This window comes from Sturnus vulgaris, chromosome 14, assembly GCF_052056855.1.
Source record: "Sturnus vulgaris isolate bStuVul1 chromosome 14, bStuVul1.hap1, whole genome shotgun sequence".
In the NCBI taxonomy this organism is placed as follows: Eukaryota; Metazoa; Chordata; class Aves; order Passeriformes; family Sturnidae; genus Sturnus; species Sturnus vulgaris.
In genome coordinates this window covers 11119646-11260626 of record NC_142256.1, presented here as the reverse complement: position 1 = coordinate 11260626, position 140981 = coordinate 11119646, and the positions used below count along the sequence as shown (strand labels likewise).

At 50.5% G+C, this 140981-nt stretch overlaps 3 protein-coding genes across 4 annotated transcripts; 2 read left to right on the top strand and 1 right to left on the bottom strand.

The window, feature by feature from the left end:
* Positions 1-32533: 32533 nt before the first annotated feature.
* On the top strand, positions 32534-70853 carry AR (androgen receptor). Its single transcript, XM_014887830.2, has 8 exons — positions 32534-33450; positions 50184-50335; positions 57746-57862; positions 63740-64027; positions 66096-66240; positions 66983-67113; positions 67314-67471; positions 67726-70853. Exons 1-8 carry the CDS (start codon positions 32549-32551, stop codon positions 67879-67881), a joined length of 2049 nt encoding a protein of 682 aa, XP_014743316.1. The 5' UTR covers positions 32534-32548; the 3' UTR covers positions 67882-70853.
* Positions 70854-76728: 5875 nt separating this feature from the next.
* Positions 76729-127536, bottom strand: OPHN1 (oligophrenin 1). Its single transcript, XM_088173126.1, has 24 exons — positions 127368-127536; positions 113017-113112; positions 108578-108639; positions 107072-107143; positions 100714-100815; positions 99777-99887; positions 99123-99227; positions 98042-98171; positions 96547-96647; positions 94942-95033; positions 94743-94821; positions 94090-94123; positions 92755-92817; positions 91713-91787; positions 90003-90087; positions 89616-89674; positions 88108-88213; positions 87208-87367; positions 82956-83103; positions 81732-82028; positions 80896-81061; positions 79963-80013; positions 79206-79256; positions 76729-79042 (listed from the first exon to the last, which is right to left on the bottom strand). Exons 1-23 carry the CDS (start codon positions 127519-127521, stop codon positions 79214-79216), a joined length of 2391 nt encoding a protein of 796 aa, XP_088029252.1. The 5' UTR covers positions 127522-127536; the 3' UTR covers positions 76729-79042; positions 79206-79213.
* Positions 127537-127967: 431 nt separating this feature from the next.
* On the top strand, positions 127968-133502 carry YIPF6 (Yip1 domain family member 6). 2 transcript variants are annotated; one of them, XM_014887892.2, is made up of 7 exons: positions 127968-128062; positions 128847-128975; positions 129531-129609; positions 129960-130002; positions 130681-130806; positions 130900-131057; positions 131698-133502. In XM_014887892.2, exons 1-7 carry the CDS (start codon positions 127985-127987, stop codon positions 131814-131816), a joined length of 732 nt encoding a protein of 243 aa, XP_014743378.1. In that variant the 5' UTR covers positions 127968-127984; the 3' UTR covers positions 131817-133502. The 2 variants fall into 2 exon arrangements, with proteins under 2 accessions (XP_014743378.1, XP_088029251.1); XM_088173125.1 differs by having other exon boundaries at positions 128000-128101.
* The last annotated feature ends 7479 nt before the right edge of the window (positions 133503-140981 follow it).

The window sequence follows — 140981 nt, the reverse complement described above, 5'->3', positions numbered from 1 at the left end:
TCACCCCAGCTCAGGCACACTGGAGCTCATTTAAACATTTTAGGAGTTTGCTGTCCTGCACACAGGTGTGGGGATGTGAGAGCTGTGGGAAGAGCAGGGTGAGACACTGGGAAGGGGGAAGTTTGTGTGATTACCCAATGCTTTATATTAATCCTGTGTGATCTGTGTGGAATGCTCAGGGAAGCAAGAGGAAGCAGTGAGCAAAGTGGCCAGAACCAGGTCAGGCTCACCAGGCAGTGATCTTCACTAATTTTCATGTTTTTCATGACAGTTTGAAATCAGGCCTGTGCCCTCCTCTGAGATGCCTCAGTTTGTTGAGAATAGAACAAACAGTCCTAAAGTTTAACTCTTTTTTCTTTCATATCTGTCTAATTTTATCTTCCCAAATATTTTAGTCTTTCCAAATATTGGCATCCTGCTCTATCCCTCTTGGGCAGCCCTAGAGTCTGCACTGATAGTTTGTGGTGAGAGGCAGTCCATCAGCATGCTGGAATATTTGTGAGGCAGTGCTAACAAAAAAACTTAATGGCCCTTTAGTCCCCACTTCTTTTTTGAGTTCTACATCACCATAAAATATTTCCCCTTGGTGGAGCAGTATTTATGCTCCATATTTCATGCATAAATTGCAGACAGTTGTCAACTAAGAATGAAAAGCAAGATGGCAACATTACCTATGCAAGTGCTTTAGCTAAATGCTTCCTTCATTGCTCCCAAAAGGAAAAGATGAGACAGTGTGTAGCCATAATGTTCATCTGCAACATTTCTGATCTTTAGCTTTAGTCATACTAATTAAGCACACACTACTTATGTGACTGCTGGATGTGGAATTTTTTTCCTACTGCAGCAGTTTGCACGTCTCCCTCGGAAGGATGTTCAAATCAAGGGCAGCATTTCCAGAAAGATGCTCCAGTGTACACCCAAAGGGGGAAATCTCAAAGAAATCATTTTCTGTCAGGCTCAACGAAGTAACTCTGTAATTAAACTTTAGAAATTGCTAAGTTTAAATGAAAAACTGTCTAAAATTAGGACCACTGAAGAGTTGCTAAAAGCATAAAAGCATTCCTAACAGTGGAAATTGTGGCTTTTTTTCAGATTTATTTTTCCATCTCTTTGTTAAGCAGATGCTCAAAGGTGTCCACTGGAGTTCAGCAAGTAGGAGAGCAGTGCTTTGGAGTGGGAACTGGCTGCATTCTGGGACTTCTTTTTTCCCTTTTCCATATTATTTTGCTTTTAACCTTTCCCAAAGAAAATTCACCAGCTGGTTAGGCTAGAAGGAACATGCCCCTGTTTTCCAGGCAGAATCAGTGATTTAGGTATTAGAGAAGAACTCTAAATGTACAGGAGCTTTAGATTCAGTGGCACTGATAGTGCCTGACCAGTTTGGACACAGCAGGTTTATTCCATCTTTGAGTTAAATCCCAAGTGAAAGAACAGAACTTTTTTTTTGTTGCAGATTTCCTGAGTTAGCCACTGACCAAAGACAAGAGTCCTCAATCAAAAAATTATCCTCCAGTAAAAATTAGCTGTCTGCTGAAGATTTTGGAGATGTCCAGCCTGCTGCTGGCTATATTTAGTCACTGTCTGCTTTCTCTATTCTCACTTGTATCTTAAAATTCCTGATAAGGAATAGGAGGAAAAGAACCAAATGCCACAGAGGAAGATTATTAGCTTGGCTGAAGCGAAACAAGTCTGGAAGTCTTCTTGGAAACTGAGATCCCAATAACACCGTAAGGGAAAAATTTTCCCAACACATTTTGGACAGCTCAGTAACAGGAGTTCCAAATAAGTCTTTGAACTCTCTGACAACCTTTGCCTGTGCAATATGAGCACCATGTGATCCCAAGCCAAGCATCAATTCAGATTTAAAAAAAAAATACATGGGAGGAAAAGAACATTGCCTTGGTTTAGGACAATGCAATCATGATATATTTGTTTCATCACGTGAAATATGGCATGGAGTAATCATGCAATTAAATCCAGGAGCTTACTTGCTGACTCCTAGAGAGTTTCAGGTCTTTTTTCTTGCCAAAAGGAATTAGGCTGTAGATTCCATTTCACATTCAAAAGAGCTGAACAGTTGGATTCTAGCACATACCTGGATGAGATCAATGAGAGCTCCATCACATTTTAGTCTACCAGTGAGTCACTGAGTAGCTTGAGCCATTTGCTGATCATTTTCATCTTGCATGCATCACTGTATTTTGTTTGCCTCTGTAACCCAGGATGGAGAGTCTTGCTGGAGTGATGTCCTTATTGCTCAACTGAGTTTGGGTAAAGCCTCAAATTCCATTGCTTAGAGGGGAATACAAACTGGCTGGAGAACCTGTAGGCAGAGTATCAGAAATCATCAGAGATCCTTTAACTTGCCTTCATAACCTACAAAGACAGAGAACTGAGGCAAATCTGTGCAATGTTGTTGCACAAAAGGGAATAATCTGTTCTGTGAGCTCATACTGGGTAAGCCAACAAAGCAACTGCAGTGTGAATGATTAAAGGGAGGCATAAAATAAAAAGAACTATTGGCAAAGGACAATGAAAGCCTTGGAATAGATTGTCTGGGGACGTGGTGAGGTCTGTTCCTGGAGGTCTTTAAGGTCAGGAGTGCTTGGTCTTGATTAGACTTGGTTCATGGTAAAAGGATGGATTATCTGTTCTCTGAGGTCCCTTCTGGTTTCTGTGATGCTGTTGTTTATCTTCCAGGACTGCAGTCCTGTGTCCTGTGCTCTTGGTGTGCTGCAGGAGGCTCAGCAAAGAGTGTGAACTCACTCTTCAAACACTGTGGTCTAGCAAATGCTGCCAGGGGTGAATTTTCATTGTTTACAAACTCTATGAGCATGGAGATTGAGGAATTTCCAATGAACTCATCAAGGATCTCATGCACAAGATGATCCAGATCCAACAGAAATAGGATACCTCAGATGTTTCTATGAAACCTCAAAATCATGTGTGATTTTTCCTTTGTCTGCAATTGCAAGTGTCATGATTCATTTTCTTGAACGGTCTTGTCATGCTTCTTGTCTCCTTTGAAATCCTGATGCATCCTAAATCCCACTCCCTCTGTGCAGCAGTGCTGCCAGAGTATTTCCTGTGATCTTCCTGTTTGTTGCTCATTTCTTAGGGTCACCCTAATTAACTTTGTCAGGGGCTGTTGTGTGATACAGCCAGCACGGGCTGGCTGCACCCTGTACAGATTTCTTCTTGATGGTGGTGTAATATTCATTCTCAACAGATGAGAGCTGTTTTTGGGAAAATAACTTGCCTCAGTCACCTGGTTGCAATACTGAGTGATGTTCACACCCAGGGACAGCTCACCTTAATCTCTGATCCCTTGGATTTGCTGACCAGGACAGAGGAAAGTCACGTCCTTATTTCCCTTCAAAGAAGCCAGTGAGGCAGATCCGTGGCACAAGGATGGAGGGGCATAACAGAGCACTGTTGAAAGGTAAAAGAACAAACAAAAACAAAAGAAAAGAGGAAAAGAAACTCTGTTCTTCTGTCAGGCCATGGGGTTAATGCAGGTGCCATGGTACTGGCTTGGATAGAAACCTGTGGCACTCCAGTCACAGCTGCACTACTCAGTCTGTTGCCTTCCACTGTCCCTAGGAATTTGTATCACTTGGTTACTCATGGATTTGAAATTGAAAATTTACCAGTTATGTAAGAAATGGGACAGAATGAACTCTCTAGTTGTGTGGCCAGTGAAACAGGCAACAAGAAAAGATTTAAAAGGCATCTACCAGACTTCCCAGACAGGTTTATTTTGTGTCAACCCATCCCATCCCATTCCAAAAGCTGAAAAAAAATTAGCACAGCCAAAAATCTGAATGACAGTAATGACAAAAACCCCTCTGATAGCCCTTCTAGCACCGACACACCTGAGTGTGCTGTGGAAAACATTGCTGCTCAGTGCCCTGGCCAAATTACTTTTTCAAATGACCTTTTGTTGCAAACCATGTCTGCTACGTAAAAAGGAAATTAAAAATAAATAAAAGTTTGCAGTGGTTAGTTGATCAAAGCTTTTGTTTGCCCCTGTGGTCTCAGCAGAAAGCAATGTTACAGCCTCAGACTGGATGGGTTTGTTTGGTGAGGTCTGATGGGAACTGATAATTTTGCAGCCCTAGAAGCCAAGGAGGAAAAGGTAGATGGGTATCTGGATTCTGCTTTTGGGGACTTTCTCCACAGTGGTTCTTTCTTGTAACTGTGAGATTTGACTTTCTTATGTCCCATATGAGAACTTCCTAGGGGGTGTTAAAGCAATACTGGCTTGTATAAGAAGCAAAAATAGAAATGGCATTAAATGGTGTCACAGCTCTGTCTTGGGCCATGGTTCCAACATGTCAATCTCAGAAGCAGATTTAGGAATTAAAATTCAAACTGGAGCAGGCGTTAAGAAAGAATCTTGGGGTGTCAGGGAGGTCAGACAGCAGAGCTATACCCAAACTCCAGGCTGCCACAGGGGCCAGATGTATCTGACTCATCTTTAAACTCAGTAGCTTGAGGGCTGAAAAAAAGAAATCCCTTTGTTCAGAAATGTGCCCTGTGCCTCTTCCAGTAGGAATAGAGAGGGAGAGGGGAGAAAACAACCCAATCTTTTTCTGTGATGGTATTGGATAAATTTTTGATTGGGCTTGTATGAAATGGTGGTGGAAATTGCAAAGAACTGTTCCTAATGGCTTGTGATATCTCTTGTATTTTTCTTCCTGAGAATCTGAGGTAGCAATCTGTGATTTTATTCTAGATTGGAAAGCCTTGGAGCAAGGACTGTTCACTTGCAAAAGGCATAAATTAATCGAGCCAGTTGAACAGAACTGTGATGATGCTGAAGTTTCTGTTCTAGTACATACCGGGTGGGCAGGAGTGGGGGTTCTGCAGGAAGAGAAACACAAATATCTGATCTGATGCTGGTATCCTGGGAGTTTTCACTTGTATTTTTGCTTTTTAGCAAGAAAAACTTGCCAATAGGATTCCCCATAAAATCACTATGGCCAACTTGTCAGAAGAACTCAGCAGTCCCTCATTGTCATCTCCTTGTCCTATTGCAAAAATTTTTACCTTGTACAGCTGCAAAAACTAGCAAGAATGGTGTGGGGGAAGGGAATATCTGGGTGAATGTGGCAGGGAAAAGAATAATTCTTGCTCTCAGAGAGCCTTCTGACCCTCTGAGCATGTCAGGAAAGTGATCTCTGACATTCTGGATTTAATCTCTGAGTGTATTCACAAGCAGAAGTGAGATGATGTATTTTTTTTCTTGTAATATGGGGAGAGGAAACAGAGGGAAAGAATAAATATGGAACACTGTGTGGGTGGAGGTGTGAACCTGTGTGTGTGTGTGTGGAAGAGACATGCTCTATCCTGATGAAAGGAGAGACTTGCTGGCTGACAATAGGGAATGCTTTCTCCAGGACAAGGAATTTAGGGAGCAGCACCCGATCCCTGATGAGGTCAGAGGGTCAAAGCAAATCTAATACAAAAGAAGTGGAAATAGCCAGTCCCCAATCCTGTCAGCTCTGCCCCACAGAGCAGTATGAGAGCACAGGCAGAGATGCTCTGCAAGTTTGGGAGGGGGCTGCAAAGGGAAGGGAGCTCCCACTGTCCTGCCACAACACCTTCCCTCATCCCCCAGATAAACAGGTTTGTGTTTTCAGTTCACTTTTCAGGCAATTCTTGCTGCCCCACAAGAATGAGGAGAAGCTGGAGGATACATGAGCTGGGGAGCCAGAGCTGGCAGTGGATGGCCTTGGGTGGAGTGGCCCTGGGACAGAGAGAGGCACAGGATAACTGTGAGCAGGGTGTGCCAGGAGTGGGAGACTCAGGTACAGCAGAGACCTGTGGGAGCCACGGGTGTCTGTCTGTGTGCAACAGGCACACACAGACACCATCTCACTTCTGCTTGTGAGTACACTCAGAGATTAAAGCCAGAATGTCAGAGCTCACTTTCCAAGGCTCTCTGAGAGCAAGAATTATTCTTTTCCCTGCCACATTCACCCAGGTATTCCCTTCCCCCACACCATTCTTCAGTTTTTGCAGCTGTGCAAGGTAAAAATTTTTGCAACGGGACAAGGAGGTGACAACGAGGGACTGCTGAGTTCTTCTGACGAGTTGGCCAAATCAGCCAAAGGGGAACTGATACCAAGCTGCAGCTCACCTCTGTACACCCAGTGCAGGTCTGTGCACAATTCACCACAGCTTTGGCTTGAAGCAACCAAAACTCCTATCTCAGAGCTACATCACTAGAAAGAATCCTGGGGAGAACAGCCTGTTCCATCCCTGATGCCCAGTGGAGGCATAATGAAATGCCAGGGCTGAAGCCTCGAGTCACAAAACTGCAATCAAGGAACATAACACAGGTTTTTAAAGGTAGGCTGGGCAGCCAATGCAACAGACCCTCAAGAGAAAGGCTGTAAATTTTTCAGCACTTGAGATAAGTAAATTAGGAGTGGAAGATTTTATGAAAGATTTCTAGTTCCACGAGCAGTTGTCAAACTTGAAGGGAGTTTATTTGCACAGCAAGGCAGCCTGTGTCCTAATATGATTCGGTGCAGGTGTAACCAAGCAAAATTGCCATGGCTTGAGTTTCAGGGATCAAACCAGATCCTGGCAGTGGCCCCCCCTTAGCCCTGAAGGATACAGGAGGGGTGTGGCAAAGGCAAGATGCAAAGGGCTGCTGGTTTAGTCAAGGAGCATCCTCTTAGCACAGACAGATTTTCACCACCTTTATGGGGCATGTTCAGGGAGTGTGATAATGAGTTCACCATAGCTATGTGAATAAATAAAGCCAGTTAGCAAAACCCCATGGAACACTCACACCACTTTCTGGTTCCTGCAACAGGACATTAATGACTGTGTTAATTAGCACAATTGTTAATTAGCAGTGTGGAAACAGCTTGCAGTGTCAGAGACACAGAAAATGACAATGGCAGGATATTGAAATATTCCTTCCACAATGCTTTTTGTACAAGCCCCATCATTTTAATGACATTTACCTTGTGTTTTACTGTTTGCTAGGGAGACTGAATTTGATGACTCTCAGAGGAGCCTCACAGGACCATGATGACCCAGGTGACTTAAATTTCTTCATGCTGTATTAGAAGAAAGAAACTTCTTAACAGAAATTCTCCTCTCTGTGGCCAGGCATGGTTGATCAACCAACCCCATACATGGGTCATTGACATATAGAAATTGAGGATTTCAAACCTCACAGCCTTAAGGCAATAGGCTGGGGAAGAATAGATGTTTCCCTTTTCTCGAGCAACAATTTATACCTGCATGTTTTTTGGAGCCAGTGGAAATAGTGTATTAGTCATTCTGAAAAACTGTTTGGTACAAGCAGAAAAAAAATATTTCCCAGTATTTTACTGTCTAGATCACTGCAAACAATTTATCCATTTTTAGAACTCATTTTTCAGCCACTATTAAGAACTCCTGCCTTTATGAATTTCCTCTGTGGTTGTGTTCAGTGTGGGCTGGCTGATGTTGAACAGGGGCAGGGAAGGCAGCAGAATGACAGCATTTGGAAATACAAAGAACCCATGAAATCATCCATTATTCCATCTGCCTATGCATACATAACATTGTAATGTTCATTTCTGAAAGGCTGCTGGATGGATTTTTCAACCACTTTCAATAAGAGATAATTCCACTCTCTTAAAAACACATTGCTATGAAGAGTTTCTAGATATTCCATCTTGACAGTCTTGTCTAGAAGAGAAGAAATTACTATCTTCCATCCACTGGGTGTTTTCAGTGCACAGTAGCCAGGAAGCAGATCTGATGTGTTCTTGACCTGAGAGAGGCTCTGAGAAGCCTCTGAGAGCACTCAGAGGTGGGAAGAGGTGTCAGAGAATGATGAACGTGCTCCATTTTCTATGCTATTTAATGGGCTGAAGATTCCTGATTTCATCCCAGTTCACAACATTTGAGTGGTCATTTAGGAAAGGTTGAAAACTGCTGGATTTTGCTACTGTGGGTTTCCTTTAACAGTGTCAGCACATTTCCTTAGAGCCACAACTCTGGGCTGTGTGGACAGATGGTGGAGAACGTTTTGTTTATATTTAGACTTGTTCCAGCCATGAAATTAGTAGAATAAATAAAGATAGAAGTACAAAGATTAGAGAGGTTTTAATTTGGTACAGGCACCATTAATGGTTTATTTACTTTGTGATCTTGGAACTTGAGCTGTCTCTTGATAACTAAAAATGCCCCAGAATAGCTGCAGGGATCAGCAGGGAGAGGAAGACAGAGCCAAAAGCAATAGAAACCAGGTAGCCTGGGACAGGTATTGCAGTCCAGAGCAACAGGCATGTTCTTTTGGGGTGATGTGGATGGATATTTGCAGATCCCATAGGAAGGAGGTCAGCTACGAACAGCATCAGGAGGATCTCTGATGTTGTTTTGTGGATAATTAACAGAGTAAAATCAAATTAAATAGTGCCATAGAGCTGGTAACAACATAATCCTCTGGAAAATGTGTTAGAAAGCACTTCCTCAGCCATGACAGGGGTGAGACAGAGCAAATTCAGCATGAGCTGTAAATGTGTACATGATTTCTGTGTCCTTCCCTGAGAATGAGGAATGTTTGCAGGAGTCCAGGTGAGTCAAACTGGGCATGCTTCCAGGAATTCCTTTCTGCACTCAGGATTTCAGCCCTTCCTGCTTTCGGGGGGAAGACCCAGCATCATTTCCACTGGAGGCAAAGTGTTCACAGCATCCTAAAACATGCCGGTGAGCCATCTGAAATTCACATTACAGGTTCTCACACCTGTGCTGTGGATCTTTCCTAAACAATGGTGTTGACCTGAATAGGCATTTTACTAAGGAAAAGATTGGTTTTTCAGGGTGGTCAGTGGCTGCTGGTGCCTGCAGCAGACCCAAGCACTGGCTCACAGCTGCTGTGCTGCTGTTTGATGCCAATGCACCTTCATCCCGAGAGGGAGGGAGGGAGAGGAGGCTTTCCCTACCTGTGCCACTGGACCACTCCTTCACCTCTGCTCATTTCCATGACTCAATTGTCTCCCACATTCAAAGGGAAATATTTGGCCAAACCATTCAAAGGATGGGGAGCCAGTCCAAGTTTTTGAAGTACTTTGTAATTCTGGTTGGAAAAACTCTGCAGAAGAGTTGATGGACAACACTAAAATCCATTTGAGTTGTACTACCTAAACTCACATGACTTTAGATTTTTTCCTGTGCTTATTTCTGTATTTATTGCACATATTCATCAAGCTGTACTTAGAAAGTCTGATGTAATCACGTTCATCATTGTGAGATGTGATATTTTCTTGGTGCTTCATTTTATTATCCTTTGCAGAAGTAGAAAGAAATTCCAGCTCAGTCCTGGCTTTAGAACAAGTTTTGCTTTTGTTTGCAGTCAAACGAACATTTTCCTCCATTTAATGTTCTCTTTTCTCAGCCTCAAGAGGAAATCAACAAATGTTAGTTGTTGAGGCTTCTTTCCATCAATAAGGAATTTCAAGGAGTTCTCCTACGAGATCTTGGAGTGGTGCTTATTCTGGTATTTTCCTTTCAAGAATTAAAATGTTTTCTGGCTTGATATATAAACAATTGTCTGACTGCAGCTTTGAGTGCTCATGGAAACATGCTGCCAGGTAGGAACAGACTCTGGAACTCAGCTCCAGGCCCAGCACCTGGAGAACTGCAATCATGTGGAAGAGCTGTGATGCTTCCATTCATGTGTTTAGGAGTCATTGAGTAAATGCTACCCCTGATTTACAGCTTGACCAAGGAGACTGTGAAGAAACTGCATGGAAAGTTTTAACTCTGGTGAGTGCTTGGAAAAAAATTAGAGTATATGCTGGGACTTTGTAGTTCTATGGCTTTTGGGTTTGCAATTCATATGAAGACTTATTGCTGAGCACCTTGAGCTTTGAGATTTTTGACAGAAAAATCCCAGTAAAGGAATTCCTTTCTCTTCAGTGCTTGTCAGCTCTCTGACAGGTAATGTTCTCTCCATTCTTCTCGTCTATCCCAGAACAACCCCAGGCTGGTGATTCAGCAGTGTGTAAGATGGGAAGTTTCTTTAGACAGCCAGAGCTCTTTGCAGGTTCCAGTGAATATCCAGATCCTTGCCAAGGGCACAGTTTGCTGTTGGTACTTCTCCAGCCACTTCAGCGCTGGGTTTTGATTGATTACTGCTTGCAGGCCAGAAAAAGGAGAGATTGCAATTGCCAAACAGAGCTCGTTAACTTAAAAGCACAAGTTGATGAATCAATGCTACACATAATAACTCTTTCTTAATGATCCAAATATCTTAAAAGCTCAAATTCCCTTTCATCATAGATCTTCTCTACCAACACTTTTCCAAGCCAATGGTTGAATTCCCTCCATGGAAAGCAGTACAGCTGACATGGTCAGTCCTGGGGAACACACCACCACAATTAATCAGCCACAGAACCATCATTCCGGAGGTTCAAGAAGGAAGTTATTAATTAATTTGTTCTGTACTTTGCCTGAGTTTGTCCTAGGTGATTCTGGCCATCTTTCCAGCCTCCAGTTTTCCAAACTGACAAAAATCTTGGAGATAGATGGGTGTTGTTATCTCCGGTTGCTTCTGAGACATCAGCTCCTCTTTCACTTCAACATTGAGGTGGTTTTGATGCCAGCTCTGTTTCTTGCCTTGCATCAGAGAGAATATTTAGTCTTGCTGATTCTCTTTATATTATAACAGCTATAATATCTCCAAGGATGGAGACTCCACAGCCTCTCATGGCAAGTTATTCCAGTGTTTGACCATCCTTAGAGTAAAAAAGCTTTTACTTAGGTAGAAATGTACATCAGATATGAGCTGACACCTTCTTTTCATGTCCAGTCATGGAGGACAGGAAGGAGACAAATGAGCAGCACTTCTCCCTTATCCCTGTGCTGTGGCCCAGGCACCAGAAATCTGCTCTCTTGTTTTGCTTATTCACCTGTCATTGCCACTAACACTAGAGACAAGATGTCAGCAGACACTTCACCAGACATCTTGAGGCAAAAAACAAGTACTGAACTTCTCAAGCCTTTGAATTGAGAAATATAGAGGCAGTTAAAACACGCCAACAACCCAAAGACAAGATGTATGGGCTTGCAGGCTTGCCACAGCACTGTGACCATTTAACAGCTTTATTTATTACCAGCATCTTGGAAGGAAAGATAAATGTGTAAGCCAGAGGATGATTAAAGAGTGAGCTGGGGAAGTTTAGACTCCTTCAGAATACATTTGAGTAATGAACAGCATTTATCATGTCTATTTAAAGGCAGGCTAATAAGGACAAAGGGTAAATCTTCACCAACAATTAACTATGGGTTCTGGGTTGTATTTGTGCCTGTGTCACCCAGCTCTCTAACGTAAGCTCTCTACACTCGTTTGCCAGAACAAGAACTTCCCAAGCCCATGACTTCTGCTCAGGCAGGAGGTAGATCCACACTCAGCTGCTGTCCACAGCTGCAGACTGTCAATACACACTGTGCTGGCAAACACAGACAGTTCTTCCCAAGAAAAACTTACTCCAAGCAGAATTCACTACTCTGATGCCTTCTTATCTTCTGCCAGCATCAGTTCTCTCCCAAATTCCAACCTCAACTGCCCCTCTGCCTACCTGGGGTTTAGCTGTTTGTACATCCCTGTGGTGCATTCAACCCCTCTTCACCTCCATGTCCAGACTGGATTTGCAGATCCAGACTGGTTCCTTCTTTTCAGCATCACTGGGAGGTTTCACTGTGCTGTCAGAGCTGGGACAGTATGTGAAGGAATGCAGCACATCTCTTGTTTCTGCTCACAGCAGCCCCAGCCCGTCCTTGTTTGCAATGAGTGCTCAGAATTGGGCATGGCCTGGTTGGAGAGCACTGGGAGAGTCTCCAGTATCACTGTCCTGAAAGGCAAGGGACACAAACTGCAGGTGTGATGATGCACGAGATATGTCCTTGCTGTGCAGGATCAACACTGCACCTCAGTCCACTTCAATTTCCACACTAACTTCTTCCCTGAGAAGAAACAGTTCCTAATGCTGTGCCATTTTGCACAGACAAACCTGTGTTATTGTGCACAACCTGCCCTGTGTTGTTGAGGGCTGTGGCAATAATACACTCTTGCACATAATTATTTTTGTCATGAGATCTCAAAGATAACTGAGATTAGCTATCAGTGCTGGATATGTTCAGCCATTAAGAGTGATAGCTTTACCTACATCTGAGTGGGTTTTGACAAGTGCTCTTACTCACCACAGAAGTTAGGAGTTGTCAAGGCCAAAAATAAATGATGTTGATGTGCAAACTCCTCTGCAGGGAAGTCGCAGCTCACCATGTAACATGCAAACAATAAAATGGTTTCTAAAACCTGCTGCCTACCTGGCAGAGATGAAGCCATGAAGCCACCTGTACACAGAGCCAGCCTCTGTCAGCTCTGGGGGAACACCACTCATGTCTCTACGTTGCTCCACAACCTCTTTCATGCCTCAGTGTTGGTCAAGCCCTTGGACAAAATCCTTCAGTTCACATTTTAAAATCAGTGTGAAATTCCTGAGCTGTGTGAGCAGTCACCAGACAGTGGAGCTGCTGCAGAACAGCCTGAGGGAGGTGTTTGTTAGAGAATTAGAGATTGGACTCCTGCAGAGTTCAAGTCAAGGCTTCCTTGGTGCTCGGTATGGATGAGGGTTTGCAGGTTCCATTAGTTCAGAGGTGTCTGGGCTCAGTTTCCATCTGAGGCTCTGTGGACCATGTCCCACACAATCTATCTCAGCAGGAATTGCTCTCTGTGCTTAGGCAGGAGCAAATATTTCCCTGCCTGAATTTCTGGATTTGTTTTCACTGTTCAAACTTAAATCTGCTCCTCTGCCTCTGGCCATATGTTTTCCTTTCTTTTCTTTTCCTTCGACTTGCACTATTACCTACTGAATTTACAGCCTGTTTATGTTGGTCATCAGCCTCAGAACCTGTCCAGGGCTCCCATCCTCTAAGCACTTGTATGAATCACTCTTCTTTGCAAGATCATATCTGCTGTCAGTGTTCCAAAATAACAACCAAACTGTAAAGTTTTACTCACCCTGTTGAATTTAGTGGCCATTTTGCAGTGACTGCAACCTAGGCAAATCACAGTATTTACATATTTATTTATTTGTCTTCATTCCTGACCTTGGGACGGATATTTTCTGCTGTTTCTTTCAAAAGTTTAAGTGGGAATCCAGTAAAAAATTAGAAACTGTATTCCATGTACGTCATTTCCCTGACCACACCAGTATTTTTCATTTAAGGACAAGAGCCACAAACCCTGTCTGACCAGAAAGGGCTTCTGTTTGCCTCTGTAATTGCATGTCCCTCACAGAACCCTGGGGAACTGTATTCTGACTCCTGACAGCATGGAGTACATGACCTTGCTACCTTGCTTTTTTGGTCAGCATTTTAATTCCAGAGCTGGGTCAGGCATCTGAGGATCAAAAACCTGAGATTTTGCCTTCAGAGCATCTGTGTGATACAGAAGTAATGATGCTCCACACTGTATTGTCCGAGGTCTCATTCCTACTGTTGGCTTGTCACTTGTGGCTTCTAGAAGAATTCATGAGTGTGTCACCAGCTCTGAGATTAGCAAAACTGCTGGACAGCAGAGAGTTTCAGAAATGCTCCAAAGTCAAGAGGATTTTGCTACATACAACCTTTGCAAAAGAACATGGCCTTAAAATTGCATTAACTTAGTTTCTTAAGCAAAAAAGACAACAGAAGAAGAAGGAAAAAAAATCCATAATCACATTTTTGTGTAGCATATGTGGCCAATTCTTGCCTGGTCTGACAGGGAGGGAAAAAAAAGGCATTGGCTGGAATTTATTCTGGAGTCAGAGAGTCTGAAATAGGAAACATGGGCTTATTTTTAACAGCAAGGTGATTAAACACTGGAACAGACACCCCAACAAAGAACCAACCTTTCATTCTTGGTGCCACATTCTCACTAGATTTCATTCTGGACCATGGATTGAACCTGATAATGTAAGGTCTTTCCCGAAATATGATTTGTTGAGCTCAAGAGGACATACAGAATATCCCTTAAAGACTGGGAATTTATGGTTTATCATTATGAGAGCAGAAAATTCTGAGTCCCCAGTATTTCACATTACTTAAATCAATATATTAGCACTTTCTTGTTTCTTGCAGGTGACCACATTTGCAGAAGCCTGTGCATAGCTGGAGAGGGAAGCAGGTGCCTGGAGAGGGCTGGAGGCTCCCTGGGTGTTTGGGGGGCTGGAGACAGGACAAGAGTTCCCACAGGGACTGGTGGGATCAGCTGGAACCACCTCACCCACACTTCTCTTCCCCTGATACAGGTAGGAGAAACCAGGTCTGGAGAAGAGTGAACATCCAAATGTCTGATAAACTTTTCTGCTTACTCCTGGCACCATCAGCTCCTGCCAAAGCGTGAAAGGAGCTGCTCAGCTCTTCATTCTTTTATTTCCAGTTGCTGCTGGGGGTATCTCAGAACATTTCCCTGCCAATCCCATTTCCATCCCAACTATCATGAGTTCCACAGCTGATTGAATGGCAGTTATAGTTGATCTAAGACAATATTTACTGTATTAAATAGGGACTGTAGTAAACAGCAGGGACATTTCTGTGTAGGGGTTCTACTTTCCAAGTCCTGAGTTAGAGAAGTAAATTAGTCTCAGTTCTGGATTAGGGAGAAGGCTCCTGTGCCTGAGTCTATTATTGTTGGTAGAGCTCACATTGTGAGGAGCTGCTGCTTCCAAACCATCCGTAGATGTAATCTCTGTCTGTGCTCACTCTCTGTTCTCCCTGAGCTCCAGGTAGCTGAAATCCCACTTCTTTTGAGTTCCTGAATGAATACAAGCTTTTCAAGGGAAATTCAGATCCTAAAAGAAAATGAACATATAGGTAGGTTTAGGGTAAACACATACATGTGGCACACTAAGCTCTGTGATGTGTGTAGTAAGTTTACAAGCACTTGTGCTGCTTTTCTCCTGCTTACATTGGCTGGAAAGGTGCAAAGGCTGGAAATCCTGCTCTGGAGAGAGCCTGGAAATAACCATTGCTGGAGTGTTCCCTTGAGGCAGCCCCTGCATCTCTCACCATCAGCTCCTTCCCTTGTTTATTCCCACAAAAATGTGTCTCTTGTTCCTTCTCTCCCCATTCCTGCCTCATGGCCTTGCGGTGACCGCGCTGCCTTGACAGAAATCTGTGCCTGGAATGATGTGCTCTCCCAAGGTTGTCTTTATTTAGACAAGGTTTCTGCTTTCTGAATTCTCCTGTGGGAATAGAGGGATCACAAAGCAGCTGCTGCACCCCACACGGGGTGTTCAGGGGAAAGGACCTTTGATATTTGCACCTTGTTTAGCGTCTCAGCTCGCAGCTTTTTACAGGGAAAACAAGAACTTCTGAATAATTCAGCAGTGCAGTAGACAAGAAGGATTTTTCTGCTTTGAATACAAGCATGTCAACCACTGGGGACAATCCCTGCTACCAAAATAGTCAGGGCAGTGGCTATCTTAGAAATCCCAAGTCACTCCTTCCCTGAGCAGTTGCAGAGGAGCTGTGGGTAGGGTTTTTCCTCCCTTCACCACGTCCCAGAACTCAGGAGACTGCAGCACAGACAGAGTGGCACTGAGCACGGTGTTGTGTTAGTGTTCAAGGAGAGCCCTACCCAGGTCAGCCCTCCCCAGGCACTGTACCTGCAGACTGCATTAATCCAGAAGAGCTGGCACTCAGGCACAGGAAAGGTCATGAACTGAAGATTAGAGAGCAACAGAAAGAAGATTTTCCCAGGCCAGTGACAAAGCCTAGAACAGAGTTCTGGCTCCTGTTGAACTAACAACCTTTCCTAAATTAATATTAATCAGGCATAATATATTGACTTGGATTTAATATTCTGTAACATTTTCCTGCTGGGTGTCAAGCCTAACACAAGGAGCTGAGATATGAGCCAAAGTGTGCATAACAGAACATGTATTTATTTTAACTGGAAACAGAATTTAGAACTGTGATCCTGCCTCTCAGTGTGGGCTGTGCAAGCTGATGAGCCATGGCAGCAGAAGGGTCTGAGCACAGGTATCAAGTTCATTTTCCCACACAGAGGGATTTGCATGAATATTTCATCGGTTCAGAAAGGTCTTGACAAATATCAGTTTTAAAGGTCTTTAAAAATATCAGTTATTGCAAAAGAAGTTAACATCTACTTAGAGTAGAGTAGATTACATGGGCTTTCAACCAGATAAAATCAGGCATTGCTCCTTGTTTGGGTGCTGGGATAGTCCCCTGTGGTTCACCAAATCTTTTCAGGGAGTTGGGAAATGGCAGCCTCAGACAGAAGAAATGGATTTGGTCAGAAAAGGATTTAAATCAGCCAAATAATGTTGCTGAGTATGCTGCCTATTTCAGATTTTTTTGTGCTTAAGACAGATATTTCGTGGTAGACAAGTAATTCCTAACTCTGGAGCAGGATCTGAATAATGGAGTAGAACTTCTGCATCACCACTTCCAGCCTCCCTGGTGAAATGTCTGCACTCTTGCACCTTGCCTGAGGTGGAATTTGTAAATAGCCCTGGCAGAATCAGCCTTCATGCCCTGCTGCTGTGATTTATAAGACACAAATTCATCCCAGGCAATCCATAAACATGAGTGTACACATCACTGAGGGACAAAGTTACAACACATCACAGAGCTGGGACTCCCCTGAAATAGACAGTCTTCTCAGCTGCAGGCAAAAGTCAAAAAGTACAAGAGCTATTTTTACCATTTGCTTTTCTGTGACTTAGTCGTTGGTCTGATTATGTGTATGATTTTGCTTTTAAATGCTCCTAAAGTGAGGCTTGTGACCTGCTGGGTGATTATTTACTGAGGGCTGACTAGATTTTGGGATATGACTCAGTGTGCCCTTATCTCTTATTCTACTTTAGAACGGGCCCCACAGTGTGAACCTGTGGACTTGTTCGAAAACTTGAAATATTTGAATGTCTAAACAATTGAAACACTTCACATTTATATTTTATCCTGTAGCATAGGCTCAGCTGTAAGCTCTGCTGAAAGATGAAGTTTGAATTCAGCATCCTGATTCACCCCTGTGGATGTGTAACTTGAGGACAGGATTTCCTGGTGAACATGGTGGTGATGCTGGGTTGATGGTTGGGCTCAGTGATCTTAAAGATCTTTTCCAGCCTGAACAATTCCATGATTTTATGATGCAGGAAATTGCCAGTTCTGTGTTCTGACAACACTGACTTCAGTGTGTGCACCCTGTTTCCAAACACACTCTGATTACTGCACTTCAAAAGTGCTCTTCTAAATCTGGAGTTACATTTGGTGATAGCTGTGAAAAAAATGATTCCTAATAAATTTGTTAGCAGGTAAGTCCAGCAAATTCCATGCAGATGGATTCAGTGCAGACAGCCTGCACAGCTGGGAGCTGTCAGTGTGGAGAGAGAAGGAGTCCCTGTGCCCTGGGAGGATGGCTGGGGAGGACACGTCCTGGGGGACATTTCTTGCTACTGAGATATAAGGTGCCCTTATATCCCCACATTCCAGGTGCTTTCCTCTTTTCTGTTCTTCAGTGCTGACTGGGCCGTGCTGGGCACATCCCTGTGGCAGAGATGGCACCATCCTGAGCACCTCTGTGACTGCTGAGGACAGGAAAGAGCTGTTTGGGTGCCAGGAATGTGCCAGTTGGCTGAAGTAACAAATCCATCAGCTGCACACCCCAACACAGCTCTGACCTCGGCACTGAGAACTCAGGCTGCTTCAGCTGACTGGAAAGAATGCAGAGGTGAGCAGGGGTTGTGGGAGCTCCCTTTGGGTTTGGTGAGGGGCAGCTTTGTGAAAGGCCAAGGTGAGGGTGATTTTTGGGGGTAGGAAGGAGCTGAAGCACTTTCAGCCTGAGATGGGGCTGGCCAGGGTGAGTGTCCTGCCAGGAACACTGCAGCCATCCCAGCACACACGAGGCACATCAGGAGGGCTGGGGCAAGGCCCTGGCTAATGAGAGCTCAGAACTGACCAGCATCAGTAAGAAATGCTTTGCTTGATGCTAGGAACACCCATGAAAACCTTCCCATCCATTGGTGCCAGGCAGAAAAGATCCCAATCACAGCATGGTAAGGGACAGGTACAGTGAGCAGCACTGGTAATGATGATTTGCTGCACGAAAAGTTTCTTTAGAAAATCCAGGTCTCACAGAGAAACTTCCAGAGTCGATAAAACCTAAAACTATTGAAAATTGAAACCAATAATTGCTAACCACTCCGTTATTCATTATCCTCCCTCCATAGAAACACAATACTGACTGCCTCTTCTATTCAGTTGAGCAGAATTTCAGCTGCATCTGTTTGCTTTTTAATCACGAAAAAATAGTTTAATTAAAACCTTTTCGTAAGTGTCTGAATGCACTGTTGTTTTACACACACACACAATTTCTGCATTCACACCACAAAGGACCCAGAAGGCAGACAGGGAAACGAGCTGGAATAAAAGAGCTGATATCCTTGCTGTCTGCTGGATGCTGGCCAGAAAAGCCAAAGCCACCCACCACAGACTGTGAGGTATGAGAATTGCTGCTGCAGCAGTGCTGGGGAGGCTGAGCATCCCCCCTGCTCTGCCTGTCTGTCCACCAGGGTCACCCACTCCAAGCCCAGCCAAAATACAGGCAGACAACAGATGCTGAATGCAGCTCCTGCAGTCTAAGGAGGGGAAAGTTCCACCTCTCTCAGCCACCTTCTGACTAGACAAATCCTCATTTGACCTGAAAGTTCCTTTGAAAATGTGAGAGTGTGGTTCTGGGCAAGACTGACTGAGCCAGCCCGAGGAGCTGAGGCATTGCAGAAGAGAAAATCAAACAGGGTCTGTGTTGATGTCTGGAGTGCTGCCAGTGGTGCTGGTTCTGCTGGCTAACATCTCACCCAGAGAAAGTGTGTGCTCTGGGCAGGGCACTGATGGCACTTGCCTTATCCCACTATTACTGGCCTTATGACTAATGTCATTATTTCCCAACCTGGGGGCATCAAGCCTGGAAGAGAGGGCCACATCAGTGCTGGTGATACGTAAAAGGGAACAGCTCTCACTGTTCCTGCTGACCTCTTTTCCTAGAAATGAATTCAAGACTTGCAGAGAAAACAAACTCTTGTTGATAGTCTCAAGGACAGGAGCACAGCTGAGTTCACAGGGCTCAGGATTCTGGCCCTGTTTCTGCTGCTGTTCAGGAATTCTCTTCAGTAACAACTGAACAAACCTCAGACTCCTCCTGCTCTATTTTCTGCTTCTTTGGCTCATTCTCCGTTTTTAAAATTATCCAAATCCAAATGACTCCCAAGTTTCATTATATGCCTTTTGGTATTTTACTTTGCTGAAGTTATGATCTCTTATTGCCACAGATTCCCTGAGCTCAGGGGTCCCTGGGAGCTGCTCCCACAGCTCCCACAGGCTCAGTGATGCCTGTTTGTCCTTGGGAACATGCAGTCAGTGATTTGGCTGCTGAATTAAAACCCTCATGCACTGCTTTACTTTTTTTTTAGTGTTTTGGGTACAAAGTGGAAACTTCGGGTTTATTTTGGTATGTGCTTTTAAAACTCGACTGAAAAGCTGCAGCATTTTAGATTATCCATTAACTTAAAATTTACGTTTTTCTAAAGGAGAGCCAGAGGTATGAAGGAGGAAAACAAAAGAGCACTCTCCAGGTTATTCTCTGTGTGAGAATGACTCAACTAAATAAATCAATATTTGGACAAGGATTTTAAGTGCATCATCTGAATTGTTTACTACAAAAGAAAAAGAAAAGTGAAGAAAAAGAACTCTGTTGGGAGGATGAATTCTTTGTGGTGCAGTGTACCCAAGCTCTGCCCTAAAACACTGCCCTCACTGATGGGCAGTTGCACATTGGTGACCTGAATTTGAGACTTCCAGAACTAGAATTGCCTTTGTGGTAAGATCTCCTCTAAGGCCCCTTAAAATACCAGCTGTTTACAAATGCATCTCATTTCACAGACTCACAGAAAGGCTGGAAAAGTCCTCCAAGGCCATCAGTCCGTGACTGCTCCCCACCTTGTCACCAGCTCAGAGCACTGAGTGCCATGTCCAGGCATCCCTTGGACACCTCCAGGGATGAGGACTCCACCAGCTCCTTGGGAAACCCTTTCCAGTACTTTACAGCCCTTTTTGTGAAAGAATTTGTGCTGAAATTCACCTTTTTTCCCAACTTTTGAGTAGCACTGTTGGGCTCTAGTCCTTCTCCTCCATAAATGAGACAAGTGTCATGGGGTTGGGTGTTCTGGCAAAGCTTCACAAACACCCCAGGCCCTGATGGAAATGGAGAGGGAGGAGAAGAGCAGGGCAGAGAGAGATAAATTAGCAGCAGAAAAAATGAGAACGAGGGAGGCTTGCAAGTTTACTGAAAAAATGTCCTATAAAAAGGATTATAAAGGCCTGGAGAAGGTAGAAGCATGCACAGCCCAGCAGCACACCCAGTGTTCAGCTCACCAGTCTGGAAACTGGGCTCAGTTTATCCACACTCACTCCAAGAGCCAACAGCTGGGCTTGCAGATAAAATCCTTCTTGTAAGGAGTGTGTTCCTCAGACGATAGATCATTCACAGGCTCCATTCTGCTTCATAGGGCAGAACATGCTCCCTGTACATTCTCCAGGGTACTGGAATCGATCTCCATCAAACCAGCCCCAGAAGAATGAAAGTGCAATTACAGCAGTGCTGGAGAGAGTTACAGCCCAGGGCCTGGAAGCTTAGCTGTGGCAGTTTAATAGACCTGCCATAAATGAACAGCAAGACAAAAACAATGTGCTGTGGGAACCATAAATATGTGATTATGAAATCACAAACTAGGATTCCCAAAGTGCTAACAACCTCCTGGCATTCCATTTAATAACTATAAATCTGCCATGACTCGAGTTAAGTGAATTCCCCACAGCATATTAAACTTTTTGTTTACGGGGAGAGTAATCACTGTGACTTTTAGAGAAAGTAAGAGATGCCCAGTCCAGGGCATGTAAAATTGAACATGGACATCTCACACGAAACTGAAAGGCTCCCTCTGACATTTGGGGAAAACTCCCTGAACTGTTCACAGGCAGGAGGACCTGTCTGTACCCTCCCTGCACATCCCTGCAGCCTTTCCCAAAGTGGTGGGGACAGGAAGAGGTTAAAGTCTCCTGGCGGGTGTTGGTGTGGGCAGGGATGGATTGCAATGTGCAATGTGCAATGTGCAATGTGCAATGTGCAATGTGCAATGTGCAGAGTGCAAACCCAATGGGGAGGTTTCCGTGGGAGCAGCAAGGCCAGATCCCAGCAAGAGGAGAGAAGGATTTCTGAGTTTAACCTCGGTTCTGACACTGACTGTTCCATGAGTTTGGAGAACCCAGAGAACTTCAGCATGGATAGATGGAGCATCAGAAAGCTCATCCACCTTACAAGGAGGCTTGGCAGGTTAATTATGGTGTATTTCCCCATGCTCTGCATGTGAAAGGTGCCAGGACGTACCTGATAACATTTACAAGAGGTCACAGATAAACAGAGAATGCTTTAAAATGTTTGTTACAAATTCAGTGGGAGCAACAGGAATGGTTCAGATACAAGAAAGGAATGGGAATGGTGTAGAAAACCAATGAAATGCCACCTCTCAGGCCATGAGGCTGTCAAGGAACGACAGCCTTGACTCACTTTCACCACAGACAGTGAGAATTCCTAAGGGTGATAGGCAATTACCAAATGCACTCTCGAGGACACCCAGCAGGCATTGCCCAATACTGGAATCTGGATTGAAACTGAGCAATTAGTAGGGAATTACCTTAATTATGCCTCAGGGAGGAGTGAAAGATGAAAATAAGATTGACGTCAATCTAGTGGTCCTCGGAAATAGTCACAGAATAGATTTTTGGGTGAGAAGAAAACAAACTGGATATTGAAAGTAACTTTATACACAATAGCACAGGACAGATATTGGAGTCACAGAGTCACATACAGAATGAGGAACTCCTCAGCTAGTTTATTCAAACCCTTCCTGGAATTCTTCTGAAACAAGGGGCTGCTCAGATCCTATCAGGTTCCTGAGTTGTGATTTTTGATGAAGATCAGAGGGGGGAGGAAACAGAAGAGTCCTGTCCTTTTCCCCTTCCCACGTACATCACACTCAGATTCCTTTACTCCATCAATGCAAGGTGCTTGCAGTGGCCTAAAGACTGTGCACAGGTACAGACCTGCCTGGACCATGCTGGGAGCCCTGCTGACCAAGAGCTGGGCTGGGTCCCTGCAGCAGCAGAGCAGGGACTGCAGACTCTGCACCTCTCCCAGGTGAGCTGTAATTATGGCCAAACATTGGGAGGAATCAGAGATCATGCTGGTTTACCTTGGACCTTTTCCTTACCTGTGTGCCTTAAGAGCATCATTCTTGCTTCATACCCAACTCCTAATTATGATTAACCTTAATATGCCCCTTTGCCATTCCCAATACTTCTTTCTATGAGATCAGTTCAAATGTGGCTTTTCAAACCCTCTCTTTCAAGGAGCCCAACAGACACAACAGACGTGTTTGGGGGTGTTTTTATCGAACACAATCTGCAAAAATATTTCTCACCTTATTTCCTCACCATGGGCGTACTGGGGCTGTGAGCTGCTCCCACACGTGGGGAATGGGAGATGGACAAACAAGGAAAGCCAAGGATGCCCTCCAGTTCCAGCAGCAGCAGAAATGATCAGATGAGTAAAAGAATAAACAAATATATAAAGCAGCACTGAAAGCTGAGGCATGGGGGAGGGCTGTGCACAGAGGCAGAAGGGCTGGCCCACTCAGAGGGACAGATTTACAGAGGGAATTCTCTCTTTCATGCCAGTAGCCTTACACAGAGAAGAAGGAGTTTTCTTTCTCCTTGAAAAACAGCTTTTCCAATATAGCAGCCCACTAATCATCTTAAGGAAAGGGAGAGATTACACAAAAGGTGCTTCTTTCCTCAACATATTTTTCCTTTATTTACCATTATATAGTAGCCTGTGCAGCTGTTGGTCTTCCATTTTCCTCTCAAAATTTACAATTTCTTCCAAAAGCAGTAAGGTCCCACCCTTAAAGTGACTGGAAGCATTCCATGAAACTGATTGCAGGCAAAACCTTCTTTCAAGGCTGAGAAGACAGAGCTGGATAAGGAATTGTATTTCACTTTGCCAAATTAGTCAACACTACGAAGGCAGCAATCACTCAGTAAACACAAGGCAGGACCTGGCACCTTCTTGCAGGTGGGCAGGCAGATAAAGCAACACAGAGGCAGCACATCCCAGTTACCCAACGGGCAGCTCATATGGATTTATGGCACTGTTATTATTGAGGATTGGAACAAGAGCAGATATTCTAGTGAAAGGACTCTTTCTCTGCAGAGAAAAGGACTAATTGGAAATACAATCAATTGGCCCACTCCACATCTCTGAGATACTCTGGGGCTTTTCAATGGAACTTTAAATATTTGCTCTTGCACTGGTAAAAAAACCAGATTCTTTTCATGTTACTGTTTTCCTGAGTTCTTAAATCATTTTTCCAAGAAGATTATGAATAAGACTCCAACCTTCCCTGCAGCACAGCAACACAGTCTGATCTCTCCTTCTTTGAATCAGATCTCTGATTTTTCTGGAATTCCTCATGCCTTGTTAGATTCCACCAAAAGCTGCAGATAGTTTGGATTCTGCATTTAACATCAGGGCCCAAAAGATTGTGGATGCTCAAGGACATTCAGAAATCCCATTGTCAGATCCCCTCCCTGGCCTCTGTGGCCTTTCTGCATATTGGTTACACTGGGGTGTGAAACAGCCAATTCACATTTCCTCATGGCTTATTGACCCAATGCTGGATGTGTTTGTGTTCCAGGTCCAACAGAATTATTTATATATAAGCCAGACCCATTCTTGTTTATTCAAATCACTTTTCTCATTGCATTGTTGTTCTATGACAACTCAGTTCCAGGACTGGAGGATCTTCCAAGCCCCACTGGACACGGCACAGGATGATGCATGCCTGTGGCTGGGGACAAAGGCATCTGCCACATGTGAGCACAGGGACAGCAGCTGGGCTGGGAGAGCTCTGCAGGACTCACAGGGCTTAAAAAAACCACACAGGCATTGAGTGGTTCCTGTCCTATTGCAGTGCTTGGAGGAAGGATTCCTTCCTATTGTAGGAAGGTCAAAAAGGGAAAGGAAGGATCGACTGCTACTAAGACTCTAACTCACTGTTCTTTAGCTGCCAAAAATTGTACAGCCTCTGCCTTTCCCTTGTCCTGTGGTAAATTAATGGATATCAATGGGAAAATAATTCCTTGGCTATACTGTGGTCTTTGGGACATCTGCATTTTGCATTTCTTCTAAACTTGTTTTATTTGGGTTGAAAATGCTAAAAACATTTTGGCTGGGTTGTTGCTGTTGTTGTTATTGTTGTTTTTCAGGTGAAAAGCAGCTCAGTTCAGGTCCTGTTTAGCTGACAGAACAGATTTAAGGTGTTCAGAGATCTGTTGTGAGGCAGGACCTGAGCAGTGGCAGTGAATTTGAAACAGACTGCTCATGCTTTGTTTCCCCTGTTTTACTGTTTTACCAAACAGTGCTTTGTCTAATAGCACAGAAATGCTGAGCTGATACGAGTTGTTGTGAGCAGCACTAATAAAGAGGAAGGAAGAACTAAATAATTGGTTGAAACTCTTAGCTTGCCAGAAAATAGGATAAACAAGGTTGGCAGACACCTCACAGAGATTGCAATGCAAGGGAATTCCATTTTCCTTTCAGGCTGTGTTCTCTCTAACGCTGATGTTTTTCCCAGCTTTTTGCTGCAGATTTACAAACACAATGCTCATCCCCCAGCAGACAGGAGAGAAATCCTCTCTGTTTTCTAAATCCAGGGAGATGGCTCACATTTTAACACAGCCAAAAACCTCTTCTCTTTGCAGAAGCAGTGGGCACTGCAGAGGATGTCCTTAAGGGATCACAGAATGTGCCAGCCCAAAAGAAATGCTGTGTGTGTGTTGATATGCTGGACCAGCTCTGTAATACACCTGGGCTGTGCTGCTGCAAGCAGCACCATCCAACAGTGGTTTATATTCTCAGTGGCTGTTCCCTTTTTGGTGCCAACAAGCCCAAAAAGTTGGTGCTTTGGGCTGGCTCTGGGTTAGAGCATGTTGCTGCACCAGATTGTTTTTGCAGGGTTACAACTATGTCTAAATGGAATTAAAAAAAAAATAGAAAAAAAAAAGAAAAAAGAAAAGACAAAACAAGCAAAGTGAAGCTCTGCAGGAACCGAGGCATGGTTTAACTCCCTGCCTCTTCCTGCCAGCTGTGGCTGGTGTGGTCTCAGGCTCAGGAGGAGAAATCAGGAATGAAATGTGGTGCTTGGCTTCCAGCTGCAGAAGCACATGCAGCCATCCCTCAGGCAGGAAGGAGCCAGCAGCTCTCTGCATCTGCAGGGAGAGGGACAGCAAAGGGCCAGGGGATCACAGAGGGGTTAATTAGTGACCCTGCTAATGAGCTCGGCTTTCTGGGCAGGGTGGACCCCAGGCTAGCTTGGGGATCTGTCAGGATTGCAAAACCTGACAGCACAAAAATGGCATTTGTAGTGTCCGTTTCAAAATAGGGCTGGATATCAGAAGGATGGATTCCTTGGGGGCAAGACTAAACAACAAAATACAAATATGTGCAGGAACTGCAGACCTCTGTGCTTAACAGGGAGCTACGTAACAACAAAAAGAATGTTCTCCCTTATTTTTCTGTTAGTAAAGCTGCCAGTTTCTTGATGTTTTAGAAGAATGAGACATCTGCTCATGATTTACAGCCACAAAGACTTCCCAAGGAACCATGCAACAACAATTTATAAAAGAACCCAGAGACCATCACATGAGAAACAATAATGAGCTCTACAAAGGAGGCTTTGGGTAATATGGTTCCAGATACAAATTTAATTTTTTTAAGTCAATAAATGTCAATTATTGGTTAAGCAAGGCCCAGGCCAATGCTCAGTTTGGTAGCATGTCTGGTCTCTGGCCAGTGCCCTGAAGTGTCAGAGGAAGGCTGCAACCACTGGTGTAACCTCTGTTCCCAGTAGGGGACCAGACTAAAGCATCTGTGTCTGTGTGTGCACCAGTGTGTGCTGCTGAGGCTGGAATTGGAGCAGCAAGGATAAAACCTGAGGGATAAACACCCCATACCACTGCCCACAGCAGCAGCATTACAGAAATCACACCTCTGCCCAGGATGCAGAGGGCTGGGAGTCTCTGTGGCCTCCTTATGTCAATATTTACTGCCCTGGAATGATGTCACGAACAGGTTTTTACATTATAAGCCAAAATTTTTCGATACTAATTGAAAGACAGCAGGAGATAAATCACCGAAAACCTGTTCCACCAGCAGGTTACTTTTGTGCTGCAGGAGAACATGTGGGGAGCACAAGCACATATGGCCTCTCTGGGTTCTCTGTTAATTATTCTCACATCTCTGTTGAAGCTGTCCTGGTGACTTCAGACTCCTGAGCTTGAGGGTTTCTTTATTCTGATCCACTGGAGGCACTTTGGAGACACTACACTGCCCATATGCATGATTTTTTCCCAGGTCATCTAAGTAAGGCATGCCACGATGAATACTTTTCATCTGTACTGTCTCCCTTGGGGATGCAATATTCTAGTTTTCCCTTTAATTTATTACCAAGCACATTTCCTCCTTACACCAGAGGGGCAGGGAAGTGCTTCAGAAAGTGCAAGCAGCAGTGAACACCAGCCAGGCCTGGATTTACTTCTCCAGGGACAAGCCCAAGGACACCCCTGATCCACCCTGCATGTCATCCTGGGATGCTGTGCAGTCTGCAGTGGGGAATGGAGTGGCAGAATCTCAGGATGTTTGCTTTATGCAGCAGAGGAACCACATACAGAGGAGAACAGGAGAGATGGAAACTCTCCCCTTCAAAACTTGCCTGGCTCTACAGGCAAAAAGAAAAAAAAAGTGCTTGGCACACTAGCCCATGCAGGAAGAGCTCCATGCTCAGTGAAGGGAGGCAAGGAGCTCAGAGTCAGTAGATGGGGAGAATGTAGACAGAAGTCAAGAGGAACGACTTAAAAGGGCATGGGAGGTTTTCCTGATGAAATCCAAGAATCCTCAGAATTCAAGTACCAGTAAAGATATGCCTATGAAGTAAATTATACAGTCTTTCACCTCTAGGACATTGCATCAGAGTTTTTGTGAGCTGTGCTGTAGCAACATGAAAGAGGTGTGTTGATTTATTGAAGTTTCCAATGGGCAATTTTCTTCCCACAGCAGCTCTTGCATTTGATCAACACAACCTCATCCTCTCAGTCACTCTCAGCTGAGCCCTGGCACACCTTTTCTCTCTGATACTCTTTAGATGTGTTACAGAATCTTTAAACTGCAGTGTTGGAAATTGGAGCTTACAGTGATCTCTAAGGAATGCTGGGGAAGAGCTGTGCCTGCTGAGCTGGGACAAAGATCAGCAGCATTAGAAACTGCAGATAAAGGAAAACATTCTGACACTTCTTGAAATCCTCAGAGCATTCAAACACACAGCGATAACCAAGCACAACTCCACATTGAAGCTTGGATGAGTCCTGACCTGCTGAAGGCAGCCCCAAGTGCCCAAGGGGTTCAATGAAGCCACTGAATCTCCATCAGCCTCTGTCATCTCACTTTAGTTGGGTTTCCCTGCTGAGCAATGGAAGTGGGCTTATCCCAGCCTTCTCCCAGCTGCAGGCTGGGAAAGTGGATCTGCCAGAGTTGTTGCCTTGGACCAGATTTCATATTGGAACTCATCACAAACTTGTGTATTACCTCCCTGGCTCTTGAGAAACTCCAAACTCTGCCCAAAAGTCAATTGTGTAAGACATGGGAAATGGTACAAATGTGTGTTTCATTAGGAGTGAAGATCTGTGTTCTCAGCACTGCAAGGATTGATCAAATGGACCAAGCACTTCAGTCATGTCACTAAGGTGCATGAACAGGCTGTTCTGAAAATCAGCCTCCAAGTTGTCAGAGAAGGGAAACATGCTAGTGATTCTGTGGAGATGCCCGGGATGAATTTGAGCAAAGAGAAGAATAACACTTCAGGTGATTGTAACTGTTCCAGAAGTGTTAAATAAAACATTGCTTAGCCCTGTGTTTAAAGCAAGATCTGTCCCAAGATGTGAACAAAGGCATTTGAGAGGCACTGTGCACGTCTGCCTCCCTCCAATGCTGCTGGGCTGATGGCAGCCCTGGGCAGGGTCCAGCCAGGGAGTCCTGCTGCGAGCCAGACTTGGTCAAACTCTTCTGCTTTTTGAGAGGTGACAATGCTCTCAGTCAATCCCCCCTTTCTGAGAGAAGGTTTGCAGGGTGACATGAGCACAGCAGGATCTTCTCATTGATCTGTCCCAAAAGCTTGATCAAAACACAGTGAGGAGGCAGATTATTCCTGCCTGGGGGCACCTGAGCTTTGAGCTTTCCTGGCTAAAAGCAACATCAGTGTTGGCCACTGAGGAGAGGTGCAAGGAAGAGTAAAGCAACCTGTGCCCTAAATCAGAAAGGTGCAAGCTATGAGAGGTGTGAGTCATTATTAATGTTTGGAATTAAAATAGACGAAAGTGAAAGCAAACATTGTCTGCACCTTCCTGCAAGGGCAAATTTTAAAGCCTCTTAACCCACACATGTGAACTCACACATCTGTCTGATGACACAAGGCAGTCAGCAGTCCAGGATTGACAAAAACAGCTTAAATATTTGAAAACTTAAGAAAACTGTATTGTTATGTAGCTCTAGGCAGCCTAAGAAGAATAGAGCAGATGGAATAATGAGGAAAAGCTGTGGGAGGCAGCATTAATAAGCCTGGTGTTCTACAGGCTCCTGCCTAGTTGCTGTCCACAGGTGTGGGTGGTGGAAAGGCTGGGCTGGCTGCTCCTCCAGCCCTAATGGGCTCACACCCCGGCCACAGCATCCAGGGGAGTACAAGCCAGCCTCTCTCACCTGTGTGCATGCTGCTTTCCCTAAATTACTGTGTTCCTTAAATTCCTTGCTAAGTGGCAATTAGGTGAGAGCAGAGATCTGTTCCAACCTGCACAGGCACCACTGAGGCTCACAGCACCTCTGGCTCATCCAGCTGCCTCTGCCCCAGCAGGCAGTGGGATATAACACTTGTGTTTGTGATTCTTTCTGCACCTCTGGCACTATTTTCAATGCTCCACATAAATTATTCCTCTTTTTCTCATGCAGGCTGCTGCAGCTGGAAAAAAACTCCATTAGCCCACCATTTAGGGGATGTTGGCAGGGCAGGTGTACCACAGACAGGCTCACAGCTGTTGACATCTCCTCACAGCTGGGATGGTACAAAAGGAGGAGTGCAATCAGAGTAACTCACCAAACAATGGCTAATGGGTTATGCCTGCAACTGGCTTCAAGGAATGGAAGCAAAGCTGTTGGACTCTGTGTTACTGGCCTCATTTTACTAAAGATTAGTGGTGAAAAATGATTGATTCTGTTCCTGGCAAGTTCTGCAGGACTTTGATAATAACATTTGAGCTCTTAGAGATCACCTGGTGTTGAATATTTTTTCAGGCAAAAAAACAAAGGACCACCTGTTACTCTTGGGTCTAGAGGGAAATTTTTTAATGGAATGGCCCCTATCTCTGAAAAATGTTGTTTGCTGCAGTTCTGAGCAGTCACACAGGACATTCTGAGCCAAAGGATTTTATCAGAAAAAGTTTTTTCTTCGTGTCCAATCTTTTTGACAGTACTTCATAAATAATCATCATGGTACTGATCCAGCAAAGCACTTAAGGGAATCCTTAACCTTAAGCACAGGAATATTTCCTAGATTTCTAGGAAACTAGGAAAAAAAACCTAGAAAAAACTAGGAAACTGGGACTATTTATACTCTTCAAGATGACGATGCGTCAAAGTGTTCTTCTGGATTAGGTTTCCTCAGCATCTCCCCCTGCCCAAACTGTTGTTCACTCTGCTTTCTAAGAGGCCAGACAAAGTACCTGTTCCATGACACACAGTCGAGTTCAATCATCTTCAATTTTTTTTTAACTCCTCGTGCATTTAAATTGACTTTGAACTGAAAGACCAAACTGTTGGTAACAAACAGAGCTCAGACCTCAGCCTATGGAGAAAGTCTTATAAATACCTGTATGGGATGTTAAATTCCCACTTTAATAACCATTCACAGACACAAATTACCTGAATATGTGTTGCTGGGAGAATGGGAAAGTATAATTGAAATCCATATCAAATTTAAGCTGAGAAAAGGACATCTCTAGAACACCGTGTGATGACTTGGGCAACCAAACATAAAGACTAAAATACACAGAGCCTTTAAGCATAGCATATGCAGTTGTGCACATATACAGCCAGAAAATCCACTAACATTTCATCAGCTTTAAATGAAATGTGAGGATCAAGTGGATTTTTTTACTTGGAAGATGCTTGTTCAAGGAATAAATTTAAAATGTCTTTACCACAGATCATCAGTCAGAACTGAAATGTTGGCTCTGCAGACTAAGTACACAAACTGTTTTGCAGTCTCACTTTCTGCACCTCTGCAGTGATCAATATTCCAAAAACCCCACAGTAACATTCAGACAGGGGGAAAATCCAGAGCCCTGGGGATGCTGCAGAGAGATGAAAGGGCAAGGCAACACAAACAGCACCAAAGCCAAAGCTCCAGAGCTTGGAGCTGAGGCCCAAACAGGTCCCATCCCAGATGAGATGGTTGTTTGAACACAAAAAGTCTGAATTGTGCTGTGGTCTTCGCAGGTTTGTGGTGTTTCAAGGTGTACAAACTGAGGATGTTTCCTCCTTGTGGGAACAGTGGGGTCAGACAAAGCTCTCTGGTCGGAACCCATGTGTGTTTGAGGCATAGAGACCCTTGTTCCTGCAGCCATACCGTGCTGCAGCCCCAGCCCTCAGCCCTTCTCAATACAGCTCTTGAGGCTGATGGTGAGAATCCTCCCCTTGATGTTTTCCAGAGTCTGTATTTCACTCCAGAAGCCTGTCAGCTCTGAGAGGCTGGAACAACAAAGACACCGGAACCCACATCCACTTGGCAGCACAAATCTTAATACATCTCCCTTGGTTTCCACCGTCTCAGGTGTTAGCTGAGCTGCCTTCAGCTCTTTAGGGGCTGTGGGACTTGGCATCAGAGCCCAACGTGGTGTTTCACCCACATGTGAGATCTGATGAGGTTTCTCCACAAATCCTTTTCTCCCCGGTGGCCAGGGAGAGCCGGGCACAGGTCCGGGGGTGGCAGCTCCTGTCCGCAGCCGTCCTGGGCTGCAGCAGCCATCGGCAGTGACCCCATTCCCTCCGGAGCACCAGCCCTCCTGCCCCTCCTCCAGCTGCTCTGGTCACGCAGGCAGGATGGAGGACATTGCCAAATTTTGCTTGGCTGGACTTCTGTTTTTATTTTTATCTTCTACAGCTTGTAAAAAGGCTTTTAAAAGATGGGATATGTCTCTCTGTTTTCCCCACGGGCTCCGCTTATTTATGACTTTTTTCCCCCTTTGTCTCCAAAGGGACTCAAAGTAACGGGCTTGTTTTAAGCTCCCTCGAATGAAAATGATTCCATTCCCGAATTGCCTGGGGGTGATGTCTCCTAGAAGTTGCTTTAGGATTGTTATGCCAGGACCAGCAAGGGGAGCTCAAGCCTTGTTTACGGTTGGTCCCGCACTAATTCTCTCTGCTAGCGAGCGTATTTCATGCCAGTGCGTGACCCGGGCGGGGATGCCCACGGAATAGTTCGTGCTTTGGCAGGCGGGGGCTGTGGCACGACGCGGGGCAGTGGGAGGTGGGAGCGGGCAGGTCCTCAGGCAGGAAGCGAACCAAGAGGTGCGGGGGTCGGCTCGGGCCCAGCCGGGGGTGGGAAAAGCTGCTGAGCGCCGACACGCCAGCGCGAAAAGGAGCAATTTTCTGACCAAGTCCGCCCAGCTGCGCCAGCTGCCAGCCGAGGGGAGAGCGGGGGAGCTCAGCCCAGCCCAGCCGAACCGGGGCGGGCGCTCCGCACGCACCCGCTCCATCAGCAGCACAGTTGGGAACCGGGGCAGCCGCGCCGCGCCCCCATCCCGCCCCGTCCCGCCCAGCCGGGCGCTCACCCAGGGGCCGGGTGACGGGCGATGTCCCCAGCGGGCCGGGCCGGGGAGCCCCATCCAGCTCCGAGCCGCCTCTGAGGCGCCAAGCCCGGACACTGCGGCGGGGCTGCGGCTCCGCGTCCGCGCTGCTCCAGGGCCGCCGGTGGGGCCGTGCCGAGCCCGGGGCCGGGCGGGCGCCGCCGCGGCCGTCACAGGGTTAATCGCGGCGGAGAGCCGGGCCGTGGGGCGGTCCCCCCGCCGCGCCTTCCTCCCGCGGCCGCCCCCGCCCGCCCCTCGCTCCGCCGCCGCACCTGCCCGCGCCCCCGCCGACAACTTTGGCTGCCTGTTGCGCGCACCGAGCTCCGTGCCCGGCGGTCACTGCCATGGGCGCCGCGGAGCAGCGGCACGGGTAGGCGGCCCGCGGGGGTCGGGCCGAGAGCGCTGCCGAGGCTCTCCGCCCTCGCCTCGCTCCGCCGCCGCGATCGCTGCCCCGCGCTCGGCCAGCATGGAGGTGCAGCTGGGGGTCGGTCGCGTCTACCCGCGACCGGCGGGCAGGACCTTCCGCGGGGCTTTTCAGAGCTTCTTCCAGAGCGTCTGCGACGCTTTCCAGCCGCCTCGAGAGGAACCGGGCGCCGGGCAGCCGCTGCCGAGCGCGCCTTGCCCGCCGAGCCCCCGGCCACCGCCGGACTCCCCCGCCTGCCTGCCGCCCCCGCCGGGCTGCCTGCCGCCCCCCGAGCCCCGCACCGCCGGCAAGGCGCTGCCGGCCGCCAACCCCGCCATGGGCTCGTCCTTCCCCTGCGCCGGAGAGCTGAGGGAGCTGCTGGGCGAGGCGGGTGCGATGCCGCTGCTGCCGCCGCCCGAGACAGAGCCGGCGGATAAGGAAGACCCGCTGGGCGACAGTGCCCGCCAGCTGTGCCGCGCCGTGTCCGCCTCCATGGGGCTGGCGCTGGAGGCGCTGGAGACTCCGGCCGAGCCGCTGCCCCGAGAGGACTGCATGTTTGCCGTGCCCGCCGGGCCACCCCGCGCCCCTCGCCCGCCCACCCGCGACCCCTCGCCCGCCTTCGAGGCCGCCGTGGCCGCCGAGCCGCCCGCCGGGCCGGGGCTGCCCCGCGGCTTCGGCCGCGTCAAGCTGGAGAGCGCGGCGGGGCCGGCCACGGGCGGCGGCTGGGGCGGCCCGTGCCGTTTCGGGGCCGAGCTGGTCCCGCCGGGCCCCGCGCCCCCCTGGCCCACCTTCTTCGCCGAGGAGGGACAGCTCTACGGGCCGTGCCCCGAGCCGCCCGCCGGGCCTGCCGACTGCCCTGGCGATGCCTGGTACCCACCGGGCCGGGCGCCTTTCGCCGCCCCCGGCATCAAGAGCGAGCTGGAGCCCTGGGTCGAGGGCTACGCCGGCGCTTACGGCGATCCCCGGTGAGTACCCGCGTCCCGTAGCCCACCGGCATGCACGCCCTGCACTGTGCTTCCCGCCAGCATCCTGCATCCCACCTGCCGCCGGTACCGGCGTCCTGTGCCCGCATCCCTCCTGCCACCTTCTGCACCCCGCGCTCACCGCGGGTCCAACCCCGCTATATCCCGGCTGTTCCCGCTTTTGCGAACCTTTCCGCTGCCGAATCTTCCTTTTTGCCGGCTTGCTGTCATTTGGGACTGCCTAGGCGAGAGCTTGCCAGGAATACCGCGGTGCACGCTCGGTGTCTCCGCCGTCCTGTGAGGTCGTTGTGTTTATCTCGTTTGCTCACGCATCTGTTATCCCGCTACTCCCGGCCGCTGGGAGCGGGCGAGATCGGGACACTGTGCCCCGAAACACGGACGGATTTTGATATGGAATTAAAATCTTCCCATCAACTTGTCCCGCCGAGAACTGCCGCCGGGAATGCACTGTGCAAAGCAGGAAACCCCGAATGTAGTGGCAGAGAAACATCACCTGTGCTTCGAGGCTGTTTTAAGTACAGGTAGAAAGTGTATTTTAAAGCAGAGCTAAAATAGGTTTTGGAGCTAGAATAGGTTTTGGGAATGAACCAGGGGAGGGAAAATTTTTTTGAGAAGTAGGATTCAATCAACAATAAATTTTCCTGATGGATTAATCTCAAAAAAAAAAAAAAAAAAAAAAAAAAAAAAAAAAAAAAAGGAAATGAGCAATCTCTGCAAAATACCTGTACATCATTTAAAGCAGTGGGTACCTGCATGCTCACTGGTCAGCACAGCAGAACTGATGGAAATGTGAGGGAGAAAGGGCTGCCCAAGGAATTTTCTGCTGGCTCAGAAGGAGCCCCATCCAGGAGTATGTGAGGCCTCAGCTGGGGTTTGCATCGTGGCAGTCCTGCGTCCACACACTCAGCCCGTGATGCTTGGGATGCTGGGAGCAAAGGATAAAATGAACAATTAAATTTTACCTCTGAATTAGCACCAGTCAAGTGCACTGCCTCTGGGCTTGTTTCTATTTTAAATGCTCAAGCTTCATTTGGGTACTGGGGCAATTTCCATCCACGCAGTGATTTACTGGGAGATTGTACAGAGATGTAAAGAGCTTGGCAAAAGAAAAAAGAATAAAAGTAATGAGAGGTCAGAGAGTCCAGCTGTGAGCATCATCCAGCTGTGAGCTTCGTGCGTGGCAGGAGCTATGCAAGCTCTGGGTGTGCCTCTGGAGTCTGGATAAATCTCTGCTGGAATCAGTGCAGAGGGGGCAGGGAGGAATCAAGTTGGAAAAGTTCAGCATTGGGATGCTGGTGATGGTGGTGCAGGTTTGTTCCGTGTGGCTGTTCTGCCTGTGCAGAGATATCCTGCACAGACGGGGAATGAGGAGAGCAGGTGAGGCTCCAGTAGAGGTCTGCAGGCAGTCTTGGAGGCTGGGCTGGGCAGCAGCAGGTACATTTTACCCGGTTCTTGCCTTAGAGGTAAATGACATCTCCCTCATTCCTGGGGGAAGTGCTGTATGCTCCTCTTCCTTGCAGCTCTGTTGGGTGTGCTGTGCCTGCTTCCCCTGTGGGATCAGCAGGGTTGGAGCTGGCACAGCAACCTTTACAACACCAGTGTCCCGTCCCTTGATTTCAAGGCTTGTACAGCACTACCTGCTGCTGCAAAGGTGTCATGGAGTGACACGGTCTCTCTGTGTTCAGATGTAATTTTCAAACACCGTAAGGAAAGTAGAACACTTGTCGTGGTCTGGCTCAAGCCATATGTGTTAATCACTGCCAGGTTTACATTTCATCCTAGCAAAGTGTCCATTAACTTCACGGCGTGCTGCTGGCCCATTCCTGCAGATTTGCATTTTCTCTTGGATCTGTGGGTGCCAACACAGAAACATCCTCTGCTGTTCCTGGAGTGGTGGATTGTGTTCCAGCACCCCAGGCACCACTGTCTGTGGGAAGAAAGGTTTGTGGGAGCTGAGAAGCTCTGTAGTAAAATCCTGATGGACAGATGATTGGCTTTTGGACCTGCACCCCTGTGCTGTGTGGTGCTAGGTCTGATCTCTTGCCCTACTTGACCTTGCACATAAAAGCTTTCCCCTCGTAGCTTCAGAGGATGCAGCCTCAGTGAGGACAGTGGGGGGCATTTCTGGGGCTTTACAAGCCCAGGGCACTGGGCATCTCACAGCCCTGTCCCTCGGGGTGCTGCTGGGAGCAGAGGCATACACAGGTCCCCTTCCTTTGGAGAACAAGGAACATTTCAAGGTGTGCTGCTCCTACTTTCTTTCCTCCCTGAATGGTCCTGCTGTCTGCCAGTAGGATCATGGCTCACAGATATTCTCCCAAGCCCCAGTTCTGCCCTGCTGCAGTTGGGACCAGGCATGGGTAGGTATTTTTTGAGTTAGACACCCTTCATACGGCACTAAAGCATGAGCAGCTTTTAATATTTGGGGGAGTGTCAGGGTTAAGAGGTGCTGGCACATCTCAGAAACACTGTAGTTATTAACACAATTTAACTTAAAGGTTTTGGTACAGTGTCCCCGACTGCATCAGTCAGGCTTACATGTAATTAACAAATTAATCAGACGTTTTGCTACTCTGTGGATTGGAGCTGTTTCTTTGTGCTCTGGTTGTTGCATCATTACTACCAGCAGTATTTGAGGTGACTAAATAACCTTTTTCAGGAGCAAGATGGAGCACTGTCAGAATAAATCCAAGGTTCTGCCATCAGAAGATAAACTGGCGGGTTGGAGAGGGTGGCCTCTAGAATGAAATGGCTTCAGAGAAGCAGCTGTTACTGAAGCAATGGAATCAAAGGGGAGAAAAGGATTTAAAGGGCTTTTGGCTCAGGAAAATCTAATGTCCATGTAGCTTCAGACATTTTAAAGTGGCATTTGCTACCACTGCTGTTACCTGGTGCTGGTACTGGTTGGAATCCTGGTGTTTGCTGGTTACATCTGCCTTTGGTTCCCTTCCTTAGTCTGGCTGTGGTCAGTTTGGGCCAGTGCCACGTGTTCATTCATCACCTGGCTCGATGGCTCTGTAATCGTTTCAGCTCTGTAATTGTGATAGGCTTGCAGATAAAACCCGAAGTAATTCCTTCCTGTGGAGGGAGGAGATAAGACTGGCAGAGAGATGAAGGCAGCTGTGACACTGAGAGATGGAATGAGGTAGGAGGTCGTTGTCAGGGTTGCCCGCAGTCCCAGTCTGTGCCCAGCAGCAGCTGCTCTGGCATCCCAGTCCCAGGAGGGCTCTGGGGACCCCCAGTGCTGCACTGGCAGAACTCCAAAGCCCTTGGGAAGGGGCTGACCCTCCTGCCTGCTATTGTCAGAGTGACCTTTCTGCTCTGGCAATTTGCCATGGGATGTAAATATTTCTTTGAAGACAAGAGGACCATGGCAGAACATTGTGTGGGCAGCTGGTCCCTTCGTCCCCTCTGGACACATGGACAGGGAGCCTCTGGTGGCCAGGAGAGATGGGGATGTGCTGAAGCTTGTTGTCAGTTCCTGACAAATGGAGAAAAGATAAACAAATTTCTTCCTCAGCACCTCTCACCCTTTCCTTGCTCAGAGACACAGGATGACTGTGATAATCCAGCTGGAGCTGGATTAGAGAACTCGGAGCTTGGTTGAATGTGAGCTGGCACGGCAGCAGGCTGTGGCAGGGTGCCTGTCTGTCGTGGCTAGAGCTGAGGTTGTGAAACAGGTGATGTGCTGAGGCCAGGTAACTGGGGCTGCAGGGATGTTGGAGCTGTGCTCAGCAAGGAGAACCCCCCAGCACTGGGGGAGCAGCCAAGTGGGTGCTGTGCTGGAGCACGGCACTGGTGCCTCCTTTTCCTCGCTCCTGAGCATATATCAAATCTGATAAAATAATCTCCTTTTCCTCTCCCTCCTCTGCCTGTCCCTCCCTCTCTTTCCTGCTCCCCTTACTGCTGGGAAGAGGAGATGGGTCACCTGTCAGGGGTGGGGCTGTGGAGGGCAGATATGTAGGCTGTTTGTGAGTGACCTAGCCGGCTGCTCTGAGTGTACACAGCATCTCTTTGGCCTCTTCACTGCTCAAAGCCAGGCTTTGCCCCATCCTCCTCTAGGCTTTCCCATCCTATTTTCCAAATGTCTTGAATTTCTGAGCTCTTACACCCTCTGGAAGCTGGTTCCACTTCCAGTGGAAGTCTTGTGCTTGGTATCAGCAGTGAGTATTCCACCCTTGTTCCTCTCAAGTGCTGATTGCAGTGCAAGGACAGGCTTTATGTTGCACTTGGTATCGGAAGCAGCAGCTGAGAAATCAGAAAATTTTGCCAACTAAACAATCCACAAAAAGCTTTAAGTGTTGGTGGGTTGGAGTCACACAGGTGTTTTGTGTATTTTCCAGAGGCTTCAGGGCTGGAAGCTGCACAGGATCTGCTCACGGCAGCTCTTCTGCTGCTTATGCAGCTTTTACATTCTTCCTGCTGTTTACAGATTTCCTGGTACTTATCCATTGCACAGATGAGCTGTGCTTTGCACCACTCCCTGGCAGCTAGTCTGGCATAACCATTGGTTTTCTTCCTAGGAGAACTTCATTGCAGACTGAGAACCAGTTAACAATGGGACGTGCTTTGATGCTGTGTCTGAGGACAGAAGAGTGTGTCAAAATGCTGATTTGGAATGAGAAATAGAGTGTGTTTTGTAGCCCAGGTCAGGATTCCCACTGCAGAGATGGCCTTTTTCCCCTGGGACAAGATCCCTACCATGGTCACAGGTACCAGCTCCTCGGGCATCAGTGGGTGCTGGAGTTGGGATCCCTGCCACGGGCACAGGTACCAGCCCCTGGGGATGGGCATCAGTGGGTGCTGGAGCTGGGATCCTGTCCTTGTGGCACAGAGCCCACGATTCCTGGAAGTCGCTGCCTCTGTCCCCTTTCTCAGAGCGAGGAAGGTGTGGGACAGTCCCGGGAGGAATGAAGGCAGAAACAGTGTAGCGAGGCAGTGAATGTGAGCAGCATCCAGGGGGCTGTGCCAGCTCCCCCCACACCTGGACCCTCCAAGGCCGTGCTGGGCTCCAGCAGAGACAAGAGCCCGCTCTGTGTCCGTGCCAGGGGTCACCTCCGGGACCAAGGCGAGCAGATTGAGGATGGGCAGTGGGAGGAACAGGCACAGCAGAAACTGGAGCAGATCAGGAGTCAGCTTGTGCATGGCAGGGGGGGTGTGCTCCTGAGCTGGGAGGAAAGCTGCCATGTATTGCAGGAAGAAATCACAAAATTCCCTAGAATATTGGAAATCTTGTTGTCATGTTTTGGTGTGATGAAAACAGTTTCATTACACGGGGTTCAGAACAACTGGTAGTAGAGAGCAGTAGCTCAGTTCTTTGTGTTTTCCTGTCATTCCCATGAATTCCACTCTTGGCACAGACCTTCATTTATATTTTATAAATTGCTTGTTTGAAGGTGGCTGTCCCAGTTTGCCAGTTCTCCATTTCCAGTTGCTGTCTAGACTTGGAGCACTCACTGGAGGCTGCTGGGTTGGAGTTTGCAATGGATACTTTCTGCTAGTGCTTGTGGACTAAAATTATAAAAGAAAGAAATTGTATTTATTTTATCATCCTGTGGAACCTTTAAAATTTATCAAGTGAGTGTTTACTGAAAGAAAACTATTCAGTGGGAGACTTTCTATGACTTCTAGTAAAAACTGTTTGTTTCTGAGAGTTGTCTCGGTAGATCCCAGATATCTGTGCAGCTATGGATGGCTCTGGAACATTGTAAATACATAGGAAAAGTGAAGATTCCTCCTTGCACAGCTCCTCAGCCTCATTACTTTATGCAAGTTAATTTTCCTTTTGGAAAGTTTTCTGCAAAAGGCACATCTGCACCTCAGATTGATGCAAAGCAAGTGCTACAAAGCCATCATGGACAGCCTGGGCCAGCTGGGGAGGGCAGCTTGGTGCCACCGTGTGCATGTAGTGTTGTGGCCCAGGGGCACAGGCACCTCCCATTGGGGTCATCGTTGGGTAAGACATTGACCAGAGTGATCTGCTCTCACCTTGGATGAGCCCAGCTCTACACCATGTTTGTAAGGAAAACAATGACAGCGCTTTCTGTGGGGTCACTGGATCCTTTCCAGCTCTTTTCCTCCAGACATCCAGCATGCATAGGAGGCAGATCCTGTTGTAGCAGAGCATTTTTGCCTGGTAGACAATTAAGAGGCAGATATGGTCACATCCTCCCTTAGTGGGTGGCAATGCAGGCATGCCCAGTGGTGGCCATGGCAGTGGCTGGTGGCCCTGGTATTGACAGCTGCTGCACGCTGTGGGGACCAGAGCCAGCCCTGTTTGTTAACAGTGGTATGAGGGAGCTCATTGAAATGAAAAGGAACTGGCCCAGTTGTCATGGCAAAGACTTGTGACGGAGGTTCTCCATCCATATTTCCTCGCTGTTAGCAGTGCTGCCTGCCTTCCCTGCTCTGCCTGTGCTGCTCATCCATGGCCAGCCACACTTAATCCCCCTGCCTGCTCCGGGTGAGGGGCAGAGGGAAGGATGAGGGAAGGGGACATCTCCTTGTGGGGGGAGTGCAGCTCACCCTGGCCAGGTGCCTGCAGTGGGCAGTGCTCGTGCAATGCAGTGCAGCGTGTGCTTGTGCTTTAAATCTAGCCAGTGCAACCTTGATTCTTCTTGCCAACGTTTTTAAATGAGATTCAAAGTACCCTCAAACAGTAATAAAAATACTCCCAGTAGTAGTACTTTACTGCTGAAGCACTCCTGAGCAGCAATCCATTCAGCCTCCAGGCTACTGTGGGAAAAGGAATTGTCCCTTTTCTGCAGGTGGGGGGCTGAGGTTTGGCAGCAGCCCCTTGGTGTGTGAGTGGCCACAGCCCTGGCTCAGCACTGGGGTTCTGGGGGGCTGTGCTGGGGACCATCCTGCAGCAGCACGCTGGACTTTACCCCCCATCCGCTGTGCCGTTCACCTCTGCTGACCCCCGTGGTCCTGTTCAACCCCTGGGCAGTGTTTGCAGGAGCGGGGTTACGGGAGGGCAGCATCGCCTCGGCATCGCGCAGGAGCCGCCGCTCCCCGGGGACCTGAGCGGGACAGGAGGCTCGGTTTAGCTTGGGTCAGCTTGGCTCAGCTGCTCTCATGGTGCTGCTGGCTCCCTGGTTAGTGCAGCCTGAACAGAGGCCAGAAAGAGCAAGGTCACCCGCTGCGCTCTGGCCCGGAGCTCCCCAGCCCCCGCCCGGGGACGCCTCTGCAAATAGTGAGAACAAAGTCAGGTGCTGACACGTCCTCAGAAGCGATGGGATTGGTTTGTTAGGGACACAGACCTCAGATTAAGTGATTTGCAGTGGAAGAAATAATCTTAAAAGTATATGCCAGTTCCCCAGGTATTTATAGCTTCTGCCCTTTTCCCAGGCCACCCGGCCCCAGGCAGCTCGGGTGTCCACAGGGGTGGATTACACTCGTGCTTTCCACAGGTGTCATGGTGGCTTCCCTGTGCTATCCAAAGGAGAAGGGAGCCCATCCTAATAAGTAAATAATGATTCCTGGGATTAGCCCCTGTTTCTGCTGAGGGGGCCAGTCTATCGTGTTTCCTGGCACATGGGGCTGCTGGGGCTGGGTGGACCATGCCGAGCACCTCATGACAGGCAAGGCAGCTGTCACTTCCCAAACAACTCTAGGGGCAAAAGAGATGGCATAAGTCAAGATGGGAGAGTCAGTGCAGAGCCGCCAATACTGGGACACTGATGGTGCTGGCCTGGGACACCCTTGGTGTGGGGAGGGATGCTGTGGGCAGCCTTAGCCAGGGGAAGCGGCCAGGCACAGGCACATTTAACCATTGGTGTGTCTGCCCTGAGATCTGGGTGCTCTTGGGACACATTTGGGGTGTGCTTGGGCTGGCAGAGCTGTGCTCAGGCTGTGCAGAGCAGGAGAGCTGTGTGAGAGCCCCAGCCTCCCCTCCTGTGCTGGGCATGGCAGCAGTCAGAACGATTTACCTTTCCTGTCTGCAGCCGTGTCTGTGACAGGTGCTGCTGGGGAGATGTTCTGGGTGCTGGCTGACTGATCCAGCTCTTGCTGGAGCCTGGGGAGTCTGGTCATAGACTCAGGGAATGTTTTTTTTTGGTAGGGGCATTAAAGCCATTTCATTCTGCTCCCCTCTGTGGGTAGGGACACCTCCCACTAGATCCTCCCATGTTGCTCTGAGCCGTGTCCTGCCTGGCTTTGTCACCCAAGGATGCGTGGTGTGTTCTGGTGGGTGACCTCTCCCTCTGCACCAATGTGCTCCAGCAGGGACTAGACACGGGCTGGCTGTAGCCAGTGGCTTTGGGAAGAACCTTGGGGGAAATCCTTCTGTGTTACAGCAGCGTCTTCATCTTCCAGACCCCCATCCTGCTGAGTGCTTCTGGAATTGCTGCCAGCAGGAGCCATCCCTGTGAATGCCAGAGGGGAGGCTGCAGATCTGCAGAATACATTTTACAGAGGATGTGTGCAGTCCCTGGGATGAGGTGGGAAAACCCTGGAGTGTGCTTCCTTCCCCCTGTGCTCTCTCTGCCTGGGGGTAGATGGAGGGGCTTCTTGTCTCTCCCAAAATGACATGACGCTTCTTTCTCTGGTGTTTTTACCAGCCCTCAGCATTTTGGCTGCCATTACACATTTTAGCTGTGTTTGCTTCTCTGCTGGTTAGAAATGGCAGAAAAAACCACTTTGACCTTGGCCTGTGTGCTGAGAACAGAGCTCAGGCACAAGTTTCTGTATCACAAATTTCCTCATGAAGGCTCCTGCCTCCTCCCCCTCGTGCCAATCAGCAGAGAAGCGTCCTCACATCTCCCGACCTGCTGTTGGGAGGGCTGGAGCGGGATATCTCAGCAGCTCCACTTTCCTCTTGAAAGGGAAATACAGGGAAGGAATTTTTGTGCTGATTGGGTTGATAGCTTTCATCTGGGAAGTAATGAAGTGTGTTAACTGGAAAATGAAATCCCCCTGCAAAGAGAGCTTGGATGATTTACTGTTCCTCTTGAATCGTGTGTGTGCCTCTGCACATTTGTGGATCTCATCATCTTCCCATGAACACCACGCACGGGTACTGTGTGTGTTCTCTTCTGTGCGAGGAACATCCCCACCCCTCACCCTGGGGCCTGCAGTGTTCCCTCTGCAGACCTGTCCCTGGAGGACAGGCATCGTGAGCATCTGTGGGCAGCACAGGGCTTGGTGTAGGATCAGCATTGCTGCTTCTCCCTGCTCAGGCACTGAGAACCAGTCCCCCAAATCACCTCCACTCCCTCTCCTTCTGTCTGTGAGCAGGGCAGGACAGGGGGACACGTGTCTGGAGCCATGGGTGTGGGCTGTAACCCCCTGGGCTGGCTCTGGGCTTTGTCCCTGTGTGTGCTCCTGTGCTCCAGAGCATGTGACATCGTCCCGATGAACTCAGCCTGTTCACATGGATTTCACTTTTCTGGCTCTCCGTAATAGGCTTTGTTTTCACGTGTTCGCTGTGGTCAAAAAGTCTTTTCCCTGATAATAGGATCTTCCCCTTACAAAGAAATCTATTACTTCCCAGTCTGTTCCCCAGTCCCCCGGAGCATCTTTAAATGGTTAGAAAAACAACAGCAGCTCAGGGACTTTATCCCTTTCTTGTTTACAGCACAGCCTGTGCCAAGTGCGGGGTCCTTGATTCTGGGCTGTGTTGGGGGTGGTTTGAAGAGGGAGCAGAACACAGAGCTGGGAAGCCTGTGGGACAGAACATCCCACTGGAGCTGAGCTGAGATGGGAGCTAAGGTTCTGGGGGGCAGCTGTTCTCTTCTTGTTCATCTTGTCCCTTTTGCCATGTGGGTGCTTAAACCCTTGGATTATGGCCCGAGTTGAAGCAGTTGTCACGTCCAGCAGGGAGAAGTGGCAGCCTGGAGTTGGCAGGGTGGCTGAATCCCTCTGCATTCGTTTGCCGTTAGTGGAGGGGGCTCAGTGTGTCCTGCAGGATCCCCTGGGATCAGGGGGATCTGTTAACTCCTGGCCGTGCTGTGCCCTGCTGTCGTTTCAGCGCCGGGGTCAAGGCGGGTGCGCAGCCACTGCGGCTGCGGCGTGTCCTAGGATGACTATCTCACTGCTCACTGAGACACTCGGCAGAACACTCTCAAGGCTGGGAGGCCTAAAATTAGATGTGGCATCTGTGTTTTGGTTTGCAGGCAAGCTTAAAAGAAAATGATTCCTGGCTGCTTTCATTCCTCGCCTGCTTGGAAGAGCACAGCCAAGGGGTAGTGGGCAGGGTTTTGATCCCTGGCATGCCACGGCTCTCTCTGGACATCGCTGCCCAGCAGGGCCAGTCAAAGCTCCAGCATGGGTCTGTGATAACAGGAGGACTACCCATGGCCACAGGTCTCTGGAGTCAGCTGGTTGCAGAGCTGCAGGGCTCTGCTCTCTGTGTTTTCTTGGGAATGCTCTCAGCTCCCAAAACAACAATCTGGCTGTCCCTGCCATATGTCACTAAAAGTGCAAACTGGCATCAAAGCACTGTTTTCCAGTCCATGCCTGTCTGGGATACCCTTTTTTGCAGGTGTGTGCCACTGGGGTTGGTAGTGGTGCAGCTGCCTGCCCATCCATGCATCCATCCATCCATGCATCCATCCATGCATCCATCCATGCATCCATGCATCCATCCCCACCATCCAAGCCTTGCTGAGGGGCAGTCCTGCCCTGCTCCTGTCCCAGTCCTGCCCTGATCCTGCCCCAATCCATGTGCAGCTGGCAGGTGTGGGCAGCTGTGAGCTGTGGACATGCTGGGGAGCAGGAGGGTTTGGTGGGTGTCAGCCAGTGGCTGTGGGTTCCTGGGGAATTTGCTTTTATGTTGCCTGTTTTGCTGAGACTAGGGCTAAAAGTTGCAGGGAGATCTGGCACTAAATAAGTGGAACCTTCATTATAATTGGTGTGTTTATGTCAGGGATGACTCAGAGCACGATCCGCTTGGAGGACACGGGAAGATGATAGTGTTGCACAAGTCGTGAAGTCTCCTCTAGAAACTCAGTGCTTTGCCAGCAGAGCTGAAAGGAAATTCTGCAGATGGAGCTTGTATCCACTCCCAGACATAATAAGGCAAAGGATTTTTATGCCCCTGCAGTTGTGTCTCTGCAAAGGTTCGGTCTTGGTGTAAATGTGCCTAAAAATAACCCAGTTCTGCTGATAAGTTGTGGGACCAGGGCCACTGCAGTGATCCCTGGCATCCCTCACAGTGAGAGGGGTAGGAGGGGGCTGCTCCCCAAGATGGGGGGTTCTGCTTCTTGCTCCCATCCCTGTCCATCCCCAGGGCTCTGTGCTGTGCCAGGGGGAGGGTGCTGGCTCAGGTCATGTGCCTCCCCAGCCGAGTGCCAAATCCGTGGTACTTGTGGTCTCCTCGTGTTTCCATGCCAGGTCCCGCCCTTCTTGCTGACTGTTTTTGCCTTGTGCTTCTTCCAGTGGGGAAATAAAAATGCAGAAAATTTGCAGCACTGGTTTCCTTAGCAGTAATTCCACTGCCAAAGGAAGTGGGGAAAATATTTTGTGTTTAAAATATCTGAGTCTGGGAATGAATCCTGGCATCCCTCAGCAGCCCAGCTGGGAGCTGACCACTGACCACCAGCACAACTTGATCCTTGTTGCCAAGTTAAATTCCAAATACATATGGAGTTCCATGTGACACTGGTTAGAATTGTTCTACCTTGGGTTTTTCTTGGTAGCCCCGTACCAGATGCTGTGGTTAGCTAAGGGTGCTGGGGGACCATGGTGGCCTTGGGGGCCACATGGCTGGTTCACCTGAGGTGCTGTGCCCCAGGATACAGTGTCCTGCTCCTCTGGAGATCTGCCTGGCACACCAGCTGTGAGAAAAGCCACCAAGAACTCGCATCCCCTCTTCCAGAGCATTTTGTAAGCATTACTGCACTTGATTTTGGAAGAGGGAAAGGTAAAAATTCTCCTGCAGGTGAAGATGTTGGTATGTGGCACCACAAGTCTGTATCCTGGATGCTTTCCTGGGAGCTGTAAGCCTGTATCTGCATCTGGCATCATGGCAGTGTCTCTTGGAGCGTGAAATATATGTATTAAGTGTCTCATTATTTGTGATTTTCTTTACAGGTCCATTTTCTCTTTGTGAGCAGAGGCGATGGATTTGAAAATGGGAGATTATGGTGTGGCTTAAACTAACTGCATAAATATCAGTGAGGACAGTGTTTCCTTGGGAAATAAGTAGGGTTCTCCATGCAGCAAGGATGCCAAGGTCCTGTCCTTGGTGACTCCAGGTGACTCTGTAGTCACCTGCAGGATACAGTGTAGGGCTCTACTCTGGGGAGTGCTCCTCAGGGCTGCAGCCTGCCTGCAGCCTTGCTGCTCTTTGCTTGCTTTTTTGTCCCCTTTGTGCTTTGTAATCAGGTGAGTTCCCATCTCAAGTGACCTTGCAACACGCTTGTTGCATCTCTTTTGGTTGGTACCTACTCCATCTGGGGGATCAACTGTTCCATCTTCTCTGAGCTGATTCATTTAAGCTCAGAGCTGTTCCCTTAGCCTCAGGCTTTGAGGCAGAAATTTTGGTGTCAGTTGTACCAAATGTGGGCAGCAGCCTCTGCTATGGCCAGCAGTGAGCTGCAGGGTGGCTTTGCATTCCACTTGTAGCAAACCTGCCACCTTTCACCTTTTTAAGCTTATTTTCTGCTTCTTCCTTATGGATGATTGGAAGGTGAGAGCCCAGGATGGCCATTAAATGAGGGGGTTATGGTGTGACTCTGCTGCCCATTTACAGGTGTGCAGTGCCTCAGCTGGTCAGGTTGGGGCTGTCTCCTGAGGGCAGGGACAAACAGTGGCTGGGTCCATGGGGCAACCTTCATGCTCTTCAGAGGAACACAGGAGAGAAAAGAGCCAAGGGCTGGGGTTGGGCTGCAGTGGTGACATGCTGTGTGAAAAATAAACAGCCAAAATAAGTAAACAGAGTGTTGGAAAACAAAAAAAATCCAGAACTCAATTTGGAGATGTGAGAAGGGATTTATGCAGCTGTGCCTGTGGAAGCTATTTGTGCCCCTGGGGCCAGGAGGCAGTGCCAGGGCTGGAGAACCAAGCCTGCTCCTGTGAGTTGCTGGTGGGAGGATGTTTTCTTGCTCTGAGGTGTGCTCCCTCTGCCAGCCTGCACTGCTGGGATGCTTGGAAAACCCATTGTCATCTGCTAATATTTAAATCCAGTGAGGATCCAGTTCCTATGTGTGTTTACCAGGCCTGGGGCTCATGCTGCTCTGCTCTCAGATGCTATTGTGTCTCTGCTGCCATTACACACAAAAACAACTCATGGGCAGACTGGAAATGTACTCAAGGCTATTTAGCAGAAAGGACATGAATTCAGTGTACAAAGCTGCATGTTTATAGAATAAATGGCTCAAAGCATTTTAACAGATGAATGCTTTAAAGTTCCTGTACAGTCCTTGTTACCTGGAGGAGCATGATGTGGTGGCTGTAAGCACAGGCTTGGTTCAGCTCTGCCTGGAGCCAGCAGCAGCCAAATGACAGTGCAAGGGGACACCAGGATGTGCCCAAAGTGAGCAGTGGTGCCCTTTGCTGAGCATGGGTCTGGCCCCTTGATGGGAGTCACAGAACTTCATCCAGGCAGGAACCCCACAGCTGCACTGAGGGGAAGCCAGTTAAATTTAATATTGCATTGGAGAATGTCATGCACAGGTGATGTTGTTTTAAAGGCAGAGGTTGCTCCTGATAACATCAGAGTGTCTCAGAAATGACAGTACTGGAAATGACTGGATAGGGTTCTGTATCACCTGAATTCAGGTGTGAGTACTGGTTCCATTCTGGTCTCAACACCCTGCTGAGCATCACAGATGTGCAGGTTTTGGACACAGCACAGTGAAGGTGCAAACCCCCTTCCTCAGGGGACCAATGTGCTCTGCTCTGGGGTTCCTGTGTGGGATGAGCTGGGGCTGTGTGGCAGCTGCCATCATTTTGTCCTGGTCTGGCACAGGGGTGGGAAGTCGTGGGCAAAGGGGCAGTTGTGACCTGGCTCCTTTCCAGCAGCCTGTGAGATGGAAACTTCCTTTGTGGATCAGGAGAAGTGGCTGGCTCCTCTTTTACCAGTGCTTGCTCTTGGCTTTCTGGGAGTGTTGTGAAATGTGGCTATTAGATGATATTTAACTAATGACAAACAAATGCTTCGTTGCAAAATGATAGTTTCTGCTCCTCGGAAACATTTGCATGCGAGGTGAGCTCAGCAAACCCTCCTTTTCCTTACAGTCTGAAATGAGACTAAAACTCATGCTAGGGCTGTAGAAGAGATAGGAAGTTGTTTTTCCCTGCCCCCAAAAGGCACCAAGCTCCTCTGTGACAGCCTGACCTTGTCCTTCGGGGCGTCTGGCATCGCCGCCGCCGTCAGCGCGCCCCAGTTGTGTCTGCCCTGGCTCGCTATCGCCCTGCCCTGGGCTCGGCAGCAGGGCTCACACTTGCCACACATTGCACCAGCTGTGAGTTCCGTACAGGGGAGCTTGTATTGGTCTGGCCTGAGCTCTCCTGCAGCTCTGTGGGCCAGCACAGCCCCATGGAGTGAAAGCTTCCAGCCAGAGGGAAGCTTTGGAGGTGAGCTGGCCGCTGAGCCACCCCTCGTGCCCCTCCTGTGGCATTGCTGTGCACTGGCACCTTGGGCCAGGTGGAACCCCACACCTTCTCCAGGCACCTCTTGGGCTCATTGGCCAGTGTCATGTATTACCTACACGTTTTTGGAGCACCCTGTAAATGTCCCCTGGAAACTGGAAAATGGATCGTTAAGAGAATCATTAGCATAGCTCACTCTGAGCTGCTAGAACATTTTTACATTATGTTTTTCTTGCAATTCTCTTTCTAAAAATAAAAAAGGAAAAGGCAAGTTGGCATTGTTTTAAAGTGAAGGGCATTCCTGGGCAGATGCTCTGGCTCTGGGCAGTGGCTGCTGGCAGGGAACCACATTGGTACTGCAGGGCCTGTGGTAGAACCACTCCTCACCTGCCTAAACACCATGTCCTGCCCCTTGGGGTGCTGGGGCTGTGCACACCCTGCCAAGCCTTTCCCCAGGAGGAGCCTGTCCTATGGCCAGGAATCACCTTCCAGTGTCCTCCAGTCTCCGTCCATTGGTGGCAGTGGGGACAAGGGTGGCTGAGCATGGGGGGTGTGCAGGGACCCGTGTATGGGATGGATGCACACCTGCTGGAAGGTGTTTCTGTACTTGCACAGCTCTTCCCGTACATGAACAGCTCGTTAAAAGCAGTTTCAGAAGCCACTCAATTGCCAACTTGCTTTGCACTTTCAGATAATTAATCCTCAAAAACAAGCCAGGGTCCTCTGGGAGTCCTGTGTCTGTTGTCACGACACCTGCTGTGAGAGGCCCTGCTGCTCATGGCACGCTGTGCTGAGTGTGGGGGAGACAGAGCAGGAGCCTTATGGAAACAGGGAAATGAACACTGTTGGATTTCTGGCTGCACAGAGAGGAGAAAAGGTGCTGGGTCATTAGCAGAAAGGCCTGCTATGTGTCAATCTAAAACACACTGGATAAAGGAGACATTTTTAGCCAGGCTTTTCCATGTGCTGCTAGTATTTCTCTCACCCAGTGCAGGGCTCTGCAGGCATGGGGGATGTGGGAGTACCCTGAGATGGGTGGTGGGATCACATCAGGACAGGATGGATGCCGTGTAAACCAAGAAGGGAACACAGTGGTTGCAACAGGACTTGACTATGGCAGGCACGGTGCAGCCAACTGTGTCTCCTCCATTTAATCAGTAATTCAAGAAAAGCTTTGGTAATGGAGATGTTTGGGGAAGGGTGGTTGAGCTGCATCTACAGATCAGTCCTGTTAAAGAGATGAGAAATCACTCAAAAGGTTTCTGCCATAAGAATTGGGGATGAAATTGCTGCTCCAGTTACTGACCTGAAACTGAAGTGGGATCTGCGCAGCTCCCAGGTGAGGGACAGGTGAAGACAGTGGTGCTTTTCTGGGTATAAAGGTATTTTCAAGAAGTCCCATCTTTGTCACACTCACTGTTGATGTAAAGAGCTCTCCTGCAAGCAACAAACAATGCCAAAAATGAAAGGGGGTCTGATTTTGCCCCAAAGTTGCAGTGACTTGCAGACTGTTAAAAGCTAATTGCCTCATCCAGTGGTTGCAGAAAAATGAGTTCCGGTGATTAACTCAACGTGCTGGTGCTTCCCAAACTGCCTGGACATGTTGGCTCCTGATTTGGATAAGCCCCTCTCCTCCTGCCATGCCCTCTGGAAAAGCAGTTTGTCCATGGATCTTATAAAACAGATCGGATCAGGTTGGGGACGGGACTGTACCAGCTGAGAGGGGAGAATCTGGGTGTGTGGGATGGTGAGGTGTTGGAGAAGAGGAGTCAGGCACTGGGGACATCTTGGCGTGGTGGTTAACGTGGCATCAAGTGCTTGGCAGTGCCGTGCTCTGCCTTGTTTGGTGCGTGAGCTTCATTATTGAAGCCAAAATCCCATGAGCACTGCAAGAGCCAGTTTCAGTCACCTTCTCTCCCTAGGCTGCGCTGTCACTGTGTGTCACTGCCACTGTAGTTTGTCATGCTTTGTCACACGCTGCACGCCGTGGGCAGAGTCAGGAGGGGCACCCAGCACAGTCTCTGCATGGCCAGGCTTGGCTCAGTTGTTGCTCATCCTCTTGCTGCTCAGTGTTTTGCCTGATCCACTGCAGTTCTGGCTTTGCCAGGACCGTGCTCCCCACAGCTTGTCCTGAGCACGTTTGCTGACCCTTCTCTTGTTCTCTCTGTTTTGTGCTGCAGGTTGGAGGGTGGCCGTGACCATGTCCTGCCCATTGACTATTACTTCCCACCTCAGAAGACCTGTCTGATCTGTGGAGATGAAGCATCTGGGTGTCATTATGGAGCCCTCACATGTGGGAGCTGCAAAGTGTTCTTCAAAAGGGCAGCTGAAGGTAATAGGGACAGAGGAGAGGGAAGGTCACTGCCCCACTGTGGTGGCATTCTAAGATCTTTTAAACCAGGAAAGGAGAAAAATCAAGGATAAATTGATTTTTCTTTCCTGCATTTATAATTTCATTTTACAGATTGCTCTCAAAAAGTAGCCAAACCAGTTTGCCAAAATACCATTCTTTTCAGTGGCATTGAGCAACCTTGTCTCTAAGAAGGTGTCCCTCCATGGCAGGGGTGTGGACCAAGATGTTCTTTAAGGTCCCTTCCAACCCAAAGGTTTCTGTGGTTCCATGATGATCTTGGTGACCTGGTGAGACCCTGAAGCAGTTCCTGCTTCTCTTCTTGACTCTCCTGAGTGCTTTAAGCTCCCACCAGCCCACCTGTGGTCTCAGATGCACAGCTACCAGTTCAGGGGAGACTTTTCCTCTCCTGCACCCCTTCCAGAGGGTCACTTCTGTGACTGCCCACGAAACAGCACAGCCTTCTGTCCATCAGGAGCCATGCTCTGACCTGGGGGTCCATGAACCTTCTCCCCCGCCCATGAGAAAGCAACTTCTCCTTCATGTCCAGCTCCGTAGTGTCAGACTCTCCAGGGATAAGTGTGAGCCCAAATGTTCCCTCTCAACAGCAGGGTCTTTGTACCATCTTTCCTGGGGAATGAACATGCAGCTGTTTCCTTAGGCTGTGCCCCAGCACTGTCTGGTTTGTACCTGCAGTTCAGAGCTGTGGTTCTTGGGCAGCAGTGAGAGTCTGTGTTGTGGAAGATGAGCTGTCCAGCCATGTAACGTGCCTGTAGTCACTCACCAGGCTTTTCAGGAGAGATGAAGCAACACAAGCCGTCATTTTTCCTTGGTGCTAACACAGTTTATGTGGGCATTGGTGCCACTGGCTGTGGTGGCCTCAGGAGAGGGCTGGCAGCAGAGATGGGGACAGAGCTTCTGTCTCACCCTGTGCCCAACCTCTCCTTTATATGAGCAGAGGTCCCAGGCTAGGTGTGCTCACCTGCTGTTGTCAGAATGCTGCTTCTATATCAATTAGATCAATTATCATTATCCTGCCTCTTTCTGGAGTCATGTTTCCCTCATTCCTCTGTGCTGAGAGCCAACTTGCCAGTGCTGGTTCAGGGAGGAATAGGGGCTATGCCACAGGGGACATCAGTCCTGCCAAAAGGGCAAAAAGGGCAGTCAAATAATAGTTAATAAATTTTGCATGTTTCTCTCGAGTAAATCATTTGCAGATCTGTCTCTGCTGCACACCAGCTCTGTGTCAAGCCAAGTGGGTTGGCTTGTGCAGCCAGAGTAAATAACAGATGCTTGTTTAAGTCAGCAAGTTATTGTTGATTTATAGTAAGTGGAGTCTTGGCTCTCAGTCAGATGAAGTGCTGCTGGAATGAATGCTGTGTCTGCAGGTGGGTGTGGGAGCTGTGCTCCCCTGGCACCTGGGTGGGCTCTGTGCTGTGGGTGACAGGGACCAGAGGTGCCCAGGGCAGAGGGGCAGTCTGGGCTGCTCGTGCTGCTCTGAGGCATGTGTTCCCTCTCCTGATTGTGTTGTATCATTAATTTAAATGGCATTTATGTCTCTTCCTGGTTTTTCAGCCTCACAACGTGGCAGAGGGTAGGGAGCTTTTGGTCATGTTGGGATTGGGCAGCAGCCTTTGCCTTTCCTGAGGAGCCCTATGTGTGTGCAGGGAGGGGCAGGGGGTGCTGCCAAACTGGAGGGTTCATCTTACACTACCCTGAGGTACATGGGTAAATCTTTATTTTGGGGAAGTGACAATAAATCATGCTCCTTTATAGGTACTGAATGCAGGGATGGCAGGTGATGATTTACGTTCTAAGTTTTGATGAGTTTCCAGGCAGAAACTCTTCCATCTTAGAGCTGAGGAGCATTAGTGAAAGCTGATATTTCAGCGTGTTCTCATGTTTTAAAGTCCATAAAACGCTTCTCAGAAAACCTTAGGTTGCCTTTGGAGACTTCACAGCAGTAGATCAAAATGCTTCCCCATGAGAAAAGAAACCTGCTACCTTCCTGGTGCTGGTGTCAAGCTACAGCCTTCAGTGGAGGGAGCAGCAGGGGGCTGTGACTAGAGCAGCACAAACAGCATCTTGGAGGGGAGGGACATAGCTGGGCACATAATTTATTTTTTTATTATATTCTTCTGAGATAATAGTGAACTTATCTGGCAGGGATTCAGAGATATTTAAAGAGGTTTAATAGACATGGCTTCTAAGGGGTGAGAAAGGGAAAAGATTAAAAAAAAAATGTTGTGGCACTGATTCTTCTTCCCTTTGGACACACTGAGGGGTTTATGAGGAGCAGGTCACCCCTGCTTTGATGAAATATTTGACAGATTTGAGTGGTTTCACAAGTTCAGGTTGAACTTCTTTTTCCAGAAAGATGCTGGAAGAGTTAATAGAAAATCAGCAATGTTTTCCTGATCTCGCTTTGCCAGCTCTTGTGATTCACAGACTCTCTCAAGATGCCCAGGTTGTGTCCAGGCCAGCACTGCAGCACTGTGGGCATCACCTCACCTGCAGGGTCACCACCCTCGTTGTGTCACCAAGCCCAGCGTTGTGCTCTCCCTTGCAGTCACCTGCCCCAGGGTCCCAGCAGGGAGAGTCCAGAGGGCTGGGTGGCTGCCCTGTGACCACAAAGGAGGGCTCCCCCTCCTCCTTTGGTGAGCAAAAAGCTCCTCCAGCTCAGCACAGATGTTGTTTTCCCTACACGAGTAGGCAGCACACCTGAGCGTGGTGGGCATGGCTGGGCTGGGTTGAAGACACAGGAGTTCAGTCCTTGTGATGCCACCTTGTCCCTGAAACAGAAAAATGCTTCAAACAAGGCAGCTCCTGTGTCAGTTAGCAACCCAGGGGTTTCTGCTGTCCCATTCTGTCCAGGAGCAGGATCATTGTGTCTCTGCATATATCCCTGGAGAGAAGCAGACCTTCTTTGTCCCTCTGAGGTTTCTGAGGTCTGGTGGCCACCTTAGCCAGCCCAGAGCTGCCTCCTCGCAGGACTGGGATGCTTTGGGCTGTGTTCCTGATGGGGCTGCCTTTAAATAGCAGTGAGCTAAATGAAAAAAATAACACAGTATTTGGCAATTTTCCTAGCAGGCACTCAGCCAGGCTGCTGTGCAGGCTGCTCTGAGTGCCTCCATCACTATCCATATGGATTAGTGTTCTATGTTCTGACCTGCTGAGGATTAGCCTTTCACCAGAAAGATGTCTCTGGGCCAACTCAACAGCTTCTTTCCAGATTTCAAGATGACACCAAGTTAAAATGAATGCTTGGCATGTTATCATAAGCTTCCTCCTCCTTCCCAGGCTGATCCGACACGCGAAGAAATTGAGTCTGCAGAAGATTCAGTGGTGCTGCAGCACCATGATGCTCCTGTGGTGGGTTTCTCACGACTATTTGGGTGTTATTTGCCTTAAAAAAAACACGGGGAGAGAAAAAGTTGGGATGATCAGAGCTTTCCCTATGCTCACTGTAGCCATCTGGTAAATACAGAGGACTATTCAGAAAAGGACTTTGCAAAGGTAGTTCATCAGCAGTGGCTCAGATGTGGCTCCTAGGAGCCTTGTGACTGAGCCCTCTTAAGTTATTAATAGGAGCATCACATGGGAAGAGTGTCAGCACCAAACCCACAGGCCCAGCTCTGGGCATGGCCCTGCTCGTGACAGCCCCAAGGACCAGAGGCTTTCCAGGGGAGCTCTGGAGCCTCAGTGGTTACATGAGACCCAAGGGAGTTGCTTTCACAGAAAGCTTGGCCTTCTCCCCCAGCTGTTAAAATTCAGTTTATACCCTGATATATGAGAATCTCTCTTTTCCAAAAGGCATTTGCTGGTTTTTCACATTTCCAGTCGTATATCTTGCTCCAGACGTTTGCACGGATTACTTTGGTATCTGGAGGAGAAAGTTAGTCTGGGCACAGCAGCTCGTGTGGAAGCAGGCTGTTAGTTAGATGATTCCTCTGGACTGAGCAACTCACCTCCATAAATCATTATTTTTAGTCAAGAAGAACTGGAGAGCAGCTCTTTCCCTTGGCTCCCACTGTGTGCTGTGGTCCCAGGAGATGAGTGGGAGGGCTTGGAGGTGGTGGGAGCATCTTTCTCCTGGTGTGAGGTGGCCCAGGAGGGGCCAGGGTGGCAGAGGGGACACGGGCACTGCAGTGTGTTCATGGCGGGGCTGCTGCAGAGATGCTCTCGGGGTGCCTGTGCTGGTCTGGGAAAGCAGAGGGTGCTGGGTGTGACTTCACATCTGCAGTGTCCCCAGCTGGGCAGGGGTGTGTGGGTGGGAAGGGGAAAGGACAGGCTGGGTGATGGGCCTTGCAAAGAGCAGGACTGCTGGGGAACACCAGAGAGTGGGTGTAAGGTTTGGACCTGTATGTACAGGTTTGCAAAGCAAGAGCCTCTGCCTTGGAGTGACATGAGAAAACATCTCTGTTGTTTGCAGGAGAGAAAAGGAAAACAAAGTGGTTTTGGTGTTAAAATCTACAGAAGGAAAAACCAGCACATTTATCTTTAAATAAAGAATAGCTGATTGCAAATGTCTCACCTTGCGTGAGAAGTCACTACAGAGGGAAGGAACTCATCCACGTTCCCACCCTTCCCTGTTCTCCCATCTTTTAGAGCTGGTGGTTCCTGTCCTGGTGGTTAAGGAGAAATCTCTGCATCCCCAGGAATTTGTGTGAGGTGAGCTCGGCTCATTCTCACCCCCAGCAGCAGCAGCAGCACCATGAGCAGCTGTGGCTGCTCGGTTCTTTCTGTTACTGGTGAGCAGCATAAAGCAAACAGGGCTCACTTGTGCAGGCTCAGGCAACAAAGAGCAGGTTCCTGCCCCAAAAAGCCTGTCCATGAACCACGGAGCTGGCCTGGCCATCTCTGCAATGTCACTGTACCGTGACCGTGGGGAGAGCTGCTGGCTGCAGCTCCCAGGTGGCACAGCCATCCTGCAGCCTCCTCCAGGTGCCCTGTTTGTCCCCCAGGGCATTCCCAGCTCCTGGGAGAGGCTTCCTCTCCGTGTCCCTTCTCAGCAGTTCTGGAGCTGGAGATGCTCTGAGGAGCAGATGGGAAACAGCACAGTGGCCTCACTGAGCAAGGCTTGGGCTCCACTCCCAAACCTCATCCCTGCTCCTCTGCTCGGGTGCCTGATGGAGACAGAGCACAGTGAGGGATGAGCCCACAGGGTGGGATCTGTCCTCATCCTGGGGTGAGGAGGGCACTGGGGCTGTGGGGTGCTGAGTTTGGAGGAGCTGTGCCTGATCCTGGAACATCCTTGGGGGGCTCAGGCAGCCAAATCTCCTTCCAGCTCTCCATTCCCCAGAAAGTAGGGCGCCCGTTTGTGAATACCTAAGAAGGTTGAGTGGAGGGAGTGTGGCCTCAGCACTCAGTGCCCCTGGCACAAAAATAACTCCAAGTAACCCAGTTTCAGCTGAAGTTCTTTGTTACTCATCCTCCTTCTCAATGAGCTGATGAAAGGGAGGATGGTGTTTGTGCTCCTTTTAGGGTTCTTAGGGATTTAGGTGTCATTAAGGCTTGCCTGAGTATCCTTCTCATGGGAAATGAGCCAGGGAGAGGGTGAGAAGAGCTGTTCTGGGGACAGTGTTAAAATGATTTAACAGGTGTGAGGTGTGGTGGGTAGTGCAGGTGATGGCTGAGGTACAGGAGTGGGTGGTGATCCCTTTGAAGAGGACATTTCTGAGAAGGTCAAACATGGGGTGTTTGTGCAGCCCCTGGGTGCTGTGAGAGGAGTGGGCAGGGTGCTGAGCCCTGCCAGGGAGGACTCTTGAGGGTGACAGTGACAGCTGGTCCTGCCAAAACCATGACCAGGCACAAGTAGGGGGACCAGGAGGGCACTGTGAAACCTCGGGCAGTGGCAGCAAGGGCAGCAATGGTGGAGGAGTAGTGGGGGTTGCAAAATCTGTGCACCAAAATTGGTGCATCTCATGTCAAATCTGGTACATGAAGGGGTTGGATTGAGTTTATCCTGTTCATAGATTTCTGTGACTCCAAAGGGCTCTTGCTGTAGGAATGCAGAAAGTAACCCCTTGCAGGATGATAAAGAAAGGCCATGGGCTGGTTTCCCATGTGGTCCATAAGCTGCTCCTCTCTGCTGTGTGCTGAGTCCAGTTTGGTTTGGAACAGCCTGAAGAACATCAGATAACTCCTGATCCTGTAAATGAGTTCTAACTTGACAAGAAAAGTGATGATTCTCGGCTTGTCTGGCAAACGAGGCAGTGAAAAGAAGCTGTGGCCTGGAGCTGCCCAGGCTGCTCTCTGAGCGAGTGCAGGCTGAGTCTGAGGTATGGGTGACTCTGACCATTCGGAACTTCCTGAATTTCCTGCACCTCGCCAAAACCCACAGCTGCACAAGTTCCCCTGTGCAGGGAGTTGCTGGTCCCAGTTCCCTCCTGGCTGGCTGCAGATACATCCCAGGGGTCAGGGTGGCATCAGACTCACCTGTGGAGCAGCAGCTCCCCAACCCCAGTTCTCTAACCTGGAGACCACGGACCTGACCGCTATTAATGGATTGCACAAAAAATAATTCAGTCCCAAAAAGATCTGTACAGCATCATGGTTATAAGGGGACTGATGGCTGAGTAGTGTGGCAGAAGGATCAAACTGTGGTGGTCTGGGAGAAAACCAGCAAAAGCCATGCAATAGATGGATGGCATTTAGAAAATAAGAACCAAACTCTCCAGTGGGGCTTTAGGAGGTTCTTTAAAATGCTGTTTATTGTATCTAGATGACAGAGCAATTTATGGATGGTGGGTAACAAGAGCCCAAGCCCACAGCCTATTGTCTCAGCTGTAGGCTCATTTGAAGCTAACTCTAGTTTTGTTTACAATGCATTGTATATTTTTTATTGCAGAGCATCTTAAAACATGACAACTAATCAATACTTTTACTTATAGCTTGTTATAATTACTTACAATACCATATTTATGTTATTATTATCTAATCACAAAATGTTATGTTACAGTTTAAGCTAGAAGTTCTTTTTTAGTTTTCTGGCAGTGGAAATTCTTTGAGATCTTTCTTTCTACTTGCAACATGGCATTTTTGTTTGCCTATAAAAATCTTTTTGCTTAGTAAAAACATTTTTTGTATGAAGTGAATTTATCCTTTGCTCTGAGTTATAAAAACCCTTTCCAACTCACTTGCTCTTTACCTTCTAGTTATCCAGTAAAACTGGCTCAACAATTCTTCTATATCAAAACTTACTGTAATTTCTATTCCTTCTTCAAATTCTACATTCAAAAATCTTTCTGTTATGCATACATATCTATGAGACCTTCCTGTCAAATCCTTATCCTTCCCAGCACTCCAGGCTGCTCTTGGTGATCCCAAAAGAGCCCAGCCTGTGTCTCTGTTGGTATCCATCACCCACGTTGTGTTTCTCTGGTGTTTTAGGTAAACAGAAGTACCTGTGTGCCAGCAGGAATGACTGCACCATCGACAAATTCCGAAGGAAAAACTGTCCCTCCTGCCGCCTGCGCAAGTGCTACGAGGCTGGGATGACTCTTGGAGGTACGGCTGGGTCCCCTCCTGGGTCCCTGCATGTCACTTGTGTATGAACAGGCTGGAAAATGAGGCTGATAAAACACTCAGGAAACGTTTGTAGGGTTCTAATACAAAGCTTTGAATTTCTATAGCTTTTTGTTTGTGTTTCAGGAAATGCATTTTTACCTGATTTCAAACCTTGTGAATCTAAAAAAATATATAAACAGCAGGGTGAGTTGATTCTGGCTCCTGGAGCCTCAGAGCAGAGCACTCTCCTCTTTTGATGGGATTATTCCAAGGCAGAAAGGGGAAATTTCTTGGTGAAATTACAACCTCAGTGTTTTCCTTTGCTGGATGGAAGCTGCTCCTGTGTCCCTGGTGAGGGTCCTTGTTAAAATTTGTCTCCATTCCCAAACCTGTAGCCCTACCAAAACCGACAGGGTGCTGATATCCAAAATCTGAGGTTTTCTGCTCATAGTCTATAAGCTAATGTTTATCACTGAGTGTCTTCTTGTTGAGTTCATTTGATGAAATCCTTCCCTGTGTGGTGAGGCCCTGGCACAGGGTACCCAGAGGAGCTGTGGCTGCCCCATCCCTGGAAGTGTCCCAGACCAGGTTGGACAGGGCTTGGAGCAACCTGGGACAGTGGAAGGTGTCCCTGCCCATGGCAGGGGGTGGAACTGGGTGATCTTTAAATGACCCTGTGATGTTACAGTGAGGAGGAAAATGCCCTGGAAGAGGGGGTTGGCAGAGCTGCCCCTGCTGGAAGCCCTGGATTGAGGGAGCTTTGCAGAGAGGAGCCCTGGCAGTGCCAGGCACAGCACAGGGGGACAGAGGCAGCCCAGGCTGGTTGGGTGTGTCAGCATTTTGGGTTAAATCTGGCCCCAATCCTGGGATGGGCCGAGCCTCCAGAGCTGCTGGGCTGCAACAACACTGTCCTGAAGGACTTGTTACTGAAGTGACTCTGGTTTGTGGCTCACCAAGGAGCAGAGGGTTTCATTTAATTTCCCCCCAAAGGTCCCAAAAGGCAGTGCAGTCCTATCTCCCTTTTCTTAGCTTACTTTTGAGTGCTTTTTTCTGGTGAAGTTTCCTCAAGCAGGAGAAGACATACATCAGTGTAACCCTCTTCTGCAGGACACACTGACAAAATTAATGCTAATACGGATATCCCGCTCCCTTCTTTTTTCTTCATCTCTTTGGGTCACCCTGACCTGTTCTGCCTGGTCTATTTTACATTTGGTTTGGATTGGTGTAAAGGCAATTGTTAAACAGGCAAGCTGGTGGTTGCCCACAGTAACCTTTCCCACAGTGGAGGCAGGGCATTTGAAATCACTCCCAAGCTCCAGCTCGTGGTTTTTAACTGGTGGTTAATTACAGTCACTGATGGGGCACATCCCAGAAGCCCTGCAGCTCTCCTGGGGGAGGAGGAGGAGGAGGAAGAGGAGGAGGAGGAGGAGGAGGAGGGGAGCTGACACACTGCGTGCCTTCTGCAGGCTCTGCTCTGGAACAGGATGGCAATGTGTTGAAGCACTTCATTATTGATTGAGATCACAGTGACCTGCAAGCTGGTATCCACTAACCAGGATCTTCTCTCTGTGGAGAGGAAAAAGACACTCTAGAGAGGGAAAAGAAAAAAACAACAAAAAAGAACAAAAAAACGGTGATAATGCTGTTATAATGTGTTGGGTCCTGCTGGTGTGCTGGCCTGTGCCCAGAATCCCACTGCATCTCTGCCTGCTGCTGGGAAAGAAGCTGCAGGGATTCTGCCAGCCCTGAGCCCAGGAAATGTCCTGGTATGGACACAGATGTGGAAATCCTGCCAGTTCTGATCCCAGGAAATGTCCTGGTATGGACACAGATGTGGGGATTCTGCCAGCCCTGAGCCCAGGGAGCATGTGAGGTGCCAGGGGCTCTTCCTGTGGGGAACTCCAGGCTCCTGTGCCCACAGTTAAAGCTGGCAGCCACTCGAGCTGCAACTATGTGGGTCCTGGCTGGAGCAAAAACTCAAAACACGTGTAATTCCTTTCATTGTTGTTTATGGTAGAGCTACAAATCTCCTGCAGTAACAGCCCAAAGCCTGTGAAAGCCCAAGCTTGAGGCATAGCTGTGTTCAGTCCTAATTCAGGTTCAGCTGCTGGGGCAGAGCAGAGCTCATGTCTCACCAACACAGTGGGTATTGATGTGAGCATTTCCAGCCAGAGGGAATCTGACACAATTTTTCCAGAGCTATTGCATTAGTTACAATGAGTGCTGTGTTGGATGTACTTGATTTTTCATCTTGTCTATCCTTTACTTACAGCAATTGGATCTTTATTACAACTTGGTTTGCTTGATTAAAACCCCTAATTTTATTGATTTTCTGTCCCCACGATGGGTATTTGTCACCTGTGACTCAATAACCCTTTTGCCTCCTACACAGCCACCCTAGTGACATTCCTTGCTCCTTGCTCCAAGGCATATTGTCGAATCTTTAGTGTCTTCATGGCTTCTGCAGTTTGCCAACACTATCAGCCCTTGTCTGCTGACCTCAGTCCGTGCGTTCAGTGATCATCCTTAATGCTGTTATAAATGAGAGACAGAAGTGTCGATATTCAGCCAAATTTAGATTGTTTTATTTGATAAAGAAAGAGCAAGCAGCGCTGGGGAATGTGAGGGGTCACCGCCCACTCCACGCTCCACCCAACCTTGGTTTGCAGCCTCTTCTTATACTGTGGGTTCTCGTTGTAATCAATAATTTTTTTGATTTTTGTTGTCATAAGCAGTGGTGGTTGAATAAACATCCTATACACAAAGCCTTTGGGTGATAATCAGTCACAGATTGCCATCTGGGCCTTGTAGATAACCACCAGGGAAGTTCTGGGAGTCTGGTTTTTGGGATAGACAGTACTGATTACACAAAGGTAGGAAGGGCTTTTTGGGAAGTCTGATTTTGCAAGCTGGTAGCTGATACAACTGATTTGGAAAACATAACAGAACATATTATAATGTAACATAATACAACATAATATAAGATAACAAGGTGATTTTAAACAGAATGATTTTATCATGTAATTTCCATTATCTAGTGCCCATGCTTCGCTTCAGAGCTTAGTATACTGGTTTATACAAACCCCAATGCTTTTGTGATTAACACGAATCTTTTATCAATTATCACAATGCTCATCCCTATTTTCCCATCCATACATTGCCATATGGGCTGGTTGAGTAAAAATGGTTAAGTCTGGTTTTGGCATGAGTGCAGCAATGAGCCACCCTTGTAAGAAACAAACCTGTCTGATGTTGTTTCAACCGTTCAAATTGCCTTTGAGATGTAGCACTAGAGGCTTTGCCATCATTCAGCAGTACTGTCTAAGATTACATCCTTCAAGTACTTTTCATTCATGTGTCCCTGATTGACTCAGATCTCTTAAATGTGTCTCCTACAACTGGTAATGTTATTATTATCAACTGAAATTGTTGTGCCAGACAAGATTGATAGCTTGACAGGTTCAGGTTTTGACAAGCCTTGTGTGAAGTTCATAAAAAGTGCAAAGGGCAGCAGGATATAAATCAAGTCCTGTTCAGCTCCTCAGTGTCCTGCTGGCAGCTGAGTTGATGTGTGCTGCGAGGGGCTGCAGGATCTCTCCATCATAGCCAGTGCAAGAGCAGCTTTTTCCAGGTCTCCATAACTTCCCTGAGTCCTGGCATCATGAAAATTGCTGCTGGAGCCCAGAGTGCTCCTTCCTCAGAGCTTTAGAAGTGCCTGTAAGGGAGGTGCTTAAAATGTGCATCGCTTTGGACATCACTCTGAGTGTGCTCCCGGGGCTTCTTGCACTGGTGAACGTTTTATTATGATCTATAATTGTGTCCTTTAAGCTTTTTTCCAAATCCATCCAGTAGTTCCCCAGCTTGCAGGGCTTGGGGCAGTGCTGTGCTGCAGCTGTACCTCGAGGCTCCCTGGGCCCCTTGTCCCCGCTGACAGGGACAATATTGGGAACATCCCAATATTGGTCACATGTCCTAAGGTTCCTCCCACCTTGAAGTGTAATGTAGATTCTGCCCAGCCTAGCTCATCCTAGAGTGAAAACATTACGGATGTCTTTAATTCCAATTTTTAAATTTTTGTTTCTATTACCTGCTGAGTAGGAGCCACCAGCACAAAGGCGTTTGGCACAGGTGACTGAGTAGAAGCCAGTAGGTTTCAGTGTATTCAGAAGTATTTCAGTGACCTGTGGGACAGCTGCTCCTGGCATGCACAAACCCAAGGCCCGTGTGATAGTGCAGTCATCACCCACTGTCACAGAGGAGTCTGGTTTGTGGCTGCAATCTCAGAGCCAGCTCAGTAGGTACTCACTGTCTTCTCACCTCAGTCAGGATCTTTTCATACTAGATAATTAAATATTAAGGAAAAAAACCCGAAACATTTAAACCAAACCATGTGTGTGTCTTATGCATGTTTGGCTTCACTCACACACACGACCTGAGGCACTGGTTATGTCTAAATGCAAACTCTGTCACAGGCTGCCCAAGGCAGTGGTGGAGTCACCATCCCTGGGGGGATTTGACAGATGTGAGGATGTGGCACTTGGGGATGTGGGTTAGTGGTGGCCTTGGCAGAGCTGTGACTTTGGAGGCCAGGGAGAGGAGGCTGTATCAAACTGATGGCCATCACACTGTGCTGCAGCACTGTTTTCCTCTCTCATTTATTTTTATTAATCCTTTCTCCTCCCTTTTTATGGTGAAGCTTGTCTTCATTGCCCGTGCAGCAGATCATACAGAGTACAGCGCTTAAAATCAACGTTTGGAGTTAATTTACTGAGCTGCACTTTGACTTGACGTTTTTATGTTTTGCTGCTTATTTTTCTAATTACAGCTGAAAGGAAATTCGAGATAAGTACCATATAATGAAGGAGACAAAACCCCAAGGACAAGTGGTTTGATGTTGTATTCCCTGCTGAAGGAAGCCATGGGGTTTTGTTCTCTAATTAGTTGGGGTTTGGATTTGGTGAGGGGTGGCAGTAGCAGGCCACCTGTGCTGAGCAATGTCATACTGGTATCAATGAGGGGAGCAGGGACTCTCCAAGACCTCTGGTATCACACCTCAGGAGTGCTGGTGTGCCTTGCAGACAGAGCAGCAGCTGTGGTTAAGAGCCAGGTGTGTGGGGAAAACACCTTTTTATGTTGGCCACAGAGTCAGCAGCTGCTTTGGTGCCCTTGCAGCCTGCCTGCACTGCTGATGAGGATGGTGAGGCTGCACAGACCCAGCTTGGGTCTGCTCCCCCTCGGTGGAGTGGCTGGCAGACGCCAGGGAAACAGCCCTGGAACCACCTGCTAGCTGCTGAAATTTCTGTAATATGTGTGTTTTCTGTAATATGTGTGCAGTGTGTTTAGCAGAGCCTGGCTGTGGGGCAGCAGGCATTGCAGGGAGAAGGCTTTTATTTCAGATGCATCCTGAATTCTACCCTGGTCTGGGATAGAACAATCTCACTCGGGCATCCAAGTGCAATGATTTTTCTCCCTGGAACATGATTGTGTATTAAGTTTATAATCTTGTATTGATAAACTCCTCTTTTTGATTGCATATGAGCAGTAGTTTGAGTTGAGTCACAACCTCTTCTCTCTCTTCCCTGGATCTTCCTCTCTAAGTGGGAGTTAGAGACTGGTGATGGCTGAGGATGTAAATGATGTTGGTTCTTTTCCATGTGAGATTAGCAATGGATTGGATTTTGTCACGCAGTGTGTTCTCCTCTTGTCCTTAGGTGAGAACTGCAATGCCAGGGCACTCCTTGGGCAGTGCCCACTGAGGGAGGAGCTGCTGCTGCTCATCACTTTTCCTTTCCTCATAGCTATAAAGGATGGAGCTAAGAAGCCCTGACTATTTTTAAATAGATTTTAAAGTATCCCACTAAACTCTGTTTCCCACAGCCCGCAAGCTGAAGAAGCTGGGTAACCTGAAGGCACAGGACGAGCTGGAGGGAGCCAGCTCATCCAGCCCCACGGAGGAGCAAGCTCCCAAGCTGGTGATGACACGTATTGATGGCTACGAGTGCCAGCCCATCTTCCTCAACGTCCTGGAGGCCATTGAACCTGGTGTGGTGTGTGCTGGCCATGACAACAGCCAGCCTGACTCCTTCTCCAACCTGCTGAGCAGCCTGAACGAGCTCGGGGAGAGGCAGCTGGTCTACGTGGTCAAATGGGCAAAGGCCCTGCCAGGTGAGAAGGAAAGCAAACAAATCCTCTCCCAGTTTCAAAGCCCTTCTGCAGTGCTGGGGGCAGGTGCAAAGGGGGTGGTCTGAAGCTCCTGGTCCATCACACAGCTCCTGGGGGGCTGTCTCCATGGCAGTGTGTGTGTCCCCTGCCTGGGAAGCAGCCTGGAGCAGCGTGGGACTTGTCCCTAGAGGGGCTGATGATGGGAGAGGGAACTGAGGGGTGATGGAATGTGCTGGAATCATACTCTGGGTTCCTTTAGCCCCTGGCCAATGATACCATGTGGGCACAGGGCACTTCCCCCCATGGCAGGGCTGCAGCTGGTCCAGGTTCAGGGTCCTGCTCTTCTCCCCCTCTCTCCATGGAGGTTTTGCTCCACTTCCAGGCTGTGTCTGCCAGCCCTGCAGAAGTGCCCTCTAGAACAAGGACTAGCCCTGTCCCAGGACCCACCTAAGTGATGAAAAGGGTAAATTGCATCATGGCAGAAGAGCAATGCAGAATCCCAAAGGGCTCTTCTTCTCAGGTTGCCCATGTGATAGCCTGGTGGGATATATTTATGATACCTTCAGAGAGGTAGTACAGGTCAGGAATTTTCCAGATGCTGGTCAGCAGGTGCAGTAAGTGGAGTGTCCTGGTGACTGATGTATTTATTGAGCTGGCACTGCAAGGTTGGTGACATGCTGCCTGTTCCACGCTGTAATCCTGGAACTGAGTGAGTGGGATTGTAGAGGGCTGAGCTCAGTCTGGGCACAGCAGGAGCCAGCTCACCTCCCAGCATCCCCGAGACTGGGGCATGGGGCCAGCTCCTGCCACCTCCTCCATTCTGGCCCCACTCCTCAGGGGACACCATAGAAAAGAGGGACCCCACTCCTTGTGTGTGTGGGGTGATAGAGCCAGAGGAGGAGACTGAGGCACAATAAGTTTGCCACTCTGCCAAATCCTGGTGATGAGCTGTGGTCAGGTGTCTGATGTCCCCAGGAGTTTAGCAGCCCCCTAGACTGGTGCTCCCAATGGGATATTGGTCTGAATACCCTAAAATAAGGAGTAGCCCATTCTGTTTCTGCCATTCTTGAGTCACTTGGCTTGTAAAACCAGGGAGAAATCCTGCTTCCCCTTTGGCTTATCTACACCAGACATCAAGATCAGACACAGAGACACCATCAAATACTTGGCATCCAGGACTGAGGCTCTACCACTGTAGTAGTGCTGATGGAAAGGGAGAATTCTTTGGAAAACGTTTTCTATCATAACCACCCCCTTATCATGGGGTTTTACTCTCCTGGACTGCACCTGATGCCCGACCCCTCAGTGTGTAGTGGGGTCAGCTGCTGCCCTGCTCCCCCCAGGGCCAGCACCGACTGTGCCAGGGTGGCATCTGGGGAAAGTTCATTCTCCAGCTTGTTTGCCTTGAAGAGCTCTCCAAGCCACAGAGATCCTTCCCTCAATGGGTTGTAATTATACTCTGGAGCTGTTAAGTTGTTTTAATATTTGATTGAAATAATGAATGATTGCCTTGAAACTCAATTAAATTTGCCTGTTTACAAGTATGCTGAAAAAACCAGCATTGGAGGTGGTGTAAGCATGCCTGGGTTTAACTCTGGGCTGCCATCTGGGACTGGTAATTTGAATTTAGTTGCTATTTTTGTTTCCCTTGCAATGTAGCTGAGGTTTCCATGCTCATTCCCACAGTTACTAGGTCAATGCAGTGTGAATGGGACAGAAACCAGAGCACCTGTACCCATGGCAGGGCTGCCTGCTGGCTCTGAGCATCACATTAAAATCCAGTTACCTAAATTTGGTGAAGTCCTAATGGGACTTTCTCCTCTCCTTGTGTCCAAAGTCGCATTTCTTCCCTTCCAGGGGCAGGTTTGTGCTTATCTATCCTTGATTTCCAGTCAAGGTGAGAGCTCCATGTCATAATTCATGTCCTGAGACATGCTGAGCTTGGGCTGTGGACTGACCACCTTGTCCTAAGAAAAGTGCTGCAGGAGAGCTGGAGTCTGCATGGACACAGCCCTGCAAACTGCAGGAACCCAACAGTGATTCATAACATGCCTCCCTCATTGTTTATTAGGATTTCGCAACCTGCACGTGGATGACCAGATGTCAATAATCCAGTACTCTTGGATGGGCCTGATGGTGTTTGCTATGGGGTGGAGATCCTTCACCAACGTCAATTCCAGGATGCTTTACTTCGCTCCAGATCTGGTCTTCAATGAGTAAGTGCTAAACAACAACAGCCTAAAGCTGAGCTTTAGGTCAGCCCAGGTGACAAACTACACTTTGAGCACTTACACTGAGCCCAGCCCAGCCTGGCCATGCCCAGCCTGCTCCCCACTGCCACCACCCGTGGTGACCTCCAGGAGCAGTGAGGGCTCTGTGGTGCCTCTCTGGGTCCTTCTGCCTGCTCCCTCAGCCTTGCTGTGGTGCTGACACCCACCAGGGCAGCAGCAGAACCTGGTAGGGGTGAGGGCTGCTCCATTTCTGCCTTTCTGCCACAGGGTTTGAATTCCAGTTTCCAGCTCTGTTGGGCAGCTGGGGTGAGCAGAGATAGAGACAAAATGTACTGTGAGATCCTGGTGGGCTCTCCTTGATGTCCCATCAGCTTAGAGCTGGGGAGGGCTTGCTGGCATTCAGATAGACGAGCCTGAACCCAATAACCAAGCACAACAGCAGGCAAACCCCCACCTGAGAGCTCCAAGTCGGCCTCATATCCCTCACAGACAGAAATGTTTGGGAAATCATTGCAGTCACTCTTCAGACAAATGCTGCAAGTCACTTGTAGCCATCTGTGTCCAGTGGGGATCACACACAGACATTTTGGAAAATGCTCCCGTCCTGCATGTGGCATCCCTGGGACAGAGCTCTTGGCAGGAGGGTTTGCTGGGTCAGGGAGTGCCCTCCCTGTCACACACGGGCACTCTGGGCTCCGTGCCATCTGTGCCCGTCTCACCCTGCCAGGTACCGCATGCACAAATCCAGGATGTACAGCCAGTGCATCAGGATGCGGCACCTCTCCCAGGAATTTGGGTGGCTTCAGATCACACCCCAGGAGTTCCTCTGTATGAAGGCTCTCCTCTTCTTCAGTATTAGTAAGTAACCACACCCCGCCCTCCACAGAGCTCCAGCACCCGCTGCTGCATTGCCCTTGAGGCATCTGGTGCTTTCCCTGTGCCTGGACTTTCACTTTCCAGGAGGAAGCTGGGGATGTCCCTGCTTCACCCTTCCTCCTGCTCTCTTGTTGTTGTCACTCTCTGGGTTCCTCTCACTGTTTCCTTCCCATCCCACCCAGTTCCAGTGGATGGCCTGAAGAACCAGAAGCTCTTCGATGAGCTCCGCATGAATTACATTAAGGAACTCGACCGTATCATTGCCTGCAAGAGGAAGAACCCCACCTCCTGCTCGAGGAGGTTTTACCAGCTCACCAAGGTCCTGGACTCCGTGCATCCGGTAAGAGAGGACAGGGGTATGTCCATCTATGCACATAATGTCCATCTCAATGCATAAGAAACAATATAAAAAAGAAACTTCTCACGGTGAGAGTGATCATTCCCTGGGACATCCTCCCCATCATGGGAGGAGTTCAGATGCAGCTGGAGGGAGCACTGGATAGTCTCATCCAGGCTCCCTTTCCCTCTGTCGTGTGTCTTCCCAGAGAAAGCACTGCCCAGGGACTTGTTTAACCAGCTCTCTTCCTTCCCCAGATTGCCAAGGACCTGCATCAGTTTACATTTGATCTCCTGATCAAGGCACACATGGTGAGCGTGGACTACCCGGAAATGATGGCCGAGATCATCTCTGTGCAGGTTCCCAAGATCCTGTCTGGAAAAGTCAAGCCTATCTACTTCCACGCACAGTGATCTTTCAGAGGGACCCCCGTGCTGCCACCCCCATTCCAGCCATCTCCTGCCTGTTACTTCTGCACTACTGTCCTGCAGTGCCTTGGGGAATCCCTCTGCAGCAGTGGCCAAGGGGATGGGCAGTGACAGACGTGCTGGGATTCCTGAGATGATTATTTTCCTGAGGTACCTCTGAACTGAACCCCTGGCGCTGGCCTCTGCCTGGCTCCAGCTGCTCACGGTGCTGGACAGGGACTGGCAGGGCAGTGGCACCACCTGAGTGTTCTCCTCTGTTTGTCACTGTGACTCCAGCAGCCCAGGGCCACGGGGCAACAGGAAGAGTGCCAGCAGTTGGTGAGTTTGGGGTGGTTTTTATAAAAAGAACACAACACAAAGCAGGTTGCAGCTCTGTGTTTGCCTGTGGGTTTTGTTGCCAGCCTCCTTCCGGACATTTTGTTTGCATTATGGTGCTGGGAAGCAGATAAGTTCAAACATTGCAGAAGACAAGCAGAGCAGAGCTGGGGGACAAATTTGTGGCTGAGTTCACAGGCCCTGCAGCCACTGTGGGATCTGCTCTGGTCAGCTCGGCCCTGGGACCTGCCTGTGCTGCCAAGATGTGAGGATGGAGTGGACAGGCTGCCAAGGAAGATCACCTTGGAAATCTCCCAACGGCGGCTGGCTCCTGTTTTCCACCTGGAATATTTTTCCTATGGCCTGTCCAGCTGGGTCTTGGTCTGCCCTGCAGACTCCTGGGTGCTCAGCAGTCACATTCCTGTCCTGGCCAGCTGCTGCTCCCTGGCAAACCCACCTCTGAAAGTGCCTGATGCCCTCGGACCTCACACCTGCCTGGCTCCCCTGGGCACCTGCAGCCCCTGCCCTACACCTGCTCTGCTCCTGTCATGGCTCTGCAGATCTGGGATTCCAGCTATGCTATTTCCCTTCATTTGTCCCAAATATTTTATTTTTTCCAGTGCCAGCAGATGAGTGTTCTGGAGCCAAGACCAAGGCCAGGGTCTGTGAGACCTGTGGGACCATGGGACTCCTCTCTGCATCCTGTCTGTGGGGAGGTGGCTGTGGGAACTGGCTGGAGCCACCACGGCGCTTTGGGGTCAGGAAGGGAAACACCAAGAGGCCCCCTGCTCTTGGAAGCAGCACTCACAGCTCCTGCTGATGGCAGTGGCAGATGGCAGCCCAGGGGGACACCATGGTGAACTCACTGTCCCATGTACACGGTCCTGTATGCACCACCCCACCTACCCACCATCCTTTACACCACCCCAGCCATACACCATCCCTTACACCACCCTCTACACACCATCCCTTACACACCATCCCTTACACACCACCCACACCCATCACACCCATACATCATCCCACACACATCACACCCATACATCATCCCACACACATCACACCCATACACCATCTCATACACCATCCCATACACATCACACCCATACACCATCCCTTACACACCATCCTTTACACCACCCCAGCCATACACCATCCCTTACATCACCCTCTACACACCATCCCTTTACACACCATCCCACACCCACACACACCATCCCACACCCACACACACCATCCCACACCCACACACCCAGCCTGTTCCCAGCACACACACAGTGGCCAAGCCTGCATGCCCTGTGATATTTTAGTTCCCCTGTTCCTGCACATCCTGAGTACATCAAAACCACCTGCTCAGACTCAGACAGGCTGTCAGTGACCCTGTGGGTCACACATCCCATCATGGGCTGTGACATGGTCTGCCATTACCAACCCAGACATCTACAAGGGATCCTTGTGCCAGCACAGACAAACAGCAAACTCTGCACCCTGCCAGGGCAGTGAGCCCACCCAGAGCCCTGTGCCCACCCTGTGCCCTGCTTTCCAGGGAATTCCATCATGGTGCAACTGCTCCTTTACATACTTGGAGTAAAACAAACAATTTCCCTGATACTTTCCAATTTTTTGATGAGATTTTCATTATATGAAGGAGTGGGGAAAAAGCCCCTATTGAAGGGGAGGATCTTTCTTTGCAATGGTTTTCCTTCCTGTGCTCAATATGGCTCTGATCCTGCTCCTCCTCCTGAAATCCTCTCATGTAGGGAGCAGCAGAATCCATAGGTGAGCTTCCTGGCTGGCAGCCAGTGGGTTACTTCTCTTAGAGCCTCCCCTGTGCCAGGGGGCTGCTGGCAATTTCAGTGCTGATGTGAGCTACAGATATTTGCAAATGAACCAGTAAAAATTCCAGCTGGTGCATCCCTGTCTTCTGGAAATTTCCCTGGTTCTTCACAGCAGAGCTCAGTGAGCAGATGAGTGGTGAATCCCAGTCCCTGTTACCAGCTTGGGATGGCTCCAAGCAATTGGAACAGCAATTTGGGAGAGCTTTGTGCTTTACACAGGCTGGTGGCAGTAAAGGTTTTGTTGGTTAATGAGTGTGGCAGTGTCCTGCTGGGCGTTCATCTGCTGGGAGACTGGAAAGAGGCCAAACCTGGCGGGGATTTGCCCACCCTGCTTCTCATGTGAATGAGAAGTGGGGGAGCAGGGGAAGGATTCTGCCCGTGTATCACCTGCCCTGGCTGTGTCACCTGGTGTGAAGCTGCTCTGGACAGTGAGAGCTGAGAGGGGCAGGGGCTCACGGGGAGCACCCCCAGCCCAGGACAGAGGGGCAGTCAGGGGCATTGAGGTCATGTTCTCTGTCTCTCCAGTATCACAGTACACTTCTGCAACTTGTTCATTTAAAAGTTGTGTTTCTACAATATAATTACCAGGAAATGTGGGAGCCAGGACTTGCAGCACCTGTGTGTGTATTTACTGGGGGAATTAATGCTGTTTCCATGTGGATTTTCATGAGCTGCTGCAGGAACTGGGGAAGAAGAGGCTTTAAGAAATACCAAAGTCCAACTCCTGCCATTTATCTTTATGCTTTTTGTTTTCTTCTGCATTTTCTTGTCTACTTTTGCTTTAATAAAGCAAGGAGAATTTCACCGTGTTCAGAGTCCCAAAGAAGCTGTCCCTGAGGCTCTCCTGGGGCTGGCTGAGCCCTGCAGTGAGGATCCCCTGGGTGTCACAGCTGAGAGCCAAACATCTCCACGTTCCCTGTGGATTCCCTGACTCTGCTCTGGCTCATCTCAGAGGTGTGGGGGGGTTCTGAGCTGGCTCAGTCTGGCTCAACCCAAGGCAGCAGGTGGAGGACAAGGGATACAGACATTGGCATCTCCCTGGGAGCAGTGTTTGTGCATGGATGGGCACCATTCCATAACAGAGGGTGTGGGATAAAGGATGCTGCCTTTAGTGAGGGCAGGAGGGATGATTCCTCAGCCCTGTGTCATGCCAGCAGCAGTGAGACAGATCAAATGGTGCAGTGACATGGAGCATTCCCAGGGCAGGGATCACTGACCTGTGCCCACCTGAGCCTGCCAGGCTCCTGCCAGCACCCCCTGCCTCAGCAGGAGCAAGAGCCAGGCCAGCAGCTCTCTGCTTGGAGAGGCTGTGTTGAGTCTGGAGAGCTGGCAGCATCCACATGCCACTGCCATCATGTCCCAGAGGCCCTTGGTGCTTGGCTCAGGGAGCAGGGTGCTTGGTGAGGGATGTGGAGCTGGGGCAGGACCCTCCCTGCAGTCCCATCCTTGCTCTGGGCTGTGGGGTTGTCACTGTGGTCTCTAGGGAATGCTGAGGACTATTCTGGTGTCACCAGGTGTCACCTGCCTCCAGCCAGCCCGAGAGCCCTCACAGTCACCTCCCAGCACCAGCCAGCCCTGCAGTCCCCCTGGTGTCCCTCCCCTTGCTGAGCTCTTGCCCTGGATGTTTCAATAACATAATGTATGCTAAAATTATCTATTTCTATATAAAATAAAGGCATGGCCCATTTTCTATTGCTAAAGATATCTATTTAGTGACATGCTCTAAGAGTCCTCTCTGGTTGCACACTGAGGTACTGGATGCTTTGCAGGAGATGAGTCAGAACGTGCCAATTTAATGGAGACTTTTAATTATTTTTTGGCTGGGTGCTGCCCAGTTTGCAGAAGTCCCCCCCTTTGTGGCATGCACAGAGCACACACTGGCATAGGCTGGGGTTGGTATCAGCTTCTCCAGCTTTCCTGTGTCTTCTTGAGCTTAGACAGGGACAGTGTTTGCATTTGGGGAACAACAGGGTGTCCCTTGTTTCTTCCCTCTTTGACTTGCACAAAATGTCCTCACATTCGGGCGGAATGCTGGGGCTACAGAGAGTGTCTGTGTTTGCAGGCTCAGGGCTGGCTGTGGGCAGGCAGGGTGTCCTTCCAGGTGGGTCAGAGCCTCCCTTGCCCACTGGCACCTGCTCCCTGTGCTCATTCCCTTCAGCAGCAAGGGGACACTGTGCTCGTGACTCACAGAGTAAATCTCTGCACCCACATAAACCCTTAGCAAGTGGATAAAAAGCTGCTCTCTGTGCCGGATATTTGGTGTTCTGTGGAAATTTTATGCTGTTTCTCTTTGTTAACATGTCTCTGTAATAATAAGAGTTCTCTATTTGATATATTTTACTTTCTTTGTAATAAGCCAAAAAGCTCATTGCTGGTGCCTTTTTGCCTGGGGAGGCCTCCCAGCCCACAGCTATGTTCCTGGGAGTAACAAAGGCCAGTGTCTGCAATTGCTCCTTCCACCAGAGCAGGGGGAAAGAGAGAAGCCAGAAGAAAAAAAGCCAGCAGCCTTGGAATGGCAGAGAGACTTCGGGGTCTCTCTGGTTCTTTCCTGGAGCCTCCAAGGTGAGGCTGAGCATGATGCTGGGGATGCCTTGGCCCCATTTTGGTGGGACTGTGACCCTGGAGACCCCACAACACGTGGTGCAGGTGCAGCACACACAGCCTGGTCTGGCCCAGTTTGGAATCACAGTGCTTTGCCCAAATTATAGCATTACCTGAGGGTAAATTCTCCCAGAGAAGGAATTGGTGGATTGCTGACACAGCTGTTTTCTTGTTTTTTATTTTCTATTTTTTTAATTGGAACTGAATGCATTGGATAAGGGAGAGCCCCAAGAGTGTTCTGGTACCAGATGCTGCTGGGGCCACTGGGGTGCAGGATGCCCTGGGGACAACTGCAACTCACAAGTCCCCTGTGGGACTGAAGGACATTTATTTGTGTAACCAAAGAGAGGGGCCTGCCTGGCACCCAGGTAAAGAAACCAATGACACCGTGCTGGGGGTAAATGAAAATTCCCATTTCTGTTTTAACCCTGCCTGGGGCCCACACAAGCCCCCAGCCATGCCACGGGGTGGCCCTTCATGCTTGCTGTTCAGTTCTTTTTGTAACCTGAAAATCTGCTGTTGTTCTGAGTCCAATAAATGCAGAATCCGGTTTGCTGGAGCTCTAGCCTCTGCCTGCATTTGGCTTTTGTGTTGATTTTTGTGCATGAAATCGCTGTGGGTGTGATGGCTGCCAGCAAGCAAAGGCACTGGGAATCCATGGGTCATTTGTCAGTAGATGAGGCTGTTCATTGGGTCATTGTAGGCTTCCTTTCACAGTCAGAATTCGTAATTAAATTAATTACATCTGAACTCATAATTCAATTACATATCAATTGGCTAATCCTTTCATATATTCCTTTTTTGGGTCTTTTAAATTGAATTTCAGTTGATTAATGTATTTCTCAAAGCAAGGAGCTAATAAAGGCCAGTGTCCTCCTGCTCTTGTCATTGTTTTCGGTATCTTTATGAACAGTAGTAAATCCATTGTTCTGGAACGTCTTTATAAAATTGACCTATGCTCTCCAAGTAATAAAGAAGACGCTTATCAGCCACTTAATTCAAGGCACAGATGTGAATCCTGCCCAGGGCCAAGATTTGATTCATGGAGACAAAGCAAAGAGCTTGGGGAAAAAAACCAAAACAAACCAAGAAACTCATTGGGCCACAAATAGCTGGCAATGCCTCATGTGTAATTGCACAGCAGCAGTCCACACACCGTGCCCCATGGGCTGAAGAACAGTGTGCCAAGAGAACAACAACTCTTGGGTTTGTCATCTGCAAGGAACCTGGTCCCAGCCCTTGCTCTGAGTCACAGTGAAAAATTAATGTGTTCTTTTCAAAATTCACCCTTAACGGACACTGAGCAGGCTGCAGTTCCTCGGGGTGGGTTATTGGGTACCTGCCAGCATGTCAGCTCCCTTGTCACCTGCCAAATGGCCACTTGGACACCAATGTCCCCAGGAATATTCAGGAGCCACTGGTCCAGCACCTCATGGGATGATGGACTTGATCCCTCCCTCAGTGGCTACACATCCTGGGCTTACACTGGTCTCTGATGGCCCCAAACTTGTGTGGCTTGAGCAGTGTCTGTGGCAGCACAGTGAGGCCACTGGTTGGGGCTGCTGGGACAGAAGTAGCTGAAGGACAAATTCACCTCACTCAACTCCTCCTGCCCCGTTATGCTCCAGCCACCTCTGCTGCACATCCTGCATCCCCCACCCTGCACCCTGCATCCCCCCTGCACAGCTCACCAGCACCTGCAGGGCACAGGGAAGCTGCTCACCTCCCTGACCATTCCTGACTGGCAGCATGGTGACAGCCACCATGCCAGCACTGGGGATGAGCCACATGCCAGCAGAGCTGCCCTTAGAGCTGCCTTGGCTCCCCAGCAGAGCAGCACACCAAGCTCACAGGAAAAACTCCAGTTGCCATGAAGAAGTCAACTGAAAACATGAAAACACCATGAAAACCCCAGAATGGCCCCATGCTTTAAAGTCATTTATTTGTTCTTGTCCTCGTGGCAAAAAGCGAGATATTTTTAAAACAGAAAGAAGTTCTATTTCCTAAAATTTGACACGAGTTGTGTCAAATAGCTCTTTCAGCAGTGGTTCCCCTCCCTGTGGCCAGGGAGCAGTGTGACCCTGCTGTGCTGGCAGCCAGCCCTGAGTGCCTTCCGTGGTGTCAGGGCTGTGCCCACGCTCCCAGGACGAGCCAGTGGCAGCCACAGACCTCGGGAGGGTCACACTGCCTGGAGTGCTGTGACAGGAGGGACATCAGCCAGCACTGGGGTTTGCTCCTTACCCTGCTCTGCCTCTCTTTGCCAGCTGTGGGCAGGTGCCAAGGGGAGGGCAAACAGGGCATACCTGGCATGCCATGCCCTGTGTCCCATCCCACAGGAGCAGGGTGGCTGCAGTGGCACGGTGTGGTGGCCACCAGGAGAGCCTGTGGGGCCAAGGCACTGAAGGGAGCTGGGGTGTGCAGGACACAGAGGGGGAAGGATGGACTTGCCTCTCTGAGCCCTCGTGGGCATGGCCACATTTTATACAGGATTTCAAGAACCTTCAGAACGTCTGCCTTGCACTGGCAGAGGCTCTTAAAGCACTTCTTAAACTTCTGAAAACACAGAAAATGGAAAACATTATGGCCTTTACGGGTTCAAAGCATCTCCTGATTGTTTAAGCCAATCACAGGATTTTTTGGAGGCCTGACCTGATTTACAGCCATGTGTACGGGCCAAGAAACCTGCTAAGGGCTGCCAGGAACCCGCCCAGCACAGGGAGCTGCTCCCAGCTCGGAGCATCCAGATGGGTAATGGTGCAGTGGGATGGGTCAGGGAGAACTACAGAGCTGAAAACTCCAGCTCTGATCCTCCAAGGACTCCCACGTGGGTGGATTCCGGCGCCTTCATGGGTCTCTGTGCAGCACATAAATTTCAGATGTCAGTGCTCCACTAAGTATATTTCAATTCTAAATTTATCACACAGATGTGTCTGCTGCAGAGTCTTGGGCCTCTTCAAACTCTTCCTCTGGGAAGAACTTACTGAGGCTCGGGCTCAAGCTTTGGAACTGCTTGTTTTGTTATCTTCTCTCTATAAAAACCTGAAAGGTTTCACTTGTGCTGGAAAATAATTTTCTTGCTCATATTAAATCCAAATGTTTTCTGTAAGAAAGCAAGCCAGGCACCTGTGGGTTGGGAGACAAGGATTATTGGGGCAGTGCCTCCAGTTCATTAGCACTTCATACGAGGCCTAATGAGGAAAGAAAACAGTTTTGAACACATCCAGCCCTGGAAAAGTTACACCCCCACAAGGAAACTTTTGAGAGAAACGAGAAGCCAGAAAAAACAAAGCAGGAAACCCTCCAGCTGCTGCTCCAGGTGCATTGTGTCCATGCCTGCCCTGGGAGTGCTCTGGCTGCCCGGGCTGGGAGCCAGGGCATGGCACAGACCTCTCAGAGCTGGCAAACCTGGCCAGTGCTGCACCAGGAGCCCGCAGGCAGGGGCTGAGCTGCACAGAATAACTGCAGGAGGATCCCGAAAGCAGCAACCAGCTCTGAGCAGACTGTGGGTGGGAATGCTCTCCTTCTCGAGCTGGGGACCCTCGTGGCTGTGGGAGCAGCTTGGCTGTCCCCAGGCCACCAGGAACACCCTCTGGAGCTGTCACCTCCTTCAGGCTTCCCCAGAAATGCAGGCTCCAAAGCCGGCTGTGAGATTCCCGTGCCAGAGAGAGAAGCTGTTCTCTCCTGAGAGAGGGCTTGCTTAAAAAACCAATCACTGGTGCACAATGTTAGAATCAAAAGGTGGGGGAAAACAGATGTGAGGGGAAAACAGTGCTGGATATATGGAAAAAAGCCACTGGTGGTGACAGGAAAACTGGAGTTTCAGTGACCCATGGCACAGAACGCTGTCCAGGTACTGTGGCAGTGCAGGAGTATTCAGCCTTGGCAGGGCAGCTTCTCCAGTCAGAAAAATGCAGAAAACCAGCACTGGGGACTGCAAACCCGGAGTGGGGCTCTGCCAGAACCCAGGGCACTGCCAGTCCCATGGACACAGCCCTGTGTGGCCACCCCAGGGCACAGAGCTGGACCCTGCAGAGGGGACAGCAGTGGGGCAGAGCAGGAACAAAACACACTGAGATGGTTGTTTTCACTTCATGGGAACTTTATAAACACTTGCAGTAACCTAAGCTTGTACACATCACAATGGCTCCAGGGCTGATGATGGGGGGCTGCTGTGCTGTACATGGCGATCCCACATTTCCAGCTGGGATCTGTCACTCCTGGGCCACTGGCAGCAGGGACTGTGCTCACAGCAGCAGGGATTGGGCCTCACAGCAGCAGGGACTGAGCCCCATGGCAGCAGGGATTGGACCCCACAGCCCCCTGCCAGCACAACCAGCATCCCCCACCAACTGCTGGTCCCCAGTGTTCAGCTGCACCCACAGGTGCAGAAAAAAAAATCAGCACAGACACACAAGTGACAAAAAACTTTGAAAGGACACCATGAAATAGTCTGCAAGAAGCTGCCTCTCCCCACTGCTCACACTGTCAGACTGAAACCCAACCACATCTGGATTCTCCTTACCCACGGAGCCTGGCTCTGTCCTGGGGGTCTGTGCTGGCAGTGGGCACGAGCAGGAGGAGGATGTGACAAGCCACTGCTCCTGCAGAATGTCACCCCAGAGCCGTGCACATCAGCAAAACCCGAGGAGCTTCCCAAACTGACAGGCTCGAGAGGTCTCCAAACATCAGCCCAAAGCAAGAAAAAGTTGGGAAATGCTGGCCTTTTGTGTGGGAGCCACAGGCACGACACCCCAAGGGGGCCAGGGGCTGATGTGCTGCAGGCAGGTGGCCCCACTGCCAGGCTGGTCAGAGCAGATTGCTCCAGCTTCAGGTCCATCCCACCTGTTCAGAGATCCCTGATCAGACCCACCGTGCCTTGTCCTTGAGCCCCTGCTGAGGGGCTGCAGCAAGAGGGACCCAGCACAGCCCCAGGTGCTGCCAGATGTGGCACAGCCTCAACTGCCACAGCACAGGGCTGGTTTGGGTTTAAAGCCACTTTCATGTGCCAGGCCTAAAGGAGGGAGCAGTGCTGAAGCCAAGGGAGTGAGAGCACCATGGACATGACACACGTGAGCGCCGGTGTGTGCCATTCAGCAATAAGAGACACGAGGTCACACAGGCAGTGCCAGGAGGTGGGAAGGACCTGCTCCAGGCAGGACACAGCACGCTCAAGGCATGGAGCACCTGGGAAGCAGCTGTGGGAATGTTTGGCCACTGTTTTGCAAATGCTTTCAGTGCCTAAAGAAAACCATTCAAAAGGGGAGAGTCATCTTTGGGAAGGTGGAGGAAGAGGGGAAGCAGCACAGCCTGGAGCTGGGCCCTGGTGGCAGCTGGAGCAAAGACAAACCTCTACTGCTACAGAGGTCCTGGCCAGGGACATCTCCCAGGCCAAGGGACATCATCCACAGGGCCATGGCTGAGGGACAGACAGGGCATTTTGTACTGGAAATGAATAAACAAGCAAACGAGAAACTGGGAAGTTCTAAAAAAACCAATGGGTTTGACCCACGAACAGTGAGTTTCAGATCCTCAGCACCTCTGTGCTGGCCACCACAATCACCCAGGATGGAGACTTCTTGGTGGGCCTGTGAGAAGTGGATCTGGTGGGAGTGTGGCTCACATGGAAGAGGAGGCAGTGGAGGAAGAGGAGCACCTGCTGCTCCCTTCCCCCAGCTGCACCCTTGGAGGCTGCTGACCTGAGGGTGCTGCCTGAGAGCTGACCCCAGGTAAGGCTGTGGCCATGGCTCAGGCCAAGCCCCTGGCCAAGCTGTGTCTGTCACGCGGTGTTCCAGGCCAGGGATGTTCAGGAGGAGATGAGGAGATGAGGAGACATCCCACAGAGCTGAGCACAGTGGTTCCCCTGTCCCTGCCCAGCCTGTATCACCATGGGCAGCGTCACCAGGCATGGCTGTCCCACACACTGACATTCACCAAGTGAGGAACACGAGCACAAAGGAAGGCGCTTCTCAGGGCAAGGAGGGACTGCAGCTGTTTTGCCCTTGCATCCAAACACGGGGACTCAGCCCTTGTGCTGTCCAAACACCCTTTTCAAGGTGTGTTTCCCAAAAATGAGCAGGTGAGCAGGCGGTCCGTGTCCCCAGCCCTGCCCATGCTGCCATCAGCTGTGCAGGCACACACTGGCACTGTCACAGCCTGCAGGGAGGAGAGGTGGGAGGGCAGGGAACAGTTCAACACACATGTGTGGGCAGGACCTGCTCTCCATCGTGGTCTCCTTCTCTTAATTTCTTGAGCCACTTGTGGCTCGGAAATCATCGTCTGGTAAGACAGCTGCTCTCCAGGGCACTGGGGCTGGCAAGGCTCAGCTCTGACTCCTGGGTCACAAGCACAGAAAGTCTCCTGGGTCCAGCTGGGCTGAGGTGTGCTTACAAAGCCTGGGAGAAGAAAACAAGCTTCATGTTCTGTGCAGCAGTGCAAATCCACCAGTAATGGCAGAACCACTGGACTCCCACAACCCCATAACTGCTGACTTTGTATTACATGTCTGCTTTCAGTTTATTATTTGATTTGTCACTATTTGTTGGTATAAAAACGTACCTTTGTCCTCAGCTCTCATCAATTGGAATCCTGCCTTGTGGCGATGAAGAACTGGATAAAAGGAAGTACAAGAATAGAGAAAAAAATGAGTGCAAGGAGCAAGCTCCAGCTCAGCTCCACAAGCTCCTCAAGGCTGGGTAATGGACAGGGAGAGGTCTGTCTGGCAATAGAACAAATGTTTTCTCTCTCAGTACCAGCAGCAGAAGTTCTCAGACTTACACACAAACCTGCTCTCCCTTGGGCAGAGGTTGGCAGCTTTTCAGAGCAGGAAGCTGAGGCTTATTTGGGCAAATATTATCACAAATGGTACCTGCTGCCACTCAGAGCCGAGGGCTTTGGTGTCCATGCTGTGTCCCCATAACCTCCCAGCTCCCTGTCTGCACACCCCCTGTGCTGGACCAGCCATGCTCTCTCAGCAGCTGCTGGGACCTAACCAGCCCTCATCACCTCACCCACGACCTGATCCTTTCACAAAGCCTGAGTACAACAGGTACTACACCACGCAGTAACAGGGATCCTCAGGGATGTTTCTCACTTGGCAGATTTAACTTACCAAGTCTGTATCTGGACTCACATTTTACACTTTGTGCTCTTTGTTTAGTCTCAGCATTTTAGCTGAGCCCCATCTGCTGTTTGTGAGGGTGAGACAGGGCAGGCCTGGGGCTGGGGCTGTCTGTGCTGGCTCTGCCTCAGAGGGAGCACCCTGTGCTGCAGGGCTGCTGCTACCTACGTGCCACCTTCCCCCTGCCAGCCTTACCTGCCTGTTCTTCGGGAAGCTGTCTCAAAGAATTTGGTCCTAGAGGCCACCCTGCAGATAAAACAGGAGAAGTCTCTCTTTTAATTTGACCTGGCAATTTGATAATGAGATCTGCTCCGTGCCAGGGGAATGAGCTGCAGCATTGGCAGAACCGCAGAGATCACCTCCAATTGACAGATCTTCTGCCAAAGCATAGCTGGGCTCCTTCTGAGCCTGCTCCACCCTCACATCATCTGCCAGCACTCTGGCTGGGCTGCTTATAGAACCATGGAATCATTTAGCCTGGGAAAGAGCTCCAAGATCATGGCGTCAAACACCACCACACCAATTAAACCACAGCACTGAGTGCCACATCCAGTAATGATTTCCGTGCTCTTGACGATAATCCTATGTGCATCCATCCCCTTTATGGTCTTCCCTTCAGTGTTTATGTGCTCCCACCCATGCTCAAGAAAGAGAAGTTCTCCCAGGTAATTTAGGCACAGAGTTGACCCTCATGGCACCTTTTGCTTTCTTTCAGTTAATTCCCACTAAAGCCAGCGGGGTTTCTGACTCTCTTAAAATCAGAAAGAAATCTGAGGATGAGATGAAGCTGAACTCCATTCAGTTTTCTGAAGAAGATCCAAGCTGGATCTTGTCCTGCCTCAGAAAGTGTCTGGTTTGCTGGGGACAGGCAGGGAGGGGCTGAGCTCCACCAACTCAGGAACAGCAGGGAAGGGGATGGTACAAGGCTCAGCCCTGGGGCTGTGCTCCAAAGCTTTGTGTTTGCCTTCATTGTGGCCCCACTCCCCTCCCTGGCCGTGCCCTCTGCTCAGCTTTCCAAGTGACACTCAAATCTGCACTTGCACCGGTGCCAAGGGGACATCCACAGGTGCCACTGAGCGCCCAGGTGTCCCCACCAGCACCATGCACCCACCACAGCTGCTGGCTTACACAGATGAGGGCATGTCCTCTGCTGTCCCTGCTATCAGATCTGGCCTCTGTTCCAGCTTTGGAGGGATGGGAGTCCGGCACGGTGGATCTGGAGGTCTCACAGGGGGACGCATTATCACGGGCTTATCACCATGGGAACGTGGCTTAGGGACACCGTCACAGTCACCTGAGGGATGGAGATGATAAACACTGAGCAGGAAGCTCTGGCAGAGGCCACATATTTATGAAGGGGCACTGAACAGGTCTGCGGGTTTAGTTCTGTCCCTCTGCCTCAACACTCTCTCACTGACAGTGGCCAATAGACAGAATGGAGGGACAGATCCAGGGAAAGGAAGTTCCCACACTACCTGCCCCAGAACAGCCTTCCTGGAACAGGGGATGGAGCAGGACCTGCAAGGACAAACTCAGTGTAGTTGCTGGCTGTGAAGCTGATACTTCCTGGGAACGATAAGTGTTCTTAACCAAACCCTGTGCAGTGCTGCTCTGTGAAAGGGAGAAGAGCAGCACAAACTGATGATTCCTGTGGCTGAGCTTTCATCCTGGACAGTGACACTACCTGTCCTCTCCTCGGCTGCTTTTCTTCCCCAGGATCCAGCCCACCTTGCTATTCACTTAACCCTTCAAAGTCTTTAAGAGTCAAGTCAACAATGAATGAGTGTCAGACTTTACCTGTGCCTACGCCCTTAGGCTGTTCTGGTCTCCCAGCCCCTCCTGCTGAGCTACATCGAGAGGACTCAAGGGGAGAAGCCCACCAGCTGGCCCAGGGAGGGTGGACTCAGCACCTCAGGCTTGTCCTGGGAGCAGGGCACTCCTGCCTGGCTCTGGTGCACACTCACCCTCTCTGCCGCCGATGCCCGGCCGGGGTGCCGGTCTCCTGGCCTGCAGCGTGGCAGTCCTCAGGGCAGGGCTGGTCACCACCCCGTTGGCTGCCCTGCCAGCTGGCTTCACCCCTCCGTCCTGCAGCCTGCTCCCCAGCTTGCCCAGCTCGGGCTCAGTGCGTGCCTGAGGCCGGTTCTCAGTGGGGGGACGCCCTGGCTCGTCCCCCCCTGGCCGGGGTGCGGGCAGGCGGCTGCGGTGCAGGGGCTTGGGGACCTCCACGCTGCCACCATTGGGGGTCTGGCTGAGCCTCTCCGCTGTGGAGACAGGAACAGAGAGCCGCGGGGTTAGTGTTGATGTGCCTCCAGAAGTGCCACCCCTCCTGCTGTGCTACAGACCAGGAGCAGGAGCTCTGCTATGAACCCGAGTGCTCCCTGCAGCAGTCCAAGGCAGAACTTCTGCTCCCAGGTCCCAGGAGAAGCACTGAAATGCAAGGCCAGCCCCAACTCCATTAGCAGTTTGGGAGTTTTAAAGAGTGGTGTGAATCAGTCATGTTTTATCAGTGTCACAAAGTGCACTTTGCACTTAAACATCATCAGAGCTCTGAAAACTAATGGAGAAAGAGACTTTCCATCTCTTTGGTGACTGTGGAATCAGGGCACAGCCTGCAGTGACAATTAGAGCAAATCAGGTGCAGAAATATGATTTTAAGCTGATGTGCCCTTAGCTGTTAATCGAGCTGACTGCAAGGAAATGCTGAAGCCCTTAACATAATGTCAGAGTAGAACTTGGCCTAGAAAACACCTTCACTGCATCCTGAAAATTTCTTTGGAGCTCTTGCTCTGGATGTGGAACAGCCAGCAGCTGAGCCAGCTTGAGACCTCCTTGGGTCTCCTGCAGCACAGCCCTTTGGCTACCATCCCACCAACACTCCATGCAGCTTTTTTGCCTCTTATGCCACAAAACCTCTCCTCTGGGCGTCTCCTGGCCCAGAAACTAAGAACCAGCCTTAGTTTCATTAATGGAGAATGCAGCAGTTACCAGAAAACCCCAAATCCCACAAAGTCTTGTGACATGTGACATGTGACATGATGCAACCAATGTATGAGTGTTTTTTGCTTTCCCTTCTCTCTGAGTAGCCCTCACTGCCTGTGGTGTCCAGGACCCGGGAAGTGCAGCCGTGCTGCTGTTACTGCCATTGCTCCTGGAAAGGTGTTCCAGGAAGCAGGAACAGCCACACTGACCTGTGCTCTCCTCCACAGAGGCACCGAAGAAGACGGGTCTTTCCCTCAGGGGACGCTTGGAGATGGTGATGGGTTTGTGCCGCCGGGCAGCCACCCTGGGTGGGGGCACCGGGGGGGCTGTGGTGTCTTCTGGGGGGCCAGAGTAGATCTGTAAAGGGAGACACGTTCAGGTGACCCGACACAAAGGGGCTGCTGCTTCACCTCCTGCTGCAGGTGATCCTGCTCAGCACAGAGGGGGACGGTGGCCACCACTGACACTGTCCCCACCATGGCATTATCCCCACCACTGACACTGTCCCCACCATGGCATTATCCCCACCACTGACACTGTCCCCACCATGGCACTGTCTCCACCATGGCACCATCCCCACCATGACATCACATCCCCACCACTGACACTGTCCCCACCACGGAATTGTCCCACCATGGCACCATCCCCACCACTGACACTGTTCCCACCACAGCACCATCCCCACCATGGCATCATCCCCACCACTGACACTGTCCCCATCATGGCACCATCCCCACCACTGACACTGTCCCCACCACTGATGATGCCGTCCCCATGGCTCAGCATGTAGATCACTGTGGACACACACATTTAGAGAGCTAGGAAATTACAGCTTGGCAATTCCTTTCAGGCCTGGATTTCTCCTGTCTCTCAGGTCCATTCCCAGGCTGACAAGCTGACTACAGCTTCAGTTAAGGGAGGCAGTCTCCCAGAGTGGTAACTTGGTGAAAAACAGAAGGGAATTCATAATAAAGATTAACACTTGGTGTCTTTCCCGTGGGACATCCGGACATGCTGTCCCAGGGGATGTTTGTCCCAATTGTCCAATGAACTACTGTCCTGTCCTAGCTGCACATAACACTTTAAATACGGGATGTCTGTACAATAAAGTTGGCCTTTTTTCCCCAAAAGAGGTCCGTGTGTGTTGCTGTCTTTTCTCAGCACAGTAAACACAGATCAAAACACAATTTGTAGAAGCAAATTCCCCTGGAGCAGATGAGGGAGGCTTTGAAGCTTTGGAGCTGACAGACCCTGACCAACATCAAGATTCCCATGGTCAAAGAGATACAATCCCCAAAGCACCCAAACCAACCCTGCATTGTTTCAGATCTAACACTAAAACCCTTCAGCTCTTGGCTTACAGTGATGCATTTGGCACAAGGAAATTGCCTGGGAGGAAATACTGGCATAAAAAAAATGCTACTGAGAAGTTTAATATAATTTTCTCACTGGTCATGTGGCACCTATTTGGTTGGGATTAATTGAGAGGTTCTCATTAATGTCAGGGCTTTTTTTTTAAGAGCTGAAAAAGAAATACATCTGAAGATCTGAAATACCATATCAAGGCCCAAAGCAGCTGCTCCTGTGTTCTTCCCAGGGATGTTAACTGAAGTTTTATCAGGCTTTAAAGCCTGAGTTACTATGGGGAGGTGGACTGAGCTGCTGAGCCCAGAGGCTGCACTGCCTATCCTGGGAGATGTGGAGTTGGTCCCTTCCTGGCTCCACAGAGAAGGAGAGCTGTGCCAGCCCCACCAGGATGCTGGGTCACACTTCAATATGGAAAAACTTTATTGAATTACCCAGAAAAACATCAACGTGAAGAAATGTAACATTCCGCTTTGATTAAGTGCCTCATTTTGGTAATTCAAACCAAAAGTATATTCCTTCTTCTTTGGACCAAAGAGCAGGGCTAGGAGACCAAGATGGGGGATGGGGGAGGAAAACATGTCCCTTGTTTAAACTCCTTGGACCCAAGTGTGGCAGACAGCTCCCCATACCCCACAGTCAGGCTGCTCTGGCCCAGCCTGGGCTGCCTTTGGGTAAATCCATATGCTAGGACCAGGCTTTGCTTCCAACAGCCTGGCCCACTCTGCACAAGGAGAGGAGGAATAACACAGAATCACAAGATAGTTCAGGCTGGAAGGGCCTACAGTGGGACACCTGGTCCACCCTCCCTGCTCAAGCAGGGTTTCCCTAAAGCAAATGGCACAGGATTGTGTCCAGACAGTTCTGGAATATCTCTAGTGAGGAAAGATTACAATCCAACTCTGGGAAAAAAACCCCCACACTCAGGGTTTGGTGATATAGAGCGAGTGCTGGCTCACTGCCTGCTGGGCTCTGCCCTGGGCATGGCCAAGACATGTTCCTCTCCCCAAAACACAAGGTTTGGAGCACTCTCTTGCTGTGACACAGCAGCACATGAATTAAAAGCAGCAGCTTGTGTATTATTAAAACTGCAAAGGATTGCCTGTGGGAGAGAAATTTTTTGGAAATATCAACCTCATCCCTATATCCCGAGCAAAATCCAATCCTGCTTTTTAAAGAAACAGTAAGCTCCCCATGGACACTTTTACAGGTACCAAAGAATACTTTTCAGGTGTTTTCAACACCTGAAACCCAAGCTAAACCACCACAAATGACTGCGTTTAAGAGGTGGGTGCAGCTCTGATTTACTTCTAATTGAAAATCCAAATTAAATAACCTAAAGGTACCAAGATATTGACAGACCCTCACCTTAAGGAGGTTTGTACAGAGAAGAAGGTGTTTCCAGAACAATCAACCTATTTATTTTAACCCCCCACGGCATTGAAACATGAGCTGTGGAAACAGCAATTATCCACAAACACTTCATGAATAGTTACTTTGTCCTCAGAGTCTTCAGACTGCACCACACAACCCACATCCTCTCTTCCTCCAAGACTGATCTGAGCTGTTTGCTCATGTGTGAAGACACTCTCAGCTCCAACGCCAAACTTACACACTCAATTCAATAAATGTGACTAACTTAACTTTATTGCTGGAGAAATTAAAAGCAAGCAAAAGGACATCTGGCTTAATTAAAGCTGTCGTCCCAGCTCTCAGAAGTGGTGGGGTGTGTTGATTCAGACTGTGCCGCAGGCTGTAAGGAGAGCACAGAGCCTCATCTCTGGAGAGAGCATGTGAGATCCCAGACACAAACCAGTCTCTGTTTTTCTGTGGGACCTTATTACAAGTGTTCATAGAGACCTACAAAGGAATTGGCTTGTGTTTCCATGAGCTCCTGGCATGGGTACTCAGAAGCCTCTCTGAGCTCTTTCCTCCCATTTCAATCCTTGCCATCACAGCTGACTCCCACCCCCTCACCTGGTCCCCGTGTAGTCCCCACCTGGTTGCTCTGGCTCCAAATCCCTGTTTCAAGAACCTTGCTGTTCCACCTTTGGCTGCCTCTTCCCTTTCCAAAGGGAGCTTTGCCCCTGCCCATGTGCTGCCCTGTACGCTGGGAGCTGCCCCAGCCCCTCACAGCAAACAGCATCCCTGAATGAACAGCTCCATGCACTTCCTGCTCCTAAGGCACGAGAGAGGTGCCTGTGGTCTCTGCTGTGAAAAGCTGGAGGAGCAAACTCGCTCCTTGGAGCCCAGGGCTGTTACCAGGGCGTTAATCTGCTCCCTGCTCGGGATCTGCTGCTCTGGATGCAAATGCTGCTGCAGCTTTCAATATTAACACCCAGCTCCTGTCATCCCCCAGCCACCTGACACCCCTGAGCTGGTGTCAGCTATCGCTGAGAGCAAGTGAGCACAGACACAGGGGAATATTCTGCTTTCCAAAGACACGACTCCACATGACAAAGCTGCTGTCTGCACATGCATCTCCACCCCAGGACCTGGCTGGGCACATGGGCGATGCTAAGGCTGAAATATGAAATACCCAGTGCAGATCATGGAAGGCAGAGGAGACTGGAGGCTCTCGGTCCTGTTAGAGTGGGGAGCAGCCTCAGCTCCTCCAACTGCTCCACCCCAGGCAGCAGCTCCTTCAGACTCCCCAAACCATCTCCACACCATCCCTGTATCTCTACCTGAACACAACCACAGCTGAATTACTTTCATCAACCATTCCACACTTGTCTGCTCTAGGTTTCTTCCACTAATACTTCCACTGTACCCATTAAAACCAATTCTGCTCTGGTCTAGCCCCTGTCTAGCAAGGTAAAGAGTGAAGCTCTGTAATGTCCAGTCATACAATAGGGTTCTTTTACAACCAAGCTTCCCCTTATTTAAAAGGCAAAAATGCCCAGACTCTCTGTTTCCTCTGGGACCAGATAACAGCAACAGAGAGGAACAAACCTGCTGCTCTTTGCTTGCTCCTGAAGCCTTTCAGAGCAGCGAGTTACATAAACGGAGCCCAAGGAGACTCCAGAAGGAGCCGGAGCGCTGCCGTGTTGCCACAGCAACAGTGTGCAGGAGCTGCTCGGGGCTGCCCCGTACCTTCCCAAAGTGCTCTATCAGGATCTCGACCACGATGTTTTGGAACTTGATGTTCATCATGGCTGCCACAGTGTCCTCCTGTGCTCGCATGAGGGTGGGCCCGAAGATCACCCCCATGTTGGACGGGGACATCAGATTCTCCCGGCTGTGCTCGCAGACGCTGCAGAGAGCAGGGGAAGGAGGAGCAGAGATTGGTTTGTTTTTTTCCAAACACGTCTTATTCCAAGAAAAAGAAAACAACCAACCAACCAAAAAAAAAACAAAAAACCAAATCCAGGATAATTTTTAGTTTATTTAGCCATTCAATTTTCTTCACTGTGTGTCAGAATTTGTTTCCCAGCAGAGACAAACATGGCTCTAGCTCTGACACAAACATTTGGCTCAGACAGATGCTGGAGAGAGCAACGTGCTGACAGCATCTTTATTTCATCTCTTCCCATTCCCAACTCCTCTTTAACTCTGCAATCAAAAGTTATCTGCACAACATATGCACAAAAGGAATCAGATCCTATATCCTTTTTATCCAGAACTGACTTCTGGCTTTAATTTTCTCTCTCTTTGAAGGAAGAGAACTGAATATAGGGAGCACACTATGGTGGTTTCCAATAAATTTCTGAGGAGTGACAATTTACAGCCCCTGCTCTCTGAGAGTATTTTCCTTTTTAAATAATTTCTTGCTCTGTGCATGTCTGAAAGGGAATTAAAGGAGCAACCAGAAAGAGAAGCATCATTTCGTGCAGAAGGCAGCAAGGGTAGTCACCCCCTTTGTGCAATTCATATGGAAATTCCCAAGGGAACTACAGTGGGTAAAATCTAGCAAACCTAACCTCCCAAAAAGGCTTGTTCTGCTGATTCCATTATCCCCCTTTTTTTTATTTTTAGAGGAAAACTTCTGCTTACTTGACAAGGTGCTGGATGAGGAGTTCTAACATCTCCCTGTTCTTGTCAGGCAGTTTATAGACCAGTGCATGAATGGCTCCCAGCCTGTAATCCAGGTTCTCAGACTCTGGAAAGCAGGAACACAAAGAATTTGTACCCAACACTTTCAAAGTAAATACTCCAGGGAAATATAAAGCCAAAGGAAACCTGTGGAAGCTGTTCCCTGTGCAGCATGGGAGCGAAAGGGAGGAGAGGGAAGTGAGATTTCACAGCAACAGGGTGAACACTGGGAGAAACAATATGAAGTGGAAAGAGGAAGAAATGGAGCTTGAAAGGGAGCCCAGGGACACTCTCCAAAAGAGGCTGAGCATGGGCAGGTCCTCCCCTTCACACCCTTGTTCCACACACCTGGGAGCACACAGCCTCCCTCTGGGAGTCCTATCAGCCCCGAGAGCTCTGACACTGAACAACACCTAAAATGTCCTGCAGGGAAAAAAACTGAGTCCATGACCCAAAGAGGTCACCCTTAGAAGAATAAATAATCAGGAAACAATAAAATACTCAGTGTGAAAAGAATGGTGTGGTGTCTGAGTGGCTGGGAAGCTCAATGGTGCAAGTTTCTGAGGAGGGCAGGGAAGGGATAAATGTGCTGCACACACCCAGCCATCATGGGCTTAACCATCTCTGAAACTAATAAATCCTGGGCTTAAGCACCTTCAGCAAGTGGTGGAACATTTCCCTTTCCAAGAAAGAACTGGTGTTATTCATTCTCCAGAGGGACACATGAAGAAAAACTGGGCACCCTCCCAGTCTCCTGGTGACTTCTGGAGGCACAGCAGGTTGAGGGATGCTCCAATGCCACACATTTCCAAATGCCAGCACACCCATGCTGAGGGTGATGACCAGCTCCCTGCATCCCTGTCTCCCTCACAGGGCACTGGCTCACAGCTGGCACAGCTTATCTGCAATGGCCACAACGAGGTGACAGCCAAGGATGGGCTGGCTCAGCACAGGTGAAGCCCTGGCACTACACTTGTGCTTCTTGGCTGAATAACCTCTGTTTTTCCCAATTGTGACTCAATCCTAACAGCCACAGCAGAGAAATGTCTTCCATGTACTGGCAGACACTCTGTTTTCAACATCCCAGGACAAATGTCACAACCTGAAGGGAACACCTACTTATGTAAGTGGCAACAACACATCCCATTCCCTCACAGGTTATAAAACATATCAATACTAGGGGGAAACAATTCTTGTGGCAGACTTGTGCTGCTTTCCAGGGAGGGACATCCTCTGGCTGTCCAGACCCCTCGAGAGCACAAGACCCTGTCTGAGGGAGGGGCACTGCAGCAGCAAAGGAGGGAAAGGAACATTCAGCACCACATCCCCTGCACAGAGAAACACCTGGAGGAGGTGAAGCAGCCAGACCCACGGAGCTGGGCTGGCAGAGCTCTGCCAAGGGATTTTGATGGACCCTGACTGGGGAGAGCAGGGCCAGGGACCATCAGTGGGGAAGCTGTGGGACTTACTGGCAGCCAGGACCAGCTCTTTGTGGAGCTTGTACGTCATGACGGGTTCAGACAGGTTCCTGCAACAACCAGAAAGAAAGCTGAGCTCTGCACGGCATTGTGACCCACTCATGACCCACCCTGGATGGACAGGCAAACTGGCTCATCCCTCAGTGCCACCCAGTCCCAGTGGCATTTCCCTCTGCAGTCAGTATCAGTGAAACAGCCCTCCCCACGGGATTGAGGGGTTCTGCAACACCCAAATTTATCATTCCTCTTCCCAAAGCCTTTGTCACTTTGCCCTTTCCAACAGCCACATCCGAATATCTGGCAGCTCATTTCACCTTTGATCTGGATCAGCCCCAGTCCCCTTTGCCTCCTTGGGGCAGGTGTGACCTGCAGTGCTACCTGAGATAGAACTTCAGTGAGCTGGTAATGGTCTTGATGTCCCAGTCCCCACTCTGGAGATCCACATCCCCAGGGCATTTTGGATCTGGAAAAATAATGAAAAGGTTTTAGAATAAAGTCCACTTAGAGGTTGCTAATAAACAGCCTGCTTGGGGTGAGGGTTTCCCCTCGAGACACATGAAGCCACAGCAGCACACAAAGAGAGCTCCTAATTCCCATGGCTGGGAAAAGCAGAAAACAGCACCAGTGTCAGGATTTTGGAGAGGCTGGGGAGTGATGCTAATGAGGGACAAAGAGGGAAGCATAAGGTAAAATTTAGGCAGTACTGCGAAGTCACTGAGATCATATTCTGTAGAGTTTATTTTTTCCCAAGGCTGGCAGAAACAACACATTTCAACAGGTCCAAGACAAGCTTTCTCACATCCAAAGTAATCTGAATGCCAGCTCCAATAGCTCATTTGCAGCTACTCCCCTGAAGGCTGTTCTGGAAGCATTTCCTCTTGCTGCACAGAGAGGAGGGAGCTCAGGGGAGGCACAGCAGCATGGAACAACAATTTGCTCCTGCCTACCTCCCCTGATAAACCACATCATGTCTGTGGCACCATGAAGTGAAGGATGTAGTTGTAGCATGGGGGAAAGCTGGACTACAGAAATAAACAGTAGGATTTATTTTTGAAAATAAATAGGACTAGGCACTAAAAAGAAAATTATCTCTGTCTAATTGTTAAAGATGAAATCCTGCTGCAGCAGTTATTTCTGTGGTGTTGGACCTTCCATTGTGCTTTCATATGCAGTGGGGTGACAAGTGGTTACCCAGACCCATGCAGATAAACAAAATAAAAAGCCATTCACTGGTGGGATTCAGAGGAGAAAACCACAGAGCTGCTCACAGGGAGGGTGAGAATCAAGCAGCAATAGAACCTCAGCAATGAGTCATAGGCTAGTGGAGCTGGGCAGAGGCCCGAAGTCATGGCTCTGTGAGAACTGGGCATAGCCAGACACCAGTACAAACCATGGTTTTAATAAACAACATCCCGAGTAGAAGCAATAGGAAACAGCCAAATCCTTTGAATGCTGCATTAATATCAGATGTCTGAGATGGCGTGAGCCTGAGGCACGCAGGCAGCGAGGTGAATGCAATCCCTGCCCTGTGCTCCAGCCCCGGGCAGGGCTGGGGAGAATGGTTTGGCCTTGGGCAGGTGGGGATTGACCCCAGAGGTCCCCTGAGAGGCTCACAGGTGATTTTGAAGTAAGGGTATGATGGCCTCAGCCGAGACCCAGCCCAGAAAGGCCTGTCCCAGCACAAAGCAGAGCTGCTGAGCCCCACGACCTGCCAAGACTATAAACACTGCCCAGTTGCTAAGCTTGTATGGCAGACAGATCCAGCCACAGGCAGGCTCCCAGCAGGAAAACATCCACTGACTTCTTAACACGTACATTGGCTCCTTATTGTACACGCTGCACACAGCAAGGTGTCCCCATCCTTCCAGAAAAAATCCTTACACTGGGGTGGAGGGCTCCCTGCAAAGGCCACCTCCCCAGCCCAGCTCATGGTGTTATCCCAGGAAAGAAGAGGAAGATGAGCTCAGAGGGGTCACAGGGACCAAAACCCACGCTGGGCATTTCTCACTGTGAAACCCGATCCTCTCTGTCCCTCACAAACAATTCAAGAACAAGACAGTGTAATTGCACAGAATAATTAATTCTTACCAAAAAAGGCATTCAGTAACTTCTGCACCTGGATATTGCTGCCAACAGTCCGGTACACGCCCTCCGTAGTGATTCCTAAGAGGACAAAGCCAAGAGTGTTAACCGAGGATTCCTGCTGTTGGTGCAAAAGCCCCATCTAGTGGAATTGTTTTCCTGCTGCTGGGCTCTGTCCCACTCCCCGGCTTCTGTCCCATATCCTGAGCTCTGTCCCGCACCCTGGGTTCTGTCCCACATCCCAGGTTCTGTCCCACATCCCAGGTTCTGTCCCATATCCCGGGTTCTGTCCCATATCCCGGCTTCTGTCCCATATCCCGGGTTCTGTCCCACATCCCAGGTTCTGTCCCATATCCCGGATTCTGTCCCACATCCCAGGCCCTGTCCCACTCCCCAGGCTCTGCTGGCAGGGCTCTGCTCACCCCAGCAGCCGAGGCCACCAGCACCACCCTGGTCACCGTGTCATGGTGAGGTGAGCCCAGCCAGGGTGTGGGACACACCAGCCCACACACCCCATTTCTGTGGGGTGCTGCTTTATCATGGATTTGCTCAAACACATTGAAATAGAATCTGCAAACACTGACCAGTGCTGGGACAGGCAGAATCAGTGTCTCTCCTAGCTCTGTGAGCAGGGTCTTGGAGATGAATCCAGGCCCCCATCCCACACTGGTGCTGTTCACTGGTGCAGGCTGGTTGATATGTGACAGCCCAAAGGATGAGCTGCCACCCTTCCAGCTGCTTCTGCTGCTTCACAGGCTGGGGCTGAGGCAGCCTGTAGCCACCCCTCAGCCCTGCTGCCAGAGCTGCTCTCCTGCCCAACAGGGGCTGTGCTCAGGGCCAAAACTGACAAAACCACGAGTGAAAACAGCATCAAGGTGGAAGTTCAACCCAAACCGACTTGTTCTGAACCAGGCGAGATTTCTGCTCCCAAAGAACACACATTCCTCAGCTAAAAGCTGAATCCTGTGTCAGTGGCTAACACTGTGCTGCAGGAACTACAGTATTTTAAGGCCATGGGAAGCATGCCCAGGCAGGGTGAGCTCCTCACCTTTGGTCTCCACTGCATTGATGCACTTCCGAACAAACTTGAAGCCCACCTCGTTCAGCTCCACTGTTTTGGACAAAGAAGCTGTGTTAGCTGCCTGAGCACTCCTGGAGACCCCTGGAACCCCCCAGCCCTTCTCAGCACCCAGAGCTGCAGTGCCCCAGCACACAGAGTGTTCCCTGCACTGCCATCCCTACCCCCTCAGGAAACACCAGCATTCTGGACATCCTGACAAGGGGTTATTAGTTCCATATGTTCTCTCATTTTTCCTCAAATTTATTTTGAATTGTAGCACTGCTCCCTGCCCCCTCTCTGTCTTTAATAATAACAAGTGTAAATTGGTTTAATAATAGTGTAAATCATTTAGATTGTGCCTGATAAAGACTTGAATAATCACTTCCAGAGCAAAATCTGTAGTTAAAGCTCTTCCTCATCATGGGACTGTGTAATTTCTGCTTCTCTACATCACTAGGATTAAAAAGCAAAGCCAATCCAGCTTGATGTGCTGAGGAAAGCTGAGCACAGGACTTGCTCTACTGAGCTGGGGAATCCTATGGGATTCCTGAATTTTCAGCAGGTTGTTTATACTGATTCTGTATGCTCTGAGCAACAGCAATATCAAGCTCAGACATCTCTTAGCCCTGCCTCAGGAATAAGCACAGACCCACCTGGAGCTTGATACCACTGGAATTCTTACCAGCTCTGATCTATGATAAATAGAGAATGTTTATTCAGTGAAACACTAATTCACATTCTTCCCAGTGTGTGATGTGAACATGGCCACACAGCAGGTTTGTGCTCGTGCTTCTGGGAATGCTCCCCCTGTGCTCATTATAGCCAACTAATGACAGTGATGATGAAGTGACCTCTGAGACAGAACGCAGGTTTCACCCAGCTAACAGAGCCCCAGAGGGGTTCCAGGGCTCTGCAGTTTGTCTCAGTGTTCCAGGGCTCTGCAGGGTACACCCCACTGCTGAGAGGGGGGACACGGGACATGGTGGGAGATCCAGGGAACTCAATGCCACCTCTGTTGACCTATTACAACCTTTGTTAAGGGACACATCCTCAGAATCTCTCGCTGGGGTTTGGAGGTGCAAATTGAACTTCACATCCCACTACTCCTGGCTAAATAAAAAACTGCTCACTGCAGCTCTGTGCAACTCATTCTGATCTGGGATCAATGCCAGACCCTGTGATACAAGAACAGAAGTGACACTGCTGTCACAGAGCAGGGACAGTGCTACTCAGCAGGAATTGAGGATGAGTGTATCTGCAAGGAAAATCCTGCCTGGCCTTGAGGCTGTGAGAGCCCAAAGAACAGCAACAGAAGTGACTCACTTTCTTCCTGCTTCGTGATGGGACTGTGATAAATCTGAAAAAGGGGAGGGATTGGAGAGAGAGAGAAGCAAAAACATCATCAGCATGATTTGGTATTTATTTCTGAAAGAAAATCATATCATAAATCACCCCCAGATTACCCAGAGGCAATCACAGCCAGAAAGACAATGCCCCATAGAAATCTAATTTTATAATTAGGCAAGAACCCATTATCTGCACAATCAAGGAGTTTCTGCTGCCTCCCTGCATTTCAGTGGGGCACCTATTGCTAGGGAAATTCCCTGTGGTAGGCAAACCACAGGGCTCTGAGCTTTGCTCAGACTGAAGGAAGGGAACACCAATGGAGAACACAGGTGCAGGGTGGGCAGTGACACCTTTGAAAGGGTGGCTGAGAGCAGGGACAGACAAAACATCATCTCCAGCAGGCAGTGAGGAGCAGGAATAGGAGCAGAGGAGCAGGAATAGGAGTGAACCATGGTGTGCTGGCACAGCGAGGGAACATCCCGAGATTTAAGGGGAGAAACCCAAAACGCCCAGTGGGAGCTGAGGGAACAGCACGGAGCCCGTGCAGCACTGATGGCGAGCAGCAGCCACCGGCAGAGGACACTGCTGGGCAGCTCATTCCAGCTGGGAACAGCTCCAGGAACACTCACCGGCTCCTTCCCGTCCATGGCCTCCATCCACAGCCTCCGGTTGGCTTCTGAGAGCGCCTGCAGCGTGATGGTCCCGGACCTGCACGGAATTCCCCCAGGGACAGGCAGGGAAAGGAAGAAAAGTTGTTTTTATTAGCAGCAAAGAGGGATTTGCTGCAAGCCCGTGGGGTTTGGGGCCACCAGATGCGAAGGCTCTCACCTTTCATTAGTTTCAATGTCAAAACAAAACCTTTTGTCTATGGAGTCAGTCTTTCTCCTTACACAGGATTTCAGGGTCAGGTCCAAGGTGCCCTAGGAGAGAACATGGAAGCCAAGGTGAGAGGACAGAAACATGGGAGATTTTGGGCTCCTCAGGTCCCCCAGCTGCAGCCCAGCACAGCACTGCCCACGGTGCCTGTCCTGGCATTCCCATTGGCATTGGCACCAGGAGCACAGGTACCACGAGGGTCTTCCCACCATCAGCACAGGCTCCGAATTCCAGGCTTGCTCTGAGCCAGAGAATGTTCTGGACTCAACAGCACTACCCACAGAGCAGCACTCTGCCTCTCCAGTGCTGGAACACCAACCCAGCGAGGCACTCCTCAGTCTGCGCCAGGACCACACTCACCCGTGCTCTGACACAGCTGGGTTCTAATTTTTATCAGTACTGATCCCCCACATCACCAATGATCCAAACGGCTTTACACAAACACTGTGGCAAAGGGATGCACGTTTCCTCACCCCAGACAGAGCAGACATGCTCTGGAGAGGCTCAGCTCTGGCCCTGGGTGTTCATATCCCTGAGCTCTGCAGCAGAGTCAATTCATAATTCAGTTGTGGGTTTGTGGCCAGCTGTGACCTGATGGTGCAGGCTACCAGACTGCCAGAGCCTGGGAAAGGCACTAAGTTTTTCTACCTGCAGTAATGGGCCTTACCAGACATGCTTATGGCATAGATGAACACAAATCTCTCCATGCAATAATTCGGACATTTCTTTGCCCAGCTCTCTGCCAAGGGGTTGCAAAACATCTATTTTATTTTCCTGCTGCAGCGTGCAGAGCCCTGCCAAAACCAGACCATGAGCTCACACACTGGAGCACACAGGGCTGGCTGGGAAGCCCTGGGGACCCTGCTCCATGGCAGAGCAGGGCGGGGGACTCAGCTGGAGGCACTGGCTGTGCTCCATCCTCCCACCCCTCCCAGTCACGAGGAGGGACTGAGGGAACTCCCAGACTTTGGTAAACCGAAGCACTTTGTGAAAGAAGCAGTTACCCAAATTGCTGCCTTAGTGCAGTTTGGAGCTGCACTGTTGCCCTCTCCTCTCCCCACACTGTTCCAGTCCCACAGAACCAGTGCTGAGAGCAGAAATCAAACCACAAACCAGTGCTGTGAGCACATGCTGAGACAAGGAAATGCTGCATTTGGAAGCAGTAACTCCTGTAGTAAATTGAGTCATTCAGGCACTTCAGTGGCCGCCACAGTTCTTGTGGGAAGGATCAACATCAGCTGGTCCAGAGAAGCACGAGTTTCACCCCAGACTGAACTCATGGGCCAGCACTGTCTGGTATCTCCCATGTCCCACGATCCACATCTGCTGCCAACCCTGCAGGGCCTGGGCTCCCAGGGACACACTGGAGTGAGACCTTTCCCCATGGAGGTGCCTCTTCCAGGTGACACCAAACTGCCCTGTGCTGGCAGGGAGGGGACAGAGCCCACCCCTCTGCTCTGTGGCACCTGCAGGGTCACCTGGCATGGGCAGGGAGGCCATACATGGGTGGAAGGTGGGCCTGAGGGTTGTGCCAATGTTTGCAGGCATCCAACTCACCTGCTTAGCTCCAGGCTTCTGGTCTATGGGTGTCATCCGTAAGGTTTTTGCCTCTTTTTCGTACTGGCAGTAATATTTCACCCAGGAGATGCCCAGAGCCCCTGCAGAACACAGGAGAGGACAGAATCAGGGGCAGGGCTGTAGCTGGATGCAGCCAGCAAGGCATGGTCAGTGCTGCCCACATGTCCTCCCTTCTCTGGGGATGGACACTGACAGCCCCAGGACACATCTCCCTTGCAGGTGTCTCCATGGGCAAGAGCCAGGAGGAAAAGAGGAGGAGGAAGAGAGAAAGGGGAGGAGATGAAGAGAGAAGCAGGAGGAGGGGAAGAACAGGAGGAGAGGAGGAGGGGAGAGAAGAAGAGGAGCACAGGGCAGCAGCTGCCTCTAGGAGCACAGGGCAGCAGCTGCCTCCCAGCTCACTGCTGTGAAAGGACATTTGTGGGACTCTGACCACAAGCCAGGCTGGTTTGGCCAAGCCCAGCCAAGACCTACACTGGCAGGATCCTACATGTCCTGAATGCCTGTTTCACAAACCCCACTACTTTTTCCTGTGGGTGAAAACTCAATAATAAAGACAACAGCAGCTTTAAAAAACTCTGAAATTCCTATTTCTGGAGTCATTTCCAGTTTTCGCTGTTTTCTTACCTGAACCCTTTTTATAGGAAATAATTCAACTGGTATTTTTTCCGTAATTTGTTTTAAAGTTGCAGTTGTCAGGAAGAACAACTTTTCATACTTGATTTATAGGGAAGCATAAATAGAAGCAGCAAATAGCCACTGGCCTGCAGGAACATGCCACATTTGGAGTCTAAAATTACTGAGTGTGCTTTCTTTTAAAAGCAAGATAAAGACATACAAATATATGTATAAATAGATTTCTATATAAGATTAAGAATGAATGCTTACAAAGTTGTCTGTAGCCTCAGAAGTCACAGTTTTGCACAGACTTATGTTCCCTGTGCATTCCTGCTGCATGGCCATGGAGAGCTGCAGCCAGAGTTTGGAAAAAGTCTGATTTGATTCTGCTCAGAATTACAAGTTTTGCTCTCAGCAGCTTAACTCAGCACTGGTTCCACCTTGGCTGGGCTCAGCTGCCTGCAGAGGCTGCCAGAGGGAGGCTGGGCAGGACACCAGATTCATCCTGGTAAAACATGGCCAAGGCAGAGCCTGCCAGAGCTCCAGGCTCTGGAGTCATAAATCCCATCTCAGCACAGGGCAATTAGCCCTGTGCTGTCACAAACAGGTCACTTGGACAAAGCTCTGTGCCACTGCTGACAGAGCTGCCAGCTGAGGCTGCTGGTGCTTCCCCAGCACCCTGGACACCTCAGACACTTGCAGGAGGTGACACCCTGGGCATGCCATGCCCTGGCAGTGGTGACACCCAGTGCAGCAGGGCTGGCCTGGGCAGAGTAGCTGAGTACAGCCCACAGCTGGGTTATGTCAGGGCAGCCCTGCATGCTCCCTATTGCATCCAGGTGCATCCCAAAGCCATTACATTTCTCCTGAGTATACAGGTAGCCCTCGATGGTTGGCTGCCCAGGCAGCTTGCAGGTTAGGGGTGCTTCCTTCATCCTCTTCTTCAGATCTTCCAGCTCCTCCCGTGTGCTGGAAAAGTGATTCCTTGTCTGGTAACAGAAAATAAACAGAAGAATATTTGAACATGAGCAACAAGTGAGCTGCAGGTTATTTATTCCTAGACAAATCTGAGGTGCTGTAGCAGAAATGAATCAGTTCCCAAGGTACAAAACATGGAAACCACTCCACAAATCCACATGGAAACTAGCTGTAGGAACCTCTGAGCTCTAAGGGATGACTGAAGAGACACATCAGGTGCAGAGATGGTGCTGGAGTGCCACAGCTGGGAGGCCACTTGTTCCCCTAATTAAGGAACTTCAGCACATTTCAAGGCTGGCTGGAGCCGAGGCAGCACCTGAGCTCCTGTTCACAGCATTGCTCAGGTAACAGATGTATTCTCCTCCCAAAGGTGTTGATTCCCAAAGGATCCTGCTACACTGCTCAGCATGAAAGAATCCCATCAACAGGGTGTACAAAATCCAGACATTTTGATGGAATACTACTTGGACCAATTAATGAGCCAGCAGCAAAACCATCTTGCTCAGATTTATGGCTGTCATTCCACAGAAATGAAGGCCAGTCAGGAAAGACTCAGATATTCTACCCCATGAACACACTTGGCCAACAGAGGAGTTTACCAAAGCATGTAGCAAGCCTGTAGGAAGCCAGTACCATAAAGATTAGAGGTCTTCTTAGAGTGCAATATCAATTTCATGAAACTGAAAGAAGATCTCAGGCTTGTTTATGCACCAGGTTAAATGATGCAACTGCAGTAGCCCCTTCCAGAAAAAAACAATTTCATAGGCCTGTGAACTGTCCCAGGAGGCAGGACAGGCAGGAAAGGGGAAAATCCACATGAACTGAGAAGGAAATAACTGTATCTGCAACAATGCAAACATGGCCAGATTGCTTGGGTGGAAAGACCTTGCCATCAGAGGTGTGTAAATCCAAATGAGAACAGAAGTCAAACAGAAAAGTCCTTCAGCTGGGCAGGGACTCACGTTTTGCAGGCTGAGCTGGAGCTGCTGCTTGTATGGGAGGAAATCCTGTGTCAGCTCCACTGTCAGGTTGTTGTAAGTGAAGAGGCTGTGGAGAAATGCCAGCACCTGCCATGGAGGGAAGGGGCACACTGAACTTCTGTGTTTGTAATGGAAGGAAAGACAGAGTGTGGGGTTTCAGGAATTACATATACAATTATTTTATCCTCACAACTTTGGAATGCCAGCCTTGGTATGGCTTATCCACTGCAATGCCCCTAAAGCCCAAGCTACCACCCACTCACCTGTCTGAATAGAACACCCAGAAGGAAAGACTGGGACAGGTGAGCAGGGCAGGTAACACCTCTGTGCCTCTGCAGACAGACAGCACTTACCAAACCCAAGGGGGCCAAGATAAGCCATAACAAGACCTGTAGCTCTGTACAGTGTCCAACCTGTTCCTCAGGATCCACAGCCAGCCAGAAAAAACAGGGCTGGGGCTTCACAGTGCTCCAGCAAGCACCACTAAAGCTATCAAGCTGCAGCAAGCTTGATAGGGTGTGAAGGGTTAACTCCTGCCCCATAGGACCTAATCCAACCTGGCAACTCATCCCTTCCTGCCACTGCCAGCACATGTGAGCATCAGCCAATGAGACTGAGAGAAAAGGAAGCTCCTACCGGCTCCACAATACTGAATTTCTTGCTTTCTTGTACTTCCTGGATCTGGTACACGTACTCCAGGGAAGACTCAAAGAAATTGTGTCTCTCTTTGTCCACCTGAAGGTCAGCCTAGAAGAAAGAGGGAAAGGTGGAAAAAGAAAATACATCACGTGTAGTTTGAAAATATTTGACTCGCTTTTGTCTGTCAGCTCACACATAGTTCTGGCCTCACTAAAAACCTGCCTGGTGTCCAGCCCAGCTGTGAACTGAACATGGGATATTCTTCTAAGTTTGCCCATTTCTGGCTCCCTTTCATTTAAGGATCCAAAACCTCTTCTCACTCTGCAAGGACAACGCTTTCCCAAAGCTCATTTGTTATTTTAGCACAAACCTCTTCTCTCCACCTCTTCTCCTGACCAGGCCATCATTACCACCCTCTTGCCTGACTGCCAGAGCCAGCAATTCTGGAGCTGCAGCACACAATACACCCAGAGCTCAGTCTGCCTTGCAGAGATGCTCCTAGGCTGATCTGACAACTGGTCTGACAGATCTGACCAGATCCAGCTGCTCTGCTGTGGGCTGGAGCAGCTGAGTTTCCTTCCTCGCTGCAACATGCCTGCAGCAGCACCAGCTGGAAGGAACCCCCCTCTGCCTGCCCCCACAGCCACCCAAAAGCACCAGCAGCAAGGCAGGAGCCAGGCCAGCAAAAGGAATGATAACTGGTTACTGTTCAGCCAGAGCACTTCCCCAGGTGGAAGTGTGGCCAGTCCCCAGCTGTGCCACTGGTCACCATCAAGGTGACAGCAAGCAATGACAATGTCTAAAGCCACTACCAGCATCCAACAGACACAGGAGAACTATGAGCTTGATTTCCCTGGTCTCACAGAGAATCCAGGCTTTGGGTAGATGGTGCTGTTGCTTCTGGACCTAACTCTGAGAAAAAATCCATACACACCTCCTGTAACTGAGATTCCTTCTTTTTGGAAGACAAATGCAAGTGGCGATCCAGCATAGAGTAAAACTTCTCACCATCTTTCTCAAACTTTTTCTTTCTTTCCTGTGGATGCAAGAAGTTGAAGCAGAACCCGTTATTGGCATTTTCCAGACAAGAACATACATCAACACCAAGATCCTTTGTGCAATTCTGTATTCCCATGGAAAAATTTTGGTGAACCCAGACAGAGAACAGAAGGCCACTTCTTATTTGCTCTGCTTTCACAGCCCCTTGGATGCAATTACACCTCAAGACCCAGTCTAGCAATATTCTGTGGCATAAGAAGTATTTTTTCATGCCAACATCATGGCAAAAGCCCCACCATGAGGTGCTGTTCCCTCTCTCAATCTCTTCAATATCCAGTAAACTGAAGACGTACTCATACATCAAAAACCTGTTCACCATCTCCTGCAAACACTGTAATGTCAAGACACGTCAAGGTCAAGAAAAGGCTCATTAGATTTTGGCAACTTTCTGTTCTAAAGAGTTTATAATTTGTTTCTGAAGAGTACCAGAAGGAAAGCAGAAGCCTGGCAGGATGGCAGGCAGGAAATCCTCATCTGCCTGCCAGCAGTGCTGCAGAGAGCACAAATGAAGGAGAGCAGCAAACAGAGACACTGGAGAAGAAAGCCCTGAGAGCAGGCAGGGAGCAGCAGAACTGAGCACCAGGCTGTTGGCTCCTGCCTTGCACTGACTGTGACAAAGAGAGATCAAAAACAAACAGAGTAGGGGCCAGGCTGACAAGTAGCCATTTCAGATGGTATCTGACATATCAGAGATTCCTGGGAGGCAACTAAATTACTAAAAATCAGGAAATTCCAGCCTGGCAGCAGCCTCAGTGCCAGGTCCAAGCAAATGAGAGCTGATGTACACACAGTGCAGGTATCTACGAGATCCTCTGGCTTTTGAAGCTCAAGAAAGTGGAAAGCAGCTGCAGCTTCCTGGGGAATTGCTGGAATCTTTCAACACCTATCTCCTGAAAGCCATGAAATCCTGTTCTTTTGCCCCCACTCAGAAACGCATGGATAAGCAAGCCACCACAAACCAGTGCAGATGGACTCTGCCAGGCTGTTGGGTGTTGGGAATTTTCCCCATGAATTCAGTAGTGACCGCAGCTTCCCCTGCCTGAAGTTTTGCTTCTCCATTCCACTTGCACAGACTATTCCATCTGTCTGTCAGGATGCCCTGCAGCAGGATGCCTGGGGGCTCCCAAAACCCCTGGGCTCAGCACAGGTGGCTCCCAAGAACTAAGTAATAAGCCAAGTAATAAGCCTTCCTGCCAGCTGCCTTCCAGGGAAGAGGATTCTCTCCCCACAAGAGTCCTGACATGGATGTAGTGAAAGCACAATTATCATGAGGAAGTAGCACCAACCTCACAACCCCCGCTTATGTGGAACTGTCTAGAGCAGGGCAGGCTTAGCCCAGCAAACCTTTTCACCCCAGCAATTACATATCCTGCCCTGCAGACCCTGGAATTACAGAACACCTGCATCCTCTGGGATCACCCCCTGCAATATCAGGTACTGTCAGTCCGTGCTAGCACCCTCACACATCAGAACAATCAAATCCAGAGGAGCAGAGAGTCCTCCAAGGGTGAATCCTAATTTAAGCAGAACAGCAAGTGCGGGGCTGAGGCCAGGAAGGACAACCAAAACAAACCACCACCCTCGTGACTAACGCCCTGATCAGCAAACCCAAACCCAGTGCAGTGAAAGCGTTTGCAGAGCAGCAGTTCCTGTGTCTGTAAGGTCAAACTCCTGGGCTGTCTGTGCCATCCATGCCCCATCTAATACAGCCAGGAACTTGTGTTGTTTCCATTTCCTTAATGAGGGGCCTCCAAAGCCCGAGGGCACAGAAGTGCAGGGAAGCAGAGCTGTGGGGCTGCAGGCACAGTGCTCCTGTGGCCACCTCCTCACATCTCAGAGGAGATGGCTGTGCCAGCAGCAGGTCCTGAGATGGAAAAGCAGGTGCTGCCATGGAAAACTAACTCTAAACCCAACCAAGAGCTCCACTGTGTCCACCAAGGTGGTGTGCAGAGAGGTGGTGGCAGCACAGGGATGGTGCAGGGATGGATCCCTGCTGCTCAGCAGAGCTGTGGGTGAGCAGCAGGAATGGGGCTGAAGCCCACTCCAGGAATCCTCCCCCACCTCTCACCACCAGCAAGTAGCTCATGTAAGGTGACTCAGCTGTCCCCACCCTGTGGAGAGGCCACCAGGGAAGACAGCCACCCTCCAGGCCAGAGCTGGGACCAACCTCTCTTGCTCTCCATCAGGGAGGCTGCCAGGAGCTGTGGGAGAGCACGGGGCAAGGGAACAGCTGCCCACCAGAGCCTGGTGCTACCGTGGCCAGGCACAGCAGAGCCCATGGGCAGGGAGCAGGATGGGATGGGCAGGGGGGGATGTGCCTCTGGATGCAGCAGCCTGGGGGCATTTGGCTCCTGGCTTGTCCCCAGGAGAGGTGACATTGCTGTGCAGATGGCCACAAGAACATGAAGCCATGGAGGAGGCCACGAGCTGTGTGTGGCCACAGGAGGCCACAGCCTGCAGCCACAGGGAGACCACAAACCACCAGGCAGCAGCTTTGCCACCAACATCCTGTGGGAAGACATGGTGGGTTCTGAGGAACAGGGGTCACCTCTGCTCAGGGAAAGACTGGTGAAGAGAAAGGAAGAGCCTGGCAGAGCAGTGGAGCTCCTTCTGCAGCAGGAGCTGGGTAGGCAGACAGTAACTCCTTTGGGGAGTGCCTCCTCTGCCAGCACCCATAGCAGGCAGAGGCACACAGCTGCACTGGGGACATGGAGCACTGAGTTCCTTCTCGGGACTGAAGGGACTGGGAATGATATCCAAGATGGACCCATGAGCCACAGGACTACAGTGCAGCATGGCAATTTGGGCCACTAAGAGGGAGCTTGCCAATCATTCCCACTCTGGCTAATTAGCACATAACTGAACAGCAGAAGGATGACCTACAAATCCTTCTGAGCTGGCTGCTGAACAGAGCAAGCCAGGACAAAAAAACAACAGAAAAAGATCACCCAGACTGAAGCACAATCTGGAAACATGAGCACAAATTAGCTCCTCATGAATATTCAGCAAAGGGCAGCACGTCCCCATTAAGGTTTGCCAAGTCCAAGAACCACCCACCTTCTGATTATTGCTCACTGGGAGCAACCGAGCAGATCCCACCGAGTGCAGGCAGGAGGGGGCTCTGTAAAAAACCCCACCCTGGGAACTCTGACAGGCATTGCTGTGCCCAGGGATGGGCAGGAGCCTGTGGGACAGCACTGATCCAGGTGTGACAGGTGATCCAGCACAGCTCTGGCCGCTCTGTGTGTGCTGGGGTCTGCCCACATCCCGACTGCTGCCAGCACTGGGTTATACCAGAGCCCCTCAGCAGCTTTGGGTCCAGCTCACCACAGGGAAAGGGGCAAACAGACTGGCCAAAACTCCCCTTTAAACATTTGTTGCTAATTAGGATCTTTTGAAATTCCCATCTTCAGAGAGGTGGAGTGGCAAATGAGGGCAACTTCTCCTCTCGATAAGGAATTAAACACTTTTCCTGCTGGGACTCCCCCCACATGCATGCACACCTGAGGGGTTTGGGTGAAAAGAACAGTGGATGGAGGATCATCATAGCTCATTTTTATGAGGCATCAGCAATTAATTCAAAAAGATTTCTAAAAAGTCAAGGGGTATAGAAAGAGCAGATCTATCAAAGCACACTCAGTTCATCCTGGTGTTTTTCCTCACTCACTGCTTTCTCTCAAATGCTCCTCAGGCCATGCTCCCCCAGAGATGAAAGCAAGTAGAAGTTACTATCCTCCCTTTCTTTTAAAATTATAATTAATGAAATTGATAGCAGTATTAACTAAGATATTTTAGGAATATGTTATCTCCTATGGAAGAAATTTTGACAAACACTGCAGCTATTCAGCATTCCTCTTTCCCTTACAGTACATCCAAACAAGCCTTTCCCTGTGATTTTTTGGTTGGATTTGTGTTTTTTAAAAAAAGCTGTCTCCTTCCAAGAGAAACTGGAATTAAATTTTTTTATTAAAATCCTCCCTGACTCAGTAAGTGTGGCCAGGCTCTTCCCAAAGTGTCCCAGCCCCATAGCATGGAGCTGAGCCCCAGGGTTATGGAGAGGAAAGGATGGGGCCTCCAAATGCACCAGCTCCTTCCACACTCACATGAGTGCCAGAGCTGAGAAATGGGTCAGCTCAGGGGGTCCCAGATCCTCCCTTTTATCTGTGATGTGGCACATTAGAGCACAGAAAGTCACAGGGAAAAGTGACCCCATGGGGCTGTGGTGGGAGGGAGTGGCTGGAGGGGTCCCAGCACAGCCCAGGGCTGCCCCCAGGCAGCACAGCCTCCCGAGGAGACTCCATTCCTCCCGGGAGAACGGCTGAATGCAGACTCAGATGTGCTGGTCAGACTGGCTGAGCTCCAGCCAGAGGCATCACAAAGCCCCAATTCAAGGGCTCTTCCTATTTGGCTCCAGCAGCTCGCACAGGGAACAGAAAACATCTCACAGAAGGCGACGCTGCCAAAATACGGAAACCAAGCAGAGGGCACAAATTCCCTGTGTCATGTCTCCAGCCTGTTGCACAGCCCAGCCTCAGCCTCTGCCCCTGGTGCAGACCAGAAAGGGTCCACGGGGCAATGCCAGGCCCAGCAGCGACGGGAGGAACCCACACTGACAGAGCCCCACTGTGAGGAGCCGCATTCACACCTTCTGCTGCCGGGTGGATCATCTCTGTATGGGCCAGAGATGCTGTGCAGGCTGGCAGGTGAAGGAGGGCTCTGTGCCCGAGGTGACACCTGAGGGTACAGCCCAGCAGCAGCGTGGCACAGGCTCCAGTCAGGGGAGCATCAGAGCTGAAGACAGGGGGCTGGAGGGGCTGGGGCTCGCTCCCAAATTTGCACCCTCTCAAGGCTTTGGGGTGGCACTGGGGACAGTGGCACCTCTCTGTGCATGCCTAGGTCCTGGCACAGGGTAAGGTGCTGCCCTGAGAGCTCTGCATGGAGCACTTGTGCTGAGCCACAGCACAGCCCTCTTCCCACCACGGTGCTCAGGCACCTCTGCAGTTCCTGTTCCTCACAAAAAACCAAACCCCAAACCAAACTACAATGGCTGAGCCACTTGCAACAACTCCCTGCCCTCTGCCACCTCTCCAGCTGCTCTGAGCAGTGTCCTGCCACTGTCACCACCCTGTGCTTCCACCGCCCATCCACAGGGATGGAGGAAGGGCTGCAGGCTGCCAGGTGAATCCTGTCAGTGCTGAGACCTTTCTGCCTGCTGGGCATGGCCACTGCAGAGCAGGACACGGGCACACAGCCCCTGGGTGCAGGCAGCTCAGCTCTTGGGGCACAGCACGCTCTGGGCTGGGGGCAAAGTGCCCCTTCAACACCTTAAGGGCTCTCTGGGAAGAAAACAGCCCCAAAGACACGAGAGCAGGGGCTGTGGGCAGCACCTCTGCCGTGCTTGTGGCTGTAGCTCTTCAGAGGGTCTCACACACCAGCCCTCAGGGCATGGCAAAGGGCAGGAAGGCCATCGAGGATCTCTTCTCAAACCCTGTATTTATTAAACGTCAAAGCCTCCAGATGGGCTGGGCTGAATCCAAGCCTCAAGTGTTCTCCAAAACATCTCCATTTCGGAGCTGGGTCACAGCCAGGCCCATTTTAAGCTGCTGCTGAGTAACATGGAACCTGGACTTCTTGATAGCAGACAAGGGAAAAATAATCTTTTGTGCTCCACATGTGCAGAATTTGCTTTTTATAGCTTGTTTCTTTAAAAGTTTGGTCCATCTGAAAGACTCATTAGATGTTTTATGCAAATATTTCATAACAAAAGCCCTATGACTATAATCAGGTTCTGCCTGCTGGCCTCTCCTGCTTTCCCTCCTTCCCCTCCTCCCTCCCACTCTACTGCACACTTCTCTGCAGAAAGTAATTTATTCTCAATAGCACTGACTGAACAAAGGGGAGAGGAGAGAAAGCAGCAAGGATGATCTCCTGGTTGAAACAAGCACTCCTTGCTCAGGACAGAGGCGGTGCTGGAATCAGGCCAGGAGAGAACCCAAAGAACTCAGGAAAAGATTTTGGAGCCTCTTATGATTGAAAAATCAGACTAAAAGTCACAGCACGAACACTCATGCCAGCAGCTGAAAGCCAGCATTGAACAGGGAGTTTCTGAGCGCCTCAAGTCAGAATGCAGTAGAGCAACTGCCTGCTTGTTAACAACAGGAGAAAAATCTGAATTCAGACACAGTAATAGAAAACAAATCTGTTTACATTGAAAACAAACAAACAAGCCTTACCTTGGTGAATCCTATCTGCTCCTTCCGAAAGTTTTCCAAAGGTTTGATCAGCAGATCACTTGCATTCTGCACCTACAGTGCAAAGAAAAAGCATTTTAATTGCAGGATGCTGATCAATTTTCTCCTACACAGAGTCTGAACAGGGCTAGAAGCCAAGAACTCTGAGATTTTAATGTTTTTGACTGGAAACTTCTGCTCTGTCTGCAGGTAAACTCACTTAAACCATCTGTACCCACTCTTCCCCATGGGTAACACACAGCAAACCCCAACCACCTCCCAGGAGGCATCCTGTGTCTGACAGGGGTGTCCTCCATCCCCATCTAACAAGGCTGCTCTCAAATAAAGGGTGGATTTCCCTTGTCTCGAGATTCAGCCAGAAGGTTACCTGTCACAGGAGCTGCTAGGGAAGAGGGAAAGCCTGCCTGTGTCTCTTCCACTCCTGTCTCATGTCTGAGAGATGCTTTTCTGCACACCTTTACCATGAATCCACATGAAAGCTCATCCCAGTTTGTATCACTGGCTCCAGCTCCAGACTGGCACTGGGACCAACCTGCTGTCTCCTCCCATCCCCACTTCCCTGACAGGCTCTGTCCCAAGCTCCAGAGAAGGGAGAGGGGAAAAGAAGTGACAGGACACCACACAGCCACAGCCCTTCAGGGAATTTAAAGCTGATGAACACGTGAGTGTGAAACCTCCTGAGGGAGCTGCTGTAAAACAGAACTGGTCCTGCAAGCAGAGGGGAAAAAACCCCAACTTTGAAAATTAGACAGTACCCATAATCCCTGAAACAATACCTTCCACTGCTCCCCCCACTGCTAAAGGAGCCGCTGTACCTGGGATGTAAATAATCATAAAGAAGTATCTCAGTGCTTTCCTGGTTTCCTGCTGTTCCTTGCCTGCCCATGGACCCTCCAGCCCAGCCTGGCAGGAGCTCCTGCTGCTGCACGAGGCAGGGGAAGGCAGAGCCAAGCAGCACATTCCTGGCTCACTGTAAGCTCTCCACCGAGCCTAACCTTCATGTTTTTCCTGGAATTAGGAGTGAAATGGGAAGCCAGCACTGGCTCTGGAGGAGCCCTGGAGAGTTGAGGGCACATGGCAGCTGGAAGCTGATGGTGGTGCATTGTACTGCAGGAGCTGGACTAGCACAGATGGGCTCAGGGACACCTGCCTTCCTGCACCCAGCAAGAACTGAGCAAAAACACTCCTTATTCTTTAACCCTTCACTACAGAAGCAGCTGGTGAGCAGCCTGCACACACTGCAGCCCCTCCAGCTGCAGGGCCTGGGGCTCTGTGCCTGCCTGTAGTGCCTGGGAGAGCCACAGTCCCCCACACTTATTGCTGTGCCTGCCCCATGCTCAGGGCCCACGGACCAGATGAGTACAAAGCACAGTCCCAGTGCTCCCAGCTTCCCTCTGATGAGAAGCCTCACACCGAGGCACAAGGTGAGGCTGTGATTTGGAATTTAGCCATGTCAGGAAGGACAGAGCCCAGTTCCCATCTCCTTACCATCATGGACCTCTCCAGCTCCACTTCGTGCAGCAGCTCTGCGAACTCCTTAAAGGACTCAGCTGTAAGAAAAGAAGAGGCTGGTCAGTGGACCTGGGATGTGGCACCAGAGTGTGAGACACATGTCAGGACACCCCAAGGTGGCTGCACCCCCAGCATGGCTGTCTAAAGGCTGGCAAAAAAACCAAGAAGAGGTGGCTCCTTTTGGCAGAAACTGCGTGAGGCAATGCCAGGTGCAGGCTTTCGTTTATGCAAGGGGGGTAGGATCTCCTACCCAGGATAAGAAGGAGTGAAGGCCTGGGAAGGTAAGAGGATGTTAATTAGCTTTTATTAGGAACTGTGTTATAGAGATGGTAATACAGGCAGCAGAGAAGGGGAAAATACAGGGAAAGGCCAAACAGGGGGAAGGGGAGCTGCCATCCCCAGGGTCTGCAGCAGAACAGGCACTGCCACAGTGGGAGCTGTGGACAGGACAGGGCTGCCAGCAGCACCAGGATGGGCCTGGCACCTCTGTCCCAGGAAGAGCTGCAGATGCTTGCCAGGACCAGGACAAGTGAGTCAAATGAAAATGGCCTGGAATGACAAAAATCACATTCAGCACTAGGAAGCACAAAGTCCATGTACAGGAGGAAAGGCAGCAGGTGTAGACGTGTTCACAGACACTGACACCACTCCCCAAAATGTTAGAAGTGAAACAAAAAGATCTCATTGATAAGCAGTTGGAGCCCAACTACAATAAAAATAGCATGAAATCTTTCCTTTAACAGACTGAAATAAGAATAATTTAGCCTGGGGAAATAAAAGACTAGGTGGGAGTCCAGTCCCTCACGTGCAGCCCCTCTCCCTGCCCACTGAAGGAGAACTTGGGAAGGGGCTGAATTTCTCACAGGAGATGAAACCCCTCAGCAGCAGAGCACTAACAATGCCAAGCCAAACTCCCACCTCTCTGGGCTGCAAGGCAAGGCTGGGCAAACACCTGCCCATGCAGGTAGAGTGGCTGTGTGCTGGATGCCTGGGGGAACAACCTGATCACCCCAGTGTACCTAGCAACTACCTGGGAGTTGGCTGGGAAAGTTTCCCACAGTTCCAGCCAGCTCAGCACAGTGTGGGACAGGTCTGGTGGGTGCCAGGCTCCCCCTTGTCCTGGTGGGAACATCCCAGAGTGGCTCTGTCAGACCCCAGAGCTCTGCAGTTCAGACCCTCCCTCCCTGCAGCACACTGGGCAGGGCAGGGCAGCACACGAGGAGGTACAGCAGGTGTACAGCAAGGCGGGCACAGGATTAACTTGGCCCACAGGGCAGGGAGAGGTGCTCCTGTGCTCTCTGTGCAAGCTGAGGGCCCTCTCACCTCATCCACAGGGGCACCTTGGAGAGGTACCTGTCCTGCTAAAATCCAGCCTGAGGATTTATTCTGCAGCTGCCCACACAAAAGGGAACAACTGCAGCCTCGTGACACGAGCCCTCAGCTGGCAGTGGCACAACAGACCTTCCTGATGAGTCAGGAACTTCTGAGCTCTCCAGCACCCAGCAATGCAATGGCCCTACAGCTCACTGTGCTCACAGCCAGGGCCACACGGGACTGTCACTGTGGCTCCCCAGGATGATGGAGTGCAGGGACACCAGGGGCCAGAGCCAGGAAAGAATTATCACAGGCAGAAAGAGAATCCAAACTTACAGGGAATATGTCAGTGCCTAAAACGCTCCCTAGCTGCTTTTTCCCCTTTGCTGTACAGGAAGAAGCCAGGAACATGTTTCCAGTGGCTCCAGTCACAGAACAGCCCACTGAGTCTGACCCTGCACCACACACAAGGCTCAGATCCTGCTGCCAGCCAGCAGTGCCTGGGAGCAGCAGGGTGGATCTGTGCTTCTGGCCTGAGTCAGAATTCGCCAGCCCTTGCAGGGTAGTATGGAGCAGAAGGGCCACCAGCAGCCACCACCTGCCCAGCCACACGTGGGAACTGACACCTGGAAATGCCAGAGTGACTCTGCTGGGCAGCCAGAAGCATTCCAGGAAGGTCCTTACAGCCAGAGAATTCCAGGTTCCCATACCTGGGAGGGAAGAACATGCCATCCCATTTCACTGCCCCTTCATCTCTGCAGGAGCTGCTGATTTGGGTCCTGTCAGGTGACAGTGGAGGAGCTGCAGGAGGGAGCACAGGAGAGGGCACAACTGTGGGGTAACACAGGTGCATCCATGACCTTTCACGTCCCCAGAGTGCTGCTCACCACAGACAACATCAACCCAGTGTCCTGACTGCCACCTACAGTGTCCCCACTGCCACCCGCTCGGGTGCTGGGCTGCTCTGTGCCCACACAACGAGAGAGCAGCGTGACTTTAGCTCTATTTACAACCCAAACACGTTCTCTTGCAGAGCACAGAAGTGCCTGTAAGTGTTGTGCTTCACTCCCATATCCTGCACATCAAATGAGCTCTGCACTCCCACGCAGACCCCTGGCACCCTGGCAGGAGATGGAAGCTGCTACGGAGATGTCAACGCCCCATTGCTGTGTCAGGAATAAGGAAGCCTCAACCCCTGCAGGCACACCAGGGCTTGGGTGGGAGGAGGAACACAGCCCAGGCTTCTTCACAGGGAAACTAGGGACCTCTTCTTGAAAATGCAAAACAAATACTCCCCTGCAAAACTGAAGGGAAACACGCTCCTTTCACCATGGAGGGTTTTACAATCTGCTGTGATCTCTTCTTGCTCTCCCTTTATTCAACCTCTGTCATTCCCAGCGGCCTTGCTTGGTTGTTGGAGCTTTGTCTCTTCCAGCCAAGAGGAGGGACACTCCTTTCCTTGCATGGCTGTTTGCCTCAGACCCCTCAGCTCCCAGGAGAGGCATTTGCATGGCAGAGTTCCCCCCTCCCTGACCCACGTGTGTTTGGAAGCTCAGCATCTCTGCTGCCATTAGATTTGAGAGACTGACTCATTTCCAGCAGGTCTCACCCAGAGACTTTCCATAAAGGAAACAAGCCTTGGAGGGGCAGGCTGCAATCTGCTTCACATGGCTTTAAATACAACAGGCTCTACTTCCTTCCCCTTTTGACAGCAGCTGAGGGATCTGACACCAGCAATGTCACACTGCTGCCATTCTTCAACTGCTGCCTGACAAAAGCTGGTTTTCTTTCTTTCCCCTATGTGAAGCCCTCAGGAACAGTCTGGAAAAGACCCTGTGCCCTGGGCCTCATCCTATTAATGCCCTGTGCTCCTGCCTGGAGAATGCCCTGTGAGCCCATGGGCAACCCCAGCACCTCAGCCCAGTGGTGGCCCAAGTGTTTTGTCTGATGGAGCAGGATCAGAACCTCAGGGGCTGAGGATCCCCTGTTGTTCCTCCTGCAGCCCCCATCATCCCTGCAGGGTCCACTCACCCCACTAAGCCAAGAGCAGGTTCATGTCAAAAGTGGGGATTTGGGGCATTAAGGGCCTTTGATTCAGCACCCTGGGCCATGGATGCTGAGTGACTCCCAGAGCTGGGCCATGGATGCTGAGTGACCCTCAGAGCTCTGCTGTGGATGCTGAGTGACTCCCAGGGCAGGGCTGTGGATGCTGAGTGACTCCCAGAGCTCTGCTGTGGATGCTGAGTGACTCCCAGGGCAGGGCTGTGGATGCTGAGTGACTCCCAGGGCTGGGCCGTGGATGCTGAGTGACTCCCAGGGCTGGGCCGTGGATGCTGAGTGACCCTCAGAGCTCTGCTGTGGATGCTGAGTGACTCCCAGGGCAGGGCTGTGGATGCTGAGTGACTCCCAGGGCTGGGCCGTGGATGCTGAGTGACTCCCAGGGCAGGGCTGTGGATGCTGAGTGACCCTCAGAGCTCTGCTGTGGATGCTGAGTGACTCCCAGGGCAGGGCTGTGGATGCTGAGTGACTCCCAGAGCTGGGCTCTGGATGCTGAGTTTTTCCAGAGCTGTGCTGGGGGAGGGCAGGGATGTAACACGGCTCCAGGATCACTAATCCCCAAACAGATGTGCAGGGAGCAGCCCTGCAAGGCTGCCCAGGGCACAGACAGCCATTGTTTTCCATTTGAGACACATCCAGCAACCCTTTTCCCAGCAGTTTGCAGCCTGGTGCCTTTGCAGGGCAGCGTGGTGCAGTTTGTTCCTGCGAGGCCTTTGCAGTGCAGCTCTGGGAGCAGCACCCCTGGGCTCCACTGCAGCACCAGGAAGGGGGGCTGGCTGGGAGGTCACCATCCTGCTGACTCCTCCCCAGCACCTGGCAGCATGCAGCAGGCCTGGAGCCATGGAAAACCTCTGCAAATTATCCGCTGAATTGGGAATGTGAAACTCGACCCGTGACTGTTCAACTTCATAAAATAAGCTCTCTGCAAGAGCTGCCTGGAAGCCAGCTCCTGAGGCTGCTTAAAAACCATCAGGCAGGCTGATTCCTAGAGAGGGAGACTCTTCCAGTTACTGGAAGTCAGCTTCAAAAAGCAGAGAACTCACCAATATTGATCTCATCATCTGTTAGTGTGTCACCGATGAAGTCGAACTGGAAGGACTGCAGAGTCTGGGAGAACTTCTGCACTGCTGAGGAGTATCCTGGAAAAGAACAGAGCAATCAGCTGGGGGTTTCTGCAACTGTTCTACAGAGGCTGCATGTCTTAGCAATTTATCCTGAATGGAACAAGACCACAGGAAGGTAGTTACGAAAATCCATATGCATTGGGAATTTCAGCCCTGCAGAAAATGCTGCAGCATTAACAACCCTCAGAGGCTGCAGAGAGCATTGGATTTGGTTTTTTTCTCTCTCTGAAAAAGCTTCTGCAGCACTAATGGATGCACCACACAATACAACAACTGATCGATGGCCTTGTGTCCAGCCACAGACAGGAAGGGACACTGACACACTTCCCTGCAGGAAAACATTCAGGAGATACACCAGGGCTCTGTGTGCACCAGCACAGCTCCTTGGAGCACAGGGGCTCTGGGACAGACTGGCCACTGTTCACAGGAATTGTTTCATAATGCGAGAGAAAAATCTGTAGAGTCAGAAAATAAATGTGAGGAAAAAGGCAGGACTAAAAATAACCATCCCTCTGTGGGGTCATGGACACAGACAGGCCCTGAGGGAAGGACAGTGCCACAGAGAACAGAGCTGAGCCAGGGGCCCAGCTGGGCCTGGGCACCCACAGATGGCCCTGGGACTTGCTGCTCCCACTGGTGAGGAACAGGCTGGGCTGGAAGCAAAGAAATTGCCTGATGTTTTCTGTGGCTCAGTCCAAATTATTTTTGGACCTTCCAGAGAAGTTTCTGGCCTAAAGGATGCTTTGTGTCTTTGCACCCTGTGTGGCTGCAGGATGTCTGCTGGCACTGGCAGAGGGACCCTGGGATGTGACAGTGACACCACAACAGAGCCTGACCCAGGGCCAGCAGGGACAGATTGACCACATCATCCTGCACAAAGCTACAACAATTCCTGACATACAAACAGAAGGAGGCTGCACTTGCCTGACCTCAGAGTAGGACGTAGGTGACAAAAAGAAAAGCAAAGGAATAATGTTAGACTCTGATTTACATTGTTACTTTCCCTAATTTGGGACACCAGGTATAGGCACAGTCCCAGGTTGGACTCCTTTGTGGCAGTGCACATAGATGGCACTTTCAGAAATTAATGAAATTACAAGTGGGGAAGATGTGATGGCACAAATGTAACAGGCAACCAGCTCCCACCACTGCTTTGCCAAACCAGCACCATGATTGTTGTATATAGGAACTTGGTGTACATGGATGGGTTTTTCTGATTTGAAAATAAAACTTACAACTGTGGTGGCAATCACATGTTCAAAAATGCTGCTGTGAAGGGGAGAGAAAAATTGGACAACACAAATGAAAGTTGGGGAAAATAAATCAAGTGGCCTGTATCAAGTATCGTGTGGGATACCAGCAGGTTCCCCAGACTGCCCTGCTTTCCCTGTCCCCAAGTCAGGAGCTCCTGACCCTCCCCGAGGTCCCTGGGCAGGCAGGGGTGGGGGCACTGCGGGGTCCCCAGTGCAGGCTCAGGGTGCAGCCCCTGCTTCTCCCTCAAAAGCCTCGTTCAGCAGCTCCCTCCCATGGGTCAAACCTTTGCTCCTGAATGGGCAGATTCAGGCCTGAATGTCGCTATTTAGCCCCAGCTGCCAGGGGCTGGAGCACGTAAATGGTGAACTCTCGCACAGAACGATGTCATTGACTTGATGGAAAACCTCAGCAAATAATTCCCCCTCAGTCCCCCAGTGCTCACTCAGGCCAGGCTGGAGGCTCATTCAGCTCTTGCTCAGGGGAATCTTTGTTCATCCCCCTGCAAATCCCCAACACCATCCCTGATGCTGCTGTAGCCCCATCCAGACCCTCCCCTGAGCTGGTCAAAGGTGATTTTTAATCCCTCCCTCCGAACACCTCTCCCAGCCCAGTGTGTGTCCTTGAGCCCGTTTGAAAGCAGCAGCACCCCCAGCCAGCACCCATCTCTCTGTCTGTCTGTCTGTCCCCTCCGTGGGTGCTGGCTGGGGACAGGTGACAAGGCACCATGGCCCCAGTGTACCTGTGAGCCAGGAGCAGGGCAGCACACGCAGGTCCCAGGGTGGTGCCTGGCAGGGACAGAGGGTCTCCATGAGCTGTGTGTCCCTGTCAGCCCGGGGTAGAAGGAGGGAGAGAGGGAGAGGGGGGTGTGAGCCTGTACCATACGTGCCTGGCCGGCTCTGGAGGAGCTCTTAATGGAAACCAGAGCCACACAACTCGACTCCACACGTAGCGAGCCTTGGCTGAACATCGGCTCCTGAGAGAGCTCCTGTGTGCATGCACGGGACAGCATCGCTGTCACACAGCTCTGGGCTGTGACTGGGACACAGCACGGGGCTGACTGACTGCTGGCACCATGGGAACAGAGCGTGTCCCCACTCAGGGGCTGTGTCCCTGCAGGGCCCAGCACAGAGAATCGGTGTCAGTGCTCACAGACACTCAGTGGGACGTGTCCCCTTCCCTGGATGGCACCCGAATGGCAGCGTGGTGACACCAGCGATAGGGCAGGGCAGGGGGGCTGGGGAGAAAGGGATAAGCCGTGGCCACAGGAAAGAGGCTTGACCACAGGAAGGAGCCAGCAGGAAGAGATTTGCTGTGTGGAAAAACAGGGCTCCATCCCACGCTGGAGAGATACGGCTGTACTCTCCCTTGTTTTAACCATTGGAAATGTTTTCTCCCCAATACAAACACTCGGCTGCCAAAGGCTCCTGCTCTGCACCCCCAGAGCCTGGCAGGAGGGAGAGGTGGCTGCAGGGCCTGTCCTACTCCCCCAGCACCAGGACCCAAGGATGAAGGAATAATGCCATGCTCCAAGCTGGAATATCCCTGTGAACAGCACGCCAAGACTCAGCGCTACCCCAAGGACCCTGCCTGCTCAGCCTGTTTCCATGGAAACACACCAAAATGAATTCGATCAGGAGTCCTCAAGGACTGCTCTCCCTTCCAGCATCAGGAAGCAATGCCAAGTTTCACCATTTGTGGTTACAATAATTTACTCTTCTAGTCAAAATGAAGTTCCATCCCTGCACAGAGTGGTCCCAGCCAGGCTGCAGGGCTGGAGCACCACTGCCAGCCTCAGGAGGCACACAGAGAACTCAGGGCTGTATTTATTGTGTGGATAAACACACCTCCAGAACCAGCAGCTCTGGAAGGATGTGCCTCACAGCCTGCTCAGTAAGGACCTACGATTCTCAACTTTTGACAGCAACCACAGGTAACCAAAAACCACAAACAAAAAAGTGCTGCTACCACTGGAAAAGCCACAGGTCTCTGACAGAACACAAACACAAGCAGAGCCCCAAACCAGGCTGTGCTGCTGCTTTTTCCTCTAGTTCTTAGAATTTAAACCAGAAGGAAACCATCACCACAGGGGAGAACCACGGGGGAGCAGGGTGAGCAGACATGACCAGAGAATGGAGCATGGTGATGCTGCTTGAGGGTCTGCAATGCTCGAGGTGTCTCAGGTGCACATCCTTAATTAGCTTTACTAATTGCAAGCCAGAGTCCACAGTCTGTGTTCCCAAGAGAGGAAACCATGCCCCTGAGCTCAAGGAAATAGAAGTGGCTGTGACAACCAAGTGGTGACAGCTATGGGGACCAGCAGGATCTCTGAGCCAGGACAGGAGGGCCCTGCCTGGGCTGCCTCATTTAACACCACAGGGTGTTAAACAGCACCACAATAGGACATTGGGTGTGACACAGTTGCAAAGAACAGCCTGGTTTTTAGAAATAAACACTTTGAAAACCAACATCTCCAACTGTGCAGGAGAGTAGGTGTGGAGGGTGCACATCACCCCAGCACAGCACGCTCACCCCCATTATCCACACCCAAATAGCTATTGTTTATGTGACACTCTTTGGCTGTGCAGCAGCTGGTATACACAGCACCACTCTGCTCCTTCCTAGGAAACAGCCAGGTGGGAATTGCTGCTCCTCCAGAAGCTAAGGGGCAGAGCAAGCAGTGGGTTCAGCAGCCCTTTGGCTAATCTCCATCACACGCTGCTCCCAGGGCATCACGCTGCAAATTAAGGAGGAAAAAAGAAAATAAAAATACTGCCCCTCAACTTCATAATCTTTGCAATCATTGGCCAGTGACACTTCCAGTGCAAAGGCAGTTCTGAGTTTAATCTGATCCAGCTGAAGGCATGAATAGCTGAGCAGAGATGGGGCTGCAGCATCTTTGTCTTGCTCCTGGGAAGGGACAGGATATCCCAGTCCACACTGGAAGGTGGGAAGTGAATTTCACTGGTCTCCCTGCCTGCACCTACGCATGGGCAGCTCGGGGAAGAGCAGCCAGCAGAGATTTCCACGGGGGAAAAAGCAATTCCTGAGGTTCTGCATCTGCCTGACCCACAGATTGCAGTGTCAGAGCAACTCAGTCACAGCTTCAGCAAACCATGAATAAAACCCATGAGGAACCAATAGGGAAAACACAGCCCGGGTTCGACCGTGGCAGTGCAAATAACCAGGGCAAAGCTAAGCAGGAGCTCCATCTTTGTATTTTACTTTCTTCTTCTCCAGCTTGAAAACAGAACTATCAAAGCCAGCCACACACTTTCCTTTCAAATAAGCAAACAAAAGACAATAAAAGTTCACTCTGCCCTTAAACAAGAGCATTTTAAGACATGGAAATTTTAGGGTTAGGATCTGAACCCTGAAAATCCATTTTTGTCAGGGAAATTGTGCAAGACTGACACACAGCAGCTGAGGACACACCTACATTTCGTACCAGTGGTCCCTCTGGATGATTTTCTCCTCCCTGGTGAAGAGCTGTGCGTATGTACAGCATGAGAAATGCTACTTTTCCCAGCATGCAGAGAGAGGGCTGTGATTACTGACAGGAAAATAATGTACCCATTGTAACCAACTCCCGCCAAAGAGTTCCTCAGGGAGTTGCATCACTAAGGAGATGGAGCTGATCACCATCACCACCCTGGGGACGAGGTTCTGAACACAGTACCTGACCCACTGCTTCCTGGGAATTCTCAATCCTTGCAGCAGAGTTTTAGGAGCCAACACACCAAGTAAGAAGCCAAGGGACCAGACTCTGCTCTGAGCTGTTGGATTTACACTGTATGTACCACCTGCATGAAGTCCCCAGTCTCTGGCTTATAAAAATACCTCAGCCTGGAAAGCCATGAGCTCCCCCCATAGAGCCCAGATGTGCCATCAGAATCAGGAGTAACAAGCCCTGACTCATGGAACACTCCCAAATACTTTACAGCTTCTCAAACACAGAAACAGGTTGATTTTCTCGGATGAGGATAAAAAAATAACCTTCTGGTCAGTCTTCTAGGTAGTCTCAAATCCACACAAAGAATCCAGCCCTCTTGGTGCTGCACAGAGATGCTCACCACTAGGGAATTAGAGAGCAGCCCAGGACAGGCAGTGCCTGGCATTGACCCAGGGCAAGCCGTCCGCAAGTGCCCCTGAAGGCTCTGTGGGGACTCAGAAATCCTGACACATTGGACAAAGGCCATTTTTCCCACACTGACACGGGTTTTCCACTTGCCAGGAGTAAGTGGCTAGCATGAACTGCTAAAAATAACTTGCTATATTTAGCTGTGCTTTACAAATCTCTTGCAAAGGAATTTACTGGATGTCTCACACTCTCTCACACATTTACCTCTGCTAATCAGCCTTTCATTGACTGAGTTGTTCATAAGCTGCTGCTTCCCTCTCACAGCCAGTCCAGCCCAGGCTCCAGGCAGAAAAGCAGGGCTGTGCTCCCAGTTAAAACACATTTCTCAGTACCTCTCCCTAACCAGTGACCTTTTGTTCTGCCAGCTGCTTATCTGCCCTCTGGACCATCACCTCTACTCACACATCCCCCTCCCACTCTCCAACCCCCCCCTCCAGAGTTGCTATTTCCTGTCCTGAACTTCAATCTTTTATTCTCATTAATTCTTCTCCTTGCCCAGCCAGCCTTGTGGTAAGTGCCCAAACGTGCTTGACAGGCTTATTTTCTTATTTACTGTTAAATTAAATACCCAAGGACGCAGAGAGGAATGGTTCACACTTATAAAATTCTCACGCCTGCTTTATCTCCCTCATTGCCTGAAGGAAACCGGCTCTGCTGAACCTGCCAAGCTCCAGAAGAGCTGGCAAAGGTTACAAGGCTGCACCTCCGAGCTCAAGGCAGTAAAACACACGGAGGAGCTTTCCTGGATGCCTGGAGCACAAGGAGATCACGGGTCACCTCACCAACAGCTTGGAAATTTGGTAACATATCAGCCCAAAAATCCAACCAAAACACAAAACACCAAGCAAGTCTGGAAGGGCAACCAAGTTTTGGGGTATATTGACCTGTTTTGGAGAAAACTGGGAGTGAGTGATGTGGGATACAGCTTCTAGGAGAAGGATGCAGTCTCACTCTCCCTTGGATTAAGTTATCCAGCATCTTTTTCCTAAGACCTTCACAGTGACAAATCCATTGATCAGGAAAAGAATCATGCAGCAGAGCACATTTCAAGGCAAAGACATGGAACAGAGCATTCTCCCAGTGACACTCACTGGCTTGTACTGGTTTCCTAGAGAGCAGCACTTTGGGCTGTATGTTTAGTATTTTTATAAGGGACAGTGTGTTGGATGAATTTTTTAAAATGATTTTTGCTTCTGAAACACAAGGGCAGCACAGGACACTGCAGCACAGCCTCCTGCCTGGCCCAGCTCAGCCAGGGCACCCCTGCTTCCCTCACAGCAGCAAAACTCCTGCTGGCATCAGCACTTCCCTTAGTGCTCCTCAGGATGAGCCATGGGTAAAACTGCACTTTGGAAGCTCGAACTTCTCAGAGAATAGTTTTTTCCCCTTTGGCATTCTGCTGGCCTTTCAAATCAACCTTGCAGCCCTGCAAAGCTGGAAGAGTTGCTTCAGCAAAACTGGAAAGAGACACGGGGCAGCCAGCCCAGAACACGTGGCCAGCTGAAATGGAAGTTAAGAAAAGATGAGCGGCCTTAGAAATCAGCAAAAGTGGTGAAATGCACAGTAAGAAATAATGCAACTGTTTTTAAACAAATGCTCCCGGGGTTGCAGAGGCAGAGAAGAGTCACAAAGGAGGAAACGTCATCACAGCTCTTTGGTTCACCACAGAGCAGGCCCAACCATGGGGCTGTTCCTGCCACACCTGCAGGAATTTCAGACCACCTGGTGTCCCAATCCGAGTGCCAGCACACCAGGAAATTGCTCAGCACTGCCCTAGAGCGCAGTGAACCTGGGCACAGGAGGGAGAACCACAGCTGGGGGACGGTGCCCAGCTCTGTGGGCACTGGTGCTGCTGGTGGCAGTGGTGGCCAGCTCCTGTGCTGGGCAGCCAGCAGCTCCCAAACCCCGCATGGGAGCCTCCAGGGCAGCAGCACTCTGCAGCTTTCCTGAGAACTCCCAACACACAGGCTGCTGGATGCCTGCCCCTGCAGCAGGGCTGGCCAGGTGAGCCCTGGGGATGGCAGTGCCAGCTGAGCTGTGGCTGTGGCATTTTGGGGCTGGAAGCCAAGCAGGCAGCCGGCTGGAAGTAGGGTGAGGCTCTGGCTGCTGCACCTATTTATACACCTGTTTACATCACTGTCTCACAGGAGCAGAATACCAGCCTGGGGACAGGTCCTCGGGCTGGGGAATGAAGGAGAGACTCTTTGAAAAATTAAAACACACCAAGCTGAGCCATGGAAAACAAATGGATTTTCCTTTCCCTTGGGAGGAGTGAGCTGTCAGGGAGGGGCAGCAGCCGCTTTCCCAGGGGTATCAGGAGAGGGGGGCAGAGCTGCAGGGATGCCTGCAGAGCTGCAGGGATGCCTGCAGTGCTCCAGGCCAGCAGAGCCCCCGGCTCCAGAGCGGCCGAGCAGGATTTTTGGCACGGCGCTCTGGCGCGAGCGGCAGGAGAGGGCGTGCTCCAAAATCCGCGGCTCCCCGCTGCACAGGCAGGACGGACACGGGCAAAACAAACACGAAAACAACGGACTCTTATCCGGGGCAGAGCACGAGCAATCCCCACAGAGACATCTCATGATCTGCAGAGCTCTCACATGCATCTCCCCCCTTGGCAGGCAGGGCAGGTTCGGACGGGCGAGGGAGCCGCGCTCGCTCCCAGCGCCGATGATTTCAGAGTTTCCTTCGATAAGGGCGCAGCGGGGCTGGCCAGGGGCCAGCTGAGTCACACAGCTCGCCAGGGAGGGATCGCCGCCGGCTTTACCCGCGATCCCAAGCGGGTCGGTGCGGGGAGGAACGCGCATCCCTCCTGGTCCAGGCTGGGGGCGATGCCAGCGTGTCCTGCACCAGCTGGCACCTCCCGGGAGACTCCTGGGCACCCTCAACCTGACAGACACTGCGGCAGCCTGACCTGCAGAGCACAGTGAGGGGGGTTTGGCAAGAGCTGCCCTCACTCTGGGCACCTCTGCAAGGATTTGGAGGTCTGGCTTTGTGCTTCCACCTCTGCAAGTCACCAGTTCGTCCTGCGATGGAACGCGAACGGATTGTGTCCCTTGCTCTCCATTCTCACGGCTACAAGGTTTAGTAACGTTAATAAATCTGTTTTGTTTAAAACATCCCCAAAAAATCAGGCCTGGCTGGGGGAACAGTATAAAAAGGAGAGAGATCAGACTGAGAAAGCAACTGGCTTCTGGGCTGTACTTATATTTATAGACGTTATCTCAGGCTATTCTGCTGCTCTTATCATCACTTGAACAACTCATGACCAGACGTTCACCTGCGTGGAGAATTTGGTGACAAGAAAGGACACAGGGCAGAGGGACAATGTTTGAATGTGTCTCAGGAGAAAACAGCCAGCACAGCCTGGGATCACTGCTCCCAGTGGAACAGCTCAGCCAGCAGCACTGAGGAGGTTGCAAGACACAAAACAGGCCAGTGTGGACAACCCACCACCCCTAGAACAGAAACAACAAGGTTCCTAAAGCCTTCTCATTCACACGTGTCAGAACCTCAGACAGAAGCTTTTTTTTTGTCTGAAAAATTTAATGCTGAGTAGGGAAAAATAACTGCTGCCTCCTGAACTTCTCCAGCAGTTCCAAAGCTGCTGCATTTTGGTGCTCAGTACCTGTAAATGGTGCTGACTGTTCAGAGTTGTTTTCTATGAACCCACAGCTCTGCAAACATCTGTGCTCCTGCCAGGCAGTGCCACACAGCAGTGCTCTGGACACTGCAGCCCCCACAGCAGCACCTGCCCCTCTGTCCCCGGAGGATGGCCCAACGTGGCACTGCATCCCAAATCCATGGCTGGGCAGCCAGGGATCAGTGCCAGAGCCACGCAGTGTGGGCAGGAGGATGCAGCATGGCCAGGATGTGCCACAGGTGTGTGTCTGTGCACTGCAGAACAGAGCAGTGTCACTCCACAGAGCCATGCTGGTGCCCAGCAGGACAGAAGCCACCTGTAAAAAGCCTGGGTACAAGCATGGGATGCTACATCTGTAGTTGCCAGTGTGCCACCAACAGCATTAGGAAATAAAATATTCCAACAATACCTCAAGAAAAAAGCCAGAAAAGCTGAGTCTTCATACAGTGACTCAAGAGGAAACTCTTAGGTCAGCAGCAGTGCTGCTGCGAGCTGTGGGCTGTGAGACACACAGAACATGGATAACACCCACATCCTCCCAGGGAAGGAGCCAGAAAAGGAGTAGAAGATGGATGAAAAGCTCCCTGCATGCCTCATGTGCAGCACAAGAAAAAATATCCTTAAACCCATGAAAATTACTTCACTTCTTGTCCCCTTGTGCTGCTGTACACAGGCAAGTCCTTGGGAAGGATATGTGGGCTGGAAAAAGCCATCACAAAATAGTGAACACCGGTTTGTTTAAGCTGGACCAAGGCTGCTCCAGAGCCCTCCCATCAGCCCCCGAGCTGGCAGGGACGGAGCTGGCTTGGTGCCATTGCCAGCCACCCCTGCCCACATTCCTGCCCTGGGCTTCCTAAAACAAACCAAGCCCTGGGCACACCTGGGCATAGATGGAGCAGCTGTAACCAGCAGAAGTTCCCAGGGGGGAGGCTGGGGAGCTCAGGAGTACAGCAGGGAGGGAGTGAGGGACACAGAGCCAGGCCTGGGGCCATCGTGTCACAGTCAAACCATCCTGTGCCCAGCCTGGCAACTCAGCCACCAGCAAAGCAAACCCAACAGTGACAACTTGCCCAGCCAGAGAGCTGCTCCGGGGGGAGCAAAACCCAGCAAACACATCTCCCAGCCCTGGAACACGGGGTGGGATCTGCCTCACAGCTGGATCTGGTAAATCCTGTGCCGGCCCCTTGTCTCTCCTGCCTGCACTGAGGATACAGCTCTGGCGCTGGGGGTGACTTGGCTTTTGGGAGGGTTTTTGTTCTTTTTCTGCTATTGTGTTCTCTGGTTAAAGCATGTCTGGTTTAGATTTGCACCAACTGGGGCCCTAGTCCTGTGCTCAGAGCTTGCAGCCCAGGAGCAGGAGCTGCTCCATCAGCAGCTGTTGGCTGCAGAGACCCCCTGTGCCCACCTGTGCTGAGGATGCTCCCAGGGAGAGCTGGGGTCTGGCCATGGGTGTGGTGTCTTTTGAGACAGAGCTGGGAAGTCAGGACACAATTTTATAAGTTACCAGCAGTAACTGGTGCACTTACTGGCTGAAATCCCCAGCGAGGATGAGGAAGACCAGCAAGGAGCCGACAAGTACAAGAGATCACATTATTGCTGGAGCAGAGTGATTTATTTTCCAGCAGCTCATTTCCCCCCTGCTCCATACTGTCCCATGGCTGAGCTGTCTTTGTAGGACAGGACATTGCCACTGCAGGCACCTCAGTGCCCAGCTGTGCCTCACAGCAAAGCTGACGCTTGCCTGGAGAGCTGCAGCCTCTCCTGGTGTGGGATTGACTCCTTCCTCTTCCCCGTTTTCCAGAGGAGCTTTAGGGTTGTTTGGACACAGTCCCCAGGATCTGTACTGCAGGAACAGACTCCAGCACTGTCCCCACAGCCTTCCCATGAACCAGGACGTGGAGTTCTGAGAAACTGGGCAGACAGGCTACTCTAGGTGGCTTAAATCCCATTAAAATAACCTGTTCCAATGACACACTGCTTCCCACACTCCATAACATGAAACCCCCAGGCACCACATCCAACAGCAGCACAAAAACCTGCCCAGAACAGGTCTGCCATGCTGAGGGACACAGGAGTTCCCTCAGGGGACATCAGCTCCCACACACAGCACTGCAGGACCTGCAGGGATGATGATGATGGTGGGACCTTCCCTGGTCCCAAGGAACCCTATTTGTGTGGAAAAGCTCACATAGTCCCTAGACATTCCTTTATCAGGTTACCCTTCAGAATGAAGTGCTCACAGTACCAGGGGGGGCTGGGAACTGCCAGCACAGTCCCAGGCACTCTGCAGAGCTCCTCGCTGGACAGAAATCAAGTATAAAACCACATACACAACATTTGCATGAGAACTCACAGCTCTTCGAGCTTCAAAGGACAACTTTCACCATCACAGCACTCACAGGTACTAATGAGAAAAGACTCCATCTGACATTTCTCCAACTCCATTTGATATTTAATTGGGAGATAAGATCAAAGACCAGGGGAAATAGGCGGTTTTGCATTATCATACACACAGCAGAGTGCAGTGAGCAGGAGAGATTAAAGAAACCCACACTGAAGCACAGAAAGAAACTGCTTTAAAGCAGCCACAGTGATGCCATGGAGACACAACTTCTGACACCCTGGTGGCCTGGAGCATGTGCCCTGAGAGAGGCTCCACTGTCACACCAGTGCTGCCCATGGTGAGCTCTGGGCATGGACAAGCTGCTCTTGGAGATGAATCCCCAGTGCCCACATCAGGTCCTGATCGTGGCCAGCACAAGGGGATGGGCAGCACCATGAAGGGACAGACATCTCCCAGTCCTTGTCCCTTCCTGACAGGGACAGGCCATGGTGGTCCCAGCACTGCCAGTACAACGTGTGGGACCAGCATTGTCACTTGGCACTGCCAGTGACTCTCCGTACTCCTGGCACGAAAAACAAGGGTCTCAGCCAACTTTACAACAAAAATAATTTCCATTTCTGACTCCAAGTATTATTTTCTATTATTGGCTTTCACACCCAAGACTGTTACAAATGAATAATATTATTCTCTGCTTTAGTCAGTTTAATTCCCCACTTGGCAACACCGAATACTTTGTCCCTGTATTGTGTCCCATGTAGATGTGACTACTCAGCAGTTGGGGGGTGTCAGTCAACAAGAGAAAATACTCAAAGCCAGCACTGGTAGGGCTGTGACTGCAGGATGACCCTCCCCAGGATATGGTGGGCTGCAGGAAGAGCTTCACCCCTGGAATTCCATTTGTTCTAGCTGGTGACACATCAGTTGGGTGGAAGGAGTGGAACCAGTTTCTCTTAATCCATGAAAGGCCAAAGGAGTTTAAAATCCCCTAAACCCTCCCTTCTCATTCAGGTAACCTGGCCTCAAATACTTCCAGGGATGGGGCAGCTACAGCTTCTCCGAGCAACCTCTGCCAGTGCCTCACGACTCATTATCTTAAATTAATTATCATTAATTTCTCCCCATTATCCCATCTAACTCTGCTTTCTTTCAGTTTGAAACCATTCCCCGCTGTCCTGTGACTCTATCCCTTGTCCAAAGTCCCTCTTCACCTTTCTTGTAGGCCTCCATTCTCACTGGTTCTCACTCTCTGGTGATGGGACCACCACCACTTTTGGATCCCAGCAGCTGAGGGCACCTCCACTCCTCCCGTCAAGGGGCACAGAGGGATTGTCAGCCATGGACATCGGGATCTGCCTGTTGGTCATGGTGAGGCCATGGCCAGGGAGCACCCCAGGTTCCCACCCACAGCTCCACATGGCTAGGATTCAGATATGTATCTATTTTTTTAAGTTATCTGTTAACTAAACACAGGGAGCTGATGGAAGCCCAGGCAGGACTGGCCCCAGCACCTCCCTGGAAGCCTGCTGGATCAGCTACAAAAACACCCCACAGCATTTCATGAAAGAAATCCTCAGCCCTGGGGGTTGTCAGTGCTGTCTGGGTGTGCTCTGCTTTCTTCTGCTTCTGCCCTTCCTCCCTGGCCAGTCTCTCTGGGCCGGGTCTGCTGACCCAGCGAAATCCCTCACATCCCTGTGCACTACAAACACTGAAAAGGGAAATGGTTTTAAACAAAGTGATGAAAAAAAACCCCATTTCCATTAGCAAGCAGGTTTGTTTTAATCCTTCTGATTTCCATTTTGTTGGGGTTTTTTTTTTGCCCTGGACTGTGCAGAGATTTGGGTTTTGTACCCACGTTAGGTCTCACAGCCCCGTGACGTCGGCAGTTTCAGTCACACCAGCTTTTGTCTCTGCTGCTTCCAGATGGGCAAACATGGGCTATTCCAGCCATGGCCTCGATAACAAGGAAGCTCTGAATTATTCTGAACAAAAGGGCAGCAGCTAAACCTATTAACACCAACTGAAACCAACCAGCTGGCAGGAAAACCGTGTGTGACCAGCGTGGATTGTCTGTGTCCCTCCACTGCCCTCATGGATGCTCTGTTGGCCTGGATTCTACTGCACTGATAACAGCAGAGAATCGTGAAATCATTTGGATTGGAAAACTAAGATCATGAAGTCCAGGAAGGCATGGGAGAAGATACAGGGAAGGTGCATATGAAGGTGTATCCACAGCTGTGGGAGGGACAGCAAATCTAAGCAGTCAGAAGGTCACTGTCAAAACACGTGGTGGTTTCAGGTGACACAACCTGGCCCAGGTGCTCTGGTGATCTGTCAGCACTTCTGAGCAGGCGACTCCCGCAAAGTCAACATCGGAATCGACGTGTCACTGGGAAAAATGCTCACCGTGATTTGAAGAACGACAGAACACCGACAACAAAAGGAGGGCTGAGAGCAGGGCGCTGGAGGGCCCCTCTCATGCTCAAGGTGCTCCCCAGGGTGAGGAGATGCCCGAAGACGAACCCGCCACGCTCCCCTCGCATCGGGGGATGCAGAATAACGGAGCAGCTTCCCCAGCAGGGATCACCGTCCCCAAACGAGCACACACACACGCTGGGAAGGCTCGGCCAGTCCCGCCGCCGGTGCCAACCCAGCGGGACGCGGGATCCGGTCTGTCCCTGCGTGGGGACAGCTGCGGGTGGCCCCGGGGGTGGCACTGCGGGGACACGGACGCGCCGGGGGTGGCGGCCGCTGCCCGGGGAACGCCAGCCCTCCCCGGAGCGATGCAGGGCACGGGCCCCAAGCGGCTCCAGCACGGGGCTGCAGGCGATGCCCAGGGACCGGGACACACCCCAGGGACCGGCCGAGCCCTGCCCGGACCCCCGCCCCGGCCCGCTCACCGCGGATGGCGGCGATGAGCGCGTTGCCGTCCTTGATCACCTCCTTGATGAACTTGTTGGTTCTCTCCAGCTCCTGCTCGTAGCACTTGAGGCGCTCTCGGAAGTCGGGGCTGTCCAGGTAGCAGTCGCTGAACTCCAGCGGCGGGTGCCCCATGGCCGCGGCTCGGCCCGGCTCCGCCGCGCTGCGCCTACGGAGCGCTGCCGCCGCCGCCCCGGGCGCCCCGCGCCGCCGGCATCCCGCGGGCCCGCCCCGCCCGCCCGGCCCCGCCCGCCGCTCCCCGCCCGCTCCCGCTGCCGCGCCTCGGCCGAGGGACCCCCGCCCGCTCGCTCTCCGCGTTTCCGGCCGCGCCGCTGCCGCCGGGAGGTGTAGTCCGGGATGAGCCGCCCGGGGCCGCCGCCCGCCCGGCCCGACGCGGCCGCTCCTCTCCGCTCCGCACGGTGCGGGACGCGCTCCGCTCTGTCCGCTCCGCTCCGCTCCGTGCGCTCCGGGCCGGGCGCTGCTGCCGCCCCGCGCGCCGCGCTGAGTGCGCCCCCTGCCGGCGGGGCGGGGGCGGCGCCGCCCGCACGCGTTGCCATGGACGCGCCGGCGGCGACGCGTGACGCGCCGGCGCACGGTGATGACGTCAAGTGGCCTCCACGTCGCCGGGGCGGCCAAGATGGCGGCGGCCGAGGGGAGCGGGGCCGGGGGGACCCTGGTGAGTGCGGCCGGGGCGGCCCTGAGCGCAGCTGGAGAGGTCAGGAAGGGAACCGGGGAGGTCCGACTGCGGGCGGGCCGCGGGTGTTCGGGCCTCCCTCTGTCCCTAAGCAGGGCCAGGCAGTCGGTCAGGTGCCGGGCAAAGGCGGAGCGGGGTCTGGAGGCCTGAGCGGGCGGCGGCTCGTCCGAAGGGCTTGGACAGAGGTGAGGAAGGCGACAGGGCAAGAAGACAGGAAAGGGGACAGGCTCAGGCGCAGGGCCGGGGAGCCGCCGTGCCCTGCCTGCCCCGCCTGCCCCAGTCTTTGCCGTAGAACCGGACGGGCTGTGCCCTGTTTGCCTTCACCTCCGGGCACTCCAGAGCTCTCCTCGCCCGCAGGCAGGGAGGGCATCAGCCTGGTAAAGCCTGATCGCTGAGCAGCCTCCGTGTGTGCCAGGGGTGTCCGTGCCGCTCCCCGGGGCTGTTCAATGCGGGTACTCGGGGGTGGTGCGGCTGTGCAGCCCTCAGGCATCACCTCCCTTAAAACACAGCTTTTTACTTCTCTGTTGCTGCTGCCGGAACAGAGCACAGAGGGCGGGTTCTGGGGGTGACAAGGGACAGGCTCACACACACCTGCTCAGCTCTGCAGGCCATGACCTGCTCATATCAGGCAGTGACAGCCTGGCCCTGCTGCAGAACCTTTTATTTATTGTATCCCTGAATTCTGAGCAGCTCTGTCTATCCCCAACCCATCTGAAGTACGCACGAACATGTTTGTGTTTCTTCCTAAAAGTTTGTACCCATTCAGTTCCCAGGTCTGGCAGATGTGTCGATACCCCAGGATATTCCAGTGGAAGGGGAGATCACTGTCCCTGTGGGATCTCACTCTCCTGAGGAGGATTACTCCACACTGGATGAGCCAGTCAAGGACACAATTGTGAGTCTGAGCCCATGGCTGGGGTAAAACTCAGGTTCTGTGGTGTCTTTGGCAGCTGTTATGCAAAACCTATGCTTTTGCACAGCTCTGCTCAACCTGCACTTCGGAGGAGATTGTTTTAGAGCTCATAATCTAAAACAAATTCCTGTGAGTCAAAAAGTATTTGAATTATGGCCCAAAGTTTCTCTGTAATCCTGAAATCAATGTGAGGGCAGAGGCCTCAGTGGGAGCTTGTGAGAAACTCTACTGACTGAAGGTATTTTTCATTTATTTTCTTTTCCTAGAGGAGCAAACAAATTGTTGGTTATATTCTGGTGTTATTAAAAGATATAATATTGTGGTTGTTAAAGAAAAGTATGTGATGCTGTGGTTGTAAAGGAATGTAGGAAAATGTTAAGGAAATGTAGTCATTGTTGAAGAGGATGCTACAGAACTTGTTGGGTTGGATCCTCTCCTGATCTGCTATCTATGTTCCTTTGCTTCTGTCTCTTTGCTTTAGCTGGGAGCTGTAATTTTTGTGAGGGAATAGATTAAAGTGTTTTGTGTTTGTTTCAGATGAGGGACCTGAAGGCCGTTGGGAAGAAGTTTGTCCATGTCATGTATCCCAAGAAGAGCAGCGCACTCCTCAGGGACTGTAAGTGCTGGGGCCTTCCTGGCCTCTAGAGGAGAGGCAGAATCGAGCAGGACAGGGATTCAGGAGTGCTGAACATCCTGAGCAGCAGAGCTGACAGTTGAGGTGTCACCAGGGCTCTGTGACAGGGTGGTGTTGGCCAGGATGGGTGGAAGTGGGAGCTTGAGCAACTGGTGGGTCTTGAATGAGTTTTATTATAGATCATGGTGTAAGATGCTGAATAAGAAAATTGTGAAGCAGTGAGATGTGGAAAATGGCACCTTGGGAGTAGGGCAAGAGGCTCTGTCACTCCCAGGAAGGCAGAACTGAGATGGTTCTGTGACTTTTGTCATGTGTTTTCCTTTTCCCTGCAGGGGATCTATGGGGCCCATTGGTGCTGTGTGTCTCCCTGGCTCTGTGAGTATTCCGGGGGAATTTGGGGTTTTGTAGCCCAGTGCATGAGGCAAATGAGAGGTTAAAAATTACTGATTAATGTGTTAAGATTGATTTCATCTGATCCCTCTCTGTCTTGTGCAAGCACTGTTTGGTTGGGTTCTCTGATAAAATGTTTGTGATACTTCAAGCCCATTAGCACCTCCTGTCCCTAAATTTAGGATTTAAGGATGAACTCTTCCTGGTCTCCTGGCCTAGGAGTGGTTTTGCTGAAAGTATCTCAAGTTGTCCTGATTCAGCTGTGGTGCCTGCATCCCGTAGTTATTCCAAGGTTTCTCTGAGGCTGGTTTGTTCAATGACACACTACTCTGCTGCTTTGAGAGATACTAAAAGTTTGGTACTTTAATTTCCATTTCTGCCTGTTGTCCATGGCTTGATTCCCTTCTGAATGCTTTCACAGCCTTCAAAACAGGGAAACAAATGGACTGAAATCACCACAGTTGAGTCACAACCGTTTTCCTTTCCTGTGCAAAACTGGGGATATAATGAAAATATAAAATGGATGGGCCTGCAGCGTAACTGGGGATCAGTGTTGGGGCTCCTGCTCTGGCACCTATTCCAGTCTGGGAAAACTCTGTCAGTGCTGATTCCTCCATCTGTCTATTCCCCACTGCAGCTGTTTCTCCCTGTTCCCCACTCCAGGATGCTGCAGGGTGGCTCTGCAGACAGCAAGGATGACGGAGGGCCCCAGTTTGCCGAGGTCTTTGTCATCATCTGGTTTGGGGCCGTTGTCATCACACTCAACTCGAAGCTTCTGGGAGGGACCATGTGAGTGCGGGTTTGTTCTGGGGCACTTCACGCCCTCCTCTGCACAGAGTTCTGGCCTGACTGCTGTTTCCCTGCTGCTGTCTCCCTGTGCAGCTCCTTCTTCCAGAGCCTGTGTGTGCTGGGTTACTGTGTGATGCCGCTGACCGTGGCCATGCTGGTGTGCAGGCTGGTGCTGCTGGCGGGCGCGGGCACCGTCAGCTTCATCATCCGCCTCATCGTGGTGGGGGCCATGTTCGGCTGGTCCACCTTGGGTGAGTCCCTCACCTATGCCTGTGCTTGGGGAGCTTGATCCCTGTTCATTCCCTCAGGCAAAACCAGTGCTCTAGCCCGAAGTGTCCCTGGGCTGCTGAAGGGCTGTAGAAATAGTCCTTCCAGTCCTTGAGCTGGCAGAGGTTCAGCCTCTGCTCCTGGTGATTTCCATGGTCATATGCAAATTGCCTTGGGCAGCGGGATGATGATGTATTAAACTCTGTGAGACTGTTTGGTGGTTTATTATATGATTATGTTATAAATACTATTAGAAAATGCTGATTTTATAGAGATGCATTTGCACTGTTTCTCCTGTTCTGTAAGTCTGGCTCTCATTAAACAGTGTTAAATCAGCATTTATGACCAGGCTGGGCGGGGCTTGGAGCAACCTGGGCTAGTGGAAGGTGTCACTGTGACAGGGGGTGAACTGGATATCCAAACCAAACCATGCTGTGATTCCATGATTGTATGACTTGTCATTCTGTCTGATAAGTTGCACTCGGTGATTACAGCCTGTTGGTTTGAGCATTGCTTTCTTTTTCAACACAACTGCAGTGCAGATCCTCACTGCAGTTGGCTCCATGCAGTGAGGGCTGTGAGGGTTTCTGCTGCTCCTGCTCCATCTGTTTTGTGTCTCTGCAGCATCCACAGCGTTCCTGGCGGACAGCCAGCCCCCCAACCGCAAGGCTCTCGTCGTGTACCCCATCTTCCTCTTCTACTTTGTCATCAGCTGGATGATCCTGACCTTCACACCCCAGTGAGCACCATCCCGAGGGACTGGTACACAGACTGGACTTTCTCATGGACACTGCAGTGAATCCTTGGCTTTATCTCTTTCTAATTTATATATAGGGGTACTGTAAAAAGGCAGGTTGTGGGATAAAGCCAGAGAGCTGCAAAAAGTGCTCATTTGTGTGTCCCTCTTTGTGAAAGATACCGAGGTCCAGCTGCTGAGGGGTTTATTTAGCCCTGTTCTGTACTGGTGTTAAATAAACAATGCCCACTGGGACAAGGATTGTTCCATCTGAGGAGAGAGCAGGAGATCCTGGATTTTCAAGCTGTTGGGAGATGAAGTTCACACGACTTGGCAGATTTCCTGCCTGTGCTTGGATTCTCACAGAAGATAAAAATGCCTTATCAAACCACAGAACTTCACTGCAGTGATTTGTGGAGAGGAAAGAGACATGTCTGACTCCTTTTCATTCCCTTGTAGAGTGGTGGGATTTGCACCCAGGGCATTTAGGGACTGGGGCTTTCCCAGGAAAGGAAGAGTTCAGTCAAAACTCAGCTGGGTCCCTTTGGAGGGAATTGGAGCTGGTGGCAGGGAATTGCTTTTGCCCTTATCCAGGTGTTGTGTGTGTCCATCCCTTCATGTGGCAGGAAAGAGGGTTCCAGCTTGGTGCCTTCAGCAGTGCATCCATGAGGGGACTGTGGGCTCACTGCAAGTTCCAGACCTGTGACCACAGGGAACAAAGCTCAGAGTCATGCAGAAATGCTGAGGCTGCTTTGTAGCAGGGACTGGGCTCTCACTCTACTTTTGGGAAAGGAAAATTCCTTGGAAAGTACCACGAATGTGTATGTATGATAAAAACAAAGGGTTCTGTGCAGGAAATTGAGCACAGGAATTTCCTGTGCAGGAAATTTGCTGCACAGGCTGTTTGGGTCTGAAAAATCATACCAGGGCTTGGGCCCCAAAGTGTTAAAACAGCTTGAAGGAAGGGAAGCAAATGGTACTAGAGGTGTTGGTTGCTCTGAAGCAGAATGTGAATTCTGCTCTCACCTGCTTCTGTGTCACTGTTCCTTTGGTTATTCATGGGGACAGCAGAGAAATGTGTGCAAATGTGCATTTTGTTCCCTTGTACTTCCCATGAGATGTCAGACACTGTTCTGTGGGTTGTTTTGTGGGGTTTTAATTTTGCTTAATACTTTAATAAAAGGGAAGGGGCTCCTCCAGTCACTGCAGGTTCATCATGTACCCCTCCTGGGTACAGGAGTGCAAGAGTCAGGTGTATTTTGGCACAGATATTGGGAGCTGGGACTTGCTTTTGGAAACTACAGAAATGATTCCTATTGTCTGTTGTTCTCAGTCAGCAATCCGTGAAATATCTGGGGTGAAAAAGCTGCTGTAAAATGTCTTTATTCCTACATTTGTGCAGACTGAAACTGAGGTCTGTGGGTTCTGCTGAGGTGTGAATGTGCCTAATTTCTAATTATATGTGCAAGAGCAGTCTGTGCTGTAAACACTGGCAGTGGGTGAGAGTTGGAATGGAAATTGCTGAATTTCAGATTAAAAGTGCATTTTTGCATTTGTGGATAATGAGCTGCTGTGTGTGGCAGGGCCTGGCAGTGGCACCAGGGGGCTGGAGGGGAGCTGTGGTGGTTCGTAGACATGGGAACCATGGAAAGAGGAATTTTTAAGCTTCCATTAAATTATTGCTGGTATGGAATGTGGTTTTTCTTTTAAGTGTGCAGTTTTTCATTAATTTAAATGTTAGTTCAGCTTTTTGAAGTTGAAAAGAAGTATTCAAGGGAAGTGGATGGTAAAGCTGTTGAAGGCTCTGCTGGGATTCCTTGAGCCAAATCTTTCCTGTCTTACAAGAATTTAACCACACTTTCAAAGAAATCCTTGGATTCTCTCTGGGTCTTGTGACTTGAGCTGCTGTTCTGTCTGAAGGATAATTAGAGTAGCATTTAATTTATCAGTAATATTTTGAAGTTTTTTACATGACTTCAGAAAATCTCAAAGCCCGAACTGGGGATTGTTTCTCAGCCACCCCTGAAGGTCCTGCAGAGCCCCTGCTGTCACAGAACCAGATGTCCCTTGGCAAGAGGGTGATCCCAAAGCCAACGGGACATGGGCACATGAAACACAACCAAACCATTTCGGTTCAGGGAAACAAAATGCCTCGAGTTTGTTTGATATTTGCAGATGCCTAGAATTAATGCAGCTGATGGTTAGTCCTTTAAAGTGCTGGTGTCACCTGTGAGTGCTGAGTGCTCCCTGAATGTCCCTCATCCTGTCCAGCCAGGTGTGCAGCACATCCCTCCCAAGGGCCCTGCAGGGCTACAACAGAGAGGTTTAATTTGTGCTGGAAATGTCTGTGGTAAGAACTGTTGTGCTTTCCAAGGAGAAAGGCTTTTCCTTCTTGTTTAAAGCTGCTGGGGATGGGCGACAAGGAGAAGCAGCTGTGTTGCCTATAATGGAGTGTTTGAACTGCTCTGCAGAGAAATGGCTGATTTTCCAATGCACAAACCAGGCTTTCTTTCCTACTAGGATTTTTTTAAAATACTGTTTATCAGCAGAAGTCATTGTATAAGTTTAATTTTGATCTATTTAATACCAATAAAAAGGAAAAGAATTTATTTGTTTTAACTTGAGAAATTCAAGCAGGCTAAAAGTCATGTGTGGATGGAAGCTCTTTGCTCTCTGTACCTGTGGCACCTGCAGTACCAGGAGCTCCCCTGGCCTGGCTGGGGCAGGAGGGGGAAGCTCCCCAGTCCCCACGCTCGTGTCCCCTGGTGCCGCACGGAGAGCAGGACCCACGGGCCACATGTGCCAGAGCCCCTGAGGCTGAGCCGGGCTCAGCTCTGCCCAGGCTCGGATCCTGCTGGTGCTCACAGGCTGTTTTGGGAAGGAACAGTGGTGCTGGTATACCCCAAAATCGAGGTTCCAGTGGCTTCAGGGCCGGGAGGTCTCAGGAGCCACCCAAGGGACCTGTGTGTGCCTCAGCAGTGCTGGCCGGGGGTCACCGGGGGCTGAAGGGGAGGGGGCGATGGGGGAACAGAAACCCGGTGGGAAGGGGCTGATGGGTGAATGGGTGTTAAGATCCATCCCTGACTGGCTAATGAACCGATGACAATTAAACCCATCCCTGAGGCGCAGCAGGATTTGGGACAGTGGCCAGGAGTTTGTCCATGCTCTGGCACTGTGCTGCGGGCTGGCAATGAGGACATCCATGACACGAGCCTGGCTAGGGAGCTTTGTCCCGGAGCTGGTGGCAGCAGGGACACACTGCCCCTGTGCCGGGCATGGGCTGGGGAAAGCCGCCGTGGCCCGGTGGTCACCAGAGGGCGGCAGGACCGCGCCATCCCTGGCAGCCTTTGCAGCTCAGTTGTCACCTCCCCGTGGTGGCCCCGGGATGTTCGGTCCCGCAGCCAGGACTGGGGGGAGCTGTGAGCTGCCAGCCTCAGCCACCAGCTCAGGCTGTGCTGCCTCACCTGGCCTTGCTGTGGGGTATCTGCCTGCTCAGCGATGGGCAAGAAGACACTTTCATTCAACAAGGGGCATTAAAAATAAATAAATAAATAAATAAAGACAATTTACCATTAATTTAACAGTCCTGGAAAAGTAACCTTTCCACTCAAAACAAGTGTTCCCAAGTGCAGCTCTGGGCTTTGTAGTTACGATTTGTTTGGACAAAGCTCGAATTTAGCATTTTTGTCACCCAAGCGAATCTTTTTAAGGCAAATATTCTGGATGCTGAATTGTACCCTAGGGCAAACGGATGGGGCAGGTGACAGTGGAAGGAAGGACTTCCCCAGTAAAATCAGGAAGTAACCCATACAGTGCAGCTGTTGACAGCTGGGACTGTGAACTTGATTGCTGACCTTTGGTTTTCCTGGCAGAGAAAGCAGGTGACATGGCTGCAGGAGCTGGAAGTCGGGCTGGAGGCTGCTGAATCTCCACGCTGCAGGTACTCAGTGCAAGGGCAGTGACGGCTGGGAGGAGACAGGCTGTGTCCAGCACGGAGGGTTCCTCAGTGGGGATGTCGGGGGAAGTGTCACCAAGGGCAGGTGTGACAGCCCAGCACCGGGGACAGCTGCTGGGACAGACACAGGGGTCACTGCATTGCTCTGCTGTCACCTCGTCGGGGGGCAGTGCCTGTGCTGGGGGGCTCAGGGTCTCTGGGAGACAAGAGTGAAAGTTTGCTCTATTTATTCTGAATCCTAGTTGGAATAAAGACAAATAATAAGTGCACTTCCTCATGCAGGAAGAACGGGTTTGGTGTTTTACCCAGTTACACTCCCTGAACCTTGTCCTCTCTGCCCATGTTTCAGGGAAGGAAATAGGGCAAGTTTTCTGGAGTGCCATGGTTTCCCCATGCCTGGTACCTCGTCATATCTGTGCTCTGAGCCCTCTGTGTTTGAGCAGCTGCTGTTTGTGCTGCTGATGGAAGCAAGGGAGTGTCACCAGAGCCTTGGGGACAGTAGGGCACATAGGCAGGCAGGGTCCTGCCATCTGGGAACTCTGTTCTTCCCCTCCTGTGGGAGGAGATGGAGCAATTCCCTGTCTCAGCCAAACTTCCCCTGCCTGTGCAGAAGTCTTGGCTCCAGCTCCTCCCAGGAGCCTGAACAGCCCTCAGACAGCACCTGAACTCCATCCCAACCAGTCCCCTCCAAACACCCTCTCTTCCCCCAGCTCTGCATTGCCAGCAGTGAAAAGGGTACGATGTGGAGCACACCCTCCTCTGAAAGTGTAGAGAGAGTTTGGTATTTTAAGAGAGAAATGAATACAAACCCAGCTAGCTGAGTTGTAGCTGTGGGTCTGCATGCTCTGGTGAGAACATGGAGGTTCCTAGAGTAAGGACCATAACACCCCTTTCTAATCAAATGGAATGGAAAGGACAATGAGGGAAAGTAAAATAAATGTAGTCCCCTGTGTGGTTCTTGCTAATGAGTTATGGTTTTGCATTGCCAGCTTTGCCAGTGGCAGTGAGGGTTCCATCCATGGACGATGGAGACAAGGAGCACTGAGCACCAAAGAAAGCCACCGATGTCTCCAGGCCAGCAGGATGAGCCCCTGACCCCATGCTCTTCCTCATCAGCTGAAGATGAGGAAGGTGTCTATGGCTTCCTCTGTCCGAGGAGCAGCGAGTGCAGTCCAGAGGATGAGCCTGGTTATGAGCTGATCCATGACAAATCCTTGCCATTCCTCTGGGGATCTTTTTCCAGAAGAACCAGGAGGCACCGATCAAGATTTATCAGCCTCCCACAGGAGCCTGCAGGAAACAGCAGGGATGCTACCTGCCACAATCCATTTTTCAGCAGCAATGAAGTGTTGGTCTTGGATGAAGATTCCCAGACAAAGCCTGAGCACACGCTCAGGCACAACGAAACAGATCTGGTGGGGTTGCTCGGGGCAGACCTGGGGAGAGCCCACAATGCCCCAGACTGTGAGGAAGATGAGGTCAATGGCCTCTCTTTGTCTCCTGGGGAAGTGAAGACATGTCCTGGACATCTGGTAAGTGTTCCACATGGTGGCTGTGGGTTCCTGTTCCCTGTGCCCCATTCCCTGCTCCCTAGAGGTTGGGATGCTCTGGCAGATACAGATGCTTTGTCTTCTCTTTAAACTCCTGCTTCAGGCTGATGATGTGCAGTTCAAGTCCAGCATGTTAAGTTCCATTTGAATCCTTTAACAGTCGATCTTACTGCCCGGAGGGGTTTCTGAACTGGCTTTCTGTTCATCCTGGGGTGGTGGCTGAGCAGAGAAGGGTGTGTGTCAGGGGGTGAGGGCAGAATGTGTTCCCCCAAGGCCCTGCAGGGAGGACAAGCCTCCCTGGCCAGGGGAATTGGCACTGGCTGTTATCCTCTGTGTTTAGTCTGGGCATTGTGGGCTTTTATCTCAGCTCCTCCTGTGCCTGTGGGCCCACAGGCTCCTGGCTGGGCTCCCTCACTGCAGTCTCTGTGCTCCTTGTGCAACCTGTCAGGTCCCAGTGACATCTCTGTACCCCTTAGAGTCCCTGTGCTTACAAGAAACTCCTGTGAGCATGGTGGCCCTTAAGACATCTGGTCCTGGTTATTTTGGTTGAAGAGAGCTCCAGGCTCTGGAGCCCTTGGAGCAGAGTAGCTGTGGGGGCCAGTGGAGCCACTGGAGCAGCCTCATCCCCATGGCTGCTCTACTCGTGCTCCCCCATCCCTATCTCTGTTCTTGTGCTTCCCACAGCTGCTGCTGCTGCTCAAGGCAGGAGCCTGATAAACTCATTGATATCTACAGGAGAAAGGCAAAGGTTGAATTTCAGGGCTCAGCAAGAACTGCTGGATTTCACCAGGATTGTGTTTTTCTGGTTCTTTTCAAGTATTTTTCTGGTGTTTTGTGTCACTGTCTCAGGATCATAAACAGAACAAGCGATTATTTATCCTGGGCACTGATTTAAATCCTTCCTCTCCCCATAACTCAGCCCTCCCTTAGCAAAACCCACGGGGCTGAGCTCTGGGCTGGGGCTGCTGCCTCTTCTTTCTCAGGGCTTTGGAATTCTTCCCAGCAGCAGGAACAGAAGCCCAAGACAGCCTAGCACAGGATGTAGGGGCAGCTCTGCACCCTGCCTGCAGCCAGGATCTGTCCCCAAAAAAATTCTTCTACTTCTTGATTCCCTTTGGAGTGGGGAAGCACGGGGCTAGGAGCAGGATCCCTCTCCAGGACAAGCCTGGCAGCCCCCACGGTTGTAGGGGGCCAGAAGAATTGTCTGTCACATAATGAGGCTTTGTGCGTGTGAGGGTTGGCATAAAGGGTTTTCTGAAGCTGCCTCAGGGCCTTTCCTGGCATCCCCAAAGAAGGCTGGCAGTGGCACGTGGCTCCTGCCCAGCCTGAAAATATCCTGGGGTGTGGTGCCTGGCAGCACAGGATGGGCACGGGATGGGCACTTGGTGTCCCTGAGCATGGAATGTCTCTCCTTGTCCATTCCTGAAGGAAAGGACATCTCTGGGCAGGGGTTTTCACTCACCAGGTGTCAAGGGAAGGTGTGCCCGATGCTGTTTGCTGTAGGTCCTGTTCTGATGCTCCTGACAGGGAGGAGCCCCGTGTCCCTGCCAGCCCCCACTGCTGCTGCCTGCCTGTGCCCTGAGCCCCCTCAACTCAGTGCTCTGCTTTCGGGCTGCCCACAAGACCAGCCTGGCTCTGGTGGGGTTTGACAGAACCCCAGGCTCCTGAGGGCAACTGGGGAGGGTCTCCCACCACTGATCTCTGCACTGTGGTGGAGCCAGGCAGTGGGTCATGGTGACAATCCTCTGGAGACCCCAGAGTGCAGGAGTGTGACAAACTGGGCACTGGTGACCTTGCAAAAACCTCTGGGTCCTGTCACCTCCATGCTCCCACCTGCCCTGGGGCTGCACGCTTGGAGCAATCAGGGGATTTGATTTTTGGCACCCAGGAGCTGTTGAGTGTGTCCCAGACCTGGTGCCATGTCCCCAGTTCTGCCCAAGAAGCTTCACTGGACAGGGTTTACCTCTGGGTTTGGGTGTGGGAAAGTTGGCACATGAATGGCCCAACCCTCCATGAGTGAGAGGAGCCTGGTGTGAGTGAATTCATGCTGGGGATTCATCTTGCAGACACCTGCCCTTGCAGGGAGCCAGCACTGCACCTCACAAGATTCTTCTGTCCTGGGAGTTAATCCCAACCCTTGGCCAGAATTAGGACTGGGATCCTCCCCAGACAGCAGCTGTCACCAGAACTATGTGCAAAAATACCCAAGCAGCTCAGATGTAATTTATTAAATGGCATTTCATCGTGCCAGCCAGAGGAGGAGGAGGAGGTGTCCCTGTTGCCCGTGGTTGTTTTTTAGCTGCTGAGTGTGCTGTCAGTGGCAGGTACCAGGGATGAGTGTGTGAGTGAGTGTGAGTGCACACGTGTGCTGCCAGCCTGCCCCGTGCCAGGCTCGGGCATTTTGCCACAGGAGCCTCCCTGCTCCAGCTAATAATAAGAGCTGCTGCAATTCCTTGGGCTGCTCTGGTGCCTGCCTTGGGGGCAGGGGATTAATGTCCCAGGATTAATGTCCCAGCCAGGCTCCAGCAGCTCAGTGCTATTCCCAGGGGTAGGAAAAACTGCCTGGTGAGCATTCTGCCTATGTCCCCTTTTGTACTTAAAAATGCAGCCTGATTTATATTTCTTGTTTTCACAAAGGCATCTTGAAGAGAACTAGAGAGCAGTAGCAGCAGTTTTTTGCTGGAGTTCTGTCCTGCGTGGGAGTCTCTGTAGACAGCCCCAGACAGTAATTCTTGGGTTCTTGAATATAAATGGAGTTAAAATTGAATGGGAATACAGCTCTCAAAAAACCTCAGTTTCCTTCTGTATCACTCATGTCTATTTCTAATTTGTGTATCTTGTCTATAGTATCCCAAAAATGTCACCATGTCAGTTATGCTCTTTTAAATGCATTTAAATTAAATTAAATTTAAATAGCCCCATGCTGAACACAGTCCCAGGCCCCTCTTGAACTCCCCAAGATTTCTGGCTCTGGGAATTGGGGCAGGAGCACCCCCCAGCTGGTGCAGCAGAAATTCCCCAAAACTATCACGGACTGTTTTTTTTTTTTTTCAGTGAGACTGGGAGGTTTTGCCAGTCTGTGAGGATTAGTCAGCTGCAAAGTTTGTTTGGTTTTGTGTGTGTGCTAAATCAGTCGGTGTTTGTGAATTCTCTCACTGGTGTTTGCAAACAGGAGCATCCTGTGTGGGGAAATGCACAGACTGGTCTGTGCCAGGGACGGGGAGTGCAGGGGCCTTGCCTGCAAGACAAGCCCTTGGCTTGTCTCTGAGAGCCCCAGTGCACATCTGGGCTAAGCAAAATTGTCACTGCCTTTGGAGGGTGAAGCTTCAGTAGGACACAAGGGCCAGAAGTGCTGGGAGAGGAGACATCCCCGCTGTGCTGCCTCACCCCTCGGGAAGGGACATTCTGAAGGGATGCCATGGCACTGGCTGGCTGCTCCATCCCTGTGGGATGGGGATTGATGCCTTTGGCTCCAGGAGGCTTTCAGGGGCACTGCCCTGCTCACCCGAGCGCTTCCTTCTGCCGCAGGAGCTGCACGTGGGGATTAAGTAATTGCCTAATTGTCCGTCTAGAGAGAAGCTTTCCTCAGCGCTGGAGCTCCGGGGCAGGCAGCATGGCAATCCTGACAGCCCGTGTGTCCTGCACCCTCGCGGTCTCCTTACCGAGC

What these genes read in the sequence shown, in the direction of transcription:
- AR (XM_014887830.2), top strand. Translation starts at nt 32,549, where the DNA reads ATGGAGGTGCAGCTGGGGGTCGGTCGCGTCTACCCGCGACCGGCGGGC. An exon ending in ATGGGCAAAGGCCCTGCCAG is followed by an intron (nt 64,028 to 66,095) that starts GTGAGAAGGAAA and finishes ATTGTTTATTAG; the next exon opens with GATTTCGCAACCTGCACGTG. An exon ending in TCTCCTCTTCTTCAGTATTA is followed by an intron (nt 67,114 to 67,313) that starts GTAAGTAACCAC and finishes CATCCCACCCAG; the next exon opens with TTCCAGTGGATGGCCTGAAG.
- OPHN1 (XM_088173126.1), bottom strand. Translation starts at nt 127,521, where the DNA reads ATGGGGCACCCGCCGCTGGAGTTCAGCGACTGCTACCTGGACAGCCCC. An exon ending in GACATTGAAACTAATGAAAG is followed by an intron (nt 94,822 to 94,941) that starts GTGAGAGCCTTC and finishes AATTCCGTGCAG; the next exon opens with GTCCGGGACCATCACGCTGC. An exon ending in CTCTGTGGAGGAGAGCACAG is followed by an intron (nt 82,029 to 82,955) that starts GTCAGTGTGGCT and finishes CTGTCTCCACAG; the next exon opens with CGGAGAGGCTCAGCCAGACC.
- YIPF6 (XM_014887892.2), top strand. Translation starts at nt 127,985, where the DNA reads ATGACGTCAAGTGGCCTCCACGTCGCCGGGGCGGCCAAGATGGCGGCG. An exon ending in AGCCAGTCAAGGACACAATT is followed by an intron (nt 128,976 to 129,530) that starts GTGAGTCTGAGC and finishes TGTTTGTTTCAG; the next exon opens with ATGAGGGACCTGAAGGCCGT. An exon ending in AAGCTTCTGGGAGGGACCAT is followed by an intron (nt 130,807 to 130,899) that starts GTGAGTGCGGGT and finishes CTCCCTGTGCAG; the next exon opens with CTCCTTCTTCCAGAGCCTGT.